At 43.3% G+C, this 144,179-nt stretch overlaps 1 long non-coding RNA gene across 1 annotated transcript; it reads left to right on the forward strand.

Annotated features, from left to right (window-relative positions):
• Positions 1–1,107: 1,107 nt before the first annotated feature.
• LOC141994592 (uncharacterized) lies at positions 1,108–46,550 on the forward strand. The gene is made up of 3 exons (XR_012641177.1): positions 1,108–1,135; positions 42,552–42,824; positions 46,406–46,550. It is a non-coding gene; the product is annotated as an uncharacterized LOC141994592 (long non-coding RNA).
• The last annotated feature ends 97,629 nt before the right edge of the window (positions 46,551–144,179 follow it).

A 144,179-nucleotide genomic window follows, 5' to 3' on the forward strand; every position in this document is an offset into this window, starting at 1 on the left:
AACTTAAACCAATTTAAAAAACAACAATTTTTTGGTTAACTTTGTTTTTCTCCCTTTCATTTTCCTCTCCTTTCCACATGTTTATTTTTGGCCAGAAGCAGAAGAAATGAAACCCCAAGACAGATGCCTCCCTAAGCTGTCTGAAACCAGAGAACACAAGAAATCTTGGGAGAGGACTTGTTCTCATGAGATTTGCAGTTTGCTTCCTGTGTGAGATTGGACAATTACATGTGTGTCTTCAAATAAAAGACTTTTGATTGTTGGAAAATATTTTAAATAAAAATGGCAGTAGATTCTGACAGGTATCGGAGAATGCAGAAGCAGTATTGCCAACTCCAAGCACCCAAAAATAATGAACCACCCTCCCCACCCCCCGTGATATTAGCTTAAAAATCATGAGATACTTTTAAAAGTTGAGGTTCTTTTTATTTGTTTTCTGGCTTTTGAATCTTTAGGGTGCAGTTGGGTCACATTTTCAAGCTTTTGTCTGAAACTATGAGACCTAGAAATCTACTTTTTTAAAAGATTGAAACTTGAGAGTCTCATGAAATCGCAGGTGACTCCAGGTGCTGGGATTTTTAGGAAAATATCAACTATCATGAGGCTCATCATAAAATCACGAGAGCAGGCAATGCTGCAAAACTTGTCTGTCCCTTAACTTCTCAGCCCATCCAATGTACATGGGGATGCGCACCCAACCCCCAGCCTTTGCAAGTCCTGTCCTTGAGACAGGTGCAGAGGCACTAGCTGGGCCTAGTAAATAAAGGGTTAACTCCAGCTCATTTTCCTCCTCCCTTTGCACAGGTGCTGAGGGACTGGCTGATTAAGAAGGAGAGAAGGAAGGTGTGGGGGCTCCAAAGCCGGGGCCATACAGTGTTGTAAGTACTTGTGCTCTCGGGCTGATGTTGGGAGGGTGCTTTTGCACAACCACAGGCCACATGGGAATTTTACCTCACTGCCTGCACTTCCCCCTTGAGCTGCTGGTGGTGGCTGTGTTGCACCAGCTGCAGGACTGGGAGGCACCTGTGTGCTGTGAGAGGGGCGGAGCCCTGGGCCAGCCTCGCTGAGCTGACCCAACCAGCTCAGCAGCAGTCACCTCCTCTCGCCACAGTGCAGGATGGGAGAGTTAATGGAGGTAGGAGGCCAGGACAAGTCACATCCTCTGGAGGCTGGGGTGAAGGGCAGGGGCGTGGAGTCCGGGAGCAAGGACAGTGGACAATCAGGGAGGGCTCTGGAGAGTGGGGCAGAGAGGAGGCGTGAGGCGAGTTGGTACTTAGGGAGTGGGGCCTGTATTTTTTGTGTAGGCACCTTGGATTTATATGGGAATATTCCCCCTGTAATTGTTGAACCCATGCCGAGCCAGGGCCAAGACAGGGCGTGGAGAGTTCAAACGCCCGGAGACTGACCAAAAATGTGATTTATTTTTGAAAATCTTGTGTGTGTGTGTGTGTCGGTCGCAGGGGGGGTTCTGATTTTTTTTCAGCCCTTAGGTTGGTGACACAGGCTGTGGGACTGGGTGAGCTCCAGCTGCTGAGCTGTCTGTACCTACTCTGTTACCTACCTTAGCTGCCTTACTATATACACTAGCCCTTGAGGAAAGGACCTGGCTGTCTGCAGCTGTCTGATTGTTTTTATGCTGGGTCACTTCACTAGCCAACAGTTGTAATTTATAAATGATTGTATGTCAGCTGGTGAGGGGGGAGTATGGACCCTGTTCTCCAGTTGTCCGTGGAGGGGTTAATCCCTTCCCTCTCAGTCAAGGAAGACTCTCAAGGGCTTCTCCTGAGCAGCACATTAGATGATGGGAGTTGGGTGTGTCTGGCCATGCAAGACAGTGTACAAAGAGCTCTAGGAAAGATTTAGAAGGAAACGGGGAATTTTTTCCCCCACCTGGGGAACTTGGCTGCTGTGAGCGGCCTTTGCTTTGCACATGGCTGACACAAGCCTTGTGCCTTGACTCTGGCTCAGGAAGTCCAATTGTAGCTGACTGTCCTTTAAAGTGGTAGTATGTTCTTTATAGTTGCATTAGTAAAGCACGCCACAAAGTTGTTTTCCATACACCGGGGAAGTGCATTCTTTCCTGCTCTTAGTGGCCTGTCAGTCGAGAGACCTGATTCTCTACTTATGATTCTTTTACAACAATCTGTAACCCACATAACCCCCTCTTTCTGTTATATGACTTCAGAGGTGTCAATGGGCCGCTCTACCTTGCATGGTCTCTTAGAATCTGTGTTAGCTACTTATGCTGAACAATGTGTTCCACTTTGCATTTAGCTGTCATTCTTGGAGTACCTTTCCCAGACCTGAAGAAGAGGTCTGTGTGGCTTGAAAGATTATATTGATCACCAACAAAAGTTGGTCCAATAAAAGATATTACCTCATCCACCTGGTCACATAGTAACATTTTATTTTGCACTAGTGTAAATGATAACTGTGCAAAGTGCAGACAAGCAGAGAATACAGTAAGCCCTTATACTTGTCATGTACTGCTGACATGTATGTGTAGAAGGAAGTAGTGCTTTAAGTTTACAAAATGTGGAATAAGTCTACTTTTGTATTTTATCTGATTTTTTGTGTGCAAATTGCACCATGAACCTGCTCAAGATACCAGTGTGAATAGATGCTTCATTGGATCTCTTTGCAGTTCCTTTGTCAACAGTCATCACATATGTTTAACTCGCCCCATACTTGAAAAAGAATGTTAGTTTAAATAAAATGGATTAATAGTTGTAAAGAAAAAATAAATGATTAATTAATCATGCAGCGTGACCCTCTTCATATTTTGAGGGTTGGCTAAACACCCAATCCATAGGGCGTCTGAACTTTGGTTTAGCTCAGCGGTTCTCAAACTTTAGAGACCGGAGGACCGCAATTTTGATTTAAAATTTTTTGGGGACCCCAAAGTCCCCCTGCTCAGCCCTTGCCGTTCCCTGCCCCTTCTCCAAGGCCTCACCCCCCTCCCTCCATTGCTCGCTCTCCTCCACCCTCACTCACTTGCACCAGGAGGTGAGGGGTGCGGGCTCTGGGCTGAGAGTTTGGGTGTAGGAGGGGGTGAGGGCTGTGGGCTCTGGGCTGGGGGAGGTGGTTGGTGTGCAGGAGGGGTGAGGGGGGCAGCGCTTACCTCAGGTGGCTCCCGAACGTGACAGGCACATCCCTCTGGCAGCGGCTCCTAGGCGGAGGGGGTCCAGGGTGTCTCTGGGTGCTGTCCCTGCTCTGAGGCACCACCTCCACAGTTCTCATTGGCCGCAGTTCCTGGCCAATGGGAGCTGCAGAGATGGTGCTCGGGCCGGGAGCAGCGCACGGAGACCCCCTCCAGGGCTGCAAGGATGTGCTGGCCACTTCTGGGAGTGGCGCAGACCCAGGGTCCCCACTCCTGCCCCCATCTGTTCCCTGGCGTGAAGGAGGTGCTGGGACGGAGGGAGAGGAGTTGGTCAGTGGGGTCCACGGACCCCCTGGAGTACCCTTGGAGACCCCCAGGGGTCTATGGACCCCAGTTTGAGAAGTGCTGGTTTAGCCTATGGGTTAAACTTTTCACTGATGTAGCTCCGAGATAACTAGAGTTGCACTGGCGATGAGTCTGGCCCCATAAGAAGAGGGTTTCTCATGTGGTGGAACTTAGGATCCTGAGCCAAGAAGCACAGAGGTGGCAGAATACCTTGGAGGAAGTTTTTGGCTTGGTTCAAGAGATGAATGCAGGTTCATGTCAGTTCTTACTTTGTCCAAACCAATTTGCTTATCTATAGGAACAAATCTCATCAAAATAAGGTTCAGTTACTTTCTATTGTTGTTTTCTGTGGAATACTGGATTTACTGCACAGAAAGTAGCAAAATGTCCCCAGCTTATTCCCAGTATTTGTCTCTGTATTCTGTTTCTAATGGACATGCACTCTGTGGATGACTTAAGCTTTATTTGAAAAACATTTCCATGCTTCAAGGGTCCGCTCCGCCCATATGCACACAATTAATTTACTATGAATGTCACCATCCGTTGTTTCCCAACATAATCTTTGGAAAGGTTAATCATAAAATGAAAGAATGTGCCCTGGCTTCTGACACACTGCCTGACAAATATTTTCAACAGACCACCACTAAAGAAACACAGGTGTGGTCTTGCTCTTAATGGATAATGTTGTATCTTTGGAGAAACAAAGATAGATTGAGAGCTTAACCCATTGGCTTCTTGTCTTCTTTTTTTTCTTATTATTATTAAATTTCTATTTGTTCGGTCGTTGCTCACCCAGAATTCCCTGGAGGTGATCATATTTCAGAAGGCTGAAATACTCTGTGCTTGGTTTTGAAAAATGCATGAAATACGTTATCCTCTTTCATGATGCAATAGGCTTTATCCCAGGGAATTCAAGATGATGATCAGAGTTGTATTGGAAGCGCCATATTTATGTAATAAGCTTTAAACTGTCTTGGACCTTGAAATAAATGGCTTAAGGAATTAAAAAATCTCAGTGAAATGAGTTGTGAATTTCTGGACCTGATCCTGCAGCCTTTATTCAGGCAAATCTGCGGTTGCAGTGTTTTTGTTTGAACTTAAGTCAGGAAAAAGGCAACTTCAAAATTACTTTTCTATTTTTGCTTCAGAGCCAAATGGCCAACATGTATCTGCCTCTAGTATTTGGTGACTTATTTTTAAAGCATTTACCCTTTTTTTTCTTAGCGTTTCCTCCTTCAGTCTTGGATCTTGCAATTAATAGATGTTTTGCTTCTTGAGAAAGTAAAATGTATGGGGAAATGGAACACTTTACTGATATCTGGGAAGCTTTTTAAGGCCTGATTCTGGCTTTGGACATGGCTTCTACTGAGTTTTGTAGTATTGCTGAGCACTGTTAAAAGTTTGCTTCACCCTAGAGGAGACTGCCTTTCAAGGGTTGGAATGATTCCTGTGTATAGAACCTGTTGGCATTGTAAGTTCATACAGCCCTGTTAATAAGTTTTTTTGCACAGTTATGTTGTATTAGAAAGATGAAAGCTCACTTGATTCTCGGTAGTGAGCATTGCTAAATGCTCTCAACTCCCTTTGTTGTCAGTGCAAGTTGAGAGCACTTAGCTTTTTGAAGGTTGAGCCCATAGGCTACACCTTGGAGGACAAATATGAAGGACAAGGGAATACTTTTCAGAGTAGCAGCCATGTTAGTCTGTATCTGCAAAAAGAACAGGAGTACTTGTGGCACCTTAGAGACTAACAAATTTATTTGAGCATAAGCTTTCGTGGGCTAAAACCCACTTCATCGGATGCATAGAATGGAACATATAGTAAGAAGATATATACATACAGATAAGTTGGAAGTTGCCATACAAACTGTGAGAGGCTAATTAGTTAAGATGAGCTATTATCAGCAGGAGAAAAAAACTTTTGTAGTGATAATCAAGATGGCCCATTTAGACAGTTGACAAGAAGGTGTGAGGATACTTAATTTAGGGAAATAGATTCAACATGTGTAATGACCCAGCTACTCCCAGTCTCTATTCAAACCCAAGTTAATGGTTTTGAGAGACTGGGTCATTACACATATGGAATCTATTTCCCTAAATTAAGTGTCCTCACACCTTCTTGTCAACTGTCTAAATGGACCATCTTGATTATCACTACAAAAGTTTTTTTCTCCTGCTGATAATAGCTTATCTTAACTAATTAGCCTCTCACAGTTTGTATGGCACCTTCTGTGTGTGTGTGTGTGTGTGTGTGTATATGTATATGTGTGTATATGTATATGTGTGTGTGTGTGTATATATATATATATATATATATATATAATCAATCTTCTTAAAAAGAAAAGTGGTACTAGTGGTACCTTAGAGACTAACCAATTTATTTGAGCATAAGCTTTCGTGAGCTACAGCTCACTTCATCGGATGCATCTTCTTACTATATGTTCCATTCTATGCATGCTGTAGCCCACGAAAGCTTATGCTCTAATAAATTGGTTAGTCTCTAAGGTGCCACAAGTACTCCTGTTCTTTTCACTAGATAGTAGTTAATCTGAATGAAAGAAGAGGTTTATTTAACATGTGACTGATGCTCCCTGGCCTGTTCTTGAGTTTTCATCTGGGAAATCTCAAATCCCAGTATTGGAGGGTTAATTACTTTTAGCTTCGTGTAGCAAAACAGCTTGTTTATTAATGCTAAACCGTTCTATATTCCAGAGTGAAGTCAGAAACAGATGTCACTCTAGTCTAAACAATATGCTCATAGATTCAATATTGGTTGTATTAATTACTAAAAACCTGATCTTGATCATATGTCTTCACGCTGCCAAGGATACTGTTTGCCTCATAAATAGGAGGTTCTTGTTTAGCAAGCTACAGTTGGATGTAATATGTGTGCTTATAAAATTACTGGTACCCTCAGAACTCTGGTTCTGTAAGGCCCACCAATGTACAAGCTCGGAATCTGATGAAAGTAGCTTTGAAATGTGTGTTTATTGCATTGCTGTCATGCCAGAGCTAGCTGTTCATCTGAAGGGCTCTTTAAAATACAATGTATGTGGGTCTGGATTCTTGACAAGTACTGTACAATAACCATGAGCAAGACACTTTGCTTGCACAACTAGCACCGGTAGTTAATTTCCATTTGGTTCCATATGCATCCTCTCACTCTCTTCAGCACTGCAAGTGTAAATTGAAAGTTACATGTTTAGTAAATTGTGTTTTTGTTTCTTTAATCAACATTAATTTCATTGAACACAATGCAATGTGGTGGGAAACATACATTTTTCATGGTTAAAAGTGTTTGACTAAGAAAGAAAGAGAGAAACTGATAAATGTAATCGTATGTTAATTTGAAAATGATACTTCTATTTAAAATGAAATAAGCAAGCTGGATATCTGTTAATCTTACAGTAATGTCTTACTGATCAAGAAATGAAATATTGGGGATCACGGTAGCTATTTGAATTATGCTGTAAGTAAATCTTTAGGATTAAAGTTCCATTTGTGGTAGATTGTGCCTGCAGATTTTGCTAGTGCCTCTGAACTGTGCATGCAAACTTTGTACTTACACAAAACAGGCAACTACATGTGCAAATGATTTAAACATCCCCTTGCTCTCTCTGTGCACAGAAGAGGAGTTTAGACTTTAATATTGAATGAGCTTCCTTTTGGGACTTTTTCGTTGCATTAATAAGGAGGCCTGCTGAAAATCTGGCCTTCAGTATTTTGTCTTTATTGCAGAATCTGGAGAATGTGGTATATAGTGTATCTAAGTAACATACATCTTACACAGACAAAAGTGTAGAATAAAGGTTTTATTGGTATGTTTGGGACAGCTCTGTTACTTGTAGTGACAAAACTTGAACGTGGTATGCAGGTCACACCAAGCGGGCACTGATAATCTGTTAATCGTGATTTATGCAAAATATATTAGAAATTTTTAGGAGTTTTAAAAAACTATATTGGGGCTATTTAAAATATGTTCATTTGGTTAGAAGAGCTGGGCTAGTTACCATTAGTCCAACTTTATAGGGCTCAGAGGGAGATACAAATATATTAGTTATACTTTAAAAAACCCTAAACTTTTTTTAGCTTGAATCCAGTATCTTCTACTTCCTGGGTTAGAAGTTGGTGCTGTATTTCTTATTGGAAAGCTGGATATCACCCCTTCACATGAAATCAAGTTCCCGTCTCTAACCCTAAAGAACTGAGAGATATTGGCCCTTAAACTTGTCCCTAAACTAGGACTGAATATCAACCTTCTTGGGGTTCAAGCCAGCATACTTTTGGGGAAATTCCACATTTGGGTGGAAAGAAGGAAACTTCTCTCTAGCAGGAATGTTCCCTTCCCCCTCACCCCCACTCCCCCCCCCCAGTGGAAGCTCTTGAAACAATTCAGGGATCAGAATGTTAGAATACATCCCAGCTGGATGGATTAATGGGCAGAGTGCGGGTGAGGTGATCAAAGGCCACTACATGGTATCACTACCATCTGTGTGTGCAATATGTTATGTCTATGTCATCGAAATAGCCACTACTGCTGCAGTTAATCAGCAAGTCTAGATACCTTTTAAATAGACTGATTCTGATGTTTGTGCCAAAAAACATGGCCCCAAAGTATGGATGTTCTTTTGCTTACTCTGTTGAAGCCCATGCTCAGTGCAACTGCCAGATGACCTGTTTTGCATCTGGATCAGCAACACAAACAGCTGTACATACTGAATTTGGAACACTGCCTCGTCACATTACAAATGGTAGCAAAGCCATGAAAGTATTTGCCTACTGGTATAGAGGCAATCTGAGTAGCCCTGGGTAATCCTGTTCCACAGTGGTGTGACACTGCCCTCTGTCACACCCACCCCTTAACCATATTAGAGCCTGCCTAAAGGAGTAAGTTCTGATCTCTGTAGTCACAATTAGTGTAGGATACCCACTCTTGGGACTCAGTTCACTTGTGTGGAACAGGAGAATTTCCCCAGCCTCTCAAGGTAACTTGGCCCCTGGGGGCAGCAGTAGTGGCTACCAGTGAGAGAGAACCTCCTTCCCGCAACCTTTCTGGTCATTACACCCCATCTAATGGTGCCAGCTGCTGCCCCTGGAATCTTTGGTCGGAGCCATGAAGTAGTGTAGTCAGTGTCCTCAGTTGAACCAACTGAAAACTTGAAGGGAGCCCATTCGTGCTGATAGCCCTGGTTATTTCTGTGATGGGGCTAGCTGAACTCTGGGAATAGGATTGACACCACTAACTCTTTCATACAGGCCACTGACCAGCCTTCAAGTGATGAATTTCTGCTACTGACCTGAATCAGGGAGACCTAGGATCAAAAAGCTTCACATCCCATTGGCTGGTTTAGGAGACAGATAATCTCTAGTGACACCATTTTTTAAATAAACTGAAGGGAAAAATCCTATATGTCATGTAATCTGTAAACCTGAAAGTGGGATTTGGAAATGGTTCCAGCATTGGCTTGGCAGTCTGTGGGCTAGCTGCACACCCTTCCGAAGACTAAAGTTCCTTTTTTTTCAGTTGTAATTAAGAAACGCAGGTTTGAAGCAAGATGGCATACCACATGTCAGTAAAACACATTTATACAGATTGAATTATTAAATTTCTTAAATTGTAGCCCCAGCCAAAATGCGAGATCTTGATCAGTGCCTTGACTAAAGGCTTTAGTTAGATAAAATGCAAAGGTATTTCCATCTGCACTCCTGTCTTTTAGCCTTAACAAAGGCTGTATGGGTTAGTGAAACTCATCATCTGTCTCCCTGTGGCATACAGTACACCTTACAGTATTATTTCATATCCCCTCTACTTGTTTGTTGCAGATGCTCACAGCTGGAAACTCCTTGAATAACAATTCTGGTATTTGAAAACCACAATGAGTTGTCTGAGTTGGATATGTCACCAATATCACAGATTTCTGGATCTGCCGTTCTCCACTTCTGAGCTACTTTGTTTCTTACTGATAGCTGGAGTCGGTATTGATTTGGGTCCGTATCTGCTGTAGACTACAATACCCATTAATCAACATTCTTGGTTTTCCTTCATCACTGTAACCCGCTTGAGCCCCTCTGCTAAAGAAAATTCTGTCAACTCTCTATGTAAACTGAGCCATCACCGCTGTGAATAGCACTGGAATTTTATTTATTAAGTAAAGGCTCTTGGATTTCTAGCCTTGGCTTTGGAATGGCAGCAGTGAAATACTACCTTCCAGGGCTTGTCTCCGGAGAATGGCAGCTTGTAGTAGAGCAGGCAGTGGAGGGTCAGGGGTCAATCTCATGAGCTAGGTGGCCCAACCACAGCTGCATATTGAAGGCACACTTTAAAAAGTAAGGAGTATCTTCATGGGGCTTAGCACAAAGTCCTCCATGCCAATGAAGAAACATATGCTGAAGGAATTATATGAAATACACAATCCCAGTTGCTTTCCTCTTGTCATCACTATAGGATACCTTGATCCTTATTCCACAGTTGTATTTTTGTCTCCAGTCCTGTTTCTTTGGCTGGGAATTAGTGCGAGGTAATGATTTTTATGAACAATGAAAAACACATGTATGTATTTCCACTGGGAATTAAAAACAAATAAATAAATGTGGCGGTCAAGGCCCTACTGAAGACTATTCATGTGAGTAAGGCAATCAAGATTTGACTTGCTATGTTGAAATCTGTCCATTTTTTAAAAAAGACAATCCTACATTAAGACATGGTGAAACTGCTAGTGTAATTTTTTTTAAAATTACTATTATTACACTACAAATTGCAATTTGCAGGCAGGTATCTTGAAAGCTTAATGTCTATGGAACTTTCTGTGATTTGAGAGAGTCTCTAGCACTATGTTCATGATTAGAGCAGAGGTTTGTATTTTTTTCTCTGTTTTTGCAGTCCATGGGATCAATTCTACTGTTATGAAAGTGGTAATTATTAAAAATGTATATTACATTTCTCTAAAAATTGGGAATTCTGGGGGCGGGGGGGGGAACAAACCAATTAATGCACCAAACTAAACATCATCCAGTAACTTCATTCTTTTCTATGTTAGAGCTTGGGCATAGACAACTAGTAATTTGGGGGGCATTAGCTCCCCCAAAATTTAGGGATTGCATTAAAAACTAAAAAAACCCACTGAGTTTGGAACAGAAGCTCATTTATCTCACTTTATTAAAAGTGGGAAAATTTAGTCATGGTACAAAACTATTCTTTAAAGTCCTATTCAACAGCTATTATATTGTTGTTCTTTAACTCTGCCTTCCCCAAATAAAAGTTGTCTATGCCTCTGTAGAGTGCGTGTACGTGTGATGCTTACTGGTATTACTCCAGAAAGTAATTAGTTGTACAATACACACGCTGCCAGAGCTTGTGAAGAGTAGTCTATGTTATACAAATCAAAGGTTAAAAGTTAAATACTCTTTAACTAATTTTAGTTCCTGTATCTGTCTTGGTAAGAACACACAAATATGGTACAAAAGCTACTGATGGAGGCAAGATAGAAAATAAGATGCAACGCTGATCTTTTCTAGCACAGTAATTTTCATGTCCCGTGTTAGCACATCTGAAGTAAAATGATCGCCTCGCCTCATGGACCACTTTTCAGGTTTTTATTTCTATTCTGAATTTGGTAGAACACACACTTCCAAGCCTGGTTCTGTTTTAATTTAAAATTGACTAAAAATATCCAAATGAGTGATCATAAGGTTAATGGAGACATTGTGTCTTATAGTAAGGGTCACATTCTTAAAAAGAGGCATGAGTTTCACTTGTATAAAGCAAAAACAATGGAGGAGTCCTTGTGGCACCTTAGAGACTAACAAATTTATTTCGGCATAAGCTTTCGCGGGCTAAAACCCACTTCATCAGATGCATGGAGTGGAAAATACAGTAGAGAGGTATAAATACACAGCATATGAAAAGATGGGAGGGCCACAAGGATTCCTTGTTGTTTTTGCTGATACAGACTAACATGGCTACCACTCTGAAACCTGTCACTTGTATAAAGGTTTGTCTATATTTGCGTACACAGTTGCTGCTAGTGCATGTTCAAATCAGGTGTTGTGTGAAAGAGGCTATTTAGTTGTCTACCTATCCATTTGCATATGCAAACATTTGATTTGTGCAAATGTAATGGTAAATGCAGGTACAATATTGCATTCACATTCTCTCCATGTTAGACCTCTGACTTTCCTCTCTCAATTATCGTGCTAGAAAGGGTGCTGTACATTCTTCTGACACCTGCATTCTTCATAAATGTCTTTATAAAAATGGGTCAGGCCTTTTCAAGACATTTTTTCTATAGGACTTACTCTGGCATATTAGGCTGTGATACCATATGAAAGAATTTACCTACTGTAGCTTTGAAGAATATAGATTTCTCCCAAGAAGCACAACTTCCTCCGGTAAAGGTTTATTGTCTGTTTTGCGCAGTACAGTAGAAACTGGTAAACCCTCTGAGGATGAGACCTAGCAAGACCATAATACACAAGGCTGCACTTTTCTCTATGTCTCTGGGAGAATTTTCAATCTGAGTTAGCACTTTATTTTGGGTTTCGTCTCTGACGTAAATAGAGCGGCTTTGTAATAATTTGTGAATACTGTATGTGGACCTTGTTATTGGGAAGTTTATTGCATGAATATGTTGGTTTAGCTTAATAGGAGACTTTCAGAAAAGCAAGCAGGAAGGAAACAATGGCTCCTGATAAGCCACTCATATTAAATAATTGAGCATAATTATGGGACATTGACTCTAAGAAGTCTGGCTTGATCTCTTGCTCAGTCTAAAGAAGTGATTTGGACAAGCAGGGCCAAGGTCTGGGAACTGAAAAGAATGAAGGAAGCCCGGCTGCATTATAAGGGACTAATTCATCAGAGGGTGGTGGTTGGTGGGGAGCTGTTCGGGGAAACTAGACTGACCCATGCACCTGCTAGGGGATCTGAAGAAGCCAGGCCTATCTAGGGTGCCATCAGGGGGGTGGTAAAGCTTTGAGAAAGAGACAAGCATGTAGGCTGTTTTCTCTAAATGCTTTGTTCCTACAGCTAAAACTAAACAATACTTTGGTTGAAGAAAGCTATATGCTCACCCCGTTCGTCACTGGTCACAGACTCAGGAAGAGAAGAACTGCGGACGCAGCACTTTTCTGGACCAGGGTGGTAAGCATGGTTGATACAGGGCCTGGTCTAGGAGTGGGAAAATTGCATGATTTCCACCCCAAGAGAAGTAAGGGCATAAGGACTGACACCTAAAGGGGTGCACTCAGAGAGACCAGGAAGGAGCAGAGGTGCAGCTAGCCCTGCAACCACGACAGGCTTCTTGGAACAGCCAACCAGTGGCTGATATATGGCAGGAATAGCAATTGATTTTCCTAACCAGAAAGTATACACTGTTGCTATCAGAGCCTCAGCCTGCTCTTCTAGCCACGTGTTAACCCAAGGGGTTATTGAGATGTAGTGTCTGTTGATGCCTGATGTTGAGGATATTTCATTTCAGTGTTAAAAAGATGGAAAGTCTTTAAACCTTACCTTCAGTTGGCTAATGTAAAGGGGCCAAATTCAGACAAAGTTCCAAATCCTCCACCTCTGACTCAAGGTCCCGCATCTCCATTTTTATTGTTGCTATTGTTAATGGAGGGCATTGGGAAACAGCAATATCTGACTTTGTCTTACTCTTCCAAGTCCATCCCTTACATAGGCCCAGATTCATCAAAGTAGTTCCTAATGTTGATAAATTGTATAGTCAATTGCTTGACCACACTTTGGTTCGTTATTTTGTTATGAAATATACACAAGACCAAATAACCAATGTCAGATTTATTAATATGGTACAGGAGAAAAGGTTCTATACGATGCCAGTCTCCAAAGATCATTTCCGTGCAGCGATGTTACATTCACTTTACGCAGAAGGTGTGCTCCCCAAATATTACACATTTCAGCTGGCATTATTTATAGGATTTTACAAGTTACACGTTTCCTTACACATCACTAAAATCCAACCAATGTTTGTGACAGTTCCCTAACTTGTTGTTCTGTTCCTTCCTTATCTTTGTTTTGGATGCAAACATTCCAGGTACTGGTATGTGAAGGTGCTTCCCTAACTTGTACTAAGACATCGAACAAATGTATTTTGATTTTGACAAATTTCCTATCTGCTTGTGCCAAATGCTTACTTCTGCAAATGCAAGGTATCAATACTTAGCATACGTGAGCAGGACTGTGGTATGGTCCAGTTTAGGTTATTTCACCGTTACAATATTTGTGTCTAATGTTGTTGGTGCTCAATGCATACTAATATGTGTGTGTGTGTATATATATATATATATATATATATATATATATATATGGTGTGGATAATACATGTTATTAATATATTATATATTTATATGCTAGCTAACATATATTAGTCAACACTAACTTTAGGCATTGACTTCAATCAGACAGCAGGAGGATACAGTGAGGTGAACCATAGAAAAGCCTGTAAATAAGAATGAAAAAATATAACTATACCTACTCAGTAAGAGTTTAGTAGCACTGAAAGCAAAGGGAAACAACTAGTGACTCTTCAGATATCTCTTTACTTATTAATTTGTAGAATAGCTTTTGCCGCAGCAATTAGTCTTATGACCGTATTTTTAAAGCATAATGTTGAACTATTCCATTATTTTTAGCAGTGTTTGTTTGCCTTGTTGTTTCTGTTCTAGCAAATCATTTTTAATACTTTAAAATACATAGGTAAAATGACACCCATAATCCAGCAGGTAATCTTTCCCACAGTTCTTAGAACAGTAGGTGTTGGATCAAAGCTTATGCACATCTTTGTGAACAGTGCTCTGACTGGTCTTCAGAAGAGCTCGTTTACAGCTCTGAGCTAATGCCGCAAACCATTTCTTAGAGAGCATTGTCATTTGTTCTACTAGAGTCATTACCACCTTTATTGCACTGCAATAGCACTGCACATTTGTTATAGGAAAGACTTTCAAGATGGTTGGAAGATAACTGTTGTTTATGCCAACCTCCTGCCAGCTAGTAGGAGTCGTAGGCAAACCTTTCTTGCTTGGCACCTGACATAGCAAAGAAAAAGAGATGTAAGGGAGTTACATTGTTTGTAAACCACACAGACAGCCTGCCAGATACTGAAGCGACATCCCAGAAAGGGAACCCGATTGATAAATTTATCAGTCGGGATCCACAGGCATGTGGCTCTCTGGGGACTTCAGTAGCAGGTCAGAGAATTCAAACTTGATAGTTTGTTGAAGGAACATAAAATGATGTTTCATCATTTACTAATGACTCCATAGGCCCTAGTCTGCTCCCTCGAGCCCAGTTTGAGCAACTGGGGTGGATATGGGAACTCCAGGAGGGCCAAGTGAGGGAGGAATATTTCTCCTCTTTTTCCACCCCATTCCCAGAGTTCATGCAGAGTTCCTGGAGCCACTCTAACCTTCCTGCCCTGAAGCCTGCTGCAGCACTAGAAGTCCTCCTCCTCCTGTGGGAACCGTATCTGAGCAGTAGGGAGGGCTGAAAGAGCCATATATTGTTTCCCTAAATCCTACCCAGTGGGGCTGCGCTGCTTCCATTGACATGGAGCCCTTCTGCCTGCCTGGAGGCAGGGACACGATTTACCTCCTAGCAATGATCTCAAAACCATAACACACATCTACAAATTAGAATCAAGGATTTATGAACCTTGGAATACTTCAGCCATGCTTCTAAACTGCCAAGTGTAACTATTCCTGGGCTGTAACCCAAAGTATAGCTTAGTGAAATTCCACCACTTCTAATGGAGATTTTTCTAAAACAATATGAAACATTCTGCCATCCAGACAAAATTATATTCTGCATCTGGAATTGTTGACACTTCCTGCGCTGCTCAGATACATAATATTCTGTGAAACGTTCAACAGATGCCATCACATCCTAAATATCTGTTAGTGTAGGTGGTTATATTTCTAGCAATAGCAAAAGGTTAGTTTCTGGATGACAAACCCCAGGACACGCTATGTGGGGCACTGTCCTATCTATTTCCTTAAATAGAGCTGAAGGAATAGTTCTTCAAGTAGTGTTGCTGTGGGTGCTCCACTTCAGGGTGTGCAGGCAACCTGCGTTTTAGATTGGAGATTTATGGTAGCAGTGCCCATTTGGCCTGCACATGCGCCCTACACATCCTTGTGCCCATACCAATGCTATATAGGGCAGTGTGGGCAAACTGCCCTTCATTTCTTCTGAATAGTCTTTGGCTAGAGACAGAGTTTAGTGTGTGTCAGTTTTCTCTTTAGCGTTAGAATAGTACATAATGTTAGTTCTTTAGTAGTTTATAAGATACTTAGTGCTTTTTAGTTGTTGGAACTGTTGTTCCTGTTTCCTTCTCTCCCCCCCCTCCCCCCAAAAAAACCAAAACAAAACAAAACAAAAACAACCCACATTGTTTTCCCCCTGCTGAGGGGTCTAATTTTTTTTTCTTAGATCTGGGATGCCAGGCTCCCCGGGCTTTGAAAGGTACCTCTCCTGTTGAGAAGCCATTCCTGTCAGCACCAGGCATTCTCAGTGTGTACATTGGGAGACTCTCATATCCCCAGCAAGTGCAATATTTGCATTTCTTCTAAGGGAAGATCCCATAAAAACAGGGAAATTAAGTATAGACTATTAATGATGGGGCATGCTTTAAGAGGGGCTTTGGGGACCTGTGTAGAGAGAACCACCCTGCACCCCTTCTGTTAGCGCCCAGTCTGCGTAAAGATCTCGGTCACTGCAGTCTTCCAAGGTGAAAGCAACGTCAATACCCTGGTCTCTGACATTCTCCACGAGTGAGGTACCTATAATCTCTCCATTGATACCAAGAGCTTCCCACTCAAAGACTAAGGATGGGGATAAGAAAGCAGAGCGGAGAGTTCCTCCTCAAAGAAGATTTGGTCACCAGAGACCTCAGGCCCCAAGAGGAGTGCTAGTGAGGCTCTAAGCACTTTAAGACTTCATCTCAGTCCCATGCCTCAGCGGTAAAGGGTGTGGTACCAAAGACCACTGCTACTAACATCAGGGCCCATGACCGGAAGAGAGCAGCCACATTGGAATCCATGATTCCCTTGGCACCAGCACCAGTGCCTCGGGCAGTAGCGTCAGGAGCAACTTTAGAGTCTGTACCAAGCTCTATTGTGCTCTCAGTACCGCAGGAGTTCTGATACCCTAAAGACTTCATGGTACCGATGAGCCAAAGTCTCCCGTCCTTGGGACTTCCACACGTGTCTTGGTACCGAGATCTGCTGGGTCACTGACCGCACTTCTTGTTGTGAGACGCACCACTTCCCTGACTTCTGCTATTCAGAAAGAAGGGTTGTCACGTCCTGTACAATATGCGGAGGAGCATTCCGACTCAGACTGAGAGTTTTCAGTCAAAGTCTCTCCATTTTATTCCTGAAGACATTATTCCCCGCTGCAGATGCAAGGAATGCAGGAAACAAGACTTCTGCCTGTAAATACTTGGGACGACCAACAATGGCTACCTCCCCCCATGCCTTATGGTACTCTTTATTGAGACGCTGGGGCAATGGTACCACTAGCAGTTTTGAGGGCCCCCAATTAAATCCTATAAGAAACATAGAAGACCTTGTTCCTCAGTACCATTCATCCTTCCCCTCCACTCTAAGTCTGCAGAGGAGACATGGAGGCACAAGAAGCTAGGGTAAACAAGGAGGTCACTCCCTTTACAAATATGTCACCACTGCCATCATTAGCTGATAACTTTCAGCATTTCCAGGACCTGATGAAGTGAGTCATGGACTCTCTTCATACCCTAAAGGACTCTAGGGCTATACTTTGATATGTGGGGATGTGCACGCCTGCAAATAAAGAAAAAAATTATCAGGTCTCAATTGGTGCAAAGATCCCATCCTGCTCAGTTTTCCGCCTTCCATAGGCCATCTGAACCACTGGCTAAGAAGTTAAGATTTTCTAAAAAGAAGCCAGTGACTACCTTGACTACTTCATCCCAGCCATCAACATCTTCCAAATGCCAGTTTTGATGGTTTGGTTGAGAGTCTAAACCACTTGATAGTCAGGATTACTTGGGTGCACTACACCACCCCATTTACTCAATTTGGACACTGCCTGTCTCTATTCCAACAGGCATGGGAGGCTATAACATTGGACAGATGGGTATCGGAGGCCATTACAATCCAGTTTTTCCTCCCTTCTACCCCGCTTCCCCATATTACTTCCTCACAATCCATTGCTGAGACAGGAGATCACATCACTCCTAAATCTAGGGGCCATAGAACCAATTCCATTTCAACACAGAAGATAAGGGTTTTATTCAAGGTATTTTCTGATACGTAAGTAAAATGAGATGGGAGTTGGAGGCTAATACTAGATCACAGACAACTGAACAAGCATGTCAGACATCTGAAATTCAGGGATATCCCTAGCAGCTGTAATTCCTTCCCTGGAGTCTGGGGACAACTCAGAGACCTCAGAGATGCCTATTTTTCATGTAGCAATTCATCCCTCTCACAAAAGATTTCTTAGTTTCACTTTTGATGACAATCACTACTAGGCTAAAGGGTAGGACCTTGTACTTCCTTCCACCACAAGAGTTTTTCTCAAAAATCACCTCTGTCGTCTAGGAATAACAGTCGTTCCGTATCTCAGTAACTGGTTCCTCAAGGGCTTGTCTTATCTGGAGGTACTGTTGTCAGTTCAAACAACAACTTCGCTATTCCACTGTTCTTGAGAAATTGGCTTTGGCTTCTACACAGTGAATACTTTTTATAGGAGTGTTTCTGGATTCAGTGATGGGCAGGGCTTATTTCCGGCCTGACAGGTTCATTGCTGTAAAGAACCTTATCATAGAATATCAGGGTTGGAAGGGACCTGAGGAGGTCATCTAGTCCAACCCCCTGCTCAAAGCAGGACCAATCCCCAATTAAATCATCCCAGCCAGGGCTTTGTCAAGCCTGACCTTAAAAACTTCTCAGGAAGGAGATTCTACCACCTCCCTAGGTAACGCATTCCAGTGTTTCACCACCCTCCTAGTGAAAAAGTTTTTCCTAATATCCAACCTAAACCTCCCCCACTGCAACTTGAGACCATTACTCCTTGTTCTGTCATCTTCTACCACTGAGAATAGTCTAGAACCATCCTCTTTGGAACCACCTCTCAGGTAGTTGAAAGCAGCTATCAAATCCCCCCTCATTCTTCTCTTCCGCAGACTAAACAATCCCAGGTCCCTCAGCCTCTCCTCATAAGTCATGTGTTCCAGCCCCCTAATCATTTTTGTTGCCCTTTGCTGGACTCTCTCCAATTTATCCACATCCTTCTTGTAGTGTGGGGCCCAAAACTGGACACAGTACTCCAGATGAGGCCTCACCAATGTCGAATAGAGGGGAACGATCACGTCCCTCGATCTGCTCGCTATGCCCCTACTTATACATCCCAAAATGCCATTGGCCTTCTTGGCAACAAGGGCACACTGCTGACTCATATCCAGCTTCTCGTCCACTGTAACCCCTAGGTCCTTTTCCGCAGAACTGCTGCCTAGCCATTCGGTCCCTAGTCTGTAGCTGTGCATTGGGTTCTTCCGTCCTAAGTGCAGGACCCTGCACTTATCCTTATTGAACCTCATCAGGTTTCTTTTGGCCCAATCCTCCAATTTGTCTAGGTCCCTCTGTATCCTATCTCTGCCCTCCAACGTATCTACCACTCCTCCCAGTTTAGTATCATCCGCAAATTTGCTAAGAGTGCAATCCACACCATCCTCCAGATCATTTATGAAGATATTGAACAAAACCGGCCCCAGGACCGACCCCTGGGGCACTCCACTTGACACCGGCTGCCAACAAGACATGGAGCCATTGATCACTACCCGTTGAGCCTGACAATCTAACCAACTTTCTACCCACCTTATAGTACATTCATCCAGCCCATACTTCTTTAACTTGCTGACAAGAATACTGTGGGGGACAGTGTCAAAAGCTTTGCTAAAGTCAAGAAACAATACATCCACTGCTTTCCCTTCATCCACAGAATCAGTAATCTCATCATAGAAGGCGATTAGATTAGTCAGGCATGACCTTCCCTTGGTGAATCCATGCTGACTGTTCCTGATCACTTTACTCTCATGTAAGTGCTTCAGGATTGATTCCTTGAGGACCTGCTCCATGATTTTTCCGGGGACTGAGGTGAGGCTGACCGGCCTGTAGTTCCCAGGATCCTCCTTCTTCCCTTTTTTAAAGATTGACACTACATTAGCCTTTTTCCAGTCATCCGGGACTTCCCCCGTTCGCCACAAGTTTTCAAAGATAATGGCCAATGGCTCTGCAATCACATCCGCCAATTCCTTTAGCACTCTCGGATGCAACTCGTCCGGCCCCATGGACTTGTGCACGTCCAGCTTTTCTAAATAGTCCCTAACCACCTCTTTCTCCACAGAGGGCTGGCCATCTACTCCCCATGTTGCGATGCCCAGCGCAGCAGTCTGGGAGCTGTCCTTGTTAGTGAATACAGAGGCAAAAAAAGCATTGAGCACATTAGCTTTTTCCACATCCTCTGTCACTAGGTTGCCTCCCTCATTCAGTAAGGGGCCCACACTTTCCTTGGCTTTCTTCTTGTTGCCAACATACCTGAAGAAACCCTTCTTGTTACTCTTGACATCTCTTGCTAGCTGCAGCTCCAGGTGCGATTTGGCCCTCCTGATTTCATTCCTACATGCCCGAGCAATATTTTTATACTCTTCCCTGGTCATATGTCCAACCTTCCACTTCTTGTAAGCTTCTTTTTTATGTTTAAGATCCGCTAGGATTTCACCATTAAGCCAAGCTGGTCGCCTGCCATATTTACTATTCTTTCGACTCATCGGGATGGTTTGTCCATGTAACCTCAACAGGGATTCCTTGAAATACAGCCAGCTCTCCTGGACTCCTTTCCCCTTCATGTTAGTCCCCCAGGGGATCTTACCCATCCGCTCCCTGAGGGAGTCAAAGTCTGCTTTCCTGAAGTCCAGGGTCCGTATCCTGCTGCTTACCTTTCTTCCCTGTGTCAGGATCCTGAACTCGACCATCTCATGGTCACTGCCTCCCAGATTCCCATCCACTTTTGCTTCCCCCACTAGTTCTTCCCTGTTTGTGAGCAGGAGGTCAAGAAAAGCTCCCCCCCAGTTGGCTCGTCTAGCACTTGCACCAGGAAATTGTCCCCTACGCTTTCCAAAAACTTCCTGGATTGTCTATGCACCGCTGTATTGCTCTCCCAGCAAATATCAGGAAAATTAAAGTCACCCATGAGAACCAGGGCGTGCGATCTAGTAGCTTCTGCGAGTTGCCGGAAGAAAACCTCATCCACCTCATCCCCCTGATCCGGTGGTCTATAGCAGACTCCCACCACTACATCACTCTTGTTGCTCACACTTCTAAACTTAATCCAGAGACACTCAGGTTTTTCTGCACTTTCGTACCGGAGCTCTGAGCAGTCATACTGCTCCCTTACATACAGTGCTACTCCCCCACCTTTTCTGCCCTGCCTGTCCTTCCTGAACAGTTTATAACCATCCATGACAGTACTCCAGTCATGTGAGTTATCCCACCAAGTCTCTGTTATTCCAATCACGTCATAATTCCCTGACATCACCTGGACCTCCAGTTCTCCCTGCTTGTTTCCAAGGCTTTGTGCATTTGTATATAAGCACTTGAGAGAACCTGCTGATCACCCCTCATTCTCAGTATGAGGCAGGAGCCCTCCCCTCACAGACGTTCCTGCCTGTGCTTCCTCCCGGTATCCCGTTTTCCCACTTACCTCAGGGCTTTGGTCTCCTTCCCCCAGTGAACCTAGTTTAAAGCCCTCCTTACTAGGTTAGCCAGCCTGCTCGCAAAGATGCTCTTCCCTCTCTTCGTAAGATGGAGCCCTCTCTGCCCAGCACTCCTCCTTCATGGAACACCATCCCATGGTCAAAGAATCCAAAGCCTTCTCTCCGACACCACCTGCGTAGCCATTCGTTGACTTCCACGATTCGACGGTCCCTGCCCTGGCCTTTTCCTTCCACGGGGAGGATGGACGAGAACACCACTTGCGCCTCAAACTCCTTTATCCTTCTTCCCAGAGCGACGTAGTCCGCAGTGATCCACTCAAGGTCATTCTTGGCAGTATCATTGGTGCCCACGTGGAGAAGCAGGAAGGGGTAGCGATCCGAGGGCTTGATGAGTCTCGGCAGTCTCTCCGTCACATCGCGAATCTTAGCCCCTGGCAAGCAGCAGACTTCTCGGTTTTCCCGGTCAGGGCGGCAGATAGATGACTCAGTCTCCCGGAGGAGAGAGTCCCCGACCACCACCACCCGCCTCCTTCTCTTGGGAGTGGTGGTCGTGGAACCCCCAACCTCAGGACATTGCATCTCATGCCTTCCAACCAGCGGAGTCTCCTTCTGCTTTCTCCCCCCAGACGTATCGTCTGGTCCACTCTCTGCAATGGTACCTGTGGAGAGAACATGAAAGCGGTTAGTTACCTGTGTCTGCGTTGCTGGAACCCGGACATTCCCCCTTCTTCTTCTGGAGGTCACATGTTGCCAAGCTTCTTCACTGGCCTCTTGGCTCCGCTGTGCAACCTGCTCTAAATCTTTATCCAAAGAATGCAACTCAGTCCTCAATTTCCAGCAAGGACATGTCTGCAACTTCTGAGAAATATGGCTGCTTGCGTTTTTTGTAACACAAAATGCCTGGTTACATCTTTGTCTCCAGGGATGGCTCCAGACAGCTTATGTACCCAACAACCACACTCTGAACAAACAGTGCCCATGATAACATCAGAGGCTTCCCTTTGGGGATGCATATTTAGGTCCTCGCACAGCCCAAGGCACATGGTCACAACAAGAACAATGTTTTTACATCAATCTGCTGGAGTTAAGGGTGCTCAGAAATGCTTGCTTCCACTTTCTTCCCGTAATCAAAAACAAGTCAAGATCATGACAGACAATATAGCTTATATGTATTATGTCACTCGTCAGGGAGGAACACATTCCCCCTTGCTATGCACTGAAGTGATAAAGCTCTAAAACTGGTGCATAGCCAACCAGATAGTTGTTTTGGCTTCTTACCTCCCAGGTAGGCAAAACACCATGGCAGACTACATCAGCAGACTTTTTTCCCTAAATAATGAATGGGAGTTGTATTCTCAAGTCCAATAAAATATTCCTAGCATGGGGATTTCCAGATGTTGACCTTTTCACTACTAGAGCCAGCACGGAGAGCAGAAAATTCTATTTCCAGGGGAGAATTCAGTCCCCAATCTCTAGGAGACGCCTTTCTCATTACATCGGCAAGGGGTCTTTTTTAGGTGTATCCACCGACTCCCATTGCTTTTAAAGGTTCTCAACAAAATCTAGCAGAACCAAGCCAGGGACATTTTGATTGCACCAACTTGGCTAAGACACTTTTGGTTTCCTTACCTCTCGCCTTCCATGGTGGCTCCTGATCAATTCTCAACTGTTGTCTCTGAAGGCACGTCAAACACTTCACCCCAATCTGAAAGCTCTGCAACTCCAAGCATGGCTCTTCAGTGAGTCTCAGGACTAGAGCATCCTGTTCATTGGGAGCACAACATGTGCTGTTAAATAGCAGAAAGGAATCTTCAAGACACGCTTACCTCCAGAAACACAGAAGATAACATCTTTGGTGTAATCTCCATCATTGTTCACCTCTCCCGTTGTCTCTTTCCACAATCTTGGATTACCTCTTGGAATTGAAAACATCAGGTCTCTCTATGAGTTCCATCAGGGTTCGCTTAGCACCAGTAACCACTTTTTACTTGCCAGTAGAAGGTTTTTCAATTTTCATGCATCCAATCACAATGAGGTTGCTGAAAGGTCTTACAAATCTGTTCCCACAGATTAGGTATCCGACTCCGCTGTTGGGATCTCAGCCTTGTTCTTAACTGCCTCATGAAACAGCCTTTTGAGCCACTAGCTATGTGTTCTGACTTACATTCGTCTCTGAAGATGGCCTTTTTGATTGCCATCACTTCTGTGCAAAGTGTTGGGGAGATGGGGGCTCTAGAGGTGGGCCTCCATTTACTGTTGTGACGCTGAGCCAGTGCAGGTCAAACAATCAGCAAGCTGGGTGACCTAGAAACAACCCTTAAGGGTTATCAAAAGCGTATAGAAATGGTAAACAGGGCCAATCCTTCTACATAGTTATCAAAGCCATAAAGACTTGAATCTTTAACTTGTTTACCTGTATTGTTTAGAGAATCAAGAGTAGATGCTGTGTAGTTGTCTGTGTTTACCTATATCTCATTAGAAGTTTAACAGTGTGATCTAATTGGCTTGTAGATACTAAAATACTGTTCCTGTCTTATAATGCTTCATTACTATATTCTGTTGACTCAAAGATGTAAGATGCTATAGGAATTAATAATATTATTTACATGGTCTTCAACTTAATTATCTATGCTTCAATGAAATGCCTTGATAGTTTGAATGGCTAATTGCTTTATGTGAATGAATGCAGCTAATTACATGTGTATGCATAGGAAACAGAAGATTAGCTTCAAAGCAACAACATACACTGCCTACTCTTCCTCTGAGGAAGGTCCTGCTGTGACAATTACTATCAAGAGGCTTATCAGCGTGCTAGAAGACTATACAGAAATAGCCCCAGGCCTGATCCTTTTAATCTCAGGTCTGCTTAAACTTTGACAGGGAAGGTCTAAGCCACAAAACTGCGGTCTCCAGGTTTACTCTGGAATTCTCATGGAAGAATTTTGAACCAACTCGACATCTGGATTGCCTATTGAATTATACTCTTTTTTACTGATTCTAGGAAGACTTTTACAAATCAGCAGCCTCCCCCTCTCTGCTCTGAAACTGACCTAAGGACTTCTCACATATCTACATGTGTACTGATCTCTTAACTATTACAACTCTCTTCCTTCTTTTTATATTAAACCCTTTAGTTTTAGTTACAAAAGGATTGGTATCAACATGATTATTGGGTAAGATCTGAAGCTCATGTTGACCTGAGGATCAGTTTCTGGTCCTTTGGGACTGGTAGACATAACATAAGGTGAATCTGATTTTCAATAGCTACTCACTATAATAGACTTGGCTGTCTAGATGGGATCCAGGGCTGGAGTGCCTAAAGGCGACTGTATTTTGGCTTCTTAGTAACCAGTCTGGTATTACAAAAGTTGTTTGGTTACTGACTTGCTGAATCTACATATTAGAATAAACCAGTTTGAAGGATTGTCTGCCCTATTCATTGCAGTTTGCCCAGGGTAAACATTCTCAGTGCATCCTCCACGCACCCAGTCACAACTATGTCCTCCAAGGAGAAGGGATCATTACAACTCCATCCAAAACTTTTAATCTGGCTGCAATGGAGCCTGAATAGGGGCCTTTGGTACTTAAGAATGAAAATACATAGTTTGCATGGGAGAATGAAACGGAGACACTCTGAGCTAGTTCCTGCCCACAGTTATACCTGTGAGGTTTCATGGATTTCTGCAGGGTGTATAACTGTGTGGATAACAGCGCGGCATCTGGCCCTTTGTATCTCTCACTGTTGTACAATGAAGATGCCTTTCAATTAGGGCTTTTCTGAGGGTAATTTGACAAAGCTGAGTGCTGCTCGCCTTGAAGCTCAGGTTCCAAATGTGTTTGTTTAACTCTTCCTCTGTCATCGGAAACCACTTTAACCTCAGGTGAAGAGACAGACCCATAACTCAGAAATATCCCCGGCCCTATTTGTTAAGCAAGACAAGAAAAGCAGTTTAAAATATGTAGGAACTAAAAGGAAACAGGCTACATTAAACTCTAATAACCCTTTATTCTTTATAAAGGCTGGAGAGCAAGGCTTTATGACCATAGATTACTGGGCATTGGTTGATATATTGGCCCTGCCTTCCAGTCAAAGTCTTGAGGTTAAACAGAGCTACACATCCAAAAGCAAACTCCACACCGAAGTGTTTCAGGGGTCACAGAAGTCATTTAGGATTACATAAACTACCCTGGTAGAACTGTACAGTAGCCTTAACAGGCACGGGGCCATACAGTCTACTGTGTTCTCTAGGTCTGACAAATATATAGAGTATTTGTATGAAATCTTTGTGCGAGCAGTACATGATCTGAAAATATTTCTATAGCATCTTCCAGCTGAGGCATTTAAGGCACTTGATCAACACCAATTAATTCAGCATTCAAATGGCTTCGGGCCTTAAGGAAATTTAATCCTCAGTAAGCAACTGGGGGAAACTGAGGCACAGACCTGTCACATGGTTTACCCATGATGTCACAGAAATCAGAGGCAGGCTATGCTGCAAGGTTTGCAGGGATTTAAAGCAACTGATAATTTGTTCTCGCCTGCCTGCCTGACTCTGCAGGGCATTTGGCATCTTGGAGCAACAGCGCAGCCATGCGTGATGAGACCCAAAGTGCTCATTCGGCTCATAGACTGACTCCAACTGGAACAATCTGGTACAAGGTGATTTAGCCAAAGGAAAACCATGATGAGGGATGTTAAGATGAAATAACTTGCCCTTGTCGTTCTTCTAAAAATAACAATGTAGGAAATTGGCAGCGATCAGATCTGTGTGTCAATATATTTCTCCCCAGTAGGCTGTATTTTTTTTAATAATCTTATGACAACCCACCCGAGAGGTTGCTCTGCTCTGTGTCGCATTGAAAAGTTTTGGGGTGTTCTAAATACAAGCATCTGATGTTACCAATTGTATCCAGAACACAGCCATAGTTCTTTATTAGGTTAAGTAATGAGTTTGTGTGGCTGAGAATCTTGATGTCACTTGGCTCTCTTGCTCTCTTTTTTGCTTTACACTTTTATTATTACTGAAAATACAGGCAGAGGCTGATACACTATATACAGTTCAATACACTGAACTCTATGAGTAGTTTCCCTACAGTCTGAACATACTCATTTTAATTTCCTGGCTGTGCTATCTTTGAATACTATATTGTTACCTACTGTATTTACAGAAGTGGAATCTGAAATTAGGCCACTGCAGCCTCAGGCTGCTCTGGTGTGGCCCAGGGAGACTGAGGTTTCTGCATACAGGACTACAACCTTATCTGAGTGGAACTTGCTATGACCTGTATTCTCTGGGGGCTGCAGGCCCATTAAGGGAGGCTGGAATGTGCTTCAGTCAGTCTCCAAGGGCAGATCCTCAGCTGGTGTAAATTACCATAGCTCCATTGTCCATATGATCATAATGGTCCCTTCTGACCTTAATATCTATGAGTCTATGAGTCTCCAGCTGAGTTGTGACAGTTTGCCTCAATGGAGGATTTTTTCCAGAGTCGGTGCAATCTTCGAGCTACTGCTCTTGAGCAGTATTTGGAGCCCTTCGCCGGGCATTTGTCAGATCTGAAGTTGGGGATGGATGTGAAAGTTAAACTCAAGTTTTCTCAGAAGTGATCAGCCTCAGACTAAAATAAAGGACACTTTACAAAATAAAACTATAGCAATTACAGTATTTTATATTATCATTTTTAGTGTTAGGAAAAATCCTAAAGAACATATAGTAATATTAAAAAATGAAGGCGCATGAAAAATCATGCTGATATTGTAACACATCTACTACCATTTGTGCCCATGGTGACCTGGATATTTCAGGTGAGAGCAGGGCTAGAACTTGGATCCTTCTGTTTTGAAAGCACAGCTGTCTGCTACTTGAGTTAAACAAAAATCTCCCTTAGCTGTTAGCAATATAAGGCCTATCATACGGGTTTCCATTTCTTATTCCATCCTTACATGGCAGTGGATTACTCACCTGCCAGTTCATTACACTATATTAAATGCCTAGCTCTTGCATAGCACTCTTCAACCATTGCTCTCAGTGCACTTTATGTAGGAGGTCAGTATCGTTCTCTCCTTTTCACAGATGGGGAAAAGGTGAGCTTGAGAGAGGTAAAGTGACCTGTAAGGACACTTGCAAGCCAGTGGCAGTGCTGGGAATAGAACACAGTTCTTCTCAGTCCCAGATCAGTAGTCATCTGCTAAGCCACGTAATCTCTCAAAAATAGACATATACAAGACAGAGGGCTGCAGATAAATGTCTGTGTCTCCAGGTATCTAACTTGCCTGTCACTTGGATATCTGAGAACACACGAACAGGCCAAAATGTTGCCAAATCCAAATACTAGCATTTTTTCACCTACTTTACGCAGGGTATGAATGATTGTGCAATGGAGTAGATATTCTGGCCCTTTATGAGGATGTTGGAGAGAACATATACAAAGAAAAGACCCATGCTCTCAAACTCTGAGGAAAATGCTGCGTTGATGTACTAATGTATTTTAAGAATTGAGAAAGTGTTGCTGAAAAAAGAGATGAATTCCTACATTCCCATTACAAGTAATCCTGGATGGGCATCCTACAATAAGAAGAACTCTCAGCTGCCCACTTGCCTGGCTGTTTTCCGTTGGTGGAACTTGGGGTGGCTATTGCTTCACCATAGCTATGGCTGATGATAAATTGTTGTACCAATAAATTAAAAACCAGCAGGATCTTATTAAAGGGAAAAAGGCAAAATACCACATTTATTGTGAATACAGAAAGAATCGTAGTAAGCAGTTAGTTACAGCTATAACATTCCATTCAATCTCATATTTATTCACACATTCATTCATACACACACACACACACACACACAGAGGTTCTGCAAGGTTGTCATCATAGTTAGCAGTTAGTTATAGCTATAACATTCCATTCAATCTCATATTTATTCACACATTCATTCATTCATTCATACACACACACACACACACAGGTTCTGCAAGGTTGTTATCATAGTTACCAGCCTTAGAGTTGCTCATGCCAAGCCACTGGCCAGGTGGCCTGGACATGAGGAGGGAGCAGGGCCTTGTCAGATGCTCATCTGATGCTCCTGGAAGTTGGTTTGCAGAATCAGACCCCAAAGTTCTCACTTTTTAGAGTCTCTTTTTATAGGAATTTCTTCCTAGGCCAGTCTGTGGGAATTGCTTCATCATGCTGTTGCTGAATCAATCAGCAGATGGCACATTCCTGACGGCTCCGTGCTGCTAGATGTTATCTTGTTCTTTGGTTCTCCCATTCTTGAGGCTGTTGGGTGGATTCCAGTCTGCCCTCCGGGGGTCCTCTGGTTATTTCCACTTGACGCCTTCTTCAGCCGATGGACACTGGATTCTTAGGCTGGCACCTCCCTGATCATTCAGTTATTATCCACACCAAGCATCCATCCACATACATCCTCTATCTCTATTTTAATCACAATTGTTAATACAACAAAAGGGCGGGGAGTCTCTGGGTGCTGTTTCTGTTGTTAGAGTATTGCTTTGAGTCTCTGTGAATTGCTTTGAGAACAGACTCTGTCTTAGAATGTCCTAACGCAATTAGCAGCTTGCAAGTTTCACACATAGAGGGAGAGAAACAGTACCAAAACCCAAGAGACCTCTTAATTAGTAATACCCTGGAATTTAAACTATGGGGAATCAAACTCATTTGTGATTTTAATACAGAACTTCTTTAATATGATCCAACATAATCCCCCTTTTGACACTAAGATTTATAATCGTCAGTGTCACTTTCTATGTAGCCTATTCAAGAGAAGGTACTGTGAGGCAATTTGAGTTTGTGATTCCAATTCATGCCACATACACGATCCTAGTGATGTATCTTTACTACAAGGTTCTGGGGCAACAGGCAAGGTGAGGCACACCCACTTTTGAGGAGTCCATTCGATACAACCTCTAGTGTCCAATAGCTTCCCTCCCTCCCCAGCCCACTGGCTCAAGGTCCAGGGTAGCCAGAAGGATCCCATGTGTAATATGGGGAGTGGGTTAACCTTCAATACCTTTGCCTCCAGGGACTGTTGGTGTGCAATTTTGACAACAATTTCTCCCATTAACAAGTCTGGTTTCACAATACTGGAAACATATTGCATCCATTCATGTTGATAAGTGTCAAACAATGATCTCTTTCTTTGTTTTAACAAATGCATCAAACCCTTAATATTTCCCAATATGACGCAGAACATTTTGTGTTCCAAAGTAGCTCGTGCAAGTATCTGCATTTCAGTGCATCCCAGAGCTATGGCTGTGTAGTTTCCTATTTCTAATATATTTTTTTTTTTAATGGATAAGCCATGTGGTAGTATTAAGCCATTACTAAAGATTCCATCGGCCTTTTAGGTTACCCAGACCAATTTGGACCAAGTCTACGTTGGCATGTACTTGTTTTTGTATCAGGCTGTCCTGTAGCTGGGACAGAGAGCTTAATTTATTTTTAAGTTCCTGCAGGTCTTCAGTATCTTTTTTTTTTTTTTTTTTTTTTTTTTAACACACAACAGTGCTAGCAACAAGACAAAACACAAGACAAAACATAGAACACAAAACACAATTTCTATTGTGACAGTAGATTCATGGTATTGGGTTACTTTTCAGCTGGCATCAGCTTTTCCTGATTTTTCTGAAAGACAAAAAGAACATGTTTCTACCCCTTTTGGGGTGGCAGATTATTGCTTAAAATATTTCTTTTACAAATACCCTTGCTGATTGCAGGCAAAACAGAGGAATTGCCCCCACATTTTCCTGTTTTTGTTCTATAGGTGGGCCAGGTTTCAATGGCTTTTATCTTTTAAGGGTTATGGGGAAATTATCCCACTGTTTAGTCATTAAATCCCTGAGTTTTCCTTCTTATACAGCAGACCAAGTTTATAATGTTTTTCCTGCTGTGTTAAGCTTTAAGTTTTATTTACAGGTAATAACTGAGAAGCATCATTACCATACGACCTTAAAGGGTTTTTCCAAAAATCATACACACTATACGTTGTTACAGGGATACTTATTATCATTAAATTTATTAAAATTATCTTGTTATCCCATGCCTTTTATTTAGGCAATTTGTTTGCTGACCAGGTGTGTCCTTTATCTGCAGCTCCTTTGTGCTGCTAGTTCTTTCCTTCCTTTATCATTTAGGTAATTTGCATTTTCACAGAAGCTTCCTGCTTTTGGATTTAAAGCCATCAGCAGCTCAGAGACTCTATCTTAAAAGGGACACAATCAGCTTTCACCAGAGTTTTGATTACTTTTAACTTCTGCTTCCAAAACACACAGCAATCTGAAAAAGAAAACCCAACCTATTGTGGCTCCCTTTGGAGCCCTAATAGCATTTTAATTAAGTAGCATGGTACGTTTGCATTTCTTTTGCCCCTTCTACAATATACCCTGCGCATGTTCTGGGGCAAATGCACATTCCTTCCATAGTTTAACTTCTATAACATTATCCATATCAATTTTTACATAAGGTGTAACTATTTCTTTTTTTTGCTTACAGAGTTTTCATGTACCTTTATCAAAGTGACAGTCTGATTACTCAGAGCCATTTTAAGACTCAGTGTTTCTAACATTGCTTCTTTTTGTTTTGTGCACCTCACCCCTGCTGTTGCTTCAGAGGGCCACTGTCTTTTTTAAATTTCGTATTTATTTATTTTTTTTACTACAGCTCTCATCTGCTATTTTGTTACAAAATCAAACAAACAAACAAAAACCAACCAACCAAACAAAAATAATCCAATTTTTTTTCTATTCTCCAGATTTTGACTGCCCTGCTGCAGCCACATCTTAAAAACATTTTAAATTTTGTAAAGCATTGAGTTACCTTTTAAGGGTTAAATGCCAAATCCCAAAGCCAAACAGCACTAATTACCTGTGTCTAGCAAAAAGGTCTGTCAGTTTTGCAACTTTGAATTAAAGAGTCAAATGGATTTTTAGTGGCATTATTTAAAACAAAAACAAAACCAACTGGTCCTTAGAACTTTACATATTTACACACACACAGATAGATACATACACATTTTCTTTTCTTTAACATCCCTTCCACGTTGCTCTGTTTTTTTACATCTTACATTCCCTTTATACATTTGAGGCAGTTAAGTTCCAATAGAACCCCCTTATGTTCTTTTAGCAAATTTGACTAAATTGTCCAGTCAAATGATTTTAATCAGTTTCTTTTGCCTGGCTAATTTACAGACATTCCTTTGGAAAAGGGCCCATTTTTCCCTCAGAATGGCTGCAAAGAAACCAAGAATGCTCTTTCTCTAACACTTTTTTTTTCCTTTTTAACATTTTCACAAAGTTTAGCTGCTTAATTCCCTCCAGCCTCTGCAGAGTTAACTTTTTTTTTTTACTCTTTCTCTTTGTAATTATGCCTGGGGGTGCCATACATAGGACCTTCTCCCCCTTTACCTGCCTCCCTCCAGCCTCTGCAGAGTTAACTTTTTCACTCTTTTTGTATTCCTGGAGTGCCTCTTTCACTATTTTCAGCTGGCTTTGGGTATTTGTAGCCAGCACCTTCCAATTGTCTGCTCCCTTTTCCGTTTGTGCCTTTTCCTCTTTACATGAAGACAAGCGGAGGGAAGAATCCTTACATGCCTCCCACAACAACCAAATTGCTGCTGCATCTCTTTTGGCAGCACTAGAAGGTTTGTATATGAGGATATACTGAGCCAATCTATCCTCTAGGTCCGAAATAGTGCAGAGATCAGCTAGGGCTTGTTTAGTCCAAGGACTGTGCCCAAATTTTTGAAGGTTTTGTTTAAAAGGTGTAATTTCTTTAACAAAAGGTGAGGTTGGAGTTCCTTCTGACTCCATTCCTCCCTCTGGTACTGGCTTACCCTGTTTTCTTTTAAACATCTTAACATGGATATTTCAATCTCTTTGTCACTGCTGGTATTACTTAGCAAGTGACACAGCCTAGATTCTGAAATCATAGCTTAATCTATGCGTTTTTCCCCTGCTACCTTCCCGGAGGCCAGCAGGTCCCCTGCTACCTTCCCGGAGGCCAGCAGGTCTGGTTAACCTATTTCTCCCTGCTACCTTCTCGGAGGCCAGCCGGTCCGGTTAACCTGTTCTTCCCTGCTACCTTCTCGGAGGCCAGCAGGTCCCCTGCTACCTTCTCGGAGGCCAGCAGGTCTGGTTTAATCTGTTTTCCCTGCTACCTTCTCGGAGGCCAGCAGGTCTAGTTTAATCTGTTCTTCCCTGCTACCTTCTCGGAGGCCAGCAGGTCCCCTGCTACCTTCTCGGAGGCCAGCAGGTCTGGTTTAATCTGTTTTTCCTGCTACCTTCTCGGAGGCCAGCAGGTCCCCTGCTACCTTCTCGGAGGCCAGCAGGTCTGGTTTAATCTGTTTTTCCTGCTACCTTCTCGGAGGCCAGCAGGTCCCCTGCTACCTTCTCGGAGGCCAGCAGGTCTGGTTAACCTAATAGAAATGCCTAGCTCACTAGAGCTGGCGGTGTGCACACCAATATTTACAATAACTGAGGTTTTTTACCAATATTCCCCCTTTCGCAATTCTCCACCAAAATGTTATACCAATAAATTAAAAACCAGCAGGATCTTATTAAAGGGAAAAAGGCAAAATACCACATTTATTGTGAATACAGAAAGAATCGTAGTAAGCAGTTAGTTACAGCTATAACATTCCATTCAATCTCATATTTATTCACACATTCATTCATACACACACACACACACACACACAGAGGTTCTGCAAGGTTGTCATCATAGTTAGCAGTTAGTTATAGCTATAACATTCCATTCAATCTCATATTTATTCACACATTCATTCATTCATTCATACACACACACACACACACAGGTTCTGCAAGGTTGTTATCATAGTTACCAGCCTTAGAGTTGCTCATGCCAAGCCACTGGCCAGGTGGCCTGGACATGAGGAGGGAGCAGGGCCTTGTCAGATGCTCATCTGATGCTCCTGGAAGTTGGTTTGCAGAATCAGACCCCAAAGTTCTCACTTTTTAGAGTCTCTTTTTATAGGAATTTCTTCCTAGGCCAGTCTGTGGGAATTGCTTCATCATGCTGTTGCTGAATCAATCAGCAGATGGCACATTCCTGACGGCTCCGTGCTGCTAGATGTTATCTTGTTCTTTGGTTCTCCCATTCTTGAGGCTGTTGGGTGGATTCCAGTCTGCCCTCCGGGGGTCCTCTGGTTATTTCCACTTGACGCCTTCTTCAGCCGATGGACACTGGATTCTTAGGCTGGCACCTCCCTGATCATTCAGTTATTATCCACACCAAGCATCCATCCACATACATCCTCTATCTCTATTTTAATCACAATTGTTAATACAACAAAAGGGCGGGGAGTCTCTGGGTGCTGTTTCTGTTGTTAGAGTATTGCTTTGAGTCTCTGTGAATTGCTTTGAGAACAGACTCTGTCTTAGAATGTCCTAACGCAATTAGCAGCTTGCAAGTTTCACACATAGAGGGAGAGAAACAGTACCAAAACCCAAGAGACCTCTTAATTAGTAATACCCTGGAATTTAAACTATGGGGAATCAAACTCATTTGTGATTTTAATACAGAACTTCTTTAATATGATCCAACAAAATAAATAACCCAGTTTTTGCTGTGGGATGCTGAAGACAAGTCTCTGCATGCACAATTACATGTGCATTTCCATGGTCGGTGGTCCAAGTCTCGAGACAGAGGACATAGTTCTTCCAATTTGAAAATATATGATGCTTTTAGGCTATAAGAGAAACTGCAAGGATGTGCAGTCAACTGGCCAAATTCAGACCTCATAAGCAGGTGCAGCTCCATTTACTTCAACAGATGTTATGATTTTGCCACTTCTCAGTTTGGCCCAGTATCTCTTATTCCAATGAATTATCACCAAAAATACTCACATGCAGTATTAGCTACAATTTTACCTCTCTCATAGCTGGGCCCAAAAGTGTGTCTAATCCCTTTGTTTCATTGGTGGTGTGTCCAAAATCTGAATGGACATCAACACTTCAGGTACAAACATCGTTTCCATGATGTTGTAGCGTGCAAGCTTTTTTTATTTAATAAACCGTGGCAGCTGTGACATCTCCTTTGATCTCCTTTTTGCAGTGAGAAACTAGTTGCTCTCCCACTCTCCTGCACAGATGAACATTCATCCTGAGATCTCAGTCTGTACATGAGGGTGACAAATTAACAGACTTTCCTTCTGTCCATGACAGAAGGCATTTTGAAACACCTCTTCTTCTCTGCATAAGCATAGGCTGATTTGTGAGGCAAGGCATCCCCATTGCTTCATATATGAAGATGTAGAAGAGTCAATTGCTCATATCATGGGATTAACATTAGATATTGGCTGAGGGAAGGATCAGGACATTACTGAAATGCCATGGAGGGGGGAGTGTGGAATGAGAAGCCTTTCTTTAGTCCGTATACTAAGCATGAGAGTTCTGAACTGGAGAGGACTTGGCCTTATGGGCACCTCATTTCCTCTCTTCATTGCTTTCATAATTTGCTAATTCAAAGATACAGTAAGGGAGAGGGATTTAATTACAAGAAGAGTTGATTGCTGTCAGGCTGCTTTCAAAGGTCTGAAATGGCCTTTTGTTTTACAAACCCACATGGTTCATTTTAATTTGCCAGAGCATCTCGCTCTGGAGTTTAAAATCAATGGGAGACTGGGATGCATATGCTTTTATTTTTGTTATGGCAACCCCTAGTGACCCTAATTAGGGATTGGACCCCCCATTGTGCTAGACGCTGTACCCCAATAGCAAATAGATAGTCCCTGCCCCACAGAGCTGACAGTCGAAGGCCCTGATTCGGGAAAAGCATCCCCGTTCGGGATAGGAACTTAAGCTCATACTTTACACTGAAGCCAATGGGACTTAAGCATGTTCATGTATTTACGCATATACTTACATTCATCTCTGTTTAGGACAGTGTTTAAGTGCTTTCTTGAATCAGGGCCTCAATAACATCCTACAGTCTGAATTTACGATCTGAGTATATTATAGCTGTGCATTAATTAGAATGCTAACTTTTTATTACTCGTTCAAGAGCAAACCAGCTACACCTAAGCTCTTGTTGAAAGACAAATGAATGCTAAAACATAGCATAAAGCTATAAATCAGTGATACTCAGATTGAGGCTCAGGAGTTGCAAGTGGCTATTTTAATGTGTCTCCTGTGGCTCTTTGCAGCACATGATATTAAAACACTGTGTGACTTAATTATTAACCAATCTGTTGTTAACCAATGGTAGTTGATAAAATAGTAATACTTGGTCATTTTGCTGTGAGAATAACATAAACTAAATATGTCCCCTGTCATACTGTTTAAATATGAATATATGTAGTACTATAGTAAATAAAACAATGAATTCACGCTGCTGTGGCTCTTTGGGTAATGTTGATCACTAATTTGGCTGAGTACGCTTGGATCCTGATCTGAATATTAGGCCCATCTCTTTCTTGTGCCCCCTCCTGCCCCCAAACACACCAACGACAAAGTTCTGATCTATTCCAAAGATGGGGGACGGGCGGGGGGGGGGGAGAGACAGAGAGAATGAGTGAGTATGTACATCGTGCCCACAAACTTTCTTGGTATCAAACATCTATTGTGAGTCCTGTGTCTGGGATTTTTTTTAAGGTGAAGTTAAAAAAATGTGCTAAACAGATGGAGCCAGATTTTCATAAAGTGTGGCCCAATGTCAGAGTGCATAGTCTTGCTTTTGCATGCCTAATGACTGCAATTGTGTTTGCAAATTGGATTTTGCGCATTCAGCTATGGTAAATCCTTTTTTTGCATGCCTACTTAGCCTGCAGATCTCAAATTTGGCCTTGAAAGCGTGAAGGTTAGTGTCTGTATTTTTAAATAGTTATTTTAAAGTTATACAGACTTAATTAGTTATACACACACACACACACACACACACTTATTAAGAGTGTATTTGATTGAAAACTTGTCCATACATGCTGAAAAATTCAAAAGCACCTACTTGACTTAGAAGCTTTTGAAAAGTTTATCCCGAATCTTTTACTCATGATTAAAGTGTCTGGCAGTGTTTTACTGGCAGTCACTATTTGAGTGTGTATATCTGCTTGCATTACATAATCTCAGATGTAGGAAACTGTAGCTATATGAGAGTTTTCTATCCAAACAGTTTCCTGCAATGTGTGTACATTATGCTGGCTGAATTTAGCCATATAAAATCATGACTGGAAGGGTCATTGTTTAAAAATGTTTTCAGAACTTTGATAGCCCATTTATCAACTGATTCACATGTTTAACTAGTTAATAGGTTTTTCTTTTCAGCACATGGGAATTTCTTTGTTTATGTTAACTGAGTTGCAGTTTCTGCAGTGGGAAGAACTGTAGTTGACTGCAAATCTATTAAAATATGTGGAGTTTGCTTTTGTGATGCAGTTATATAGACCAGTGCAGCAAACCCTTATTCACAAGAATAGTCTTCATTCATACGAGTAGTCCCATTGATCTGAATGGGACCCCTGAACTGGGCTTGTAGTGATATGGATGCGGCTTAAGACTGCAATGGTGACTGGTTAATGTATGGCTAGATTTTTTTGAAAGGTATCTAGGTACCTAAAGATGCAAATAGGCACCTAATGGGATTTTCATTGGGAGTTTGACATCTAGGCTCTTTTGAAAACTCCACTAGGTACCTATTTGCATCTTTAAGCACCTAAATTCCTTTGAAAAGCTGGCCCTATAGGTGCTTAGTTAGAATGAAAAGGTTTTATTTATGGTGTGTTTCTAAGGGCTTGTCTACACTGGCAATTTACAGCGCTGCAACTTTCTTGCTCAGGGGTGTGACACCCCCCCCACACACACACACACACACCGAGCGCAGCAAGTTTCAGCACTGTCAAGCACCAGTGTGGACAGTGCACCAGCGCTGGGAGCTACACCCCTCGTGGTGGTGGATATTTTAGAGCTCTCTCCCAGTGCTGCACCACAACCACACAAACCCCGTTAAAGCGCTGCCAGTGTAGACTGAAATTAAATTACGGAATTACATTATTTGTGATTAACTGTGAACATATACTGAGTAAATAACACTGAACAGCTAGAGCAAAACTCTTCTAGGTTAATATATATTAATATTAACCAATGAACAAAGTATCATCCTTTCATCCATCCAGCCATACAATACCTTCTGTTTATTTCTGTTATGGGAAAATTCTGTAGAATTTAACAGAGTATGACAACAGCTCTATAGCCTTTGTAACTAATTTAATAGAGTTATATTCCTGCTATAAAATGTGATAAGATGGTTCAGAAAACCTATAAAAAGGATCTCATTCTCTATTAATTTCTGTAGATTTTGATAGTAATTTCCTTAGACTCCTATACATTTCTGTAGAACTCTTTAACGTTCCATCACTTTGGTGCTGTTGCCCAAAGAAAACAAACTTTTGCTGGAGTTATCTATAGAGTTAGTCAGAAACTTTCTGATGCAACTTTCTTCTGTCAGAAAATGTCAATTTGTCAAAAGAGAAACATTTCATGGAAATGTATCAATATCAATGAAACTTTGTTTTGGGAAAAAACCCGAATGGAATATTTTGATTTTTCCATTTTAGAATGGCTTTTCATTTCAGTTTTTTAAAAGATTATATTAAGTAATACATGTACCAAAGTTGAAATTGGAACCAAACATAGCATCTAACATAGTGAATGCCAGTGAAAATGAGGCAGGATCGGAGGCTAAAATAGGGAAAGAACGAGTTAAAACTTACTTAGACAAGTTAGATGTCTTCAAGTCACCAGGGCCTGATGAAATGCATCCAAGAATATTCAAGGAGCTGACGGAGGAGATATCTGAGTCATTAGCCATTATTTCTGAAAAATCATGGAAGGCAGGAGAGATTCCAGAAGACGGAAAAAGGGCAAATATAGTGCCCATCTATAAAAAGGGAAATAAGGACAACCCAGGGAATTACAGACCAGTCATCTTAAATTCTGTATCCAGAAAGATAATGGAGCAAATAATTAAGCAATCAATTTGCAAACATCTATAAGATAAGGTGATAAGTAACAGTCAGCATGGATTTGTCAAGAACAAATCCTGTCAGACCACCCTGATAGCTTTCTTTGACAGTCATAGGCGCCGACTCTGTGGGTGCTCCGGGGCTGGAGCACGCATGGGGGAAAAAATGGTGGCTGCTGAGCATCCACTGGCAGCCCCCCGACCAGAACCTCACCCTCCCCCCAGCGCCTCCTGCCTGCCGGCGGGCCCCATCAGTCAGCGCCTCCCCCTCCCGCCCAGTGCCTACTGCCTGCCACAGATCAGCTGTTTCATGGCATCAAGAGGCGCTGGGGGGGCGGGGGGGAGGCGGCAGCATGCTCAGGGGAGGGAGCGGAATGGGCGGGGAAAGGGCAGGGGAAGAGGTGGGGCGGGGTGGGGCCTTCGGGGAAGGGGTGGAATAGGCTGGGGCCTGGATGGAGCCAGGGGGAATGCCTCCAGCAGATTAGAAACTTGGCACCTATGGACAGTGTAGCACTGTTGCAAAAAAAAAAAAGCAAACATCACTCTGGAATGTATTAGCAGAAGTGTTGTAAGCAGGACACGAGAAGTAATTCTTCCACTCTACTCCGTGCTGATTAGGCCTCAACTGCAGTATTGTGTCCAATTCTGGATGCCACATTTCAGGAAAGATGTGGACAAATTGGAGAAAGTCCAGAGAAGAGCAACAAAAATGATTAAAGGTCTAGAAAACATGACCTATGAGGGAAGATCAAAAACATTGGGTTTGTTTAGTCTGGAAGAGAGAAGACTGAAAGGGGACATAACAGTTTTCAAGTATATAAAAGGTTGTTACTAGGAGGAGGGAGAAAAATTGTTCTTAACCTCTGAGGACAGGACAAGAAGCAATGGGCTTAAGTTGCAGCAAGGGCAGTTGAGGTTGGACATTAGGAAAAGCTTCCTAACTGTCAAGGTGGTGAAGCACTGGAGTAAATCGCCTAAGGAGGTTGTTGAATCTCCATCATTGGAGATTTTTAAGAGCAGGTTAGACAAACACCTGTCAGGGATGGTCTAGCTCACGAAAACTTGTGCTCAAATAAATTTGTTAGTCTCTAAGGTGCCGCAAGTACTCCTTTTCTTTTTTTTTTTCACTTTTTCTTGACCATCTGGACATTTGTGATGGCTTTCACACCTTATCTTTTCCTGATGCATTCATTCCTCATTCACACAAACAGTCTCTCACAGAAACCTTCAAAGGTATACAGACAGCAGTAATTTATATTCAGCAAAATACATTGTAAATCAAGCCTTGCTAAATCTTATAACTAAAACAATTCACATTGGGGCTTCAGGCCCTCAACATTTCTCTAATCTATTTATCATAGACACAATACAAAATCCTGTCTCTTACTAACTAAACTTTATTACAGGTCCTAATTGTAATGGATATTGGAAACAGGATCCCAGTCTCAGACGGTCATTCCTTTGTTATTCCAAAAGGGTGGCTGGCAGAATGAAATCAAAGTTTACATCAGTTCTTATAGTACAATTATAAAATCCTGCTGCTACAAGGACTGTCTATTTGGCTATAGGTGTGTGGTGCTCAATTGTCTCTATCTACTTTGTAAGGGATACGGCAGGATAGGAGAGAAAATAATTATTAAAATTTACAATATTATTAGTACTTACATTCTCAGATCGGTGGGTTTGGACGGAATCCCAAATGACAAACGTATGATGCTCTTTATTCAACTTCTCGATGGTAACTGCTGGTGGGGCGGGGTCTTTATATGCAAAGGAGTGGGGTAAGCGCATGCTCGCACGTCTCATGCAAAACATGCTGTAGCGCTATGGCATAATAATCAATATTATAATATGTGCTTCTGAAAACATAATATTATTTAATAGTGTCGACTTTTATCGACTGATAATTATTCTTGGTGGAATTCCGGTGTGATTTTTAAATTATACTATTCTTTCTTTCTTTCTTTCCTGGAAACTCGCCGCGGACCGGCAGCCAGTGGCTCGCGGACTGGCACCGGTCCACGGACCACCACTTTGAGTAGCACTGGTCTAGATAATACTTAGTCCTGCCATGAATTCAGGGGACTGGACTAGATGACCTCTTAAGGTCCCTTCTAGGCCTATGATTCTATGATTTTTATTTTATTGGAATGAAATGTTTCAGTTGACCTGAAAAAACACTTTTAAAAAAAAACTGTTTGATAGGAAATGTCCAAAACAATAAAAGCCCAAAAATTAGAACAGAAAAAAATTCAAATTTATGGAATTTCCTGCAAAATAGAAAATACAGTTCCCATCAAGCTCTAGTTTTCTGTGATCACAAGGAATTGTATTTCAGCTTCTTTAGCATATATTGTCACATTCTCAATAAAAATATCAACCCCAATCTAGAACGTATTCTGTCTGGAAAAGTAAAAAGACCACAGGAAGAATGACTGGAGAAAACTCCAGCAAACCTAAATCATCCCCTATGCAGGCTTTTCCCACACAGGAGACATGGAGTTTCCAGAGTCACGGCTGGATTAATGTAGGGGCTTTAGGGGCTGCAGCCCAGGGCCTCTGGCTAAGGGGGGCCCCTCAAAAATAAATCCATAATTATATACAATTCAGTGGTCACCAACCTGTTGATTGTGATTGACTGGTCGATCCTGGAGCCTCTGCCAATCAATCACGATCTCTGGGCTGCTAAAAGTCCAGCGGCACAGCGGGGCTCAGGCAGGCTGCCTGCATGCCGTGGCCCCATGCCACTCCCAGAAGCGGCTGGCTACTGGCAGGTCTCTGCGGCGCCTGGAGGGGGGGAGGGAGGCTCCGCGCACTGACCCCATCCCCAGCACCGTTTCTGCAGCTCCCTCTGGCTGGGTCCTGGCCCACGGGAGCTGCAGGGATAGTGCTTGTGGGCACAGGCAGTGCACGGAGACACACTGTCCCTCTCCCCTGATTGGCGCTCAGAGACGTGCCAGCAGCCAGCCGCTTTCGGGAGCGGCGTGGGGCTATGGCAGGCAGGAAGCCTGCCTGAGCCCTACTGTGCCACTGGCCAGGAGCTACCTGTGGTAAACGCCTCCTTGCCGGAACCTCCACCTCGTACCCCCTCCTGCCCCAGGTCAGAATCCCCTCCTGCGCCAAACTCCCTCCCAGAAAGAAACTAATATAACAGCTGTTCTAAGGTAAGAAGTAGGCTATTTTGAATTACTATATTTTACGTGTTTTAAGACTGAAATGTAACCACAGAATGGCTTTATGTTAATTACAAGGCAAGTTTAGTATAGCGTTAATAGCCTCGATGCCATAATAATTTTGTTTGAAATTAGGAAAAAGACTTGTATACAAGGGCCCGACAAAATCTAATAGCCCCGGGCCCACAGGAGAGTTGATCTGGCCCCATCCAGAGTCTGTACTTGCAGTGTCTTCTTGAAATGAAGGAAGGGGCGGAAGATGTCTCCAACTCTTAGCAACTGGAAGCTCATACATTCTTAGGAAATCCAGGGCAGCTAGATCCATCAGCACTGAGGGCCAGCTTTCAACCTGTATGTTGCTCACGTGGCAGCAAAGCTGCTGCAAAATTCAGTCTTGTCAACTCTCATGATTTTATGACAAGTCTCATGACATTTGGTGTGTTTGCTTTTTTTTAAATAAATTTCAGCTCCTGCAGTTAAGTGACGATATGAGACTCTAAGCTCTTGTTTAAAACAAAACAAATGAAAAGTAAGTGTCTAGCCTTTATGGTTATAAAGAAAAAACCATGGAGGTGGAGTGCAGAATTTTCCCCAGTGTTAATAAAAATGCAAGTTTACATTTTCCTGTAAGTCAAAATGTAATAAAGCCAATCTGCTTTCCTGCTAGTATACAAAGTTTAGCACCATGCAGCGTCCTTCACCAATAATCACAAGGACTTCACTTGCTTTCTACATGCACTGACATTTGTCATCAAAAATGCAAAGTAACAAAGTTACAAAAAATAATATTAGATATAAAAAAGGGGCAAAAGGACAACCCGGGGAATTACAGGCCAGTCAGCTTAACTTCAGTACCGGAAAGACAGCGGAGCAAATAATAAGCAATCATTTAGCAAACGCCTAGAAGATAGGGGGGCCTCGAGCAGGTTTAAGGAGGGCCTCCAAGCAGGGCCAGCATTAGACGAAATTTATCTGGCTCGCTGTTCTGGATGATGATCAGAGCTCCCTATCTACATACTTATGAGTCAACATACGGTAAAGCTTGGATCAGCAAAATATTTGATCAGGACAGTTTTTGTGATTAGCACCTCATTTGCATGTGTAAAACAAGCTGCTATCCATTTTTTATCAATACAATCTTGCTTCTGACTAGATTTTTGTGTTCTTGTTGCACAACAGAAATGTGCTTGGAAGAAGTCCTGATAAATTGTAAGTCAGAGCTCAAACATCGACACGTCAGAAATGAAAATGTCAGAAGCACGTGTTTTTTGGCATCTCCCTGAATGGAGTTAGACACCAGCCTACTGGGAGAAAGTCAACACAATTTGAAGGGCTTGCAGAAAACCCACCATGGCACTGAAACCTGTTGGGACCATCGCCGCCACCACCTCTTCCATGGACTGTGGAGACGGACAGAGAGACTAACCAGGAGATGGAGATACGTGTGCCTTGGTGAGTGGACTCTGGTGTAGGTACTGGCTTCAGAAGGGACAGTGGGTTGCAAAATGCATATGGCACTTTGGCTGGGTGTGTATAGGTTGTGCCTGGATCTATTTAGCTTCATGGTTTCCCTAAACTTGAAGCTATAGAGTCCTAGAGTTTAAGGCCGAACGGCAACGCCAGATCGTCTAGTGAGTCTGATCTCCTGCATATCACAGGCTACTTGACCCCAAGTCACCCCTGTATTGAGCCCAATAACCTGGACTGGACTAAAGTATTACACAACGCCTCCTGAGGACTGTGCCATAGGCAGGGCATAGTAGGGACTGAGGTGCTCCAATATCCAGGGACCCTGCATTGGCAGGGAACTGGTTGGATGAGCTTGACCTAGATGATCCTAGCAATGTGACCTGAGCCCCATGCCGCTGAGGAAGGCAACCCCACTCCTCCTCCAAAGGTCCCGGCCAATCTGTTCTTCCTGAAACAAAAAGCCAGCACTGACTTTTCTCGAATTAATCTACGCTCCTTTATTTTTTATTTGCTGCCTTGGTGTTTTGTGGCATATTGGCCTTTTCTTCCTGACTGCCTGGTTTCAGTGTCTCCTTGTGTGGGGAATTGTGCTTGGCTGGCTGAGGAGAGTTGTAATCTGTTAACTTGTGTTACACAGCTAGCACCATCAGCCTCTATAGAGCCTGGCAAGGCAGGCCCTGCCCTGAAGATTTTACAGTTAATTTAGACAAGTAACACAAGGCAGATAAGCTGCATCGCTAGGGGTGGGAATGGAGGAAGAGGGCTACCAGAGAAAAGGGGAGAAGAGAATGCTGCTTTTGGGGGAAGGTTACGTGCCAGGAAACAGATTATTTATTTTGTTTAAAGGGGTTTTTGTAAATATTATGTTTTAAACATAAGTCCACAGTAACCTTTATTTTATAGCTTGTTACTAGCCGACAGCTAATTTGCATCATTCTGTATTTTGCCTTTCTGAAGCTGATATGTCTTTAAGACCTAGTTAGTCTCTTTTTCTCTCATTTTCTCCTCCTGAGATAGCCCTATTTAGAGGTCAAATCCATCCAGTATTTCCTTTAATTTATGCCCTGCATTCTGAGGATTTTAGTTTTCACCTGGCTTTGTGCACTGGAACAATGATCATAATTTATATACAGTATTCAGAAAGTGATTTTATTATTATTGCTTGCAATGCTTAACTTTCTTCCAGCTACACCTTAGCAGGTCTCAATATATATTGTATAGAGATCCTAAGATTTTTTTTTTTTTGCTTCTTAAACACTGCTCTGAAACATTGAACAGATGAATATAGTACATTATGTAGCTTGAACTCCTTGGTTCTTTCTGGTCAATATTCTGTTCTCTTCTTATGCTATAAAATCGTAACTGCTGGGAAGACAGAGTAGATAAGGTCATCTCATCCATTACTGCTGATTTTTGAAATATAAATTAATTCATTAGGCACAATGCACCCATGGACAGGAGCTAATTTTTAAGATAGCAGCAAAGCATGCAGTTCAGAAACAATTTTTGTGTTGCCATTTTGTTTAAAACACTATAAATGTATTTCAACCACAGCTAAATGTGCGCTTGAGCTTTTGAAGCCAGTGAATTATGATCTAAATATCACCAGGCTAATCTAAATATTATAATATTTTCTTCTGTCTTTGACTCTTAGAGCTGTAGACAGTTATCTCATGTGTGTATGGCTGAGTACAAATGTATAACTATATACACAGAAACACACATTTAAATATAGCTCAGGGAAATTGTGCTTCTGTTATGCTCGATAAGGCTTGCAGTTACTGCTTCTCTTTTTTCAGATGCATAAAAAAAACTTAAGTTGATAATTAGATAAAAAACATAATAAGATCCATGTCTATAAGGCCAGCACAGCCCCGTACTACTTTTATTTGTGTGAATTTCCTGTACAAATGTTAAAGATTTTGGTGACTTAAATTGGTTGCTAGGCTGCACACAGAGAACATTTGGGTTAATGACCGTTAGGCCCAAAGCCGTCTGCTCAGTCTTGCAGGCTCTGAATGGAACAGACAAGTATGCTGGAGTTGTCAGGACTGTGGCCGACACCAGAGGCCACCTGCACTGCATGATTATTAGAACATTTCATGTCAAAGTGTTTGTGGCGTTGGAGCAAACAGGCCCAATTAACAGCCCTGAAAGCCCCTCTCCAGCCAGCCATCACTAACACTCCAGATAAAATTTGACATCGTTTTTTCCCCTCACAAAACTCTAATTAATTTAAATGGTTTTTACTAAAGGACCGTGGCATTGTTGAAAAGGCAGAGGACCCTGCTTGGGTAATCAGCTTAAATATTAGTTCATTTCCTGCCCTTGTTGCTCCAAACTTCCCATTGGGAGATATACATACTTTAAAAAAATCTTTATCTCCAATTTCCTCCAGCTTTTCTAATGCGTCTTGTACAAGATTCCTTTTCAAAGAGCAGGATGGAACAGCTTGTAAACTTGGTGTAGACAGGAACTTTTAAAATTAGAGTTGGTTTCCTTATTTGTGAGGGTGGGTTTCACATGAAAACAGTACATCTTCTCTGACAGCAAGAGGCTATTCTTGATGGCGATAATTAAGGAGAAATCCATAGTTACCTTTATTTTTAAAACTCTCAAACATCCTCAGTAAAATATGCACTTTGCTTCCTGTAATGGCAGCTGTATATTCTCTGGGCAAAAAATTTAACAACTTGTTAATATACGTACATAATGATTTACATATTAAATAGATCAGCAGAAATCTAAAGTTAAACCAACTACATAGATGTAAGATAAACTTTGAGTTATTGGTCTCAGCTCACACGCAACCAGTTATCCCAGATGGATGCAGCATTTGTGAACTCTGTATTTCTGTGAATGATCAGCTTTTGCCTAATCCAGAGTTCTCCACAAAGGCTTTGTTTACACTGGACTTTCGTCGGTAAAACTTTTGTCATTCAGGGGTGTGAAAAAAACACACCTCCAAACGATAAAAGTTCTGCTGACAAATAGCACCGGTGTGAACAGCACTTTGTTGGCTGGAGAGGTCTCCTGCTGACAAAGCTGCTGCCGCGTGTTGCGGGTGGAGTTTTTTTGTTGGCAGGAGAGCTCTACACTGAGTGCCTCTTAGCGGCACTGCTGTAGCGGCACAGCTCAAAGGTGTGTCCCTAAGAGGTGCATAGTGTAGACCTAGCTATTGAGTAGTCATTACTCAAGCAGAACTACCACTGAACTGAATGGGACTTTCGTACGCCCTGATCCTGTAAAGATTTATGTGTGTGCTTAACTTTAAGCATGTAAGTGATCCCCTTAAGTTTAACAGAACCATTCAAATGCTTGAAGTTAAGTCTTTGCAGGATCAGGGGCCAGGTAAGGACTTCATGATTAGGCCACTCTTCATTAAGAATCTTTTGTCCTAAGTAGTTGCTTACTCAAGTTGATGAGGAAACTTTGTAGTCTTTATGGACTCCTGTATCGGCTAGAGTAGGCAGGTGGTGGGGAAAGATCCAGCCTGCTCCAGATCTCTAAATTAACAACTGGCATTTCATTAGCTCAACACCCTTTATTGTCCCTTTTTACAGAAATTACATGCCTAGAAGCCAGGCTACCTTCCAGTCAAAGATCACATGTCGTGTTTGACCCAGCATTCTTTATAAAGCAGATTTCAAGTAACCTGCATGGATGGCAACAGTCAGCAGAGATGGAGGTGGGGCTGAGAAGAAGCAACATAGCAGAGGTGCGTGTCTGTCCCAGAGTCTTGTTCATATCTGGTGTGCTGCCCTTCAAAACTCCCTCTTAGTTATTTCAAGAATCTGACTAAAATCATCTGGGGCTTTATCAGGAATTGTAAACAGCCTTGCATTGCACTCAGGAAAGCCTGGTTCCCCAATGCTGGGATAATCATAGAATCATAGAATATCAGGGTTGGAAGGGACCCCAGAAGGTCATCTAGTCCAACCCCCTGCTCGAAGCAGGACCAATTCCCAGTTAAATCATCCCAGCCAGGGCTTTGTCAAGCCTGACCTTAAAAACCTCTAAGGAAGGAGATTCTACCACCTCCCTAGGTAACGCATTCCAGTGTTTCACCACCCTCTTAGTGAAAAAGTTTTTCCTAATATCCAATCTAAACCTCCCCCATTGCAACTTGAGACCATTACTCCTCGTTCTGTCATCTGCTACCATTGAGAACAGTCTAGAGCCATCCTCTTTGGAACCCCCTTTCAGGTAGTTGAAAGCAGCTATCAAATCCCCCCTCATTCTTCTCTTCTGCAGACTAAACAATCCCAGCTCCCTCAGCCTCTCCTCATAAGTCATGTGCTCTAGACCCCTAATCATTTTTGTTGCCCTTCGCTGGACTCTCTCCAATTTATCCACATCCTTCTTGTAGTGTGGGGCCCAAAACTGGACACAGTACTCCAGATGAGGCCTCACCAGTGTCGAATAGAGGGGAACGATCACGTCCCTCGATCTGCTCGCTATGCCCCTACTTATACATCCCAAAATGCCATTGGCCTTCTTGGCAACAAGGGCACACTGTTGACTCATATCCAGCTTCTCGTCCACTGTCACCCCTAGGTCCTTTTCCGCAGAACTGCTGCCTAGCCATTCGGTCCCTAGTCTGTAGCGGTGCATTGGATTCTTCCATCCTAAGTGCAGGACCCTGCACTTATCCTTATTGAACCTCATCAGATTTCTTTTGGCCCAATCCTCCAATTTGTCTAGGTCCTTCTGTATCCTATCCCTCCCCTCCAGCGTATCTACCACTCCTCCCAGTTTAGTATCATCTGCAAATTTGCTGAGAGTGCAATCCACACCATCCTCCAGATCATTTATGAAGATATTGAACAAAACCGGCCCCAGGACCGACCCCTGGGGCACTCCACTTGACACCGGCTGCCAACTAGACATGGAGCCATTTATCACTACCCGTTGAGCCCGACAATCTAGCCAGCTTTCTACCCACCTTATAGTGCATTCATCTAGCCCATACTTCCTTAACTTGCTGACAAGAATACTGTGGGAGACAGTGTCAAAAGCTTTGCTAAAGTCAAGAAACAATACATCCACTGCTTTCCCTTCATCCACAGAACCAGTAATCTCATCATAAAAGGCGATTAGATTAGTCAGGCATGACCTTCCCTTGGTGAATCCATGCTGACTGTTCCTGATCACTTTCCTCTCATGTAAGTGCTTCAGGATTGATTCTTTGAGGACCTGCTCCAGGATTTTTCCAGGGACTGAGGTGAGGCTGACTGGCCTGTAGTTCCCAGGATCCTCCTTCTTCCCTTTTTTAAAGATTGGCACTACATTAGCCTTTTTCCAGTCATCCGGGACTTCCCCCGTTCGCCACGAGTTTTCAAAGATAATGGCCAAGGGCTCTGCAATCACAGCCGCCAATTCCTTCAGCACTCTCGGATGTAACTCGTCCGGCCCCATGGACTTGTGCACGTCCAGCTTTTCTAAATAGTCCCTAACCACCTCTATCTCCACAGAGGGCTGGCCATCTCTTCCCCATTCTGTGATGCCCAGCGCAGCAGTCTGGGAGCTGACCTTGTTAGTGAAAACAGAGGCAAAAAAAGCATTGAGTACATTAGCTTTTTCCACATCCTCTGTCACTAGGTTGCCTCCCTCATTCAGTAAGGGGCCCACACTTTCCTTGGCTTTCTTCTTGTTGCCAACATACCTGAAGAAACCCTTCTTGTTACTCTTGACATCTCTTGCTAGCTGCAGCTCCAGGTGCGATTTGGCCCTCCTGATATCTTTCCTACATGCCCGAGCAATATTTTTATACTCTTCCCTGGTCATATGTCCAACCTTCCACTTCTTGTAAGCTTCTTTTTTATGTTTAAGATCCGCTAGGATTTCACCATTAAGCCAAGCTGGTCGCTTGCCATGTTTACTATTCTTTCGACTCATCGGGATGGTTTGTCCCTGTAACCTCAACAGGGATTCCTTGAAATACATAATTCGGAACATAAATCTGTTACCTTCCAGAGCTATCAGGAAATGTCTCCCCCTCCTGGCAGTGCGCATGTTCTAAGGATTTACATGCGAAAATCCAAGGAGTTTGTAAAAGTGCGTGTGCCCTTATCTGAACTTGCGTCAGACAACCTGGGCTTCTACCTTTTTACTTCTCTACGCAAAATAAAAACAGAATCTCTAAAGGAAGAACATAAATACTGTGCTGCTACTGTGATATTAGATGCAGAAATGGCTTCTGGGCTCTGTAAAGCCTCTGTTCACCCCATGAACATAATGTTGACCGTGCCCATATTAGAAAACCAGACTGTCATTTGGGACCTGATGTCAGTGGGACTTGCATTGGGCTTCAAAGCCAGAATTGTCATAAGTGCTCAGCACCCAAAACTGGAGAGCTCCCCTTCCATTTAGGCACCGAAATAAGTGCCAGATTTTCAAAACGTGACGCTTGGCCAGACCTGCCAACATGGGAGCTGCTGGATGATGAGCACTTTTGAAAATCTGGCCCTTATTTAGCTGCCTAAATGGGAGTTGAGGTCTTCTGAAAATCTGGCAGTTAAGTGGCTAAGGGGTAAAATCTCCTCTTCACTAGGAAAAGGCCACTCTCCGATCCTGTTGCTCCAGAAGCATGTATTTGCTTCCCAGTCTGCAACATTCTGTAGCCTCTCTTTTTGTCCCATGACTGCAGAGGTGTTAATGGGCTACCCCACCCGAAATGATCCCTTAGAGTATGTGCTAACTAATTATGCTAAACAATCTGTTCCCCCTTGCACTTAGCTGTGACGCTCAGAGTACCTTTCCCAGACCTGAAGAAGAGCTCTGTGTGTCTTGAAAAGCTTGTCTCTCTCACCAACAGAAGTTGGTCCCATAAAAGATATTACCTCATCCACCTTGTCTCTCTGAATCCACATGGCTACAACTACACTGCATATTCCTCTAATCCAGTCAGTTAATGAGGTCATCTAGCACTAAATTACTAACATGAAATAAACACACTAATCTAGGTGCCACTGATTTTTGTATTGCAAAATTAAAAAATTTTAAAATGTCGCTTTGGTAGTTGCTTAGATTTCTACTTAATGTTTCTGGCTTGAATGCTACTATTTCTCCAGTGCCTCTTGCTCCTCCAACATTGCTTAATGATGAGTCACAAAAACCTATACAAATCTGAGGGGTGGTGGGAGAAAGTTTTGAGAATCACACATCATTGGCCTACATACTCTGAAAACAGCTTTTCTATATCACTTCCGCATCATAGGCAAAGAAAAAGCAGATTGAATTAAATTGAGCCATTGTAGCTCATTTTCTGTTGCCATCTTTTGTTTTGCTCTAGTTGCCATGGCAATGATAAGATCAGTTTTGATAAAATAAAATATTACAAATTATATTGTCAGATTACCTCTTTACAGGAGGCCAGCATTGCGGACCACAGCGTTACTGAAATGAAAAGCGTGCACGCTACAGGAATTTCTGCTCTCTGGAAAAATGTTATTGTTGGATTCCTTCAGGAAGGCATGCATATAAAACTCCAATTCCCTGGTGAGTGTCTAGTGACTGAGACCTGCACGATTCTCATCTTAATTTTTGATTGTGGTAGATGGAAATAAATTTACACTAAGCTGCAACTGACATTTCAGCTATAAGGGCTTTCATACTCTTCTATTGAACAAGTAGGTAACTGTATTAGCAACACTGCTATGTAGTATGACCCTGTTGTTTCCTTTGTCCCAATACCATATTGTCTGTATTGCTTTGCATAGGGAACTGTAAACATTACTTAAATGAACTGTCCTCTGTAGAATGGAATGAGAACAGGCCCTATGCCACTATCCCCTAATGGAGACTCCTTTAGTTCAAGAGGTAGGGAAGGAAGTGTGCTTTTGGAGCAAGGACGGACTTTTATTGTCACTTTCAAGATGAAGTTCTCAGTGTCCTTGGTGTGCAACATATGGTGACACACATGAAGTCCTAGGCTGGCATGGGTTTGTCTTTTTAACACCACTATAACTCCCGCTATTGGTAACTTGCAAAACTATGCCTTGTTGGAGGAATCTGTGTGGTCTGTACCAGGCAGACAAGTTTGCTTCTACTCTGATTACTACAGGGCTGTTAATAATGTATCAGTAAATTGATAACTTCCCTACTATTGGTTAGCTTGGAACATAAATATGCTTGTGTACAGGGAGAGTCTGTGTGAATCAGCAAATGGTTTGATCAGTTTGTTTTTCTTCTAGCTGGGAATATTTCTCTTGCTATGTCTAATCTAGTTGCCAGTTGCAGGAAAGATACAAATCCAAACCAAACACTGTAAAGAATTTGACTAGAGCAGAATCTTAGTTTCCATTTCAGTGCATCCCTATCTCTTCGTTTGTTAAATTCAAGTGCTCCCATTTGTCAGTGTTGTGACTGCCAGGAACACTCTCCAGCCATCTGCTTTTTTGGTAATCCTTTGATTTTTTTTCTTGTCCATTTTTTGTCCAAAATTAGAACTGGCTTGAGGCAAATAACTGAAATAAAACAGATAGCTGAATTGATTCTCAAGAAAGAATATTAATGTTCTATTTAAACTTTTGCTAAACACTTGGGACTGCATAATAAAGAATGGATTTGAGCAGTAGAACTTGAGTGGGGTTGGTACCACTGCAAAAAGGAAAGTCACAATTGATGGTCCAATCCAGCAGCTGGGATACTGAAGACACACACATTCTCACTGTAGTACTGTTCGCAAAAAGAAAAGGAGTACTTGTGGCACCTTAGAGACTAACCAATTTATTTGAGCATAAGCTTTCGTGAGCTACAGCTCACTTCATCGGATGCATACTGTGGAAACTGTTGGTACTGTTGGTGCCCGAGAAAGTGTCATACAGTAGCTTGGTTGAATTTCTTTTATAACAACCTATGATTTCTATGCTATGGTTAGGAAATGGTTGCAAGAGCAGTAAAAAGCACAAGAGAGAAGTTTGACTTCAAAGTGAAGTATAGCAAGGTGGAAGTATTGCACCATGCTTCTTCAACCTTTTGGTGGTACCATAAGGACTTGTTTGTTCAAGCAGGGAGGGTGTTGTGTTGATGGTTATGGTTCATTTTGGAAGAAGGAGATGAGGCAATCTATGGTAAACTGGTGACTTGAGTAGGAAATTTGTTATGGACTTAGCAGACATTAATAACAAATTCACATTAAAGCTGGGCATAAAAATGCTAATGATGTTTGGAAATTAAGCTAAAGTTCACAGGACAGGAGCAAAAATTAGGTTTTGGGCAACTTGGCTTTATTCAGTAGTTTGTGAAGATGGAGGTCTATTCCAGTGACATCTAGGAGAAGCTGGCTACTCTTGGAAGTTTTGTAGAGAATACTGCATACAGTACATAACCTTACAGGTGAAAGGTTGGCCCACCACTCTTCGCTGTGGCAGCTAGATGTTCCTGACAACTCCTGGAAGCCGGTAAGCCTCAAAGGTCTAGGCACTGCAACTGGATCAATGGGCTGGGCCTAACTTATTTCTCTGGCACTACACATGGGCATAAATGTCCTTGCCCACAGGGATCCAGCTCTGAACACTGGGGCCACGTCGTATAAACTTACTGCCAAGTAGTAACCATACAGTGTCATGGGTGGAGGAGACAACATGTGAGGGCTGCTACAGCAAAGTAGCATCAAGTGGTAAGGAAGGAAGGTAACAAGTTTCGGGCACTTAACAAAGAGCTCTTTCTGTTAAAAGAAGGGCAAAGATTACAGGAAATGGTGATGGGACATCCTAGGATGAGATGTGTCGGATGCGACAGAGTAGATTGATAGGAAGCACTTTTGAACTCTGACATAAAGTGTCACCTGCCTTTAGATATGGAAACCATACTAAATAATGATGAATGTTGTATAGTCCATGTAACTAATATTTAGTTGGAAGGGTGGTGAGAGAAAGACTATTTCTTTTCTTCTTAAGAAAAATGCATCAAACTTATCTTGATCTGAATCCAACAGCTTCATGAGAGAGCCAAGAGCAGCAGGTTAATGTTGAAATCTTACAACTCTGTCTTATTCAAAGAGGTTGGGGTATTTTTCCAGAAAGAAGATAGTAGCCACTTCTCTTCCTGGAGAGACAAGGGGGAGATTCTCTTCAAAGGCACAAAGGAAATACTAGTTGGACATCTAATTCCCGTCGGTGCCTTTGGAAGCTTCTCCAAATTCTATGAGAGGGTATTTTTCATCATTTAATAATTTTCACTGAAAATCAAGTTAAAAATCTCTGCGGTAATTTTGGAGGGCACCATAACATTGTCAGAATAACGGGGCTGCCTCGAACCAGACACAGCTGGTAGATCTATGCCCCTTGACTTGCAGCCCGTAAACTGAGAGCTACTCTCAGATGTCCATGTCAGGGTAATGGTAGGTCCTCTATTCTACACATGCACATGCTCAGCACTTTCACTCTTAAATACTAATAAAGTAGCAGGAGGGGAAAAGTGCAATAATTATTTGAGCAGGGGTGAGGGGAAGAAATTAGGTAATATTTTAACCAGACTGCTGAAAAGCATTCAAAAATGCTGAAAGATTCTGAGCCCAACCGTTCTCTCACTGAAGTCAGTGGAGATTTTGCCACTGACTTCCTGGCAGCGGGATTGGGCCCCTTATGACATATTATATTTTTTTGTATGTGGTGCTATAAATTACTTTCCCACCACTCCAAAGACATTAACAAATCTTTTCAAAGCACATTGTGAAAACCATTGTACTGTACATGCCTCTTAAACTGCTTATCCATATGGAGGATAGTTTAATATAACGTATGGCTTTCTTTTCTCTTTCCCTTCATTTTTCTTTGCTTTTGCCAAATGTTGGCAAACTCAGAATCCCTCCTTTCTATTTTTCAGGTAAAATTATGGCAAGTGCACTCAGTAGTATATTATATGGAACTGACTTACTGGAAAGAGGAGTTTAACTTCCTGTCTCTTTACCAGAAGGGTGTTTTTTTTAAAATGCATTTGTAATTTCCTTTAAGCTACTTTTAAAAAATAAAGTTGTGAGGTTTTGACTTTTCATTTCATGGTAGGAATGTTCCTTTCAGCTCTCTATTCACCTCTTAATAATCAAGAGAATATATTGATTCTTCAGGGTCTGGACGTAGCAGCAAACTGCTTGCTAAACAATCTAACTCCACCTGAACACTTCCACGCTTCCTTTCCTACTCTAACTACACAAACATTCAGTCAATTATTTCTTTGCCCCGTATGGTGTTTTGGCATTTAGTTAAGGGCTTTCATTCATTGATTTAGTCAGCTGGTGATTGTGCTCTTCAAGGAGGTTATTTTATTCTAACGAGACACTATTTTCTTTTGGAAGGAGAGTAATAACAATGTCATGCTCCATCAAATGTGCCTCAAGATGTCATTGGAAAATGAAAAATTCTTGTGTGTTCTAGGTTGTTTGTGGGAGATGAAGTTTCCAACAGTTTGGCTGATATGCTGAGAGCTGATTTACACATACACACTTGCACAGAAACAACTAAACTGGCTTTTATTCACATCTGTAGTTATTTTGGTGCAAGACACCACTCATTTTGGATGTTGTTATTTTGGATTAAGGGTGTCCTCTTTTGATTTAGTTTAACACCCTTAATCCGAAATAAGAATGACCGCATACAGCCATGCACCAAAATAACACAAGACGTGAATTAAAACCTGATTTAGTTGTTTTGGTGCAAGTTTGTGTGTGTGTGTGTAGCCACCATGTTCCACCGTGACCCCATATATATTGTTCTAAATGTTCTCAAGTGATGACACAGCCTCCTCACACTGGAAAGACTTGTGGGTGGGATTTTTGAAGTAGGTGGGAGTTTTACTAGGACGTCAGTGGGAACAGAGTTAGGATCTGCGCACTTTTGAAAACACCGCCCATGATGTCATTCTGGCCTCATAGTAAGGTTGACTGGCTCTTCCATTGTGACCTTATGTGGGGTAGTTACGGTCTGGAAAATATGTAACAATCTGAAAATAAAATGTGGAGGGGTGAATATGTAGAATTTTATATACACACACACACACACACACACACATACACGTGTGCGCGCACATGCAACCAATTCTGAACTGCTTACTCCCATTCATAAGCAGTTACTCAGTTCTGTTCATTCCAATAGGATTACTTGGTTGAGTAGATGCTCAGCAGTGGGAGTAAATAGTTTTCAGTCTGGCCCATAGTGTATATAGCATTCAATCTATACATTGTTTATGACACACCTTTGACTGGAAACTTGCAAAATACTGACTAAGCTTCTAAAGAAAAACATAATTTACTATTACAAGCAATTGTACCAAAGAAATTCTGGTTTCTAGTAGTTTCCATTCTTTCTGATGAGATTTAATAAATTTGGTCTGGGTCACTGTCATAAATATAAAGGGAAGGGTAACAACCCTCCTGTATACAGTACTGTAAAATCCCTCCTGGTCAGAGGCACAAAATCCTTTTACCTGTAAAGGATTAAGAAGCTCAGGTAACCTGGCTGGCACCTGACCAGAAGGACCAATAAGGGGACAAGATGCTTTCAAATCTGGGGCGGGAAGTTTTGGTCTGTCTGTTCTGTGTGCTTGCCGGACACAGATCAAGGAAGCAAGCAATCCAACTCCATTAGAATTAGTAAGTACTAGCAAGGGAATGCGTTAGCTTATTTTTGTTTTGGCTTGTGATTTTCTCTGTGCTGAGAGGAAGGTGTATTCCTGGTTTTTCTTTTTGTAACTTTAAAGTTTGGCCCAGAGGGAAATCCTCTGTGTTTTTGAATCTGATTGCCCTGTAAGATTATCTTCAATTCTAATTTTACAGAGGTGCTTCTTTTACCTTTTTTCTTTCTAATAAAGTTCTGTTTCTTTTAGAATCTGATTGGGGTTTCTTTTTTGTGTCCTAAAAAAACCCAAGGTTGGTCTGTGCTCATCTTGTTTATTCTCAAGCCTCCACAGGAAAGGGGGCGCGGGGTCTTGGGGGGATGTAAACGGGGAGTAGGAAATCCAAGTGGTCCTTTCCCTGAGTTTCTCTAAATCACTTGGTGGTGGCAGCATTACCTAATCCAAGGTACAAGGGAGAATTTGTGCCTTGCGGAGTTTTTAACCTAAGCTGGTAGAAATAAGCATAGGGGGTCTTTCATGCGGGTCCCAACATCTGTACCCTAGAGTTCAGGGTGGGGAGGGAACCCTGACAGTCATCGATGGTCATTAAATATCTATAAGGTGCTAATCCTATTTTGGGAGCCTAATTGTAATGTTGCAGCTTGAAAGTGCAGGTGGAATGTGGGTAAATAGTCAAGATATTCTTCATTTCCTTTCTTAAACCACTTCAAAGTGTTGCTATGTGGTATTAAACAGCTGCTGTGTTTCAGCTCAGAGAAAGCTGCAGTAATAATTTGTAATATAATATAATTATAATATTATAATAGTAATATTAGTTTGTAAAAGGCACAAAAAACTACTCAGCACCAGAACGTTTTCATTGTATATGTTTGTCCAGGGTTAGCTATGCAAGGAATGATTTCAATACCTGCATGAATTTTCACTAATATCTTGGTTTGGACATAATCTCCTGGGACAGAGAATAGGCCTGTCATGAAAGGCGTTGCAGCATATGACAGTGTCATGAAAGAGATGATCTCTAGGAATTATGTAGTGGAATGTAAAGATCCTTGAAAGTAAAACATGAATTTACTTTTAATGCTTTCTCCCCATTAAGTGTAAGATTTTAAAGAAGGAAGCCCACAGTTTTCCAGTCAATTTCATTCCAGATGGTGATAACCTTCTCACGACCTGTCTCAGGCATTTTGCTTTCACCTGTTAAAATAAGGGCATCTAGTTTAAAAAAAAGTCTACCAAATCCATGTTGTTTTACAGGCATAAGTCTACCACTTCAAATGTATGAACTTGTCAGTGAATTTCTGACACCTAGTTATGTTATTTAATGAGTGCTATTAGGTAGTTCTGTCACTTAATAGGATTGAGGGTTGGAAATGCCATGTAATATCACTTCACCAGAAAAAAATCAACAAACGGTTCTCAATAAAAAACCTCCCATTTCTTTTGATGTTAGTAAGATCTGCTGTCACTTTGGAATGGAACCCGACAGGGCTGTTTTCACAGGCCTACAGCTGCCATTTTAGGAGTGGAGGCAAGTTATTCTTGGCAGTTTTACCTCAGGGCACCCAAAAAAACCCACCCCAAAACAAAATAGAAAAACCCCTCCCTATGTCTGAACAAGAGTGAAGAAACGTAGGATATTAAACAATCAATTTTAAGCAGCTGGAGGATGATAGGATTATAAGGAATAGCCAGCATGGATTTGTCAAGAACAAATCATGCCAAACCAACCTAATTTCCTTCTTTGCCAGGGCTATGGCCTAGTGGATTGGGGGGAAGCAGTAGATGTGATATATTTTGATGTTAGTAAGGCTTCTGACACAGTCCCACATCATGTTCTCATGAGGAAAAGTAGGAGATGTGGTCTAGGTGAAATGACTATAAGGTGAGTGCACAACTGGTTGAATGACCATACTCAAAGAGTAGTTGTCAGTGGATTGCTGTCAAACTGGGAGGGTGTATCTAGTGAAGTCCTGGCAGTAGCCAGCCCGGGTCTGGTACTAATCAGCGGATGGCACCAAGCTGGGAGGGGTTGGAAGCACTTTGGAGGACAGGATTCAAATTTAAAAGGACCTTGACAAATTGGAGAACTGCTCAGAAATCAACAAGATGAAATTCAGTAAAGACAAGTGCAAAGTTCTTCAGTTAGGAAGGAAAAATCGAGGGCACAGCTACAAAATGGGGTATAACTGGCTAGGTGGTGGTACTAGTGAAAACGATCTGGGGGTTATAATGGATTGCAAATTGAATATAAGTCCGTGTGATGCAGTAGTGAAAAAGGATATCCTCATTCTGGGGTGTATTAACAGGTGTGTTCATATGTAAAACATGGGAGGTAATTGTCCTGCTCTACTTGGCACTGGTGAGGCTTCAGGTGGAGGACTGTGTCCAATTCTGGGTGCCACACTTTGGGAAAGACATGGATAAAGTGGAGAGAGTCCAAAACAATAAAGTGTTTAGAAAACCTGACCTATGAGGAAAGATTTAAAAAAACTGGGCATGATTAGTCTTGAGAAAGAAGGCTGAGGGGGGACCTGATATTTATGGACATGGAGAATAAGTAATGGACTCAATCTGCAGCAAGGGCGATTTAGGGTACCTATTGGGAAAAACATTCTAACTTTAAGGGTAGGTAAATTCTGGAATAGGCTTCCAAGGGAGGTTGTGGAATCCCCATCATTGAAGATTTCTAAGAACAGGTTGGACAAACACCTGTCAGGGATGGTCTAGGTTTGCTTGGTCCTGTCTCAGCAGAGGGGGCTGGACTTGATGACCTCTTGAAGTCCCTTCCAGCCCTACATTTCTATGATTCTGTGATAACTGGGACAAAGGGCCGCTCTCAGGTCATAAAACTGCATTTAGTTTTAGGAAATAACATCTGAACCTGTAAAAAATGCTAACTGGCTATTACTATTGTGGTTTATTTTAGGATTGTACCTAGAGGCCCCAGCTAAATGGAGGGTCCCATTGTGCAAATAGTAAGAGACAGTCCTTGCCCTGAAGAGTTTACAATCTAAATAGATGAGAGGTGGGTGAGGAAACAGAAGCCCTGAGAGGTGAAGCGAATTGCCCAAGGTAGCACAGTAGGCCAGTGGCAAAGCTGGGACTAGACCCCAGGACTCCAGACTCCTAGTCTGATGCACTGTCTGCTGGTCCATGCTGCCTCTTTAACAGAGCTCTTCAAAAATCCCATTGTTAATCATAAGCATGTTGAGGGCTGAGAACTTCCTAGGAGATGCTGAATGAGTTCACCTCCCATAGAAGCCAGTAGAGATGTTTGTTTACTCCAGGCTATTTTTCCAAAAAATTCCCACTCTTATCTCCAACAGTTGTAGCTACCATAAAAATACTCGTGCAGGCAAGGCTTCCTGGGCCCATGGCATGTTCAGCACCACTTGTCTTACCATGCTTTGAGAAGGTGTAGATAACAGGGTGGTAAAAATGCCACTGGATTCCTGTTTACACTAGTCCTACCATCAGTGGAGCCCAGCTGTGGTAGCCAGTGGTGGAAATGGTGGGGGAGGAGAAAAGGCTAGTGTAGAAAAGGCCATAGAGGTGAGTGCGGCATATGTTAGTGGAGGTTCTGTTTTTGATACTAGCACGCAGGACTGTGCATTTGGTCAGTTCGGAAATCCATACAGTGTTTTGGGGTCAAAGGCATTAATTTTTATCCCTTAGGACTAAACAATGTTCTCTACATTGCAGAACTTGCCACCAGTTGGAGTGTAGCATGTCAAAGTCATCTTACCACATGGGCCTGGGAGGAGCAATTCTGTATTTACTGTTCCTCAGATAGGGAGCTCCATTCGCCACACACCAAATGGTGTGAGGGCTGTGTGTGTTTGGAAGAAGCAGTCCCTGCCTTTCCTCTGGGAAACCCCTTCTAGTAACACTTCACATTTGCATAGCTCCTCTCCCAGTCATGGTGGCATGGTACTGGAGTTGTTTTCCCTTTGGAGCAGGTTGACATGCCAACTTTAATGGAAGTTACGTGACTAAAAATGTAGGTACCACTTAAATGTTGGAGAGTTTAAAACTTGATACCCATTGGATTTTGCATCTTCCCTACTAAACTGAACATAAGAATGGCCATACTGGGTTAGATCAAAGGTCCATCTAGCCCAGTATCCTGTCTTCCGACAGTGTCCTATGCCAGGTGCCCCAGAGGGAATGAACAGAACAGGTAATCATCAAGTGATCCATCCCCTATCACTCACTCCCAGTTTCTGGCAAAGAGAAGCTAGGGACACCATCCCTGCCCATCCTGGCTAATAGCCATTGATGGACCTATCCTCAAGGAATTTATCTAGTTCTTTTTTGAACCCTGTAATAGTCTTGGCCTTCACAACATCCTCTGGCAAGGAGTTCCATAGGTTGAATGCGTTGTGTGAAAAAATACTTGGTTTGTTTTAAACCTTATTAATTGCATTTGGCGACCCCTACTTCTTGAGTTATGAGGAGTAAAATAACAATTTCTTATTTAGTTTCTCCACACCAGTCATGATTCTATAGACCTTTATCATCTCCCCCCTTAGTCATCTCTTTTCCAAGCTGAAAAGTCGCTGTTTTATTACTCTCTCCTCATATGGAAGCCTTTCCATACCCCTAATAATTTTTGTTGCCCTTTTCTTAACCTTTTCCAATTCCAATATATCTTTTTGAGATGGGGCAACCACATCTGCACGCAGTATTCAAGATGTGGGAATATCATGGATTTATACAGAGGCAATATGATATTTTCTGTCTAATTATCTATCCCTTTCTTAATGATGCCCAACATTCTGTTTGCTTTTTTGACTGCCGCTGCACATTGAGTGTTTTCAGATAACTATTCACAATGACTCCAAGATCTCTTTCTTGACTGGTAACAGCTAATTTAGATCCCATCATTTTATATGTATAGTTGGGATTATGTTTTCCACTGTGCATTACTTTGAATTATCAACATTGAATTTCATCTGCCATTTTGTTGCCCAGTCACCCAGTTTTGTGAGATCCTTTTGTAGCTCTTCACATCTGCTTGGGACTTATCTATCTTGAGTAGTTTTGTATCATCTGAAAATTTTGCCATCTCACTGTTTACCCCTTCTTCCAGATCATTTATGAATATGCTGAATAGGACTGGTCCCAGTACAGACCCCTGGGGGACACCACTATTTACTTCTCTCCGTTCTGAAAACTGACCATTTATTCCTATTGTTTGTTTCCTTTCTTTTAACCAGTTACCAATCCATGAGAGGAGTGCCATGTGATTACTTCGGGTAAGTCAGGGGTCGACAACCTTCTGCACGTGGCCCATCAGGGTAATCCGCTGGTGGGCCGCAAGAAATTTTGTTTACATTGACAGTCCTCAGGCACGCCCCCCTGCAGCTCCCAGTGGCCACAGTTCACTGTTCTGGGCCAATGGGAGCTGCGGGAAGTGGTGCGGGCCGCAGGGATGTGCTGGCCGCTGCTTCCTGCAGCTCCCATTGGCTGGGAACAGCGAAGTGCGGCCACTGGGAGCTGTGGGGGGGGGCCGTGCCTGCAGACGGTCAACGTAAACAAAATGTCTCGTGGGCCGCCAGGGGATTACCCTGATGGGCCATGTGCCAAAGGTTACCGACCCTTGGGGTAAGTGTTGCTGGTATTTGTAGCATTATGAATGGAAGCACAGTTTTCAGATCTTTCTGCTGTTGCATTCATTCTAGAATGTTGCCGATTTGACAAGGAACCAGTCCAGCTTTTGGCATTTTCCTGCCTGTTGCTGTTGGCCTGGCTGATCTCAAGAAACTGAAGTGTTTGGCTGCAAAGACTCCTTCTCAGGGCATGGAGGTCCTCCAGGACTCTGCCCTGCCCAGACTGAGATAATGTGGCAGCCAATCTAGAAGTTTGGTTTTCAAAATGCCTTGCCGTCATAGACCAGGGAGTCCAGAATGTGCATGAAGGCAACTCTTTACTCACCCCCTGATCTTAGGAGTAGTTTTCTTAATGGCTGCAGGCTACCTATTGCTTCCTTGTTTTCAGCAGGAAAAAAAGGTATGTCCCTTTCTGTGAAGACAAGGCAGCTTGTACTTTTCACATGAGTTAGCAGGTTAAGTTAAAGACTAGGATTTTACCCCAAGTTAGCTACCTCAAGTTAAGATGAACCTTCTTCCCCCTCCCCCCCCCCCACCAGTGAAGACATGGCCCGGGGGTGAGTCTCCTACAGAGTGCTGTGTGAAAGATAAAGCTTCCCTTTTCCAACAGAACCCCTAGAGGGTTGATGAGGAGTAATAATGCTGCCTGCCTTCTCCAAATTGTGACTGGTCCTTGGGTGCATCGGCCTGTGTTGTGTCAGGGAGGCGCAATTTACACCTCCCAGCTCTTTGTGTGTGGCGGTGGTGAATGAACCCCAAAATAATCATTTTGAGATAGGGTCTGTTTCAACTTCCCATGCTAAACTGTTCTACAGTGTTCCTGTGCACTATTAAATAGCTGATGCTTCCCCTCCACACCCCGGCCCGTGGTGATGGGTGAAGTGAAAGGCACTGGATAAATGATTAAGATGATTAACAGGAAAAACATATACGAAAGTCAAAACATCTGTTTATTTTTTAGAAATAATTCTTTATTAAATAGCTATGGTGAAATAACTTCATACATCATCTGTGTGTTTGTGTTCGGTATCTTGTGTCTGAAGAAAGTGTAAATTGCAGGGATGCAAGACTCCCAATGACTTCAGTAAGGTCAGGATGTCACCACAGACAGGTCTTGTTGAGCCCTTCTCAAAACAAAATTAGAAAGGCCAATTACATTGTATAGGGAAATAGGGAATGTAGTGTGCATGAAGATTCAGTTTTCATAAAGGGATGCAAAAGCCTGGTAGTACGCTTGCTTCTAAACGAAGAGATACTCTCGGGGTTAAGCTTCATGGATCTCTTCCTTTCCTGTAACACATCAATTCTTTCACTCTTTAAATCAGTGCTGATAGAAGGATGGGGAGACGTTAAATGCCATACGTAACTCTGTGCAGTAACAGTGACAAGAGGCTGCTCAGAGTAAATTAGACTGTGCAGAATGCTTGTTTCTGCACTTGTGACAACTGTTTTCTGGAGCCTGAGGCAGATTTTGGTAATAAACCTGGACCTGAGGACTGAGATTCTTCCCTGGACTGAACTGTTAAAATTTTATTTTATACACTTTAGTTTTACAGAGCTTCAAACGAAAGCATTGGCTACTGAAATCCTGATCTGGCTGCTGATTAGAATGTGTCAGATTCAAGTGTTTTAAAGCAGGATCTCTGCCATTAGAGGAAAGTATGTTGTGTGGACTGTCCACTTGCAGCTACTACCACTTTACACTGAAAGGTATTGTAGACAAAGACACTCAAGACATATAAGGCTCTCCCTGGATTCAAGGAGACACATGTATTTTAAAAAGGAAAGAGGGCTTTAGAAGGTTTGAATCTTTCAGCCGAAGGAGGGTTAGTATTATGGGTAGAATGGGGCTATGAATTACTAGAGAATTATTGGACTTTGACATTGGGAGCCAAGCTAATGGTGCCTCAGGTCAGCTAAACTGGAGTCCTGCAGAGAGGGGTCATTTTCTGTGGAGTTAAACCAAGCATGAATTTGACTCTTTTTGTCTAACATATAATGCAGCTTAAATCCCTGGATTTTAAAAAAGATCCAGACTTTCAGAAATGCCCTTGCAAAAAAATGTGTGGGCATGTCTAATAGGTTCTGCAACTCTACATGAAAGTGATATAGCTGCATGTGCAGGTTGGTGTGTGTTGTCTATGCATTTCCTGCAGGTATGCACAAAAATTAAGCGTACTCATGTGCACATATTCTTACATATTTGGAATCCTGAAATCTTGGAACTCTATTTTCCTTTGTTGTTAAGATGCTTAAGTGAACATTAAGTTGCAGAAACAGACACTGGATAACGCTTTGCAGTTGTTTCTCATATAAACTGTACCAGCTGAGTTGAAAAAATTACTTCACAGCCTTTCCTAAGAATGTTTATCCAAGAGTTGTTTATATCTGAGTTTCTGCTTCCTTATCCAGAAGATACTGTATCAGTGGCCACTTATATTCTGACACTTAGTTGGTTCTTATAAGGGAGCAAATGTTTAGTTTACCGAGTACAACATAAACTGTGCAACTTAAGACTTCACCCTGATGGGGCAATGGTGTATGTTTGATTATAGCAACCGTTAATATTATTTCCATCATAATATGAGTAAATAAAAATTCACTACATAACTTAAGTGAAATGCCAACATTTTATACTGTGTGCTTTAAACACTAGATTTATGCACATACAGTATGTGCATAAGACTTTGTACACACACTGCACTAACTATCTTTTAAGAGACAAAGTGGGTTGGGGTAATATCTTTTATTGGATCAACTTCCATTGGTCAAAGAGACAAGCTTTTGAATTACACAGAGCTCTTGAAGACTGAGAGTGATTTATATACCTGCTACAAGCAGCAGGGGGCACCATTTATCAATGAGTAATAGAGTAGCATAACTTTAAGGTGTGTCTATTCACAAAGAAATGTTGTGTGTGTCTCTGAACACAACAAGGACTCTATTCCCGATTTACTAAGAAATGTTATTTTACTCTCACTATGATTAAAATAAATTTGTGGGACACTCTGACTTTGATATCACAGACAAGATAAACAGGACGTCTTTTTTTTAAAAAAAATGGATTAAACTGAAATTCTACATCCAAACACCCCGCAAACTTGTTCTTGTTTTGTTTTTTGGAACGCAGAGTTGAATTTTCTGGGTTAAAGCCATCTCTAAAAGCTGATCTCTGTAGTTTCATGAAGTCAAAATTGGTGTCTTAACACAAAATACTTTTAAAACAAGGAATAAAATGTTTAGAAATAGGAGGAAAAAGGCAAGTTTTTATATCAATACTTAAATTTAGAACATGCCTTGTAGTGGAGCAGGAGTGTTCAGATGCTGTGTTGAGAATGAGTCTGGCAATCAGCAAGGATGCTGATGCATAAGATGGACATGGGATGAGTACTTTGTTCAGCTAGATAAATTCAGAAATGGTGCTTAAATCCCTTTAGCAGATCTTCCTTAAATATAGTGAGACTAGAATAAATACAAATAACCACAAACTAGATCTATTCTGTTGTGCATTAACAAGGAATTCACAAAAATACTTGATGGTTGGTGGGGTAAGGGGTAGTAAAAATTTCCCACAAAGATCCAGTAAGAGGCCATGATAGGAGGTGAATCACAGGAAGCTCAAAAGCCAGTTCTTTCCCAGCAGGAATTTACTCCCTGAGTGGGTAGCTTTTACAAGACGAATGTCTGAGGAATATCTGTGCCACCATTCCCAGGCCCAAGTGCTATATGTGAGAGCCTCTGTCTCCCTCAGTGAATTAGCATTTTTTCCATGGGCATCTGGCTATGAGAGACAGGTTTCTTCACAGCCTGCTGTATCTGCATGGGAACGGCCTTCAGGGGGAATGCTGAGACACCACAGACCTCATATAGAACAGCTTTGGTGTGGGAACTAGGATCAACCGCTCTTTAAGGTTTTGGACAGTTTCCCAGGACTCTGGTGTTTAGGTTCCTGGGATGTCCTTGCACAAGGCTTGAATATATTTGGTAGTTAGTATATCAAGGATCAAAGTGTTCATATAAGTTGTGTTTCCTAGGAAAGCAGGAAAATTGCAGCGTGGGTCTCTGAGGTGGATAGACTCATTTTTTAACCAAATGGAGTGATGCTCCCCCTACTTGTATTCTTCGTTTAATGGGAAGAATTTCCTTACCCTAAGACTGTTCTTAAAGAAATTCTGTATAGTACAAATTGTGTTTCAAAGGAAATTACTTTGAAGCTGCACCCCCTCCAGAGCAGCTGATTAAGCATATTCATGGATATTATTCATGGGAAAAATGTATTGTATTTCAGATCATTTCAGATGATCCGTAAAATAGAGATCCTGGTTATTAAAAAGCCAATGGCGCTTCTAGGTACTTAGATACCATATCAATAATTGGTGGTGAAAGGACCTGAAAAGAACAGAGCTTTTTGCGAGAGTTGTTAACCCTGAATTCCTGGCTCAATTCCATTCTGCCTGCATGACATTTTCCTTTGTAGTTTCAATTGGATAAGATATTAATCTCCTTTTCCTGTCCCAAAGTGATGTTCAGTGTTGCTGTGTGCTCTTAAACAGCTGCCACGTTCCACTCCAGCAATGGTTGCAGTTCAGTAGTGGTGAACTGAGTCCTAAGGATAGATGGTGATTTTTAAAGCCACCGAGGGAATTTGAACACCAAAATTCCCATAAAAATGAATGAGAATTGGGTGTTTAAATCTCTTCAGCAGTTTTGAAAACCTCAGTCATGGTATACTGTGCCAGTTAACCTAACAGCCTTACAGCTAACCTAATGTGCCACCGACAATTCTTGTATTGTTCTTCTCAATTATATTATTTCTATTTAAGCATATTTAGACCAGAGTAACTACAGCCTGTTGTCTGCAGTTCCTGGATCTATTCCTGCAGTCCAGAGCCCTGCCTTCCAAGATGGAGGATGGCCTTTCATCTCTGTAGCCAGATACCCCATCCTTACCCAACAATGACATAAGCTCTACACCTCCCTTTGGCCCAGTGTGAGGGAGCATGGCTGAAGGATAAGGGAGGTGGCTGGTGCATCTGTAATCTCTAGTGAACACTGGCTACTGGAATGGCACTTCAGGGCATAGGCAGTCAGGATAAAGTACAGCAGCCCTAAAGCTTGCTGCTTTTGGTAGAACTTGTTATAAATTCTCGACTCTCCAAGATTTAAAAGGCTCATAGCAAATAACTTTGAAGCTAACCATTCAAATGTCCCCAAAATATTCAAAGGCTGCAGTTGTGGCAGAGAACAATTAAATCAGCCAGAACTGGTGTTTGCAAACCAGGCTGTTTTTGAGAGCTATTATTCAAAATAAAATTAGGAAACACTTTACAAATGTGAAATCGCTCTAATTATTAAATGCTTGTGCCTTATGAGTGGTTTGTAAAATCTCCTTCTGATTCCCGCAGATAGTTTCTCCTAAGTAGAAGTCCACACGAGCAATTGTTTTGAGAAAGTCAGGGGAGTTGACAAAATAAGTTTTATGGTGAAAAGTTAGTTACAGTTTATACAATATATTTTATATCTCTGTAGTTAAAACTGTAACTAACTTTTCATCATCATAGTTCTAAAAAACAGCTTGATTTATAAACACCAGATCTGGCTGATTTAATTGTTCTCTGCAACAACAATGGCCTTTGAATATTTTGGAGACTTTTGAATGGTTAGCTTTGAAGTTATTTGCTATGGGGCTTTTGGGTCTTGACTTAGGAGCTGCCACAAACTGCGTTTGTCTTGTAAACTCCTCTGTAGGCTCTATCTGGATGATAGGGAATATATAAATGTAAGATTATCATTTTACTCCAAGTAAAAGCTTACAGCGTGTCTGATGCACTTTTAAAGACTACCTAACCTTGCAAGTGACAAAGCTATTTCATAAATGGCTATTGTTCTCCAGAAGTACCTTGGAATCCTTTGAGATACAATATGTGCATACACCACATTTAGTTATCCACATAAATTTCATTATTTGTGTTTGCCCAGTTTAGTGCAAGCTCATTACGTGCTAGTAAAGTCATCTGTTGACACGAAAAGACACCAGGGAAATATAAATTTTTACAATAAACTCTTGTATGTATACGAGCCATTTCATGGTGGTAAAACAAAATAAAATACCTGGGAGCACTAGCACATGGGTTGTGAAGGAACTTGCAGACCCATTCATGGCTTCTTGTACAGTACATCCAGCACAAGGGACCATATAACCAAATAACAGGGAACTTAATACGTTTAAAAAGTCCATATGCCACAATAATAGGATAAATGGCTCCATGGCTTTGAAAAGGTTTCTAAACTTAAACAAGCTCTTTGACACACACAGAATCAGTACCTCCAATAAACTGTGAATTTGTTTACCTTCACAACAATACACTGTACTCCTCTGAACTCAAGGCTCTGAATCATTGAGGGAGCTTTCCTAATTTTTATGAATGGCAGCAAACCATTCAACTGAATTAAAGCCTTGTATTCAGTCAAGGGCCCTGATCTTGTATCTGCAAAACCTTTAAAAATGAAATAATAAGAACAAGCCTTCAGTTGGCAGCAGCCTTTACCAGAGCTGGTCACAACTAAGCTGGCTTAATTCTAAACCACATAAAGGTTCTTCATGATTAATTGCAGACTTTGTATTACGGAAACATTATTCCACCCCCCACCCCTTATATTCTCTCATCACCAGAGTGTCCATATGCCTCCCGATGTGCAAGAAGAGAGACTGGGATTTTCAAAGATGCCTATCTCCCACTGGATTTCATTGGCCTTTGGGTGCCTAACTTAATTAGGCTTTGTTTGAAATTCCAAGACAGAAATAACAATCTCTCTCTAGCATTGCCAACACTGAAATTTCAGCCCCTGTTTTAGAGGCACCTGAGTAGTAATAGCAGCTCACATGTAAAACCCTAATGTTCATAGTGTTGTACAGGTCATAAATGTCCACACTAGGGGCTTGTGCTGGTGCAGCTACAGCGGTGGTGTTGAAATCCCAGGGAAGACAAGCTGTCTTTTCCCTCCCAGGGGCTGGGAGAAATATCTTGATTAGTTGATGGACTGTTTCTTTGTTAAAAGAAAAAGAGTACTTGTGGCACCTTAGAGACTAACAAATTTATTTGAGCATAAGCTTTCGTGAGCTACAGCTCACTTCATCGGATGCATTCAGTGGACAATACAGTGGGGAGATTTATATACATAGAGAACATGAAACAATGGGTGTTACCATACACACTTTAATGAGAGTGATGACTTAAGGTGAGCTATTACCAGCGGGGCGGGGGGGGACACCTTTTGTAGTGATAATCAAGGTGGGCCATTTCCAGCAGTTGACAAGAACGTCTGAGGAACATTGCGCTACATTGATGACATCTTCATCATCTGGACCCATGGAAAAGAAGCCCTTGAGGAATTCCACCATGATTTCAACAATTTCCATCCCACCATCAACCTCAGCCTGGACCAGTCCACACAAGAGATCCACTTCCTGGACACTATGGTGCTAATAAGCGATGGTCACATAAACACCACCTTATAACGGAAACCTACTAACCGCTATGCCTACCTACATGCCTCCAGCTTTCACCCAGACCACACCACACGATCCATTGTCTACAGCCAAGCTCTGCGATACAACCGCATTTGCTCCAACCCCTCAGACAAACACCTACAAGATCTCTATCAAGTGTTCTTACAACTACAATACCCACCTGCTGAAGTGAGGAAACAGATTGACAGAGCCAGAAGAGTACCCAGATGTCACCTACTACACGACAGGCCCAACAAAGAAAATAACAGAACGCCACTAGCCATCACCTTCAGCCCCCAACTAAAACCTCTCCAACGCATCATCAAGGATCTACAACCTATCCTGAAGGACGACCCATCACTCTCACAGATCTTGGGAGACAGGCTAGTCCTTGCATACAGACAGCCCCCCAACCTGAAGCAAATACTCACCAGCAACCACACACCACACAACAGAACCACTAACCCAGGAACCTATCCTTGCAACAAAGCCCATTGCCAACTGTGTCCACATATCTACTCAGGGGACACCATCATAGGGCCTAATCACATCAGCCACACTATCAGAGGCTCATTCACCTGCTCATCTACCAATGTGATATATGCCATCATGTGCCAGCAATGCCCCTCTGCCATGTACATTGGTCAAACTGGACAGTCTCTACGTAAAAGAATAAATGGACACAAATCAGACGTCAAGAATTATAACATTCAAAAACAAGTCGGAGAACACTTCAGTCTCTCTGGTCACTCGATTACAGACCTAAAAGTGGCAATTCTTCAACAAAAACACTTCAAAAACAGACTCCAAGGAGAGACTGCTGAATTGGAATTAATTTGCAAACTGGATACAATTAACTTAGGCTTGAATAGAGACTGGGAGTGGGTGGGTCATTACGCAAAGTAAAACTATTTCCCCTTGTTTAATCCCCCTCCACCCCCCACTGTTCCTCAGACGTTCTTGTCAACTGCTGGAAATGGCCCACCTTGATTATCACTACAAAAGGTCCGTCCCCACCCCCGCTCTCCTGCTGGTAATAGCTCACCTTAAGTGATCAGTCTCGTTACAGTGTGTATGGTAACACCCATTGTTTCATGTTCTCTATGTATATAAATCTCCCCACTGAATGCATCCGAGGCAGTGAGCTGTAGCTCACGAAAGCTTATGCTCAAATAAATTTTAGTCTCTAAGGTGCCACAAGTACTCCTTTTCTTTTTGTGAATATAGACTAACACGGCTGCTACTCTGAAACTTGTTTCTTTGTTCACTAGTTTATGTGCATGGGCATGTGAAGAAATGAGCAAGGTAAGCTCAGCTGAAGCGATGCATTTTGAATGTCATTCAGAGTATGGTCAGGTCATTCTTCTTTCTGCCAACAGTGAGGTTCATAGTCCAAAGTTCTGTCTGCCACAGTCATGAGCTTACCCCCTGTTTGTCAACAGGTTCATGGCTGAGGAGGAGTGGTGTTGTCATGGAAGTTGTAGTCACAGAGAGAATGGCGATCTCTTAATTTCCCAGGGCTAATTCCATGAAGGACTTGGAATATCACCCAATGCAGAGAGCAGTGCACTGGGGTGATGTGGTCATGGTGACTGCTGCATTATGTGCCACTTAAAGGTTTTTCAGGGTAGCTTCATTCTTAGATGTAATAGCCCTAAAGCTTGGGTCTGGCCAAGCTGCACTCAGCATGGGACTGCCCCCATGGGAGGCAATGGTGGCTTTACGCCACCTTTGCATTTGACCCGTGGTGTAAGTTAGAGCAGCCTCAGGGTATGCATAGCACTCCGGAATGGCTCAGTTGCACTGACTGCTCTGACTTATGCCAGCATCTGTGTTAATGTGATTCCTATGATGTTACTTTGTTTTGCCGTGTCTAGTGATCTTAAGACAGTGAGTCTGATGCAATCACATCCATGACCTGGAAACTCGAGAAAAGAAGGCCTAACATGGAAGTGGCCCAACTGTGACAGTGCGGAGCTCTTGAGCTGGATCTCTGTGTGCTCCAGATTCCGTAGGCTGGGCTCTCTCTGTGGGAGTATTCATTTACTGTCCAATGATGATGAGTACACTTCCCTTTCCTTGGCCAGCTGCATCAAGTGTTCATCAATTCATAATCAACGCACCCCCCCACCCCCCCCAGGCTGGCCTTAGAAGCAGCCCTACTACCGCTTGATGGTTGCTTGGAGATGGTCTTGGCTCAAGTTATAGAGACGTGTGTTTTCTGGAGCCTTAGATCATGAGTTCTTCTCAGGAGGCCACATACATCCAATTAGCCAGCGAGCTTTGTGTGTGTGTGTATAATATATGTGACTACGGTTCATTACAACGTAAGGGAATCCCATTAACATTAATGGGAGTTCAGTAAATACACTGTGGGGGACTAGACCCCCTTGAAGTTAAGATGTATTAACTGTGTGGATCACTGCAGCAAGCTGTGAATGAGGCTTGAAATGAACCTCCCCCATCTTGCATGCTCAGATAATTTTTTTCACACATGGCTCCATTATGTCGCTCACATGTGAGCTGCATGTAGTCTGGAGATGCAGCATTCAGCTCTGATGCAGCCAGAGAAGCCTCCAAACCCAGAAGCCCTCCAAACAACTAGGATAATTAAAAAACAAAAACAAAAACCAACAACCCCAAAACCACACGCAACAAAAACAAAAATATATAGGAATTTGTTTCTGTTTCCTGAGCCTCTGGGTAATAACTTTCCAAACTGCCCCCCTCACCTCCATCTCTTCCACCACTATCCCCAGAATCCTTTTTAAAATAACAAACTTTGTGAGGTTATTTAAATGAAGTTGTAAATTTGATATTTCAAAAAATGGATGCAATGAATAATAGTCAGCAGCAACTTTAAATAGCTGCTGGCCCTGGTGGAAAGCTGGGGGAAGGAATGGCTTTGAAGGCAAGAAGAAGCCATATCAAAGACTCTGCCTTTATGCTATGTTTTCAGGGCCATTTGGTTACGGGAAAGATACTCAAACTACCTCTGGGTGGAATGTGACATTGATGTCCCATATTCAGAAGAGAACATTTTCCCCTGAAAGTGATTCTGGCTCTAGTCCACAGCAAGTCTGAGCTGAGAGGAGGAGAAACATACATGGGTATAGTGCATGCTGTATTCTGTAACCTAGCACAAACCTTGCCTGCCACTTGCTAAATTTACAGAGAAGAAAGTCACTACATGCCAAAATTACATACATTCCATTGGTTTCCTATAGACTAAACCTCATATTCACTAGGTATGATTACTTCATCCTCACCTCTGCACCTGGGGAGTGCACAGGCCAGCAAGCTGAGCCAAAAAGGGGTTTCTTGGTTCCTAAAACGGCTTATGCTTATTCAGTGAAATAGTATGCTAGGTGCATAAGTTCAGTTGGGTGGGGGCACGCTTGGCAGCTCTCAGTTCTGTGCTTGCTTATTAGGCAGCTAGCCTCTTAATCCTTTGATTGAGGCGTACTGAGGGTGGATGTAGTCAGTGAAAGGGAATTATGCACCCAACGTGGGCTATGTGGTATGTTAGTGAGTGAAATGGCAAATCGCAACACTCTTTACATGCACTGTCATTTCTTAAGGGTGAATGGAAGCATCAGAAACCTCCTGTTAAATTACTGTGGTTACAGTATATGTTGCCTTCATTCTTTAGCAGGTGCCTGGGATTGCTGTCGATGTCTCACTTGCACTGGGACAGCGCCGTATGTCCCACTCTGGTGAGGGTTTTTGTTACACTTGTGTGGAGATTAATGTCCATGTAAGGACAAAGGTAAATGAAGCCGCCTTCGGTGAAGATCTGCCCAGGTCATCAGGGAATAGAGCCTTTCCTGTTACTGGTTTCAGAGTAGCAGCCGTGTTAGTCTGTATCCGCAAAAAGAAAAGGAGTACTTGTGGCACCTAGTCTCTAAGGTGCCACTAGTACGCCTTGTCTTTTTCCTGTTACTATAAGTGACAAACTAGAGCTTTCCAACTGAACCACAGATTTTCACCATTTTTTTTATTATTTCAAAATATTTTGGTGTTTCGGTGAAAAACCAAGGTTTGAGAAGATCTCAATTTCTTGGGTTCCCCACCTTTTGCTCCCATTTCCCTTTTTTCACAATGGGGGAATAAAAGGTAGAGAGAGAGATGGAGGGAGGAAAAATTCCCCAAAACGAAAGCTGAAATTCATCTTTTAGTTTGCCAAAGAACAGAAAAAAAATCCATGAAAATTTGTGAATTAAATAGAAAAAAAAATTCATTTACATTTTTTTTCCTGAAAAATTAATCTTTAGGCAATTTACCTTTAGTTAATAAATACATATTTTCAATGTCCTCAGCTGTCCTAAGGGATCAAAGACAAAGCAATGATTATCCTTTTTGTTGTCTCTTTCAATGAGCCAGTTAAAATCTTTTAATTCCTGCCTGTGCCTGCTCTGCAAGCTCTATAAAAACTTTGGTCAAGCTCAGATAATTAGTTGCTTTTCCTACGGGTGGTGATGTCTGGGATATCTCTGTGAAAAATAAGGAATCTCCAACATGCTGGTACCCAGTGATCCATGAATAAGAAGGATGAATATTGTGTATTTTGTAAAGCCTCACCTTCAGCTACCTACCACCCACGTTCCTGAAGATGGGTGATGGGAGAGACTGCGCCACTCCTTTCATCATACCAGACTTGATATACTCTACATTTTTTCCTTCTATCCTGTGCCTTTCCGCAGACTGCCCATTCACCTATTTGCCAAGTCATCCCTCTCTCTCCTCTCTTAAAGCCTTCCTGTGAAGTAACTGCCATGTAACCTGTAAGAAGTGAATATATATACATCTAGTATGAATATAATAGTTTAGTGGACCCATCAAGATATGCTTAAGCCTTAATAAGCGATCTTATTACTGTGATGCTTGTCCGACCTCTTTTTTTCCCCTTACGTGTTCTCTTTGTTGTGTCATGTCTGCACTGGATTGGAAGTTCTTCAAGACAAGGCTGTCTTTGTTTTCTGGGAAGAACACAGGACACCTTTGGGTGCTCAAGGGATAATAACTGTTAATAATTAGGCTGCAATATCCTTGTGGAGATAAGGGCCTTTATGCTTAAAAATCTTGCTTTTGGTATACCTGGGTCGTCTTCATTGGATTAGATGGATTTTTTTCTCATCTTTAATTTGCCTAAAAATGTCTGGCAGCCAATATACCTTAAAACTTTATCTGAAGCAAATTCCTCTTTATGTTGTGACATATTTGCGTATTTCTGCCTTGTACAAGAAGGGATTAGACTGCATCGGCCAGTGGGTTTAGCTTGTGAACAAATGCTTTGAAGAGCAATAATGTCATAAATCCTGGCCCAAGGAAAGTTAGTTGTGTGTGTGTCCAGAATTAAAGTAATTATCTTTCTGGCAAACTGCATGAAGATAAAAGTATCATGGTTAGCAACATATCTCTAGCCACCTGCCAAACACTTAACCTGTTTTATGTCGTGACTTGAAAAAAATGACATTCCCAGTTCACATTACTGGTTGCGATCATAGATGGCTTCTATAAAAGCCAGGGGGACTTCCAACTGGATTGTGGTTATGATCTCTCTCCAGCTCACCTTTCTCTTCCAACTCAACCTCATGCCAAACAATAACTATTAACAATTTTAATCTTTAATATAGTTTAAAAATATAAACAGCACAGAACTGTGTGCAGTCAAATAAATTGACCATCCTTGGCTTCTCTTGCCGACCTCTGCAGTTGTGATTAGATGTTGTTCTCTTAATTTTTATATTTTGAGCTTTTCAGGGTGGGAACATGTCTTTTTCCTGCGCTGCAAATCTCTAAATAGACATAACAATTGACTCTATTATTCTGACTTCTGTAGAGAAGCCATATGACTCTCAAATCAACCCAACGATCCTCGCTCTTCTGGCACAGTGGAAGTAAGAGATTTTGAGGTAGCTTCTGAATCCAGGTTTTTTGATCTTTATATAAGTATGTTTAACTTTAGCTGATACATCCAGCTATGCAAAGTGCTGTTTTTGGGTGGTTAGAACAGCAGGCTGGAAGTCAAAGCTTCTGACTTCTATTCCTGATTGTATCACTAATTCTCTGTACCACCCAGGCAAGTTACTAACTCTTTTAGTATTTGCCTGGAAAGTGGGGATTATTTTTAGCCTAGGGACATCCTTAGATTTAGTTAAATGGTGTTTTCAAAGCACTTTTCTGTCCTCAGAGAGGAGATACTGAAAAGCAGAGTATTACTGTGTATCACAGATGGTATACATAAACATGTGTAAATTGGGAAAATTTCCTGAGTGCATAATACTGGGCAAAACTCCTTCCATGCGCGTTCACAATATGATAATATTTCCCTTACTATACCGAGTTGGCTCACCTCTTGATTGCTGTTGTTTAGTCAGAAACCTGAAAGTATAAATGATACAACACCTGTCTGAGCCTAATGGCAAAAATCCTGTGGCTAATAATAATTATTGATGATGATAAAGTCATACTAGTTTTATATCCATTATTAGAAGCTGATAATGTGCATTTTATGAGCTGCATCACCATGATAAATATCTGAGGGAAGGACATCCAAGCTCAGAATGAAAGATAATGCAGTCATGCAGGAATGCAGTCATCTGAAGACGTACCAATGATAGATGAGGAAAAAATGCTTCATTCTTCCATAACTAGGTCTTTCTAATGCTTCTCTATGATCAACATACCACATGTCAGAAACGGAGTTGACATGGACCAAGACTTGGCAGTTTTTAAAGCCAAGGGATCAGCCATTTAGTGCCGTGAAGAGCTGGCAAGGTGCTCATGCGAGCAAAGCAGCCCATGTTTAGGTGATAATTTATGGCCACCTGTAAGCTCTAAATAGAAACCATTCATAGTCTCATTTGGGAGGCTAGAAATGACCAGACAATATGAGTTCAGCCAAACCAGCCCTTCATAGAACTTTGCAAAAGACAAATGATTCTGCTGCTGCTATTAATAATAGCTTGGGCTCTTTGGGGGGTAGGGGAGAAAGTGTTCACATTTAGGTTTTATTTTCTAATTTACTTGCATGCTTGTGGAGGTCAGGGACATTTTGCTAATAAAATCTGAAAGTGAGGTTTTACTGCTAGAGGCGGTTTCTAATTAATTAAAACATAATGGGCCAAATTCATCTCTGGTGGAAGCCCGAGGAAGCCAGTGCACTGTCATTAGAGATGCATACGTTTGTGTCTGTGCACGACTAATAGAGACTGTAAAGTCTTGGATTGGATCTGTGCTTTCTGAAGTCATTACAGCCTGAAATATTTTCAAAGGGGGGCCCAGCAAACAAGTCTGAGAACCCCTAGTATATGCTGTTGATTTCTACGCATGCTTAGTGTACATAGACAGCTACCCGTTGGCTGTTATTTGCGGTTGTTCTTTTTTAATGGCAGTATCTTACCAAATCAAATATAAATGCTATTACAATTTATAATAAAAAGCAAGTTCCTGGGGCAGGAACGATTTCTCCATTATACACATATACAGTACCTAGCACCATAGGGCCCTGATCCAAGATTTTGGCCTGCTAGGTGCTACAGCAACTCAAATAATTAATCATAGTAGATGTTTTAACCAGTAGGGAAAATGTACCTGTCTCAAAATTCCTGCTGTTTTATTAATTTCTCTTCTGTGGAGCAACTGGTTGGATTAATTTTTCAGAATAGAATTCCTTTTATAAACCAGCTAATCAAGTCCACCTGGAGATATGAAAAGCTCACACACTGTATAGCTGACGTCCTGAAAATCCCACTATTCAATTTTTTTAAAAATCTGAAGGAAGAAAGAGTTGGGTGAAATCTTTGAGTTAAGATTAGGAATGGACCCTGTATTTATTTAAACTGGCAGAGATTGCAGCCACAGGAGATGTCACAAGGTAAGAATCTGAAGACCACATTTGTACAATCACAGAGTGGAAATATAGCCTACTGTGTGTGCTGGGATGAAAGAGCCTGTTTAAAATATGAATAGGGTGAAAATGTGCACATCAAAGAAATTTAAAGCATTACTTTTCCGGGGGAAGGGCAGTGGCTTTTGGGGAGTTTTGTGAGTCCATCCCCTGCTGATAACCATTAACGAGACACTTCCCCCTGCAAAGGATAAAACATCTGCTTTTAATATAAGCGAATACTTACTCTAACCAAAGATGTACCCTCAAAAGTATTATTTCTGGAATAAGATAGAGGTAAAGACTGAATGGAGTAGTCCTGGCAACTATAACACAAACTGGGTGACATCCTTAAATCAGGCAGCAGAAATACTTTGATCTTTGGATGAAAAGTGCTGTATAGAGTGTGTGTATATTTATTACTGGCTCCATCAGTGGGTATGAACCAAGATGCACAAGGATGCAGGCCATGCTCTGGATGTCCCTAAACCTCTGACTGCCAGAAGCTGGGACTGGACAGTAGGGGATGGATCACTCAGTAATTGTCCTGTTCAGTTCATTCCGCCTGAAGCATCTAGCGCTTGCCTCTGTCAGAAGACAGGATATTGGGCTTAGATGAACCATTGGGCTGACCCAGTATGGCCGTTCTTACGTTCTTAGTAGTAATTCTCTGTGTTGAGTCACAGTTTTGGAAACGATTAACCCTTGCATTATTCATCTAGTTATTTAAGCCTTTGAGTGCATAGGCATGTTACGTCAAGTGCAGTACATGTACCCCGTTAACTGCTAGAAAAATGTTCTAGCTACTCTTCCGCATGCTGCTGTTCTAGACCTGCTGTCTTACCACCCATATAGTCCTGTCTGTTGGCTGTTGTGTACTCTAGAGACAGTCTGTGCCCATACAGAAGTCAACAAACAAAACCCTCTTTTGTTATGATTTTTTTTGAAGGTGATGAAGTTTAGTGGCTAAAGCAGATAATCATCTGAAGCAAACCTATGGTAAATGCTAAAACACAGAGCAGAGCTGAATCTATGTTTAATGAGCAATTAATACTGAAGTCTGATGTCATATGAATGTTGTCAGAGTAGAGAAGAATGCACACGTGCATGTGGTTGGCTACATTATTGAATTATGACTTTGCTCTTGTTTGAATTAAGACACCAAAGTGTGGGTTGTTTAAAAAGAAAAACCTCATGATTTTGTTTTCCTTTACGTTGCTATAACACTCCGTATCTCGGTAATAAATATACAGTAAATGTAGTGTCAGCACAGGAAGCTTGTGCTCTACAAGATTTACTGTTTCATTCCCATCATATCTTTAAACCTCCTAAGATTGGAAGGGTAGCAATTCCTGGATTGCGATTGGACCAGTATACCTAATCTCCTTTCCACTAGCAGAGTGAAGGGAGTGATTTATTTAATTTTTTTTATTGCCACCTCCTCCGTTTGTAAGTCACATTCCAAAATAAAAAGCCCAAAGGGCTCTGTTCTGAGGAATCTTGGAGGTAGAGGGATAGTGTCTCTCTTCAATAGCGGCAGATTGGATGCTAATTATCCCCCCTCACTTCTCCCTGCAGTAATAACTCGCATAAATCTTCTTCACTCAGATTAAAAATTACTATCCACATGACTTACAAACAGTAAAAAAAACCGTGCTGGTCATTGTCAGAGGTGGCTTAAGATTTATTGGGGCCCTGGGCACAAAGAACATTAGGGCGCCACGCCCCAACCACAGGGCCCTGTCCCCTCCCTTCTTTCCATGCCCTGCCTCCTGGCCTGGCTGGAAGTCAGGCCATGGCAAGAGTTGCCCAGGGAGCCTGGGGTGCTGTGGAGCCCCTGGACCCTCCACCTGTGCTGGACGGCGTGCCCTGGGAGGCAGGGACATGGGCCAGGGGCTGCTCTCAGGAACCCCGGCTCCTCGCCCAGGGAGGGTGGAGGGTCCGGGGCTCCCCACAGCTGCCCAGGCTCCCTGGGCGGCTCTTACTACAGTCTAGGGTGACCATACGTCCTGTTTTGGCCAGTACAGTCCCGTTTTAAAGCCCTGCCCCCGGACATCCCCACTTTTTTTGGCAAAACTGGTCATTTGTCCATCATCAATTGGTAAGAGAGAATGGGACAAAGGCCCAGTTTTGCCAAAAAGGGACTCGGCAGGGGCAGCTCCGTGCAGGGGGAGGGAAAGGCCCCTAGAAGGGAAGGGCTGTTTAGAAATACCGGGAGCAAAGGAGCAGTGTGCATATGTATTAAAAAGAGCAGGGAAATTTTGGCTGTCTAAAAGGCCCATTCAAATAGGGAAGGAATGAATCTGAGTGAGGGTGAGAGGGGAGCAAAGCCTAGTTAGCTTATATATAATGTACTTGGCTGGCTGGAAAAGTCTTTTTAAAAAAAAATAGCTATGGGGGAAAACCTGCTATTTATTGAAGACAACAAAGGAGCCATGTCCAGTTGCTGCACTACTTACTGCCTTTGTTGTTTTAAATGAGTTAGACCTGCCTATCTTACTGCAACTGGTTTAATAAAGAAAAACAGGTAATGATTTAAAATACTTCAATTATTCCTGTTTAACTTAGATATGAGATGTAAATTTTCTTTTATAAGTGGTTTGAGAAGCTGATGTAGTCAGAGCGTCTGAGCACAGCCTGTGGAGCCAGAAAAATGAGTTCTCTTCCTCGCTAGGTGATTGTTTGTTTGTTGCATAACTTTGCATTGTCTGAGTTTCCACATCATAAAATGATTTTTACTTACTTACCTCCCAGCAGGGAGTGAGGATTAATTATTTAGCTTTTATAAAGCAGCTTAAAGTTTAAAAACACTAAATATAAGCTACATATTTATTGGGAAAATACTAGATTGTAAGATGCTCAGGGCAGGAGCCTTGTCTCTTTACATGTCAAAGAATCAAACACTAATATCAAATAGGCAGAATAGAAATAAACATAAATGAAAATAAATGGTTCAATGCACTAAAAATGTGGTTATCTTAAAGTTGTCATCTTGTCAATAAATTGTTTGGTTTTGAATTAATAACCCGGCTGATACGTGTGACAATAGTTTTGGAGCCTGTAGTTTCAGGTAAGCGAGTGTGGACAGCTGCAGCTGTCTGTACAAATAATACAGCATTATGCCAGAGAACTCTAAGTGCCAAATATTGTAATAGCTGAGACATGAGGTCTGTTACTGAAACATTAGTATCTATTGGTAAGTGTTGGAGGCTGGCAGTCAGGACCCTTGAGTTCTTTAACTAGCAGTGATACTTGATTCACTTTGTGCTTCACTGGAGGCAATTCACTTAACCTCTGTGTGTTTCACTACACCCATGTGTAAAATGGGGAGAGCAGAAAAGCTGGGCGGGGTGCTCTCTATGAGAGGGAGGAGTGGAGCTGGGGGGAAGGAGAGGAGCTGGGGGGGCAGCTCCATGCGGGGGGGAAGGAGAGGAGCTGGGGGGGCAGCTCTGTGCAGGAGGGAAGGAGGAAAGAGAGGAGTTCGCGGGGGGCGGCAGCTCTGTGTGGCAGGGAAGGAGTTGGGTTGGTGGGGGGCAGCTCCGCGCAGGAGGGAGGTGAGAATATGCTCACCCTACAGCTCGTCCTGCGTCTGGCCTGGGCGGGGCCTCAGGTGGGCAGGAGGAGCAGGGCTGCAGGGCCCTGGGGGGAGGGAGAGGAGGAGCAGGGGCTGAGACCAGAGTTCTGTCCAGCGGGGCCCCCCAATTGGCTGGTGCTTTTGGGCACGAACCTGCCACTGGTCGTTGACCTTTGTGGCAACAGGGGATCCTTCATTCCCACGTCAGCTCTAACTTGAAGTGCACTGCATAAAAGTACATGTAAAACTCTTAAGGAGAAGTATCCAGAATAGATGGGCAGGATCAGTTCGGTTTATTATTTGGGATCAGCATGGCCCTCATCTCTAATTACTGAAGGAATAGGGTTAGTGAGTTAAAATACACAGTGATCATGACCTAAATCATTTCCACTCTGCATACTAGCCTGAAATTAAAAAGGGTTTTTCATTAGCACAGCACAGATTTAGTGTTGTGGGACACAGAGGTCACTCTTCAGAGGAAATGTGGTCAATGGGCCATTAAATTTTGAAAGGGAGGAAGGCATTGTCTATTCTCAGTGCTATTGACAATAAATACTGGGGAGTAGCTCACTGCAGATTCATGATGATAATGCCAAAATCATTCAAGTAAACTCACTGTGTGTGTGAACAGTGCATTGGCATTGGTAATGCTCCCTCCTTGGTTTCACAGGAAGTCTTTCATAGCAGCCTTGGAAGATGAGAAATTTGCTGGGAAATCTAATCTAGCATATAGATTGAATGATAATTATTTGTATTGTAGTTTTTCCCAGTTGAAAATAAAACTTTAAAATTAAAAACACTTGAACTTTGGCAGCTTCCCACCAAGCAAGATCATCTTAACCTTCTGAAATCCTTCAGGATGTGCACCATGTGCATTCCATGAAAAGATACTAACTGAGGCCTCATAGCTATGTGCTGTATAGTAAGTCATAGAGAGCCATACCAGCACAAATCAAAAAAGGCTCTGAGAAAGTATGGTTGTGGAGTGCCAAGGGATTTGACACATAGTAAGGTTTAAATTGTAGGGCAGGAAAAACTATTTATATGTTCTAATGAGCTCACACATTCCTCTGGTGACAGTCTTTTTCACGTATACTTTGGGATATAATTTAAACACACATGTCATTAAGTGTATAATATTCCTTAAGGCTGGAGTGCTCAAAACTGCCTGGGGAATTTAGACAACCAGTTCCCATTAGAAATTAGGGAATATGGATGCCCAGTTCCCACTACGGGGCTTTGAAAATCTTGCCTGAAGCTTTTACAACAAAAGCCCCCTTCAAATTTTTTAAAATATTAAATGGGGAAAAGTTTTAGTTGTAGATACCCAGTATGTGCCTATAAATATAAATCCTCAGCTGTTGCATCCATAAACCCCACTTCTGAGCCCACAATGCAGGTACAGATATGTTTCTATGATGCTTTAATTGTTTTGAATGGGCAGTATGTTTGTGTATTTTGCATTGTACAGATGTAAGCAGGGTCTGAATGAATGCTTCCCTGACAGCTAGCTGGGAGGGGGAATGACTTGGGTGTGTTTATGTAAATACAGTTTGCTCCTGCTCTGCTTACATATTCAGCAGATAAAGTGGTGTCAAAGTGATCAACTTTGGCTGGTATTGGATACAGATCACCTTAGTACTGAACGCAGGGGAAGTGGAATATGGTTACCAATGTTGTAATTATTGTAGGAATACAGGAAAGCAGAACTATGTTTAATTGAGGGCCACCCTTCAGTTGAAAGAACCTCATTAAGCCAGGGACTCAAATGTCAGAGCCCTGTGAAAGTAAGAGGGGTGGGGACTGGACACTCTCATCAAGGGTCTTCTCTAGACTGGTTTAACCTGATCCTCCCCACTGTTCATAAAACAGAGCTAAAGAGGCTTCATTAGGAGCCTCTTTGTTATGTTGAAATCAGTTGTGGTAGGACTATGTTTCTGCTCTGCTTGCTAGGAGCTAAAAATCACTGAGAGCTGAAATCACGTGAGATGGGGCACTGTTTCTGCCCAGCTTGCAAAGAGCTGAAAATCACTAAGAGACTGATGAGCAGAGGTCACAGCAGAGAGGCAGGTGACAGCAGAAAGCGACTGACAGTCAGCTGGTGAATGAGGGGCTGGTGCAGCAGAGAGGCATGATGAGCGGCCAGCAGAGTGGCTGGTGGAGAGGGGTAGCTAGAGTGGTGAGCAGGCAGCTAGCAGGGTGGATGGCAGAGAGGGGCAGTGAGCGAGTGCCCGAGCCCCGAAGTGAGTAAGTGAGGGGGAGATGAAGTTTGCAGATTCTTCTCTGGGTCTGCACTGACCAAGGACAGCAACTGTGAGTGGGGTTCAGAGAAGGGTTAGGCACGTGAAAGGGACTTTTGGATCGCTGGACTTAAGAACCTGAGGGGAAAAGGACACTGCCCAACTTACTTGGGCATGGGTCTTTTACTCATGGTTTATGTTTATGAACCCTGTTTGCGGTGTTTTCCCAAATTAACGTTGAGTTACTTCCCTCCTTTTATTAAAAGTTTCTTTTCTACACTCAGTCTCTGTGCTTGCGAGTGGGGAAATATTGCCTCTCAGAGGTGCCCAGGGGTGGTGTGTAATTTTCCCAGGTTATTGGGTGGAGTCTTGAGCCAGTCCTGTGTTGTATCAATTGAAAGGAACCCCTAGATATTGAACCCGGCCCTGGTTGCTGCTGGCTCCACCTGGCAGAAGGGTTACACAAGGCATAGATAATTCCTGCCCCAAAACATTGACAGTTTAAAAGACAGGCATAGAATGCCAGAGGAGGGATAACTGAACTTCTGTCACACACAAAAACTACATTAAAAGAACATTGTTAAGGTTGCAAAGTCAAGCACTCAAAAGTTGGGAAATGCCAGAATGAAGGTAGCCTGTTCAACCTGAATTTTGGCCCCCTTTTGTGTACGTATTATAATACAGTCTTTAATTACACGATCACATACTGTTTTTTCCATAGGACTCCTGCCTCACTCTGTGCACAAAAAGAAAAGGAGGACTTGTGGCACCTTAGAGACTAACCACTTTATTTGAGCATAAGCTTTCGTGAGCTATAGCTCACTTCATCGGATGCTTACTGTGGAAAGTGTAGAAGATCTTTTTATATACACACAAAGCATGAAAAAATACCTCCTCCCACCCCACTCTCCTGCTGGTAATAGCTTATCTAAAGTGATCACTCTCCTTACAATGTGTATGATAATCAAGTTGGGCCATTTCCAGCACAAATCCAGGTTTTCTCACCCCCACCCCCACACAAACCCACTCTCCTGCTGGTAAAGTGACCACTCTCCCCCTCCCACCCAGACGTTCGTGTTAAACCCTGGATTTGTGCTGGAAATGGCCCACCTTGATTATCATACACATTGTAAGGAGAGTGGTCACTTTAGATAAGCTATTACCAGCAGGAGAGTGGGTTTGTGTGGGGGGGGGGGGGGTGAGAAAACCTGGATTTGTGCTGGAAATGGCCCAACTTGATTATCATACACATTGTAAGGAAAGTGATCACTTTAGATAAGCTATTACCAGCAGGAGAGTGGGGTGGGATGAGGTATTTTTTCATGCTTTGTGTGTATATAAAAAGATCTTCTACACTTTCCACAGTATGCATCCGATGAAGTGAGCTGTAGCTCACGAAAGCTTATGCTCAAATAAATTGGTTAGTCTCTAAGGTGCCACAAGTCCTCCTTTTCTTTTTGGGAATACAGACTAACACGGCTGTTACTCTGAACTCTGTGCACAGAGCAGACAGAGCTCATTTAATGAGCAGCTATTGATATTTTATTTTCCCTTTGTTCAGTGTATGTAGCCATGTCTTATTTACTGCACGCTATTCAAACCCTCCTTTGAAAACAATTATTATTTTCTTCAGGGCAGTGCTATAGTACTCCTAACTATGGTATGTTAACGCTTGACATGTATTCATTTATTTTCCCCACATCTCTGTTACAAGAGGTGGTATTATCTCCATTCTACAGGTAAGGAACTGAGGCATAGCGGGATTAAGATTAAAAGTATTTGTTAATTTTGGATGCCCAGTTTGAGAAAGCTAGGACGTGTTTTTTCAGAGTACCTAGCATTACATAGTCCTTAATATGTTCAAAGCACAGATCCCATTGTCTACAAACCAGAGACCAGGGCACCCAGAAAAAAGAGGAACAAACAGTTAGTGACCACCTGTGAAAAGTTTGGTTGTGAGCTACCTCACATCAGACAGAACTCTTTGACAGAGGCTTGGATAGAATCTAGTTCTTCAGGGGGGCATTCAGTTGCCTTAACCATCACTGTGTCTTCTTTTCCAGCAATCCTCTGCCTCATTCACTACACATGTTCTAACTTCTGCAACAAATGAGGCAAGGGTCTATAGAAAACAGTCTCATTCTCTACACAACCCTGATTTTTTTCCCCAGAGCAGGTCCAGCCTGGACACTGAATGAGGAGGGGGTCCTATGGAAAAATAGTGTTTGATCATGTAAATAAAAACTGAATCATACTGCACAGAGGGGGACAAATTAAGGTTGCACAGACAACCTTCATTCTGGATTTCCTAACTTTTGAGTTCTTGACTTTGCAACCTTAATAATGTTTTTTAAAATAGTTTTGTCTTATTGTGTGTGTAATTTCCTAGGTTCCTTTAAAAAAAACCTCCACAAACTGAAAAAACAGATTCCATCATGTGGCATCATACTGACACCCACATGGGTCATCAGTAAGGATGGAACCTTTAGATCCACAGACCTCTGCCACTTGAGATAATGGAGTAACTGATGAGTAACTGATAGCAGTAGTAGGTTGTCATCCTCTTTGTGGTCCTGTACTAGATGGGATGGAGACATTTTGCCAGTGGGTTTAACAGATATTTGCTGACAGCAGAGGAATAATGAGACTCAGGAATCTTGGGTTCTCCAGGTTCTGGGGGAGAGTGTGATCTATTGTTCACTGACCTTTATGCCTCTTCTCTCCAACCCTCATTGCTCTTCTCTGTCCCCTACAACCTGTCCAGTCATTTATCTTCCCCACTCCTGACTCCTTGTCCCAGTCCCGGTCTCCTCATCTACTGAGTTCCATTCTGTATTCCTCAGGCTTCTCATCCCAGCTCCAGTCTCCTTGCCCAGCCAGTTCTTAGTTCACAAGATCAACAAAAGGCCTGGCACAGAGCAACCCACCTGCCAAATCTCAAGTCCCTGCTCAAAAACATGGGGAAGCTAATGCCTCTAAAAACAAAGTTACCAGAATTTTTTAACATGGGCAAAGCAAAGTATTTTCCCATAGCCCGGTTCTAGAAATGGCTGAACCCTTTTGACTGAAATTTTCCAAAATAGTTCAGGCTGTGGAAAATACCCAGCATGGAAAATTTCAGTTAAAGTTTCAGTTAAAAGCTCCTGAAAACAGGCTTATAATGGAAAGCCTCAGTCACCCTTAATAATAGGTGGTGCAACCAGCCCTGTCCATAGTTATTCTGAGTTCATGGTAACAATGCCTCAGCACCAAGATAGACACAAGTGTTTAGCTGTGTGTTTTTGGAGGCATGGGGTGCATTTCTGAAAAGTTGGCCTAATTGGTATATGAAAAGATTGAGTGGAGCTGAATTGAACTATTGACCACTGTTTTCTGAGAGTTCTTGTACTCTATAGTTTTGGCCCAAAATAATGGGTGAAGACCAGAACGCACCAGAAAGGGTCTACTTTAACATTCCTTAGACTTCAAGGAAATAAGAATCTCATTCCACAGGATCTCCAACTAGCTTCTACTCTGCAGAAACCGCAGCATGTGCGTAAGCCAGAGAGTTCTTGCTAAATCTGTCCCTAATAGATTTTCTGCGGCCCATGGCCTGACTATTGGAATTATGTAAACTCCTGAGCCTTTCCTGTGTTCTGTCATTCCCTAAGATCTGATTCTGGTTACTATGTAAGCAACACTGGACGCATAAAGCATTTTTTAAAAAAGCCCTAGCTTGATCAATTTATGATTATTTCTACTGGTTATTTAACTCTCAAAGAATGCAAAACTGCTACTCCGTTAAATTACATTAAAGTCTGGTTTTCTTCAGGAATGGTTTTGCCTGGCAGACTTTCCTCACTTAGGTAGGCCCCATGGGAGTGATGTACTCATTACATGTGGATCTAGGAGAAGCAGCCATTCACTCTCCCCGAACATTGCTTAAATTAAAAAAACAAAAATAAACAAAAAACCCTCTCAAGGGGGTGAGATTTTCTGACAAAACTTCATCCAAATGTGGAAATCATGTGCTATGTATGGGTGAATTTACCCATGAAACAGTAGGCCAGCAGAAGGTTCTCCACCCCTCTTATGGCCCATGTGGAGGCTTCGGTGGGAGTCCACAGCTGCATACTTCCTACGTATTGTGGAAAGGGTTGTGACAGGTTTGGCAGTTTCCTGCAATATCCTGGACAAACCTTATTGAATTAAGTCTAAGTATCTAGGGAGCTCACAAAAATGCAAATGTTTAAGTGTTATTGTGGGCCCGTATGTAACTTCTCTAGGAGACGTGATTAGTTTAAACCTTGGGAAGTGTGATGAGCATCCAAGAACTCTTTGAAACAATGTGATAGACAGACAAATCTAAGTGGGATTCCTAAGAAATACTTGGGAGGAGGGGAAGGCAAGTTCTCACTTCTGCTGATCACCTGGTATGTGAGGACCAGACCAGAGGCCCAGGCTGGATAAAAGAACGTTTCACAGATACATAAGGGTGCTTGTGCAGAGCTAACAGCTGTTATGAACTGGTGACCACCGAAAAACCCCTTGGTGGGGTTTGAAGGACTGTTCACCTGCCAGAGCCCTTTTTGGAGCTGGGTTGAGCTCTGGAAAGCTGATCAGCACATGTGTAGGTTCTTTTATTGTTTTAATATGTTTTCTTTGTAATGCCTTTACCTTCAAAATAAATGTGCTTGCTTAGAAAGGGCTGTATGGTGACTTAACGGTGGGAAGTTATATTCTGAGGAAAAGGCAAAGCAGGCCTGCATAGGCAGTCTGGCTTGCTGGGGAATTCACAGTACAGTTAGGGAACTATGCTGCCTGGAAATACCCTGGTCAGGAGGGAGAGAGACAAGTGTTTCTGCCCAAGAGAGGAGACTCTGAGGAGCCAGAAACCTGGGTGCTCTTGGTGGACCATAGAGGGGAAATACATGTGCAGTTGCCCTGAAGTGTGACAAGGGTATCTACTGTCTCTTCACAGGCCGGCCTAGAATGCCACAATAGGGATGTACCAGAGGTTTTACGTGGACATATATGCAGATCTAGTGACCCCAGGAGCCTGCGCACCGGCATAAAGAGTCTGTGGCTGTTGTTCTAGCCCACAGGCTGGAATAGCAGCTGCTGGGTTAGAGAAGTGGGCTGTGCAGCAGCTTTGTACCTAGCCATGGATTCATCCCCCCAGATGCTCCCCACTCCACTTGCATAGGGCTCAAATACTCTGACTTTTCGCAGGTACAGAGGATTTCAGTCACAAAGAACATGGCTTTCTGTGCTTACTCACTTATAAAGACAGTAAATGGTTTTAGCTAGGCTTGATTTATCAAAACCAATACATAAAATCCTGAATTACACTGACTCAAAAATTTAACAACTCAGAAGACAAGTCTGGAATGCCTTTTGGAGTTAGCTTCTGCTTTGGTCCATTAAAATGATTTTACCTTGTCTGGCAGTGGCTGTGTTACTGCAGGTCCAGTTGTATGAGTTGATGAGTGCCTCTGGTGCAGGGTTGGGATTCAATCCCACGTTTCTCAGACATTGGATAAACAGAAGGTAGTATGGAAGGGGAGGCCTGCAATGTTAAGTCCTGTGTGAAGAATTTCATAGGGCTGGACTAAGACCATAGGCTCCTTCGACATATTAATAACATGAGTCTTTATTATGCAGCCAACCATTCACTTCTCATACCACACTGGCCATGCTCCATCACACAGCATGTACATTATATACTCATTTTCCAAAAAAGAAAGCAAACCTGAATACTCAGCCTCGAAGCAGGAGGGGAAGAGAAGTACACTGTAATCAGGGCTAGTGATTTGTACAGTATCAATGCTTTCAGTCTCTGCAGGGATGCAAGCTCCCAATACCCATAGCATACTCTTCATTATGTTTCACTCCTCCTTTCTTTGCATTATAAAAAACCCAGATTTTTTTTCATCTCCCAAATTTGTGCCATATTTACAAAGTGGATTGGAAATGTAGGAGTGTGTAATGCAATCCAGAGGATTTCCATACATACTTAGCTCCTTATTCTTCAAGTTTTGGCCCTTTATTAAGTTCTTACTCAGGCAAATTCTGAGGCTAATAGGAGGCAAAAATTGAAGTCAATGGAGTTTTTCCTGAGTATCGGTCGAGTTTTCAAAAATTTGATTCAGAATTTGCAAGTGGAAATCTTGCTGGGCCATACAGCATATAACTGCAGTATAGCATGAGCGTGTGTTCAGGCTTAGCAGCTGCTTCTCCTAAGAATCATAGAATATCAGGGTTGGAAGGGACCTCAGGAGGTCATCTAGTCCAACCCCCTGGTCAAAGCAGGACCAATCCCCAATTACATCAACCCAGCCAGGGCTTTGTCAAGTCGGGCCTTAAAAACCTCTAAGGAAGGAGATTCCACCACCTCCCTAGGGAACCCATTCCAGTGCTTCACCACCCTCCTAGTGAACAAGTTTTTCCTAATATCCAACCTAAACCTCCCCCACTGCATTACTCCTTGTTCTGTCATGTGGTACCACTGAGAACAGTCTAGATCCATCCTCTTTGGAACCCCTTTTCAGGTAGTTGAAAGCAGCTATCAAATCCCCCCTCATTCTTCTCTTCTGCAGACTAAATAATCCCAGTTCTCTCAGCCTCTCCTCATAAGTCATGTGTTCCAGCCTCCTAATCATTTTTGTTGCCCTCCACTGGACTGTTTCCAATTTTTCCACATCCTTCCTGTAGTGTGGGGCCCCAAACTGGACACAGTTCTCCAGATGAGGCCTCACCAATGCCGAATAGAGGGGAATGATCACGTCCCTTGATCTGCTAGCAATGCTCCTACTTACACAGCCCAAAATGCCGGTCTGCATAAGTCAGTGAGGTCTGACTTATAATATCGTGTGAGGTCAGAATAAATCACAGGAACATTGACTATATCAATCAGGCCCACAGAATTACCTTGGTAAATTGATTGCATCATTCAGTGAGTGCTGAATACTTAAACGTTTACAATTGCATTTGAGTTCCACCTACAAAATGTGGATCTGGATCCATCTTTCAAATGCTCCAGAATTCCAGGGTGGTTCATAGCTAGGCCACTTACACTGAGATCCAGATCCAGGTTCAGATTTTTGAACCTTGCCCATCCTGACAAAATTCCAAGGTCTTTTGTTCTAGAGTTTTGGTTCGGACTCAGTTCTAACAATAATGGAGATTCCCAGCATGAATGGTAGGAGTAGTGGTGAGAAATCTGAGGGAGCAAAAGTGCTGAAGGTCATGAGACCATCTGATATGGCTCTGAGAATAGGAAGCAAAGTAGACTGTAAAGTGAGAGAGAAAACTTTCAGTCCAAAGCTAAAGAGTGTGGGCAGTTTAAACTTGGGGACCTGAGCACATTTCTAGTTTATTCTGGGGAGCAGAAATTCTCAGTGGTTTGAAGGCACAAATTCTGGGAAAGGACAGTACCAACAGGCACTATCTTGGACATTATATTGCTTCTGATATAAAAATAAACCTCATGGGGTTCCTTGGTAGAACTGCATAAGGAGGGAACTTGCATAGCGCCTGACTGAACACTGCCTGGATCTAGCTGGGACTTCCCATTCTGGAGCAACAAATTCACACACACAGTTTGAAATTAAGAAAAAAATTGTCCCAGCCCATTAAAATCCAGGGTGCTGCAAAATTTTCTTTCTATGGAATGTAAATTCCTCCTTGCAGTGTTGATATGCCTGGAGCTTTGTACAAAGAGTTAAGTTATTGTATATTTTAGTTTTTTAATTGACTCCATATCTGCTGGCAGAAGAATAGACATTGATCTGTTTTTTTCCTTGCTTTATTTAGGAAAATACAGCACACAGTGTTTACTCTGCCTCCATACAGCATTACTTTGTAGGGTGAAAGGGAGGGCAAGACCACAGTGAAGAATTCCCTCATTGTCAATTTTAAAGGCTTCGTAATAAATGTTACTTTTTTTGGACTGGAATCTGAAATGTTTTCTTGACAGAGTTTTGCTTAACTTTTTGTACTCAGATGGGATTTTATAAACTCTTTTAACTTTGTCCCTGTTGATCATTTATACATTTCCTCCTGGGCACCAATTACTTGACTGGGTACCTGGGGGACATTGAATCTGATTTCTATTAAAGCTGAGTTTAAAAGATTAAAGTGGTGTGTGATTGTTAACTGAAATATACCGTTTATGTGAATAGGCATAATTCTGCCTATTGGCGTCAATGCAAAACTCCCATTTTAGTGCGAGCAGGATCAGAACCCATCCCCTTATTTCTGCAGCCCCTATTGAATCAGAACTCTCGTTGAATTAAGTAGGGGTTTTGACTGAGGAAAGGACTGCAGGATCGGGCCCAATCCAATCACGTGTGCGATAAGAACCAAGAGAGAAGGATAACTGGAACTGACGTTTGTCATGTATACAAGTGTAAATATCCACTGAAGTCAACACAGTTACACTGGGGTCAGGTCAGAATCAGGCTCATAAACTCTATATTCCTGATGAATAACTGTGTTGGGTCACCTTATTTTAAAGCTGGGCTCCTCTATGTCTCCTAGTGAAAGTGTACTGAACTCTAATTGCTCAATAACCTGATGGGTTTTTTTGCAATAGGTATGGCCTGCTAGCATGGAGGTGATGTACTGATGTGTGACTTTCCATATTCACTTAGGATGATAGTGCCGCCTGTAGTGTATCAATCTCTCCAGGGCCACAGCTTGCCACCAGAATGTCTAAATAGCAGCAGTCCTTTTCTGGGTTATTCTTGGTTTCCTCTGAAAACCATCCAGACTCTGTTTGTTGTGACAATTTTTTTCTTTCAGTGTTTCTGTAGTTTAAGGTCTCTGTGTTTATTGCAGGCGGCTCTGGGAAAATGTCTCCTGCCTGTGTATTGTGCTTGAACAGGCTTCAGCAGTTGCATGCTTAAAATGCAGTTTTTGGCCTTTCTTGTTGCATGTTGTGTGCGTTTAGTAGTTACTCACCGACGAAGATTCCACAGTATGTAATGCTTTGAGCACCACCAGCCCTTTTGAAGGATGAAAGCTATAACAAAAGTGGAAGGTTTTGCTCTTAATGAATGATTAGATGTTGAAATACTGATTGTCTTTTAGGTAAAGTTAATACTGAGGTTATAGGCCTTCTTGAAATGACCAAAAATGATAATACATGTTTCCTTCACTTCTCTTTAAATTCTAATACTTCCTTTGAAAAAGAAACCATGTTACCCTTAATTGTATGCAAGCCACCCACAATGCTTAACGAGACAACTGCGGAACTGCTGGGGTCATTGTTTATGTGTACAGCAGGAGAACTCACTGCTGCAGTACTTCTTTTGCTTGTTTTGCTGAGCACTACCTTAGAGATCTGCATTATCATCTCAGTGCCACAAACAGTGCTGTGCAGAATATCAGTGGGTGTCCTGTACATTCATCAAGGTAGAATTTTTAGTCTGGATGTTCAGCTGTAACTTAAAACTACTTCGCATTTGACCTAAAAGAGTCAAATCAGCAGAGATGCACACTATTTATGACTCAAGTCTGTGGCATGCCCCAAACCTGCCTTGATTGGAGCCCATCCTAGTTGCATGTTTCTGTTCATAAAAATATAGTCAAAGCTAGAGGAGACCTTCTTTGCTCTGTGAGGATATGTATGAAGATTCTGAGGCTTTGGTTCCCTGGTACATTTTGAGTTTGAACTTTGTGCGTTACAGGCAACATATTGTTTTCCAGAAAGCCTATTATGTCCATTTCCAGTGTACCCTTTGCGAATCCCGGTAGATTAGCACGAAGCTATTGAGCATCGAACTCCAACCTTGCTTATGACTTCACAATTAAATTTGATCATGGGAAAGCCGTTTTTTTTTTTTTAAAGCCCAGAGTTGGACGGCTAACGTAGAAAGTCTAAAGGTTTCAGAGCCACTTTTGTGCTGGTGAGTAGCTTTGTGTGTGTGTGAAGATTGAGAAAAAGAAGAAGGAATTTTTTTCTGTTTATGCTTCCCCCACTCATCAGATATGGGTTTACTCTATGCTTTTCTTCCCCCTGTTAATTCTGGGTTTGTTTCTTAGTGGAGGTGAGTTTGCCCTTCTCTGGCACAGAAAAACGATTGCCACACAGTGCCCTAGAGTAAAAACGCATCTAATGGGAGCGAGGGGATGAAAAGCAAAATCAGGTAAAATTCCATGTTATTGATATCAGTCTTGGCCTTCCAAGTATCTTGCAAAGGGTTTTCAGAGTCCATATTCCAAGCATCATGCCCTGTGGCCTGCTGTTAGCCTAAGACTATGCCCCTGGACATAAAGGTGGCCCATGCACCCCATGGTTGTGCTCTTTCAATTTGTTTGTAAAGGGCTAGACTTTGACAGGCTCTTGTACAGGTGTGAGCTGGTGGAGAGCTTGAGTGTGTGAGGAGCCTTCCCATGTCAGTTGCAGCCTCTTACGTGGGGGAGAGTAGGGGAGACTCCCTCAGCCCACCTTTAGAGATTAACAGCTCCCCAAAGATGGAAGGTGGAACAGAGGGAAGCGAGGGCCAGGCCTTAATTTCTCCCCCCCCCCCACCCCACTCCACTGGCCCGTGAACAGGGCAGCTGCACAAGGACGGTGCAGACTCCACAGTTCCCCATGCATGTGGATCTGCTCGGGGGTGGAGGAGGGCAGAAGGGGAAGCAGTTGTGTCTTCATGAGGAACAATCCCATGGCTCTGCTCTGTGCCGGTGGGTAAATGCCAGTGTGGCCAAAAGCGTTTAAATTGGGAGGAAAATTTTCAAGCTATTGCTGGGTCCATTAGTGAGAGCTTTAACTAGAGAATTACCTCTCCTGCTGAAGAGCACTATACAAATAAACATTGCAAACACCATCCCTCCTTCTGCTTTGAATGTGTTTTCAGCAGGCTTTGAATTAACCAACTGTCCAATTATATGAAGACACGGTTTTCAGGAGCCATCCAAAATATTATTAGTGGTGGCTCAGCTGATTCAATGAGCGTGGGAGGGGAAGAGTGGTGCTCCTGCGTCTTAAAGAAGCGGCACATAGTATAACCCATCCCTCTGCATCTGAACAGAATATGCAACCAACTTGACAAAGAGGATGTGCAAGTGGCAGGGATGGTCCTGTGGTTAAAGCAAAGGTGTGGGAGTGGGGAGACTTGGTTTCTAGACCTGGCTGTACCTCAGATACTCTGAGACATAGGAAAGCCAGTTAGGGGCACAACTAGGGCTGGTAGCTTCTCAGTGGATACTGCCATTCGGTGTAGTCTCTGCAGGCCCTTACGCTGTGGTCCTGCTGAGGAGAGGCGGTTGGGGGTTGTCTTGACCAGTGTTATGCCATTGTCACACAACTGTCTTCACCAAGGGACTTGTCAGCCAGGTCAGTTTGTGCTGTTAGTGCTGGCATGTCCTTTGGTAAACTTGGTTATGTTTTGCAATGGTGGTTTTGAGGCATCTCCAGCGTTTTTTAACAGTCTCCTTTATCTTATATAGGACAAATGAAAGATGTGTCATCCCTGGACTGCCTTTCTGAATACTGTCCCGGGTTGGGCATTTACGATAGGAAATGAAATTAATACTTGCCCTCTGAAATGTTTATCCAGTTGATATATTGCTTTTTTGTTACCTCATCTCCTGTCCGTTTACAAGATATCCCATCAGGACGTGGGTTACAGGTTTCCCACAAAGCTTTGTTATATGCTAGATATTTGAAAGAACAAATACACTTTTTTTTTTTTAATAGTCGGGGGTATCTGCTGTAATTCTTGGACTGGGAAATAAGCTGACGGGAATCTTTTCGATGCAGATGGCAGTGGTTCAGTTACAAGTATTAGTGTTGTTTTTTGCCAAATAACCAAATTAACATTGAGTAGTTTGGCTCAATGCTAAAAAATTCACTTTTTGGAAGCTAATTAGGAATTTTTTTTTAAAGCTCTGGCACTAGTTGCAAGGGCCTCAAAACTGGAAGAAATAAATTTGGATGCTCTTCAAAGAACACTTTGCTGTGGTTCTGCCATTTTTAACTTTTTACCTTGCTGTTCTTTCTCCGTGCCTCTTCCCTCAGGAACTTAAGGTAAATGAATGATATTTTTTTTCTCTGTCTCTCTTTTTAAATCTACCTTGGCTAGACTCCTCCAAAGTTGAAATATTTACCAAAAGGGAAGTCACAAGGGGATGGAGGGAAAAAGGAGAAGTTAGAAGCAAAACATCGACACTCAGCAGTCCAGGGATGACTTGGTCGGGGATGGAGGTTGAATTGTTTGTAGGACATATTGAGATTTAGGATTGGCTTTCCCATGTCAGTGGGAAAAAGGTGAATTCCCTGCACTTGACATGCTTTGCAAGGGGAACTTTCATCTTGCTGTTGTTTGTGCTCTGCTAGTGTCTTAGGGGCCCCATTCTTGGTTGGGGCCCTATCGTGCTAGGTGCGGTACATGGTAAGAGACAGTGCTTACCCCAAGAGCATACAGTCTAAATAGACAAAGGGTGGGAAGACAAACAGAGAGAAGTGAAGTGCCTTGCCCAAAGTCATACAATAGGTCAGTGGCTGGTCTAGGAATGGAACCCAGCTCTCCTGCCTCCCTGTCCCCCGCCCTATCTGCTAGACCACACTGCCTTTGCAAGGCCACTACACCAAATAGGAACACAGTGTTAAGGGCATGCAGTGACCTCATACCCAAGCATAACCAAACATTCTTGATGGATGGTGTTTATAGTAGGAATTGGGTTTTAGAGCAGTGCTGAGCTGTTGTTTCCCTTTGCCTGGAGTGGCTGAGTCTGTGGGTCAAATGTCTAGCCTGGTTTCCAATTTTATAGGTCCATCTTTGCAGTTCAACAGATTGAATTTAAGGAGGTGACTCAGGCCTGCCCAGGTGCCACCTCTAGGAACACTAGTGAATTGGTTCTGTATTTACTCATACTCATACTCAGTTCTGAGAACGTATCCAAAATTCTGGCTGCCCTCCTGCAACTTTATTGGAACTTGCCCAAGCTTTGGGGTCTAGAAATGGGCAGGAAATCTCTGTGGGACTAATTTTCATTTGAGATTCTCTTGTACCATTTCCTGATTCTGGGTGGGTTCGATGCCCCAACAGAACCAGCTTCTCCAGCCAAAAATAAACACAGATTTAACTAGACATTTTCAGAGCTTAAACTGGTTTGGCTTAAGCCTGGAGCAAAAGTTTGAGGCATTTTTTCCCCCTTAGGACTAATTCATTAGCTATTAAGGCCAGATCATAGAATCATAGAATCATAGAATATCAGGGTTGGAAGGGACCCCAGAAGGTCATCTAGTCCAACCCCCTGCTCGAAGCAGGACCAATTCCCAGTTAAATCATCCCAGCCAGGGCTTTGTCAAGCCTGACCTTAAAAACCTCTAAGGAAGGAGATTCTACCACCTCCCTAGGTAACGCATTCCAGTGTTTCACCACCCTCTTAGTGAAAAAGTTTTTCCTAATATCCAATCTAAACCTCCCCCATTGCAACTTGAGACCATTACTCCTCGTTCTGTCATCTGCTACCATTGAGAACAGTCTAGAGCCATCCTCTTTGGAACCCCCTTTCAGGTAGTTGAAAGCAGCTATCAAATCCCCCCTCATTCTTCTCTTCTGCAGACTAAACAATCCCAGCTCCCTCAGCCTCTCCTCATAAGTCATGTGCTCTAGACCCCTAATCATTTTTGTTGCCCTTCGCTGGACTCTCTCCAATTTATCCACATCCTTCTTGTAGTGTGGGGCCCAAAACTGGACACAGTACTCCAGATGAGGCCTCACCAGTGTCGAATAGAGGGGAACGATCACGTCCCTCGATCTGCTCGCTATGCCCCTACTTATACATCCCAAAATGCCATTGGCCTTCTTGGCAACAAGGGCACACTGTTGACTCATATCCAGCTTCTCGTCCACTGTCACCCCTAGGTCCTTTTCCGCAGAACTGCTGCCTAGCCATTCGGTCCCTAGTCTGTAGCGGTGCATTGGATTCTTCCATCCTAAGTGCAGGACCCTGCACTTATCCTTATTGAACCTCATCAGATTTCTTTTGGCCCAATCCTCCAATTTGTCTAGGTCCTTCTGTATCCTATCCCTCCCCTCCAGCGTATCTACCACTCCTCCCAGTTTAGTATCATCCGCAAATTTGCTGAGAGTGCAATCCACACCATCCTCCAGATCATTTATGAAGATATTGAACAAAACCGGCCCCAGGACCGACCCCTGGGGCACTCCACTTGACACCGGCTGCCAACTAGACATGGAGCCATTGATCACTACCCGTTGAGCCCGACAATCTAGCCAGCTTTCTACCCACCTCACAGTGCATTCATCCAGCCCATACTTCCTTAACTTGCTGACAAGAATACTGTGGGAGACCGTGTCAAAAGCTTTGCTAAAGTCAAGAAACAATACATCCACTGCTTTCCCTTCATCCACAGAACCAGTAATCTCATCATAAAAGGCGATTAGATTAGTCAGGCATGACCTTCCCTTGGTGAATCCATGCTGACTGTTCCTGATCACTTTCCTCTCATGTAAGTGCTTCAGGATTGATTCCTTGAGGACCTGCTCCATGATTTTTCCAGGGACTGAGGTGAGGCTGACTGGCCTGTAGTTCCCAGGATCCTCCTTCTTCCCTTTTTTAAAGATTGTTAAAGATTAAAGATTGTTCTGTGGGGAGGAGTTATGAGGGAAAGAAGCTCTGTGAGGTTTTGCCCTAGTGTGGGGAAGTGTGTGTACCCCAGTGGAATGGGAATGGGATCACTAGTCCTTATAAACCAGAGGTCTCTGGGATCCACTGTAGGCCTTGAGGCTGCCATTTTGCTTCTAGGCCCCTCTGCCGTCCATTCAGGAGTTCTCTGCCTGATACTGCTCTTGGGACCCTGTCTAAATGGAGATTTCACAGCCTGGAGACAGAAGAGTTAATCTAGATTCCATTCATTAACTTCTCAGGAGACTTCCTGCAGAAGTGGGGGAAGGATGCACGTTGCCTGGTAGGACCAAGCCAAAGGTTTACATTCTCCAAAAGCAGTTGCAGTTTTTGTTATCAGGATAACAGGTTGGGTTGCTTATTTAGAGGCAGCCTGGCATAGTGGACTGAGCCCTGTGCTGGGATAAGGGGTCCCTGAGTCCTAATCCCAGCTCTTTCACTGACTCATGGAGTGGCCTGTATTGAATAAATTAGGCCCACCTTTTTCTTTTTCATCTGGATGGGAGAGTCACTTTCTAACCCCCCAGATCTGACTCCCACCACACCATGAGTTTGGTTCTGGGCAGGGCTGTTTTGTACATCACTGTGGACAACACTGTACCAGATCAGTTGTGGCAGGACTCTGCAGCCCAAGGTGCAGGAAATTGCATCTCTGATGTTAAGTTTGATATTCAGGAGGTCCAGCAAAGCGGTTGAAAATTTTTGTTAAGACTGTGTGAGTCTTTAGTGCTGCATAAGGAGGGGTTAATGAGAGAGTACATGACATTATCCTGTGTCAATAGAAATACTGAGGTCGCCATCTGGGAGACAGGGCTGGTACTTGATATGTAGGGTGAGAGACAGGGCTGTGCATGGGAGTAAAGATTCTACCTTCCTGTTGCTACCTGGATCTGGGGTACTGGTCCTCAGCACAGTGGGACCTCTGTTCAGCTGCTCCTTCCCTCCTGAGCAAGAACAGGGAGTGGATGCATCATGGCTTCATTCCTGTTTGTACCAACCAAGGGACTAGGTGGATTGAATGGTGGGCTATGCTGCATATGATAATGGGCTAACACATACTTCTCACGCGAGTAGTGAGAAAATGAGCTCTGAAGGTGTCTTTGGAGCACAGCTCCTTCTGGGGCCATGCAGTTCATAGAATCATAGAATATCAGGGTTGAAAGAGACCTCAGGAGGTCATCTCGTCCAACCCTCTGGTCAAAGCAGGACCAACCCCAACTAAATCATCCCAGCCAGGGCTTTGTCAAGCCAGGTCTTAAAAACCTCTAAGGATGGAGATTCCACCACCTCCCTAGGGAACCCATTCCAGTGCTTCACCACCCTCCTAGTGAAACAGTGTTTCCTAATATCCAACCTAGACCTCCCCCACTGCAACGTGAGACCATTGCTCCTTGTTCTGTCATCTGCCACCACTGAGAACAGCCGAGCTCCATCCCCTTTGAAACCCCCTTTCAGGTAGTTGAAGGCTGCTATCAAATCCCCCCTCACTCTTCTCTTCTGCAGACTAAATAACCCCAGTTTCCTCAGCCTCTCCTCATAAGTCATGTGCCTCAGCCCCCTAATCATTTTTGTTGCCCTCCTCTGGACTCTCTCCAATTTGTTCACATCCCTTCTGTGGGGGTGGGGACCAAAACTGGATGCAATAGTCCAGATGTGGCCTTACCAGTGCTGAATAGAAGGGAATAATCACTTCTCTCCATCTGCTGGCAATGCTCCTACTAATACAGCCCAATGTGCCGTTGGCCTTCCTGGCAACAAGGGCACACTGCTAACTCATATATCCAGCTTCTCATCCGCTGTAATCCCCAGGTCCTTTTCTACAGAACTGTTGCTTAAGCAGTCGGTCCCCAGCCTGTAGCGGTGCATGGGATTCTTTCTTCCTAAGTGCAGGACTCTGCACTTGTCCTTGTTGAACCTTCTCAGATTTCTTTTGGCCCAATCCTCCAATTTGTCTAGATCACTCTGGACCCTATCCCTACCCTCCAGCATCAATACCTCTCCACCCAGCTTACTGTCGTCTGCAAACTTGTTGAGGGTGCAATTAATCCCATCATCCAGATCATTAATAAAGATTTTGAACAAAACCGGCCCCAGGACCGACCCCGGGGGCACTCCGCTTGATACCGGCTGCCACTAGACATCGAGCTGTTGATCACTACCTGTTGAGCCCAACAATCTAGCCAGCTTTCTATCCACTTTTCTATCCAGCTTTTCTATCTATCTATTCATGCACCACCCCTTACTCAGGGCTGTGCTAAAGGCATGATCTAGCCTTTAATTATTATTTTTTAAATGGCCAACAAACGCCGTCTGGCCTGCTGTACATCCATTTGTTCTGAAAATGATTCCAGTGTTTTTTATTAAGCTGAGTGATGCTGATCCACTTAAAACAAAACCCCAAACCCTTCTCTGGAAGAGATAATAACTTTATATATATAAATAAAGCAAATTTCCTCCCCAACCATTTGTGCGGTTTTTACAAATCATTAAGGGAGTTTCCTCATTCTGTGATGTCAGGAGTCACCCAGATCAAAGCATTTACTGATATTACAATTAAGCACTCCACAACATTAAACTCACTTTCCACACTGTAATTTTTATAATGGGTCGGAAAGGAGCTTCAAGGTTTGATTGCATTCCAACTGTGGCGCCAGATCCTGATTTCTCATTAGCTCCTACACTGAGGTTTGTGCAACACTGAAGTTAATAAGGAGTCTGAATTAATATTAGGCTGGCAGGCAGCCAGTTGAATAGTGTGTTGTGGAGTACATGCTTATAGGATGACTGTGGAATGATATGTTATGTTCAGGAGAAAGTATCAGCTTTCAAGATAAGAACCTGGCAGTCCTTTCTACCTCCCCCCAAAAACTTTCTGAAGCAAACCAAGGCTGTGCATACCAAACGATATTGCACCCTGCTTTATGATTTTACATAAGTATATAAAATAGAGAGATTGCACTTAATTAAGGGAAAAGGAAGCTTATCTGAAGATAAATATTTCAGTAAAGTAGCAGAGGAAAAGAGTAGTAAACATCTTCTCTTACTGAGTGATATAATTCAATATTGATTATCATTGGAGAGTCTTCCATTGGCTTCCTTGCAGGTATCTAGAGGGAATACTAAGTGCTCACCAAATGGAAGGGTCATTGCATTGCCTTAGATAGTACTATAAGTGAGAACAATCGTAGGAGTCTGCACATGCGTGCGTGTCTGTGTGTGTATAAGGTGGGTTGGGGGGATGTGTGGATATGTGCACTCCCACTGAAGTTAATGGAAGTACATTAATGCATTGGGCCAGATTCTGATTTCATTTATACTGATGTAAATCCAAGAGGACCTAACAGTATTGCAGATTTACATGTGTGTAGCTAAGATCAGAATCTGTGCTCAGGGAGAAGAGACTAGGTCCCTGGAGAGTTGGTAATCTGAAGTTGGTCTGAAATGTTAGCCTGCATGAGTTTCTCTGCGTAGCGTGATAGCTAGGGCAGGGCGGGTGTTTCTTGAAAGCAAATGTCAGAAAAGCCGATCCAAAGAGTGTTTTCAGGCAAATATTTGGAGATACATAGAGCTACATTTCTGCCTCGAGCCACAGAAACAGAGTGCACTGCCAGCTGTGAAGCACGGTGATTTGAGTCGTGCGGTGTAATTGGGAACAGATGACATTTATTACCCGAATTTCTGAAGGGAGGCAGATATTTGGGGAGAGCGAGAATGGACATTTGACCAACTCTGAAGCCAACGATGCACTGATGTGTTTTGTACCTTCCTTCGAAAACTTGCACTAAAAGCAGCAGAACTCGCCAAAACGAAATGCAGTGCATTCCACTGACTTGGGACACTGTGTAGGGCGTATTTCCGTAAGCATGAACCACACCGTCATACGATATATGCGTTTTAAGTGGCGGCTGCAGACTTTGCACTGAAAAGCATCCAAAAAAGTGATGTCAGCTGTGCGTGTCTAACATGTTTGTCCTGGAAGATCGTTCTCCAGTGGGGGTGGTTACCCATGGCCCCAAGGCAAATTAAAGCTGCTGCCAGGCAGGTGCTGAGACATCTGTGACTCCAGCCAAAGTCAGTGAAGATTGTGGGTCCTTGGCACTTCTGCAAATCAACTTCCAGATGTCTTATCTTGGGGCGCCAACGACGAACGACACCTTTGTAACTTTGGGCCTAGCTATGATTCAGTGGCAGAGCCAGGATTAGGGCAAAAATACATCCTGGGTCCCTGGCCTGTGCTCAGTCCATTACACCCTGTAGCCTTTGCACTGCAAGGTTGTTTATTTCTTACCTTCATGGGAGATAGTGTGATGCTGCACCACTAGGGGGAGCTCCATGAGGGATTGTCTCCAGAGCACAGCACCTCCCTGGCACACAGGAGGAGTGTATATGCCATGCTACCCCTTTGCATGGTGTAATCTGCTCCCCACCCCTCCCAGAATGGCCAGCCTGCTCCCCAGGCTGTGGGAGAGGGGTGAAGCCATGACCCCACCCCCTTGTGCCCTCTCCTGGGTGGTGTGCACCCCCACAGACACTGAGACGGAGCATTTCCTGCTGTGCTCCTTCAAGTACAGATTGCAGTTGTAGCCTGTCTCTGAATGAGGGATTGGGAGTGGGAAAGGCCCCCAAGGCAGGAGTTCAAATTTCAGTTTCCCCTCCGGAATCCAGGTGTCTATTTGAGAGGCCAGATTTGGCTGCTCTGCGTCTCACCAGTGGCATTATCCGTGTCTAATGCTCTCTTAATTCCCCCAGGGAGGTTCATGCCACGGTGATTCTCTGGTGACAGAAAAGGGAGCTAGGGGTTCTTACATAACTCACCCCAGGATTGCTGACTTAGCAGGAAAAAAGGGGGATGTGACTAGAGAACAGGTGTATGACATGTGCCATGCCCCTCCTCAAGTGCTTGTTCACTCCCCTGGGATCATCTGCAGCTGATTTAAGTCAGAGCAGCCCCAGGCTACAAGGGACCAGAGAGACAACAGGAACAGGACAGAGCAGAGTGGTGCGTTAAGCTACCTCTACGCTCTCTCCTGGCAGTTCTTTGCAGGGCAGCAGTATGCCCAGCATTGCCTGCTCACATGGAGGATCAAGGTGACCTTCGGAGGATTGCTGCTCTGTGTCCCCCATTGTGCTAAATTCCAAGCTTATCTGTTTCTCCTCTCCCTGCTGTTGTCAGAGAAGGGGGTGGTGTGCCTCGACAGCTAGCACAGGAGGCTGGAGCGATGCTGTCTCAGGCTGTTACAGGTCCTATCAGTAATCCTACTACAGTGACACGCTTGGTATTGCATGCTAGCTCTTTCAAACACAAAAATCGGGGTTTGACACAAATCCACTGGTAACTGTAGTGTAGCCTTCTGTCGGTTTTTTCCCTCTGCACATTCCTGCAAGAAGTCGGATGAAACTCCTTCTGTTTTAGGCAAAATATTTCGCAATTTTCCTAAAAACTTGCCAATTGGAAAATTATTACCCATATATCATGGGAAATGCCTGATTTCTCCCAGGGCTGCAATGTTAAACCATCACCAATAAACGACTATTTTGGCTGGAAGTTTGGAAGCTGGAACACTGAAATCTTCTGGTACGGCACATTACGTGAACTACTGATTGTAGGATGCCAAAAATGTCACCCCATTTTAAACTAGCTCCATTTTAAAATCAGTCAATGAACCAACATTTGAACTGGAATGTGTTTATTCCAGCAAATAACAGTGTCAGTCCCTGCATTGGGTTTACATATCATGATTGCCATTTTTATAAAAGTTTTTCAGTTTCGAGTTAACAATTGAGTTATTTAATCATCTCATAAAAGAGTTTAGTTAAATTCTACAGGCCAACTGACTGTGTTATGGATATTTAGCAACTATGCGTTAATGTTGTCTTGACTAAAAAGTGTCCTGCCTTGCTTATGCTGATTGCTACAGAGGAAGGATGGTCTTGTAGCTTAGACATTGGATGGGACATGGGAGGGCTGAGTTCAATTCCTGCATTGCCTGTGTGATTGTCGGTAAATCATCTGATCTCTGTGTGCCTCAATTCTCCATTGGTAAAACTGGAACAATAGTATTTCCTTTCTTCCATCCTTTGTCTGAGTTTTAGATTGCAAGCTCTAGGTCATGGATTGTATCTTGCGGTATGTTTGTATAGCGCCCACTAGAATGGGCCACTGAGGTGGATGCTATAATAATATAAAATCAAATTCATAATAATTTAGTGTTTCACTTCTATTTTTCAGACCAATCAATGGTCCTAGTTTCCTACTTTAAATTGAGGAAGATCCAAAAGAAATATATACATGATGGTGACATTGCCTGTTTCTGTGTGACAGCCCAGTTTGCTAGCAAACAGTAGAGCCAAGAATATGAAACAAGACCCTATGAAGTGTCATTGCAACTAAATCTATTTGACCTCCCTTCTGTCAAGGCAGCTCACACTAGTGAAGGCAGTTGGGAGTCATAAAATGTATAACTTACATACTTGGTGATTTAAAATGGCAAATTTCCCAAAGCTGAAAACAATTATGAGCAAAATTGATTCAGGAAAAAATTAAACAAAAAATGTAAGAATTGGGAGTTGTTTAAGAAAACTTTCCTGATGCCCAAAAAGCCACAATGAAAGAAGGTTAAAAAATCTTCCTGGTTAGGAAGGGAAGTGAAAGCAGCAATAAAATAATTGCATCTGTACATAAAACAAATGGAGAAAGACGAAACTTGAAAACAATGATGAGCAAAATTAGCAGTTATGAAATACAGTCAGTTGATAAGGGAAGTTAAGGATATCAGTGAAAAAAATCTATTACCAGTAGAGTTAAGGGCAATAAGTAGGATTTAAAATATATATATATAACAATATTCTAGAAAATATATCTCTGTTACTAGGTAGGGATGATACTGTTGTCAATAATGATACAGAAAAGGCTGAAGTGTTCAATAAATATTTCTGTTGTGCATTTGGAAAGAAGCAGATGACTCACTCACAGCTTATGGTGATAATAAAATATTTTCTATTCCAACAATAATTTAGGATGATGTTAAACACCATCTGCTAAAGGTAAATACTTTAAAAACTGCTTGACCAGACAACTTGCACCCAACAATTCTGAGCATTGATGTGAATATTTAGTTAAGTTGGGAATAGTGGGGAAATTCCAGAAGACAGGAAAAAAGCTAATGTGCCAATATTTAAAAATGGTAAATAGGATGACCTAGGTAATTATAGACCAGTTGTCTTGACATTGATCCTGGAGAAAATCATGGACAGGCAGATACAGGATGCAGTCAGTAAAAAATTAAAGGATAGCAGCATAATTCATGCTTATCAACATGGTTTCATGGCAAATAGTTCTTGTCAAAGAAACTTGATGTTGCTTTTAATTAGATTATAAATTTGCTTGATAAAGGTAACTGCTGACATAATATAATTCGACTTTTGCAAGGCATTTGACAATACTGCACAACATTCTGATTAAAAATTTAGTACCATACAAAATCAATGTAGCACATGGTAAATGAATTGAAAACTAGCTCATTCATAGATCTCAAAAGTAATTGTAAATGGGGAATCATCATCCAGTAGGAGGTTTCTAGGGTCCCACAAGTATTGGATCATGGCCCAGGGCTATTCAATATCTTTATCAATGATCTGGAGGAAAATATAAAATCATTGTGGGTAAAGTTTGCAGATGACACAAAAATCAGTGGAGTAGTGAATAATGATGGGGGCAAGCCAGTTCCACTGAGCAATCTGGATCGCATGGTAAGGTGGGCTCACTTGAATAATATATTTTAATACAGCTGAAAGCAGGTCACACTAACAGATGGGGAGCTGTGCTTTGGTAAGCAATGACTCAGAAGAGGACTTAGATCATGGTTAGGATCTAAGTGGAATATGATTCTGTTTGCAAAAAATGTTGAGGTTTCAAAATTCATTTTTATTCTGATGCGGAACAAACAAAAGTGTTGCCGAAATTTTTTTCATCAGTTTGAGTCATGTTGGATCGCAACTGAACTTGAGATCCCAGTGTAATGAGGTGGTCGTGAAAGCAAGGGCAACGGTTGGATGTATGAGCAAAGGAATATTGAGTAAAAGTAGGGAGATGATATTTCCACTGCATATGGCATTCTTCTAAGTGTATGTGCAACGTGCCTCAGGTAGCGCATGACCAGGATTCATCACCGAATTTGGTCCACTGGTTGGATCATTCTCTTCCCTGAGCTGGGCCAGGTACTGATGGGAAGTGTGACATGAATGCTGATCCATGCCCCATATGGCATTAATGAGACTGGAATACTGGTTCTATTTCTGGTGTTCACACTTTGGAAAGGTTGTTGACCAGCTGAAAGAGGTTCAGAAAAGAGCTACAAGAATGATTCAAGGTCTACAAAACCTGCCTCTCAGTGAGAGGCTAGGGAAGCTTAGTGTATTTAGTATATCCAAGAGAAGGTAAAGAGGAGACTCAACCATGGTCTAGGAACCTGCATGGGGAAGAGATTTCTAATAGTAGAGAACTCTTTAATTTAGCAGATAAAGGCAGAACAAGGTACAGTTGCTGGAAGCTGAAGCTACACAAATGCAGACTAGAAATAAGGCACTTTTTTTTTATTTTTTGATCAGTGAGGGCAGTTAACCAATGGAACAAGGATATGGTGGATTCTCTGTCACTTGAAAACTTTAAATCAAGATCGGTGTCTTTCTAAACTGTACACTATTGCTCAAGTAGAAGTTTATGGACTTGATGTAGGAACCACTCAATGAAATTCTATGGCTTTTGTATCCAGGAAGTCGGAGTAGATGATCATAATGATCCCTTCTGACTGTGTATCAGTGTGGCATCCCATGTACTTTGACAATAGACGTTGTAACTATTTGTAGATACCCTCTGCTACGCAACAAAGGAATCCCCTGGGAAATTTCTTTGAGAGCTTCATTCCCCAACTTGGCCCCTGCAGTTAACCTAGAGAGAGTCTGGCCTTCTCTAAGGCCAAGTTTCCTTCTGCAATATTGACTGTACACTAATGGATAAAAGAAATGTTCTGCCCTAGCCTTACCCAACGTATTGTTTTAGTTGCATAAAAGACTGCCACTTTTATGATTTTATTTATTTATGTATTTTTAAAAAGTTGTTTTATTAATTGACATTTTTTTATTAATTGACATTTTTTAATGTTGTAAGTGGAAAGGTCAACAACGTCTGTGTATAGGGCCCAATTCTGCCACCCTTTCTCATGCTGAGCAGCACCCTACTCCACCATAGTACTAATGGAACCATTGAGAGTACGAGATTGAGAGTTTGCTCAATTACAGATTACATAGCTATGCTGTCCCAGAAGCAGTTCTAGGAAGGAACTGTGACTTGGAGACATGTCTCTGAGTGACTGTTCTTCTGGAGAAGATGATCAGGAAATGAGTCAGGGAAAGCGTGGGGCAGGGGGAGTAATGCTGTATCAGCCTATTACAGGAGGTAGCATGCTTCCTCGCCATGGCCCCGCCTTCTCCCTGCCTCTTCCCCTCCCACTTGCTGACGGCAGGGAAATAGCAGCCACACCAAGCATGCTCACACCCACTCCCTGAACTCCTAACCCTGGTAGGTTTTGGATTGCCGCACAGGGTGTACGTGTGGGTGGGTGTGAAAGGAGGCTTCAGTCCCCTGTAGGGCCCTGTATGAAGGACTCACAATCTAGCTGATCGTAAGGGGCTATTGAAAGTGAGTAAGGGTGGCAGAATGGATTCCTATAATGTTTCAGCATCAGCATGGCAGTTCTTAGCCATGCTCCTTCCAGTCCTTCGGGGCTGAAACTGCAGTGAAACTGTCCATGTTGTTCCTTGTTAACTTTGCCATGTTTACTAGCTTCAAATCTAGCTGCTCTTTGCTGCTGGGGGAGGGCGGGGGCTTGTGGTACCAGAGCGGGTAGGGTCCCTTGTAAGTCTGTGGTGAAACACCTGCTTACTCTTTTCTTTGTGCTCGGTGCATCTCTTCAGGCAGTCATGCGATGCTGACCTGTCTGGCACTGCACGGCTGGGGCTGTCTTTTTTGCTCATCCCCTAAGCAGCCTTTCCTGTACTATTCTGGTGATTCTGATGTAAGTACAAGGATTACCCTGCAAAAGCTCCTGGAAGTGAAGTGTGACATGGAATAGCAATTTTTAAAGCTAAAAATACATCTAGGCACTTAGCTTTTAATGGTTACTTGTTCCCCGTCCAAATCCAGTCCCCAAAATATCAGAGAATGGGGAAGTGTCATTCGCAAGCTAGAGTGAGCTCCAGGCAGGTTGGCATGGCATTTAATGAATTTATCGACACTTGAAAAGTCAACAGTAAAAATGCCAGTAACAGATCTAACGTAATTGGGCAGGGAATGCTGCCCACTAAAAACACCAGCTAAACTCCAGTTATTACCAAAGCAAACCCAACTCTTGCCTGGAAAACTAATTAAATAACATCATCATCTCAGTCGCAAGGAAATAATTCAGTTCAAGAGAGCAGTACCTGAGGGCGCATGTGGGTGCTAGGATGTATTAGCCCTGGTATTTATTTTATTGCATCTGCTGGGAGGGCATGTGTAAAGCATTTCTCAACATTCAGCCCTCTTATTTCTTTCTCTTCAAGTCTGTGACTCTCAATTTCCTTGACTGTGAAGGGCTCAAGGACAGACACCGGGGTTGGTCCTGCACTTAAATTCAGAGGAGCAAATTTCTACTTCCTTTAGGATCATACTAGCTAGAGGTGGGAAAGACATCAATATTGGATCATGGAAAGTATCCCCTCTAAAGATCTAGTCCCCTAATAGGATGTACTGGATATAAAATAAGGTTTTATAGGGTTAGAGAAATACGGTTAGGGTTAGAGAAATAGAATAGTGTTCGAGAAAAGAATCTATGCCTGCAATTATGCATGTGGTCTGGTTGGACCTTTTGGGAAATACAATGCAACAGGATGATTAGACCTTGCAAAACGTTTCAAAAGGACTGAAGTCTTAGCTTCCCATAAACTTCTTTCTGTTAGATGCACTGAAATGCAGTCAGAGGGACACACTTGGTCTTTTATTGCTCTGGTAAATCATTTTTTAGGGGAAGTCTTTATACAAAATCCTTCAATGCCTCCCTCTGCAGATATTGATCGCAAAATCCCATGTTGCTCCTGCCTGCAAACTACAGACCTATATGTATGCTATATGCCTCACCGTTGTAAAGGAACAGACATGTTAGAGCATCTTTGAGTAATTTCACAGTTCTTGGTCTGGTTGTTTTTTCTTGTAAAAATTGAAAGCAGAAGGCAGGGCAGATGTTAAAACAGCAAATTGGGGACTGGTCTGCACTGCTGAGTACAAGGCAGTGTCTGTAGCATACCCCACTGATAGCTGATGTTATAAGATGCATGGAGATTTATGTATCCAAATTTGGGATTGACCCACAGTGTGTGTGCATGTGTTCACACTTCCCATGCTGCTCGGATCGGGTGAAAGGCATCCCATGCAGAGGGCCAGCCCAAGAGCTAGGCACAAGTTAAGCCCTTGTGTTGGCACACAGGCCTTGTGAGGGGTGAATGTTGGCCTTTTGGCACTTTAGTTCCCACTGTAGAACTCAAAAGGATGCCCACTGGTAAGCTAGCGTTCCCCTTGAGGTCTTTTTTTTACCTCCCTGAAAGCAAATTTGAACCAAGCCTCCAGTGGTGGAAATCAAACTCCTTCATTACGATTCCTAGAGCTGCTACAATCCCTGAATGCTGACTGTGGTCCCCGAGGGGCTGCCTGCCATTTGAGAACTGGCAGAATGGCATGCAATGACTTTCTAGCCATGCCACCTCCTCATCCCATCCCTTCTGCTCTCCCTATTCTGTGGCCAAGAAGAAAGGGGTATGTCTGAAGATCTAGGCATGCCAAATTATTCCATCTGAGAGCTTATATAGGTCATATGACCAGATTCTGGCCCTTTTGCACTGCTGCAGTGGTGCAAAGAGCCTAGTTCAGGGGAGAGAATCTGACACTTTTGACACTTCTGCATGCAATTATTTTATGTCTGCATCACTGCACATTTCATTTATATTCATGTTAATCAGTTGTGTGCATGGATGACAGAATTTGCACAAGCAAAAGCTCAGGGCTTCATTTGTGCACACACATTTTGCTTGTGCAATCTTTGTCTTTTATTACACGTGCAAGTACAACATTAAGAGAATGTTATTAAGGTTGCAAAGTCAAACACTCAAAAGTTGGAAGCACACAGAAGTGGAAAGATGTGTAGTGAATGAGGTGAGTTTTTTGCAAGAAGAGAAAAGATGGTCTCATGATTAAGGCAATTGAATGCCGCCAAAGTGAACTAGATTCCGTCCCTCCTTTCGCCACACAGTTCTCCTATGTGATGTTGGGCAAGTCACTTAAACCAGACTTTTCACAGGTGGTCACTCATTGGGTAGGTCTCATTTTCTGGGTGCCTGATGTGTGAGACCCTAGGGTCTGATTTGCAGAAATCCTGAGTGCTCACAGCTGCCACTGAAGTCTATATAATGCTAAATACTCAGAAAAATCAGGTCCTACGTGTTTCCCTTTCCTTTCCTTCTGTGGCTACGAGTCCATCTCCTTGCCCATACAGCTGCAGCTCCTCCCTGGACCCCAGTGCCAGGCTTCACCCATCCCTTCCCATCTCAGTTTTCTTCTTCCCCCTCCAGTCCCAGGTTCTTTGTCCCATCTACTCCCTCCCACCACACCCACACATTTCCAACTTTTGTCCCCTCTGCATTTGAATCGGGCAGCTTCCTCTCTTCCACGCTACCTGGGCCCAGTATGGGAGACCTTGAGAGCTCCTTGCCTCAGTTTGGGTGCCAGGACTGACTCAGCAGAGCCTAGAGCTGCAATTGCCGGGAAAGTCCTGCGTCAGCTCCAGGCTGGAGCATGCCCCATGTGGACGGAATCTTGGGGGAATTTAGCCTCGAAAACCTAAGACGTCTCTGCTGAGCCTGTGCAATTTTTCAAAGGTTTATAACTTGGCCAAATTTGGGTGGATTTGCACAGGAATGGCAAAAGGCACATCACTGACACAAAGGCCACACCCTGCCAGATTTCAGTTCCCTTTTCTAAGCATTAGGGGAACTAGAGCTTTTCAAAGAAAAGGTCACCAGAATGTTTTAACTTGGGCGAAACAATGTCTTTTTCCCTATCTTCATTCTCAGAAATGGCTGAACCATTTTGGCTGAAATTTTACACTCACTCACACACATTCTTCAGCTGGAGGCGGACATGTGACATGGAAGATTTCAGCCCAAACAGTTAAAATTTGACAAAGCTATAAGCCATTAAAAACATAGTCTTACAGGGGGTCAGGCATTCTAAATAATAGGTAATATTACCAGCCCCGCCTATAATGTGTGTAGACTGATAATTCCCACAAATATACTCATACCAAAATACAAGCAAGGTTGAGGCCACTTTGAAAATTCGTCCTATAAATAGGGCTCCTGTGATTAACTGTTTTTCTGGTTAAACTGCGCAATGATCTATTTTAAAAGTTACTGAAAGTAAAACTGAATTTTTATGTGAAAAAAACATGTTTCATATCTTTCTGTAACCCACTAATCCATGTGAAAACCACAATGGGAATAAACTTTTCTCCCATAAAACTTATGCCATTTTAATTTCCAGTTAAAACTTACAGGATGGAGGACAGGGAAAGGCACTCAGATATATATGTGGCTGTAAAAAGTAAAGAGATTAACTCTCAGACTCTGCGGCAGCTTGACACAACGATGTCCCAGTGCTAATAAATCAGTTTATTCCTGTTTGTTGTGAACCTCTTCAGTCCACATTGGTAAAAGGTGTAGAGGTATTTGTCTCCCATAAAAACATTCTCCCACACCCTTTGTAATTAAAAGTAATCTTAAATTTCATCTAGATCCATGAGAAAGAGCTTTCATACAGCAATTTGAGTTGGACTCCAGGACAATGGAATGCAAGTTGAAAGCTTAATGAATTTACTCCATAAATCTTTTTCTCTGTTTTTCTTGTCATTATATCAGTACATTACATGTATTTTTTCCTCACATTGCGAGCTGGAGATTTATTTATTTATTTTTTTAAAGAGAACCCTCAGTGAGCGTTGTTCTGTGAAACTGAATCAGCTGAAGTTTACTTCGTTAATACTGTAGCATGACTGCTGCTTTTGGGAGTTGAGTTGAACTCCATTCTTTAGATGAAATGAGACGGGGAAAGCTCCCCTCGGTTAAGTGATTTCATTAGTGTTACTTTAGTTTATTGGCACTGCAGGCTGCTAGCACAACAGCGCCTCAGTTATACTTTCAGCAGTATTATTTATGTGGTAGGACTTGCTGAAGGACAGCTTCAGGTCTGGCTCTTCCACCCGCTATAAAAAACAAAAACAGGAGACCCTCTAAGAAAAAAGTTGCTATCTTTAATTATTGTTTTGTGCGTTGTGATGGCACCTGTGGGCCCCAACCGAGATCGGGACTGCATTGCGCGAGGCACTGTAATATCATAAATTAAGAGCCAGTCCCTGCCCCAAGGAGCTTGCAGTCCAAATAGACAAGATGAACAAAGGAAGGTTTTTTACTCTCTCTTTGCAGATGGGGAATTGAGGTCCAGAGAGATGAAGAGACTTGCCCAAGGTTACACAGCGAGTCTGGCAGAGCTAGCAATTGAAGCCAGATCTCCTGAGTCCCAGTCCAGTGCTTTAACCACAAGCCCATCCTTCCACTATTTTTTATCGTTTTGAAATCCCTGAATGTTTGGAGAGAAAACAGAACAAAAACATTGTCACTAATAGAGTCACAGGAGTCACCTGGAGAGGAACTCATTTCAAAATGAGGATCATGTTGTTTTCCTGGATCTGACCTCGGAGCATTCAGCATCCCCTTCCACACCGTGTGCTTCCCTCAGCAAGTCTGTCCAGGCAGGGCTCCTGGGGAAGCCAGAAGGCCCTGCACCCCAACTCTGCAGTCAGACGTGACTCTCAGCCAGATGGTAAAACGGAAGGTTTATTAGTCGACAGGAACACAGCGTAGAACAGAACTTGTAAGCACAGGAATCAATGACTTTCAGCCAAGACCATCTTGGGGGGAAGGGAGCCCAGAGCCAGGGCTCTGGTCCTCCCCCTGCACCCCAAGCTAGCTGAGACTGACTCGCTTCTAGCCTTCTGGCCCCTGCCCTGCCCGTTGCTCCTCTTCCGGCCTTTGTCTTGTGTCCCAGGCCAAGAGTCACCTGGTCGCATCCCCCTCCTGAGTCTCAGGTTACAAAGGGGCGGCCATAGCATCTGTCCAGGCAGCTGGAGCAACCCCCGCAAAAGTCACACACCCTTATTCCCACCATCTAGATATTGGTGCAGTACTCAGGGAAACTGAGGCACACACAGCATTCATGCAAAACAGTAAAACTCACATACAGCATAACAAGGGAAAATTCCCACTTCGTCACACTAGGGTGACTATATTTCCCTATGCTGAACACGGGACACCTGGTAAAATTACTTGTGTTCAAATGAGTTCAACGGCAATCAATCAGAACTATGCAATACAAACATTAAAATTAACATCAAGTTGACTGAGCCCCTGTTAAAAGAAATACTGCGTAGTTGGATTCTTTTTATTTACCTTCTTATCTTTAAGGCTTTAGGGTTCACACCGGGAGAGGTGACAGACACATACTCCCATACACCTTTCTCACACGGAGGGGGCAGGGGGTGACCAACTGACCCAACCCTCCCTGTCCGACGCTCTCCACTCTCCAGGCCTGGCTAAGCCTCCAGGATGGACCGGCGTCTCCTGGTACGTGGCGCTGCATCTTTCTGAGGCAACACACGGGGGGGGGGGGGGGGCACGCAGGGTCACATGCGCCCCTCCCCAGATTTCTGCCAGGGTTTGCACCAGAATGTGGCCAGCAGCAGCCTTTCTGCACTGTGTGGGAGGGAAAGGACAGCAGCTGCTGCCAGCCGCAGGGGAGGAGGGAAGGAAAAGGGATGACCTGGCCCGTGTCTTTGCAGAGCTCATCTCTTCCCCCCCTCCCCACTCCCTCGTGGCTGGAAGCAGTTTGTCCCTTCCTGCCTGCACAGTGTTGAAAAGGCAGCTAAGGCTTCCAGGCTGCTGCTGGCCACTGACATAGCCCAGCGGCCTCCTGTCCCGCAGCTACAGCGCAGGCAGGAAGGGATTAAGCCCTAAGGATGCATTGTGCACCAGGGCCCAGGGAACCTGACAGCAGGGGCTTCAGTGAACCCAGCCTGAGAGGTGGCTCAGTAGGGGAGGGTGCCTAGGGGACAGAGCAGCCCCACGCTCCCTGGGGGCAGGACCCAGGGCGCGGGGGGCTGGTGAAGAGGGTGCTAGGCCCCTGACTGGGGGCGCTGCTGTGGAGGCTGCAGGGTCGGGGCATGAACAGGCTGGAAATCACTTCCTCCCCCTCCACTCCAGCTGAGGGGCGGAGAGGCTGCCCGGTGCCAGCGCTGTGCGGGGCCTTGGCACATGCAGAGCTCGGCTCCTCCTGGCCAGCGCCTCAGGCTGGAGGGTCTTGGGCTTTCCTGGGGTGCCAGCCCAGCCAGGGGGGCAGTGGGGGAAAGAAGGAGCCTGCTGGCCAGGCTGTTGGTGAGCTGAGCACAGCAACCAGAGGCTGGTTCTCCGCACAGCGTTGGGAGTGGGATGCGCCCTACCTAGGGCGATATGGAGGAGCTGGGGGGCTGGAGAAGGGCAAAGCAGGGAGAGGACAGCGAGAGGGGGAGCACGTAAAGGGCAGATGGGTGGGTAGCAGAGGTGACACATAGCCGGCCGCGGCGTGGGGCCTGCCCACACTCACCAGTTACCACAGATCACCGCATGCAGCCAGGACGGCCAGAAACGGGATGGGGCCTTGCTGGCTGAGAGTTGGCACGCAGTGGGGGCTGCACTGAGCCACCAGCAGGGGGAGTGGCCGGCCCCGCATGCTGCAGCTTGGCCCCACCACCAGCCTTGCACACCCACCCCCATCGTTGTCAACTGGTGGGCTGGCGAGCAGGAATCCGGCCAGCAGTAGTACTCACCAGTACTGATGTGGGGAAGACAGAAAATACAGGACAATTTGCCTGTTTTTAAGAAAAAGTCGGGACACCTGCAGGAGGGCTTAAATACAGGACGTTTAAAACCAGGACGTTTGGTCACCCTAAGCATGCCTGGTGCTTCCCCGCTGTGTAAAATCATCATTATTAAACTGGATAAAGACACAATAAAAATGGTCAGACGCCAGAGTGGGGAAGGGAAAGGGAGGGGTGAGGACAAAGGGAAGATACCCATGTGGTTTGACAATTACTGTTATAAAGAGTGAGCTCACTGCTCTGACCCACACAACAATTTTCTGAAATTAGACAAATTTATAAGGATTATGGGAAAGTTTATTTTAAGCTACCTACTGCACTTTGTAATATAGATGTATAAGGAGGTTATCCTTTAACCTTTCTGCAAAACATAGTTCATCAGTGTCAAGAAAAATAAGCAGTGGGGACTTTATATAAATGGTAAAAGGTTGTTCAAAGAAAGAGAAAAATTGGGGTGGGTGTCTCTAATGTGGTTTCATAATTCCATGAGATGGAAGTGCTGCCTTACCCCACTAAATATGACCCTGTCTCTCTTTTCTATCCCTGCCAGCTCAACAGGAAAGAGCTCGAAAGTGCAGATCATCTCCGTGGGAGAATAAGAAAGCTAACGAAGAACAATTCTGAGGGCCAGATTCCCTGTTGCTCTGGAACTTGCCGTCATTTGCTGCAGTGCAAAGCAAATGTAAAACCCTGCCATTCTGATCTGATGGCAATTTATTCGCCCTTTTGCACCAGGGTAGATAGCTGCACAAAGCCAAAGAGAATCTGGCCCTTAATCACTTCAAATGCTACTTTTTTCCTAAGATCAAAATCTGAAATTCTATCAGGTAATACAGGAAATGTGAGTACATGTCGGTGCCGTGGCTCAAACTTGTGGAAGTGCCACTCAAGTCATTTCTCATTTTGATAGTTGGCAAAAAGCTTAACTGTAGGCCCTGTATTTTTTTTTAATAATAAATTATCATAAATGTTCGAGAAGAATTCTCAGAACACATCACTATAAAGGGTGATTGTGTGTTTCAGCAAAAGACTCCCTGTTGCACATTGGCCTTTTGTGTGGCTGCCCTGGCTCCTTGAGCAGAGCTTTCTCTGAAGGAGACACAGCATGGCACTGACATCACTTTTTTTCCTCATTCATCTTTCACTAAGGAAGACTAAGGTCTATCACCTGTCAACGCCGTCTTTATTATTCTGGAGCAGCGTAGCCAAAAGCCCCACACTGCATTGTTTCTGTGCACAGGAGTATTGCTGTACGGCCTCTGTAGCCAGAGGATGAGGAAACATCCACTGGTTTCTTCTAACCACCTCTTTCCCTGTTTTATTTAAATGTATCCATCTTTTTGAGATGAGACACAGCGAAGTGCCACCTATGTTATAAGTCTGCTGCTATCTTTAAATACAGAGCCACGTGTTCTTCTTTCTGACAGATGTCCGTTAGGGTGAAATTCACTGCTGTGCTGAGGGCCAGCACTAGCCTATGCATGACTTTAAATCCTCAAACTCGGACTTAAGAGAATAAAATTACATCAGTGCATTTTTTCCTGAGGCTTAGACTATGGAAAAGTCCCCTCAGGAAGTGTTGGAAACCCCGCAATTGTGTTAAGTAAAACTGGACTGGACAAAGTACTAGGAAAACTACTGTATGGAACAGACCTGTCCTGGCAGAAGGGCGTGTTATATGAACTAAAAGTTGTTGTTGTTTCGGTGTCTGCGATTCAGTTAGCAGCATCCTCTGCCTCGGTCGATGTTCTTGTCTTATGAGAATCCTACATGTTGCCACTGCCGAGATCTGAAGTGGCGCTCCTGTGGCCTGAAGACAGTAACTCTGCCAGGTACATGATTCTCCCGAGCCCTAGAAAAATAGCACCTGAGCTGACAAACTGTGCAGATTTGGCTGAAATGCAGTTTAGCCACGGACAATGGTTCCGAGGTAACTGCTTGCCCAGTCAAAGAGGTATGGCACAAGCACTCTATGATATTGTAACATCATTTTACCAGGTCAACACAGTCTTGCCCTGTCTATCATAGAGTATTTTGTGAGGCCGCTTCTCATGGTCTGTCGGTACAAACAAGCTGACTTTTCGCCTGTTTTCAGGCAGAAAAGGGGGCAAGTGACATTAAATTGCTTGTAAAGTTGGCTAATCCTTTCTGGGATTACAGTGCAGTCCATTCAGCGAGATGGCTAGTAGTTCGCCGTTTGGGGATTGCCTCCAAATAGTTTTAGGAGCACTGAATTTGAATCCAATATTTAGGTTTCTTTGTGGAACAAGCAAATCTAGATAATTAATTTAGACGCCAAATGGAAAGTAAGAGATATAAAGGTCTCTTCATTTCTGACAGGTGTGTTGTGCATTCTGGGCTCTGAGCCAAGAATCGTTTTCATCAAATGTTAATAAAGACTGCAAACGTCATACAAATTATTAAATTTGTGTCCATTTTGGGAGGGATTTGGGACATAAGCTTCTCAGCCCCATCACTGTGTGAATTTTGACATTGTTCTTCTCTAAACTGAAGAAAATTATAAAGACTGAGCAGATGAAAAGAGAACTGGGAAGGTAACAAGCAAGGATATGCGCCTAGTCTCCCACCCTCTACTCCTCTCGTTATCCAAGAATTAAACACTTAAAAATAGTAAACTCTTTCTTCCTCCTTCAGGGACCTTTCTGATGAGAACAAATCAGTCAGTAAATAAAGGAAAGCAGGAAGGCATTCGAACATACAAAATATAATACAATTACTCACCTGCATAGTTAAGAAATTATTGGGGCCACATTTTTTCATACCTTTCTGCGTGCATCTCATTTGTACGTAGTTCCCATGAATGCATGAGCAGCCATTTTGATTATAGGCAACAGTGGCCAGGTAACTGCCAGTGTGATCACATGCAAAGCCACCCCTAGGGGTGATGGAAATCAGAAGTATTCTAAATCTTCCTATGCAGCAGTAGCATTTCAATACAGCTCTTTCACCCTATGATTATTATGATTGTTTCTTGACTTTAGCAAAGCTTTTGACACGGTCTCCCACAGTATTCTTGTCAGCAAGTTAAAGAAGTATGGGCTGGATGAATGCACTATAAGGTGGGTAGAAAGTTGGCTAGATTGTCAGGCTCAACGGGTAGTGATCAATGGCTCCATGTCTAGTTGGCAGCCGGTGTCAAGTGGAGTGCCCCAGGGGTCGGTCCTGGGGCCAGTTTTGTTCAATATCTTCATAAATGATCTGGAGGATGGTGTGGATTGCACTCTCAGCAAATTTGCGGATGATACTAAACTGGGAGGAGTGGTAGATACGCTGGAGGGCAGGGATAGGATACAGAGGGACCTAGACAAATTGGAGGATTGGGCCAAAAGAAACCTGATGAGGTTCAATAAGGATAAGTGCAGGGTCCTGCACTTAGGACGGAAGAACCCAATGCACCGCTACAGACTAGGGACCGAATGGTTAGGCAGCAGTTCTGCGGAAAAGGACCTAGGGGTGACAGTGGACGAGAAGCTGGATATGAGTCAGCAGTGTGCCCTTGTTGCCAAGAAGGCCAATGGCATTTTGGGATGTATACGTAGGGGCATAGCGAGCAGATCGAGGGACGTGATCGTTCCCCTCTATTCGACATTGGTGAGGCCTCATCTGGAGTACTGTGTCCAGTTTTGGGCCCCACACTACAAGAAGGATGTGGATAAATTGGAGAGAGTCCAGCGAAGGGCAACAAAAATGATTAGGGGTCTGGAACACATGACTTATGAGGAGAGGCTGAGGGAACTGGAAATGTTTAGTCTACGGAAGAGAAGAATGAGGGGGGATTTGATAGCTGCTTTCAACTACCTGAGAGGTGGTTCCAGAGAGGATGGTTCTAGACTATTCTCAGTGGTAGAAGAGGACAGGACAAGGAGTAATGGTCTCAAGTTGCAGTGGGGGAGGTTTAGGTTGGATATTAGGAAAAACTTTTTCACTAGGAGGGTGGTGAAACACTGGAATGTGTTACCTAGGGAGGTGGTAGAATCTCCTTCCTTGGAAGTTTTTAATGTCAGGCTTGACAAAGCCCTGGCTGGGATGATTTGATTGGGGATTGGTCCTGCTTCGAGCAGGGGGTTGGACTAGATGACCTCCTGAGGTCCCTTCCAAACCTGATATTCTATGATTCTATGATTATGGGACATATTTGTAGCAAGGTGGCGCTCATCATAATATGACACTATTGGGTGCTCAGTTTACAGGCCTAATGGATCTGATGGGATTGTCCATATTCTGTGTTTGACTGCAGAAACGTGCTAAAGGATGTAAATCCCTGTTTAAATGCCTAGGTACCAATTTGAGTTTGGGTGTCCTGCTAAAGGCCAAGATTTGAAAACCATGTGTCCTGGATGCTTGTGCTCCATGATAGGAGCTAGGCCACAGTCTTGTATTCAGAAAGCTCTTGAATTATTTAGATATTATGCAGTTGGTTTGGTGACAGAAAATTTCTCTGTATAAAATAACAAAAGCTAAAACATATGTCAGTCCAAAGACAAGACAGCTTTGTCCCTGGCTCCTTCCAAATGAGTATATTTCTTAAGAATTTCACTGCTTTACTGTATGTCCGGTGAGTGAAGCAGAAACTTCGCAACTGAAACCATTATTCCTCAAGAATGCGTCTTGCCCCGGGCCACACCGTTATCAGTGTACGTGCCTGATACTTACTTTTCAGTGCCAGTAAATAAATCTCCGCGTTGCTTGACCCTTCGCCCTCCTGCCTCCCCCAAGTTTAAGATAAAAATGCTGTTCTGGATACAATCAACCAATTAGGCTAAAGTCTTCCTTTGCAGGGTCTGAATCTGAATCCAGTGGTCTCCAAGTCTCTTAATGCAGTTAAAGCTCAGATTTCAAAGATGCATGCCTAGGAGCTTTTGGATTTGATTTAAAGATAAGTCACACCAGTTATGTTGATCAAGGGAGCGTCTTTATGGGCATTTTCTTCAAATAAAACCAGTTCCAAATTTATAGATTTCCTCTAAAGGCATGTGTTACTGCAAGCTAGTCCTGATAGCCTCCAGCTTTTCTTTTATTCTTTTTACAGAGGGTATTGGGCTGTCCTTTTCTCAGAATGTCAGAAGTCCCTAACGACTTCAGACCATTTGAAAAATGTTGATGGTCCCTTATTTGAAGGGGGCTTTGTGTGATTCGTGAAGCCCCAGTGACCATCTTTTTTGGGGGCTTGAATTTATAAGATCCTTTCCACTTCCAGCAAAGTAGTGAAAATATACCCAAAAGAAAGAGGTGCTTGCCGGCTTCTAAGGATTTCCCAGCCAGACTCTGTGCTGTGAGGCAATTTGATGGGTGCCTGAGTAGCCTCAGAAACAGGAACAAAACCAAACCTAGACCTGTAATTTTTAGAGCTGGTTGAAAATTTTCTAACAGGACGGTTTTCTGACAGAAAATATCGATACGACAAAATTGAAACGTTTTGCGGGAATGTATCAGTTGTGCCATTCTTTTTGGCAGGACATTATTGGAACATTTTGTTTCTTATACAGCCCATGTTTTGTTTTGACTTTTATGTTCTATTATATGATATAGTATGTAATATATAGAGGTTGAAATGAAATATCTTTGAAATATTTTATTTCATGAAAAATTCTGAGAGTTTGACTTTGTCCCATTTTGGGACAAAAATTCAATTTTTTGACCAGCTTGAATAATTTTAAACATAGACTTTCCAACGGGAATTGAATTCTTCCCATTCAGTGGGAATTGTATTTCAGTTGTCAGTTCTTTGGGGGTAGAGACCTTGTTTTTGTACTTGCCAGTAAAGCACCTGACATGGTTATGAGACTATAAAAGATACAGCCATTTACACACTAATTGAGTGAGTGGAAATAATTAATTTTACCAACAGAAGTAGGTATCCAACAAAGGAATTGTTAATCATCACATTGTTATGGTGGAGTGTTGATTCTGTTGACCTCTTGCGGGGTCACTTTGCTTGCTCTCTTTTTTCACTTTATATTTATTTTTTCACTTGTTTCCCTTTTTTCTCAGCTCAGTTTATTTTATACTGCAGTTGTGTATTACTCTGTATTTGTAGCATAAGTCTCTACAAAAGGGTATCTTTTTCACTCTGAAGCTCGTGTTATTTTACATATTTCCCACTGCATATGTCTAGTTGTTACAAATTGAATATGCTGTTTTTGTACTTTGTACACTGAATACAATAATTAGTCCTTATGCCACCACCATCCCCACACACACCAAACCTCCTGTGTTTTGCGGCCATATTTTCTAACCTCCCTCTTAGCCTGGTCGTGTGTGTGTGTGTGTAATAGCTTGTGCCCACCAAAGTGGGAGTGCACCTATTAGTGCAGGTGTGACGAGTGCTCTGTGCATGGAAATCATCTACATGGTTTGCATATAAAGACACAAATGTTCTGTGTGCAAAAAAAGGGGACACCTGTGCTTCTGTAGACACAGTCCACTGTATATGAAACTATGGCTGTGCCAAAATTGGGGCAAGACTGAGGCTGCCTTAAAATTTGGTGCTTAACGCTATGATTTACTATCAGGCTTAAGGGCTTTTTTATTAAGGAGTAACCAAAGGAACCCCAGGAAACCCTTTGTACCAAGACATATATTAACTATCTCACATATTTCAGATATCTGACCCCTCTGCTAATGGTCAGTTGTGAAAAGGAAATAATTTGTTGTCATGTAATAAAGGCCTAAAGGTGGGGGCGGGAACAGGGAGATGCATGTGCGTATAGTTGTTCATTTAAAATATCATTTCTTTTCTACTCATTTGATACCTTAAACATATCAGGACTGACATTCCCTACTTCTGATGCCAATATGAATTGCAAATTTCCTAAGCCCTTATTGAGGGACCATGCTGTTGAATCTTTAGCAAAGACATCCTTACTCCTCTATGTTTCTCAGGCATTTGAGTTGCATTCGTGTAATCCATATCAAATTAGGAAACAGCCTGGATAAAAGTCACTTCCTAGCCCAGTTATTTAGGTTTTGTTTGCAGGGAATCTCTGATGTGGTCATCCTGATAGTTCTCTAGGGAATATATAGACTGTTTTAGGGTAAAGAGTTCAAAACAAAACAAAGCCCAAAACTATCAGTAGAAAAGAAAAATTAAAAACAAACCAAACAAAAAATGTCAGGGCCTCTTCATTTTGTTATCCATCATAAAGTATCAAAATGGGTTCCATCTGCCCCTCCTCCCCCCTTTTTTTTGCAGGGTATCTTTAAACTGTTTCTTTACTGTCCTGTGCAATAGACACCAATTTAATGTAAATTGCACCTAATTCTGCTCTCAGTTTCTCTCATGCAACCCCATAGGGTCAATTAGGGGTGAGGCTTTCAAAGAGCTCAGTATTTGGCTTAACTCTGTTCTCATTGAAGTCATGGGAGCAGAGTTAGGCCAACACTAGTAAGTGTTTTTGAGCTCCGTGCCCTAAATCAATGGGTTTACCTGGCTATTGCAGACAGAAGGATCTAGCCAAGTGCTCTGTACATCTAAAAGAGGCGTGATGCCTTAAAAACAGAGCACTGAGGGAAGGGAAGCAGATTGGTGCAGAAAATATGCATGTATGGGTGGGGGGGAATAGTAAGAGAGAAGGGTGCATAGGTATATTAAAACTGTCTGGGGAGAACAAGTAACCTGAGTTCTGGCCATTTATATGGTTTTATATGGCTATTAATTGCTGTAGTCATTAAAATTAGTCCAGCACATGGTATCTATACTGACTACCTCTATAAGGAAATAGATTCCCTGCTACATAGTGGAAAGGTTTGGACACCTAGTGGCATTTGTAAAAGAATAACAGGTGTCTAGCCAGCAGAAACATTTTTTTCAGTATTGAATCCTTTCTTTCTTTTTTCTTTTCAGTCTGTGCCCTATTGCTGTTCCTTCTGAAAGTGTTATGTGTGCATGCATGCAAATGCAGCCTGAGATTTGCCTGATTTGTTCCTTTACACGTTGGGCTGCTGGAGTGGGGGTGGAGCAGAAGAGATCTCCTGTTGCTTTTATTGCAGAAGGTTCCCGTGAATTCCAGCTGCGGCCATGGGATAAGTCCTCCTTTGCCTAAAGTGGGTTGTTTGCATTTCCTCCTCGCTCCCCGGCCTGGCCAGCGAGGTGTGAGATTAGATGATTACTGAAAGCCTTCACTGCACTTTCCCCCTTCTCAGGATGACTCTGCGAACAGAGAAGAAGATATAAGAAGATGCATATTTTACAGGTGACACAATCTGTGATGCCATTGGTGCTTCAGGGAGTAACGATTGGGAGCAATCAGCTGTGTAATTGAGCCCCAATGTTGACGGAATGTAGCTCTCTTCTGCACATGCATGTCTTATTGGTAAACCCAGATTTAGGCCTCGATCCAACCAATGGAAAGTCTCCTGCTGACTTCAGTGGGCGTTCAAATTAGGCCCTTACCTAACAGGGTTGTCCAGTCTCCAAAGTTAGGCCCTGTTTTGGGAAAGCACTTTACACATGTGCTTAAGTGTGTACCTGAATCAGGGGCCTTACTCTCCTGGGAGCTGGATTTTCCCACCAGAAACCAGCGCCAGTCTGACAAGAACGCTTCCCTGGCTTTATTTGGAAGCAGCTAATTTGGAGAGTTCCACAGTGAGAAGTTTCATCTCCTCGCCCTGGTGCCACGTTCCCAAACACAAATGGCTTGTCTGGAAAGCAGTGCTCTGAACGCCCTTGCAGAGTTTGTGACTGATTGTAACCTCTAGGACGTCACAGAAACCTAGCACCCAGGAAATGCGAATGAGGGGGTTGTTTCCGCAGACGAGCCTCATCAATAGGGGTGGGAGCCTTCTTTCTATGCATATGGGGACAGGAGTATAAAACTCTTTGGTGTTCTCATAAGTCTTGGGGACAGTGTAAATAAAAAGGCAGTTCTGGTGGGTGAGAACCTGCTTTTATACCATCCCTGAAGCACTGGCCAGTGCCACGCCTGTAACTGGAGAGCCCCATCCCTGCCATGCCAGGCAGTGCCACTCCTGTAACTGGAGTGCCGCATCCCTGCTGTGCCGCACGGGTGCCACGCCTGCGACTGGAGTGCCCCGTCCCTGTCGGGTGGTGCCATTCCTTTTTTACTATGTTTACGAGTCGACTTTTCTCAGTTTTGAGACACTTCTAATTTTTTTTTCTAGCCTTTTCCTTCCCAAGGCTGTCTGACAACCACGCAGGTTAAGGGAATTTTAAGAGATAAAGCAGGGGCTGTTAGGAACCTGCAGCTATTGGAAGCCCCCCAGTTTTCCCTGCAGGAGTGTAACTGACAGTTTCCGCTTTGGAGAGCTGCCTTTCCTTTTCACCAAATCCAGGGAGGTGCGGGGCCCAGTGAAGGAAAAGAGGGAAACCCTAGAAAAATTTCCACTTCTTGCAAACAAGCAAAAAGAAGCCATTTTAAAAATATGAAATGCCCTCTATCTCCTGCAGCGAAGATGGCTTTAGGACGTGCTAGCATTGCCACGGCTTCTCAGAGCTTATAATCTGTTTGCAAACCTTCTCACCGGTGTGCAACTTGGCCTCCCTGCCCTGAGACATCGAATACATTGTTATGGAAACATCTGACAAAAATAACCTTTTTATCTTGGACTTGTTAAAGTGCCGAAGCTGCAAACGGAAGTATCCGATGCTGCGATTGCCCAGCAGCCCCTTGCCCGGTTCTTCTGTGCCCTTTGCTAACACGACGACTTCTAGGACAGACATTGACAGTGTGGATCAGTGCCTTGGAGTACACTCAAAAAGAACAGGAGTACTTGTGGCACCTTCGAGACTAACCAATTTATTGGAGCATAAGCTTTCATGAGCTACAGCTCACTTCATCGGATGCATTCACGAAAGCTTATGCTCCAATAAATTGGTTAGTCTCTAAGGTGCCACAAGTCCTCCTTTTCTTTTTGCGAATACAGACTAACACGGCTGCTACTCTGAAACTTGGAGTACGCTGCTTCCTAAAGAGTTGCAGCACCCAGGAGAGCAGGCAGGGGAACGCAGGCTATTGGAGGTGAAGCAGAGAACGCTGTTCTACAGGGGATGGGGCAGGCAGGGGCAGATAATGGGTGCATTGGACAACAGAAACACACTAGGGAATCCCAGGGAGAGGCGGTGGGGATGCTTTGTGGGGCTGCAGGGGCTGCTCCAGCCATTGAGCTGATGAAGTCTCTGTGTCATGACACTGCAGCCACTCTGTGGCTTGGGTATGGGGAAGGAGTTCCTTCCCTTGGTCTTTCCCATGCATGTGCTCAGCTGAACTATGTGAGCAGGGCACTGGAGTGAGGTGATGGCGTTAAATGCTCTGTAATAAAAACGCCACAAGGAAGAGTTGGGTGGAAGGGTTTGCCTTTAGTTCGGCTTCATGCTGAGGACCCAGTCCTGCTTGCCTTGTGCACTCAAGCACCCATGGGAACCCGCGTGGGCAAGCAATGCCCACCAGGACCTCTCTGCAAAGGCATGGCAGATGGAAGCCAGACAGCTAAGGCATGACTGTGCACTTGTCTTGTCTACATGGGGATATTTACCAGCATAATAATACTGGTTGTAATTATCCTGCTAGAGTTATCCCAGGCTAGCTCGCTGTGGGGCAACCCTGATCCAGAATAAGAGTTCCTTTCTTGGGCTTGGTTTATGCCATTTTCAAAGCTTTTCATAAGCCAAACCAGGAAAAGGCACTCTTTTAGTCTGGAATAAGAGTGGCCACATGGGAAGTTGTCCTGGTATCACTCTAGTGGTATAATTATGCTGGTAAATTTCCCTGTGCAGCTAAGCCCTTGACTAGCCCAGCATTAAGGCCCACTGTACATTCCTCCCTCCTTCCCTTTGCTCAGCGTATCTGGGTCCTGTGCCCATGTCTGGTGTAAAGTGAAACCCCCGTGCTCAGGATACTGTTCCCTTGTGAGTAAGAGGTCAGGGAGACGGGTGGAGAGCGTTTGGGCTCCAGCCCACAGCCTCCCACTGGCCAGATTAGCTGACTAGGTGTGAGTAGGGAGTATACTGCACCCTGTCAAGGATCACAGTCATTTATTTCCCCTTGTATTGCTCACCCCTCCCCCACCAAGAGTCTGGCAGGTTCGGAATGGTGAATCAAAGTTACATACGGTCCCAACCTTTGGCCTCAGTGTAAAGGCTCAATTGGACCCTTCATGGTTTTGAAAGTGCAGTGCTGGTCGAAGAGCCTGCCCTCACACGCTGTGCACAAGGCAAACTCCCAGGGACTGCAGCCATGATGTAAGGAAACCAGTGGGAGTTGTGCCCGAATCATGAGGACAGGGTTGGAACCTAAGGACTGCTCAAGCCCAGGACAAAACTCTCCCTGGCTTCAGTGGGAGCAGGATCGGGCCCCCGCACATTCACCCAACCCTCCGTTCCCTTGGCCTGGGTGTTGGCATTGGGCTTCTGGACTGCAGTTACCCCTGGCCCACTGCTCTATTAATAATTCCACTGATCTGTTAAAAGTGCTGTTGCAATATGAGCATGAGGAAGAAGGGTGTGGAAGTACCATTGGAAAGAGCAAAGGAAGTTAAAATCGCCAGAAAAAACAAACAATTTTTTTTAAAGTAACTTTAATGAACTGACTTAAACTTAAAGCTGGGAAAGTCAGGGCTGTGGCTGGGTCCCCTCCCCCTTACCGTTCCGTGTTGTGGCTTCAGGAGGTAGTGAGAAATCTCCAAAGAGGGGCTTTTCCGTTTACCAGATGATAAATGGAGTGATCTTATCTAGTGTGCAGCGCGCACTGAACTGCGGGGGGGAGAAGAGCCTTGAGTTTCAGCATGAGTGTATTTCCTTGGTTTTGTGGGTTTAAGCCAGATCTCGAATGTTAATTTAAAATAGATCCTGGTGGTTTAATAGCTCTCCATTTGTGGTATAGTTATCTGAGGAATACAAATCTGTTTGTTCAGGCAGATGCGGAGTTGAAAAACGGAGGCTGTCCTGAAGACGATGATAAAGACAAAGATAAAAGTCCAATGGTCCTTTTCTGTTAGAACAGGGGTACTTAGCTCTGGTCTCCTGGCCAGATTCCAGCTCACATAATTACATTTTACCTACGTACGTTTTTTCCTGTTGTTTCAGATTAATATTATTCTTTGCTTCCACCTCCTAAAATAAACCAATATGTCATGAAATTGGCACAAAGGGGCCTGAAGTGGTAGATAAAGTGATCTCTTTTCAGAGTAGCAGCTGTGTTAGTCTGTTTTCGCAAAAAGAAAAGGAGGACTTGTGGCACCTTAGAGACTAACAAATTTATTTGAGCATAGCTGTAGCTCACGAAAGCTTATGCTCAAATAAATTTGTTAGTCTCTAAGGTGCCACAAGTACTCCTTTTCTTAAAGTGATCTCTGTATCTTTTGGGAAATATTAATGTAATGAACTGGAGTGTGTGTCTACCCCTGCCCTCATTGGATCCGCTCTGAATCAGATCAGAACCAGGTCCATGCTTCTATTTGAAGCTGGTGCTTTGAAAAACATTGTAGTTCTGGAGTGTATGGGCCCGACCCTGCAAGGTGCAGTGCAACCATAACTCCCATTGAAGTGAATGGGACATAAGATAGTGCAGTTGCTTGCAGGATCAGGCCTTGTCTGTGGAATATGAGATGGGTCGAGGAGGCTGTATTTGAATCTGGATTAGGTTCAGGCTTTGAGTTCAAGGTTCAACACTAAACCAGGTCTAAGGTTCAAATTCAATAGCAAGTTGTGATGAAGTGGCTGAAAAGAATTCAGCTATGCACAAATCTGGTTGGTACTAGGTACCTGAAAATACAATTAAAATCACTGACCACAGGAATGAAATCTCTCAAGCAAAGACCGTCTATCTAAGGGCTTGTGTACATGGGGAGCTTAACTGCAATAGCTATTGCAGAATAGCTCCCCATACAGAGACCTTCTTATTCCGGAATAAGACACACAGAGTTATTCTGGACTAGCTATAGCACTTCAAATACACACCCTACCCTAATCCAGAATATCCCCCCGTGCGGACAAGCCCTAAGTATTTGTTCATTCTTTGTATTTTCACGTTTCCTTTCGTATGAATGATGTTGCTGCATTTCAGCCATTGCTAGCAATAGAATGACTGAAGTGGCAGAATCCCAGTGGTATTTTTACAAATGTTGTACCACTTACTAAGTCTTCAGAAAGACCGTTTTAGCCCTCCGTCACTGAAATCTCTTCCCTTGATAATTTAGACTGTCTGAATAAGTTAAAGCCCATGACATATCAAAGACTCAGAATGACTGTTTCTGAATTGATTTGTCTATCTCGAGAAAAATCTTAATGTAACATTATTGCTAAACCAGTGGAATGTTCCCCTTAATGAACAAGCTTCCATGAGAGGCAGAGAGAGCAATCTGAACAATAGCATTGATATTCGAACTTTAACTGTGAGCTACAAATATGGCAAACCAGCACTGGCAATATTGATAGCAGAGTCCCCACTGATCTTGCTATCTTGTGATGCCACCCACATCTGTGCTCTTAGGATGAGCAAACCCCAAAGGGTTGTGCGGTTCCATTTTGATACACATCTAGAAGTCACTCTAGAAAGAAGCCTAAAAATCGCTGGAGAACAGGCTCTTTCTTGTGACTTTTCTGGTTCTCCCCGGGCAGTATAGCCCAAACCAGGAAATGAGGAAGTGCAGCCTTAATCAAAAGCTTTGGACTAAGCATTGTCATAACTCAAAAATTGGTTTTAGTTCTGGTGGGTCATTTGTATGTGCTGCACTGTGCTTATTTGCTATACAAGGTCAGGCCAGCTCAGTACTTTATTAGGAGACTTCCCCCGGACAACAACTATGTGCCACAGGAAATGGTTTGGGTAATTTCAGTAGCTGGCATTCCTTTCCATGGACCAGATTCTCCTACCCTTGCCCATGCTGCATAGTCCCATCGATTTCATTAGGACTTATCACGGAGCCGTGTACTATTCAGCGTAAAGAAGAATGGCAGAATCTTGTCTTGAGTTTCACAGAACCAGTGCTCTGGCATGGTACTAGGTGGCTACTGTAATGCTGGAGATGCTTGCAGTCAGTCTAGGTTCTACATCCACTATGCCCTGGCCAAGTTTCAACACAAGAGGTTGCATTTTGTCTCCTTAGATTTCCTCTGCAGTTTCGAGTGGCTGTGGTATACTTCCTCACTTCCTGTTCTAAAATGCTACGTAATGTTGCTGTGCATGCTTAAACAACTGCTTCTTTCCACCTCAAGATTTTGCTGCATTTCAGTGGCATGGGAAGTGAACCTTCACCTACTGCGCTTCACAGGGGCCTTGGGAAGGCTCAGAAATGTTTGTAATTGTAATGCACTTTGAGATCCCCAGATGAAAGGCACTGCAATATTAGTACGTACTGTTATTCTTCAAAGCAGTTCACCTACCAAGCTGTGCAGGAATGGTCTTCATATTCAATTCCCCAAATAACCTTCTGTATAAATATTGGGACAGTAAGTTGGATGTCGAAGGCTTTGAGTAGCAAGATCAATTTTTAGTTCTCCCTATGTTGACTCCAGGGACACACGGCTCTTTAATGATAGGAGAGCATATGAAATTTTAAAGGGCCCAAAGGCTTTCTGAAAGGTATTTATAGAGGCCGAACTCTTTGAGCATGAATGTTTGTTTCCAAAGAGCTGTCTGTGTTCTGGCTGTATTGCTAGTGAAGGTTTATGTGCAGAATTTAGAAGGGACACCTAGACTAACATTTTCCCTCTAAGAAAAATCCCAAGGAATGTTTACAGACTCACTAATGTGCTCTGTCTCTCAGCTTCAGTAAACCCCTCTGGACTAAAACCAAGAGGAACTCAGTACCTGGATTTACGGTACATCAGAGTGTGGTAGAAAAACCTTTACTGCTGCCTGGGTAACTGCCTGCTGTACAACCTCCTTAGTTAAGTCTGGAGATGGAGCCCAATGGCAGATTCAGACAAATCCAAGTCTCCTGAAATGGGGCAGCAGGGGAGGGCAGGTAGACAGCCATTTTAAGTGTTTTGTGTCCTACTGATCCTGCAGAATGAACGTCTAGTCTCTACTCCTGGAGACATATGTCTATTTCACTATACTAAAACTTCAGTCTCTTCCTACATCGCATGAACTGTATTGATAACAAGCGCTTCCATACTGCCTTTCATCTATAGCTCTCCAAGTACTTTACAAAGGAGAGCTAGCACTATTATCCCCACTTTTCAGATGGAGAAATCAAGGTGCAGAATGGTTACGTGACTTGTCCAAGGTCACTCAGTGAATTGATGGCAAAGCTGGGAAGAGAACACAAGTGACTCCTCACCCAGTACCCTCTGCATTGTCATCTTACAATGTCATTGCTCCCCTAAGTGTGAGAGAGAAAAAGGGAAAACTGTCCAACAGTTACCTCCAGGCTCAGATGTGAAATCTGAAATGGTGATGCAGAGGTGGTAAATATCCACTCTGCCCTCAGCTAGGACTGTGCTTGGAAGTGCTTCAGTATTTCCCTCTTTTATGCCAAAGGTATTTTAAACGGAGTACTGTGCACCTGATCCTGGTCAGCCCCATCCGATTACAAACATCGGCCTCACCAATTGCCTGTTGGGTAAATGCATCATTTGGTACACCAAATGCAAGTTCAAATGCTTATGATGTTAATAACTGAACAGTTTGGATAAGTGAATGGAAGGTTTCAATTTGCATGTACCAATTTAACTAAATGAGCTTTCTCCTGCAAATGACCATTATAAGCTTTGATTAATTGTTCCTACAGTAAGTGTCGATCTCAGAACCTTTTATTTTTAGTTCAAGAAAGAAAACTTTTTTGTAAAATTTACATTGCCCCCCCCCCTTTTTTTCCCCTCCAATTTTCCATGTCACACAGACCCGGGCATGGGTAATACAATATAAGTTTGTGCCCTGCCTCTAGGTGTCTTCTTTTAGTGGTCCCATAGCGATACATATTGGCAGAGTACACTGTATTAATTACCACTTCATCCATTTATTTTATCTTTTTTGCTGAGAAGATAAATAGTACAAATAGTGACTGCTTGTAAAATTTGGGGTGGGATTCATCCCGGGACAATGGAACAGGCAGGTCTGTTTTCTCCCCCCAAGTTTTAATAATCTAAAGGTATTCACACTTGTTAACATAAGGAATAATCTGACTGCGAATGAACAATCCATTCCCAGCACTTATTGGAAATGCACAGGAGGAGATTCTTCCATGCACAGGTGGCGTCAATCCTGAGAACAGCTGAGCCATCTGGTCCCCGCCAGGAAAGCACGTATGCACATGCTCAACTTCAAGCCCTTGGGTGGTCCTGTTGAAATCAAGGGGACTGTGCAGACAGTTAAGCATGCACTCAACTGCTTGACTGGATAAGGGCCTGAGTGCTCAGCAATACACAGGACCAAGCCAATGGTGTCTAGCTGCCCCGTACGCCTTTGAAAATGTCCCTCATACTTCAGAACTACTGGACGGTGCTGAGTTCCACATATAGGATGAAATCCTGCCTCCATTGAAGTCAATGGCAAAAGTCAATGACTTCCAAGGGGCCAGGGTTTCACCCGTAGCTTGTAAAAAGATAACCTGGGACAAATTAAGTGCAGATGTAAGTGGACACAACTGTGTTTACATCAGTGCTCATGCTCAGGCTATATTTGGCTCATTCTTTAACAAGCATTACTTACCTATTTCTTGATGCTTGAAACATGAAAAAAAAGTCACCCTGCGGTTGTCTTTGCTGAACCTTTCTCTCAATGAGTTCCAAAGCTGGCTAGAAAAGGGAAAAAACAAACAACCCCAAACTGAAAATTTCAATATTGTTTCTGATTCATAGGGTTTGTGATCACATAAGAAGATAAGAATATAAGAACAGCCACACGGGGTCAAACCAGTGCTCCATCTAGCCCAGTATCCTGTCTTCTGACAGTGGCCAATGCGAGATGCTTTAAAAGGAATGAACAGAAAAGGCAATCATCAAGTGATCCATCCCGGTTGTCCAGTCCCAGCTTCTGACAGTCAGAGGCCTAGGGACATCCAGAGCATGGGCTCGCATCCCTGACCATCTTAGCTAATAGCCTGTGGTACAGCATGGCCAGAGGGCAGCAGCAGCAGAGTGTTAGAAGGGAGCCTTCTTCCCTGTAGAGGGAAGAAAGTTTGCTATAGATTAATTAAAGCACCTGAAGCCAGTTAGAGCACCTGAAGCCGGTCACCTGATAACCCCCCCCTGCTTCAATCAGACAAAGGAAGGAGTTGAAGCAGAGTGGATTGGTGTTGGAGCAGAGAGCAGTTTGGAGGAGTTGAAGCAGAGTGGATTGGTGTTGGAGCAGGGAGCAGTTTGGAGGGAAGCAGAGGAGAGTTTGGAGAAGTGTTGCGGTGGGCTAAGAAGACCAAGACCCTAAGTAAAGGGACACCTGGTTTGTGCAGAGGGAGGGCAGGAAGCCCCCCAAGCTGAAGGGCAGGAGAGGGAAGTAGTCCAGGGGAAGAAACCGCTAGTTCAAGCAGTTTACTGCTATCCCTAGGGCCCCTGGGCTGGGACCCGGAGTCGAGGGCGGGCCCGGGACCCGGAGTCGAGGGCGGTCCCGGGTCCCTCCCTCTCCACTCCCCTCCTCTAGGACACTAGTGGGGCAGTTAATACCCCAGTTCAGGGGAGAGAAACGGTGCCCTGAACCCTCCCCAAGAAGAGAAAGCGCGAGACCTATCAAAGTAGTGCCACGAATTTGCCACAAGCCATTGATGGATCAATCCTCCATGAACTTATCTAATTCTTTTTTGAACTGTGTTATAGTTTTGGTCTTCACAACATCCCCTGGCAAAGATTTTCACAGGTTGACTGTGTGCTGTGTGAAGAAGTACTTTCTTTTGTTTGTTATAAACCTGCTGTCTATTAATTTCATTGGGTGACTCCTGGTTCTTGTGTTATGTGAAGGGATAAATAGCACTTCCTTATTCACTCTCTCCACACCATTCATGATTGTATAGACCGCTATCATATCCCCCCTTAGTCATCCCTTTTGCAAGCTGAATAGTCCCAGTCTTTTAAATCTCTCCTCATATGGAAGCTGTTCCATCCCCCTAATCATTTTTGTTGCCTGTCTCTGTACCTTTTCCATTTCTAATATATCTTTCTTGAGATGGGGCGACCAGAACTGCACGCAGTATTCCAGGTGTGGACTTACCATAGATTTATTTGGTGGCATTATGATATTTTCTGTCTTATTATTTATCCTTTTCCTAATGGTTCCTAACATTCTGTTCACTTTTTTAATTACTGCTGCACATTGAGCACATGTTTACAGAAAACTATTCACGATGACTCCACAATCTCTTTCTTGAGTGGTAACAACTAATTTAGACCCCAACATTTCATATGTGTAGTTGGGATTATGTTTTCCAATGGGCATTACTTTGCATTTCTCAACATTGAATTTCATCTGCCATTTTGTTGCCCAGTCACCCAGTTTTGTGAGACCCCTTTGTAACTCTTCTCAGTCAGCTTTGGACTTAACTGTCTTGAGTAAGTGATGATGGACCCATTCTTTGTGTTTTTCAAAAATGTTCATGACATTTTTAATAGAAAGTTTATTAAAGTTTTATTAAACTGTTATTGAGATAGTTACAGAAATATTTCATTTACAAGCCACCTTGTCTCACCAGTTTTCATACACAAAATATTTGGATAACATTTATTGTTTTAAAAAATTGTGTTTAAAAAAAAGGGAAAATTAAAAACTAAGAAAATTATGAACACTTGTGTGAAATTTTTCATTCTTGATGAAAGACCAATTTTTGATGAAGAAAACTTTTGATTCCAAAATTTTCAACCCACTCTAATAAGGGAGGGTAATTCTCCTCCTCCTCTGAAGTCATTTGACAAAAATTCCTGCATCTGCTGAAAAATATTTTATTTTCCCCTATCCAGACAGCAAGGATGGAGTTTACAGAAAAAGAACATCCATAGATTCAATTTATGATGCCAGTTTAATTAGATGTGAGTTATGAATCATGCAGTAATGAGAAAACTCTGAATCCCATTATCACAGTTGACCAAGTGTGTTGCTCAATTTGATTAACCATGCCAGTGACATTTTAAAAAAAAAATTCTCCATTTCAAAATACCACAGTCTGAGATTTCTTTGAAATATCTGTTGCAACAGGCATTTGATGAAGAGCCACACAGATTAGCATGTGATACATGTGATCAGGAAGTTTATGCTAATAGAAAATTTAGTCCATCAGGGTCTAGGGCATTTCTTGGTTGGGAACTGAGTGTCTGAGAGAAGGGTACAGAAAGTAAATATTTCATCTCTTTCATTTTTCATCCAGGCATGCTTGGAATCCTTCCTCATCAATAGAGGTTTTGCTGGATGCTGGCAGTGTCCCGCGGGCAATGCACAAGATTAATACTACTCCCTATCTAATTACAGGTTTACTGACGGATATTACTAAGGCCGCAGCAATGCAAGTTCCTTACATGGCACCCCCACCCCAGCCCTGTCTGAAGCTTACCAAAAAAGAAAAAAAGGTAAGATTAGTAAGGCATGAAGGCATGACTCAAATTTCATTTCTGCAGTAACAGAGTAGCTAATATTTTTCTCCTAAAGTAGGACAAACGTAAAGGTAACTTTTTTCTTTTTTTTTTTAATGAACCATCTGGGCTTACACTAGCACTAGATGCTTTGTAGTCTGGAGTATGAGGTAATGTTAATGAGTAACAAAGAGGGTTTTCTTCAGCTGTTTGTGTTCACTGGTGAATATCTTTCATCAGATAATGTCTAGTCAGGAATGCTTGTAGGCAGGATTCTACCAATTGCTGTGCAGGTAAAACAAAGTTGGCCTGTTTTGCTCTAGGGACAGGTAATGGATTCAGAATTAAATTAAAAAAAAACAAAAAGAACCGACTGATCAAAAATAAAGGTGGGACAATAGGGTCACTTAAATGTGGAATCAGGTTCAAAGTTGTACTCCCAGTGTGAAACAGGGATAAAGTTTTGTGGCTGTTCTCTGGGATACTCTCAGACTTGATACTCCCTGAATCCACACAGTAGTGCTCTGAGCACCCCAGAAAGTGCCTTTCCCCCCGTCCCATCCCAGAGAGTGACAGCATGGGAGGATGGGTGAGTGAGCCCATGTAGGACCTAGGGAAAACTACCAGGGGTAGAAAGGGGCCTTTTACTGGGGAAGGGGGCCAAAGAGGGAACGTGAAGGTGAGAGGAGACAGAGAGGGAGGAAAATAATCAGCATAGAGAGACAGAAACCAGAGCAGACAGTGGCACCTGGCACTGGCCACTGTCAGAAGACAGGATACTGGACTAGATGGACCATTGGGCTGACCCAGTATGGCCGTTCTTACATTCTTATGACCTGTAATGTTTATGACATGAGTACGGACACTGTGTATAGCAAGACCACAGGCCTGCTGCTGCTCCCAGTGGAGGGGAGGGTTGATGTTGACATCTCATTTCTGGGCTGAGGGTTCAGAAGAGGGGGTGGGTAGGTGGGAGGGAGACTTTACCTGATAAGTAATATCTGAATGTGCGTTTACCCTCAAACCTGCTGTGGATTTCTGGAAGAGCTTGCCGGCCTGCTGCTCCCTCTAGCGCACACCTTCTCACCCACTCAGGCACTGCATCTCCAGGGCACTTTTCCGTTCTTCCGTGGATGCACCAGAGAACTTCGCCATTTCCAGCTCTGTTCTGTAGACTCAGGTGGTCTGTAGGTTTCAGAGCAACTGTAGAGAAACATCTGAATTGACCCCCAGACTTGGAGTTTCAGTCATCACTAATGCAAAGCAGCCTATTCACCAGAGAGCCACTCCAAAATGAATTAAAGCTTAACACACATCCCTCCCTAGAACCTCCTTTCGGCTGATCATGTATATCTTCATCATGAAAGGAATCACTGAGGTTTATAGGGATAACGGCATCCCCACCCTTAACTATGGTGACCACTACGCAGAAATGTGTGGTGAGCTAGTGAATTGAGCCGGGCAAGGTTTTTCTGACAAATAATTTATTGATCAAAAAATATTCAGCAGTTTCAGGTTTGCTGAAATAGTTTGTGAATTTGGGTCGAATTGGGCGACTAGTTTGTGCTAAAAATAAAATGGGGAAAGGTATTTCCATAAAAAGTCTAAATGTTTTGACTTTTCATTTAGACACAAGGTTTTATTTAGAAATTTTGCTAGATTTAACTAAAAAACCAAGCAAGCCCTCTCCCCCTCAAAAATAAAAGCCACCCCAACCCCCGCAGTTCTTTTTCTGTTTTTAATTTCAAAGAGAAGAAATGAATTTTTTGGATCAGCCACCAAACTGAAAAATCAATTATTTGTCCAACTGTACTAGGGAGTACATCTACCTGTACATCTTATTATCCCTTTTATTTCAAAGCATGGGGTAGATCTCCATATACAGGTATTTTTAATATGGTTGATGTTAGGTTGCCTTTCTGAGTATTTTCCCTCTAGGTGTTTGGAGGTCGGAAATTCAAATATTTTTATCCACTTCTCAAGATTAGGTGTGTGGTTTTCCTTCAAGGAAATCAGATTTTTGTGACAGCATGATATGAAACAGTGACTCAAGACTCTTTCCCACATTAAAGGACAAGCACTTGTGACCTGAAGAGACTTCTACTTGTTATGGAAATACTTTATTTCAGATTCCAGGATCATTTCCATGGAGCAGCATCATGGATTTTGTTTTCATTTCACATGGTCTCTTGCATAATTGAGTTGGGATGAGACAATCAGTGGAGTTTGCTGTTGCCTATTACAAGGAGACAACTAGAAGCCTTGACTGAGATGAGGAACTCCATTCTGCTTGAGCTGTACTAAGAGACTGAGGCTGTATATTAGAGCGATTTCCCTGGCCTGAAGAGCTTACATGCTAAATAACAAGAAAGACAAAGGGTGGGAGAAAAGAAAAGTGCTGTTATCCCCACTGGGGAACTGAGGCACAGAAAGATTAAAGGGTAGGTTTTCCAAAGTTTTCCAGCAGTCACCATTGTGATGCTTATGGCCACAGATTTTAAAGAGTTGAGCTTGTCCAGCCGTTCACCCAGGAACGTCTGTGGCACGGCCAGGAACTGAACCTTGGTTTCCTGAATGCCAATCAAGTGCCTTAACCACAAAGACTGTCTCCCCCCACCCCAACCTCTCTTTTTAAGACCAATAGTATTTACAGGCTCCTAAAATGGATCATTGCATCCTGGGAAATGTAGCAGTAGAATGGTACGGGCTATTTGGCCTGTGAGAATGCAATTAGGCTACCCCTGCTCTGGTGCTCCACAACCTGACTCTAAAGAAATCTGAACACCAAGCGACCCTTTGGTGCACTGAACTTCACTTACTCCCCCCTCCCCCTTTGTATGTGTTATCTTCTAATAATACCTCCTCTATGAATTCATAGCCTACAGCACAGACATTAGATAAATAAAGCCAGAGTGGGTCCAGCGCCAAACTGGATTGCATAAATATACTGAAATCTTGAGTAGTTAGGCTTTACTTGCTGAGACAATTTAAGAAGTGCTTGTAACTGGTGCAAAGTTTCCTGACAAGTGGAGGAGCATGAAACTGGAAATCAAGAGGAGGAAAGGGGGCGGGGGTGATTGATGATACTGCACCACTCAAGGGTGTATTTGTTTGACTAGGTGTCAGTCTTTTTGACAGTTGAGCAGTACATTTCTTTCTACCAATTTAATGGCTACATATTGAAATGGATGCAAAGTGACATTGAATTTTCAACTTCAAAAAAGGGGGATGGAAAACAATCCATACTCCCTGAGGCAGGAAAACAGCAATTTTTTATAGTACAATTATGCCGCTGCTTTGAGAACAGTGTTAGCTCTTTGGCTGAAGAACAGATGCAGGATTCACAGCAGGGGCGGTGGGTGTGTGGAAGGTTATGTGGGGGAAAGGGTTGAACTAACTGAGACCGGGGCTTACTGCTAACTGAGGGAGGGACAAGGCAAAGCCAAAAGCAGGCAGGTTCAGATCTGGTTCTCATTTGATTGGTCCACAAAGTTTGGGGTTGGTGGGGAAGGGGGAATTCAGCTGGAGGGTTCTAGGGACTACTTGTGCTTCCCAGGACCTCCTGTCTCTCATTTCTCACCTCCCATTAGGGAAGAAGAACTATTCTGAATGGATCGATTCATTTTTATAAGCTTGTACATGTGTGAAATAGAAAAGAGACAGGACCAGGTTTTCTTGTGCTTTTCCTGAGCAGGCACTGTATATTTTTTTCAGCTTTAACTTCTGTGATGGTTAAAGTTATTTTGTTATAATGACATTAATACACCACCCAAGCTGGGATGATCTTTTTGTGTCTGACATCACAAAAGTCCTGTTGCTCCAATGATGTGTCACATAGAAACATGCTGCCATTGCAGGCCATATACTAGTGGGCTAATTGCTATGGGCAAGAGCCTCTTTTGGTGTAAATCGGCATAGCCATTGTGGAGCTATGCTGATCTACATCAGATGAGGATCTGGCCCAGTGTGTTTTTCATATTCTGAAATGTAAGAATGTGTTTTAAAAGAAAACAAACTAAACTTACTGCCTTTCGTTGAAACCATTAGCCTGACAGGGAAAGCTTACTTATGTTGGCACTATGCTTGGGTAATTAGGTGTGTGCCTTGTGTTTTGCACTGAGGTTTACTTCAGGGAACTAGAATTTTACCAGGTTCACTTGGCTTGAGACATTTTTTTTTGGAATGTTTTCAGTCCATGTAAGATTGAGCACAGTTGTTTTGAAATATTTGAATTGCACTGATTATAAATGTCTGAACCCATAGGCGCCGACTCCGTGGGTGCTCCAGGGCTCAAGCACCCACCAAAAAAAATATTAGGGGGTGCTCAGCACCCCCATGGCCGGATGAATCTCTTTGGGCCCCGGTGTCCAGACCATGGCCCCGCCCCCAGCTCCACCAATGCTTTGCCCCAAGACCCTGCCCCTGCTCGGCTTCTTCCCCACGAGGCCCCTCCCGCCGCTCGCATGGAGGAGAGGGGGCAGAGAGGAGCACCCGCCAGCAATAATAAAAGTTAGCCCTTGTGTCTGAATCTGAGAGAATTCTGACGAATTGGCACTTTTATAAAGAACTTTACACCGTCTTATTTCACTCTCCAACAACATGTAACAAAGCTTACTATTGCCAAGTGGAGCAGGGTGCTGTCAAGCGTTTTGAAACGCCAGTAAGTTCAGAAACATGGTTTGGAAGCTGTCAGCTGAGCTTTGCTGGTAGAGCTTAAACAGGCTGAGCATATCTGCGTTCTCATTTTTCGTTTGTCTGTGTGTGATGTGCGCGGTCACCTTGATTTTAGGTGGTATGGATGGGAGTAGGAAAAATTCATCTCTAACTGACCTTCGTAGCTTCATCTCCACATCCCCCACCAAATCTAACTCGTTTTGGAGGCAGTGGTGCTTGTGCCTGGTTTAGTGTACATCACGTCACTGGTAGATTGTCGATGGCCTTTAACTTCCATGATGTCACTTCTAAATGTCATTCTTCAGATTGACAAGGTGAGTGAGGTAATATCTGTTATTGGACTTACTTCTCTCAGTGAAAGAGCCATGCTTTCAAGCTACACACAGCTCTTCTTCAGCTCTCCAGTGTCACTGCTGAAAGTAAGTGTCATGTCCTGAGCACTTGTGGGCGTTAAAGACCGCACGACACTTTTTCCAGTCATGGGGGTGTTAAACTTGGCCACGTTCCAAACAAAGTAATTGCATTCTGATTCTCTAAAATTCTCCGGCTGGGTCAATTGGATGCATGGTATTTTTTCACTTCCTTTTCTAAGGTGGTGTGCGATTATAAGTGACTTGCCCAAGGTCACACAGGAAGTTTGTGGTGGAGCCTGGATGTCCTTTTCCCCACTCTGGTGTCGCCAGGCAGGAGGCAGCTGGACGTGGAAGTGGAAGGGCTGTTATGCTTACCAGCTTGGAGCTGGGGAAGGATCTAGTGGATAAGGGCACTGGAATAGGAGACATGAAACTTGCGTTCAGTTCCTGACTCAGCCACAGACTTCCTGTGGGGTCTTGGGCTGGTCATTGAGTCTTCCCTGTGCCTGTTCCCCATGGCAACATGAGGATAGCACCTCACTGCCTGATAGGGCATTCTGACAGTAAAATTCCTTAGTGACTGTGAGGTGCTCAGATACTATGTGATAGGGGCTCTATAATTATCTAGGTAGGGGTCTGGAAGTGAGTGTAAAGGAGCAGTGACTGCACCTTTTTAAAAGTGTTTCAAGAGTGGCGGTCCAGCAGACCCCCTTTCCCCATGCCCACCAGGAGCTGTTGTGTCTTATACCACCCTAACACGTCCTGCCAGTACCGCTGGAGCTCCTGGAATGCTTCCATGCTCATCGTGCCAGAGCTTGCAGCACCATGATTTAGCTGGTGGTTGGTGAAGAGCCTTGCTGTCTTTGGGGAATGAAGGGAGCTATGGGTAAGAACTCTGGTCAAGATTTGCAGAAACAACTAGTCATTTTGTGGGGCTGACCCAAGACACTTCAGAGTGGCCTGATTGCATCCACCCTCTCTAAATCAGGTCCCTTTTCTGGGGTTTCCAATGAGGCACCCAAAGTCTTTGGTTGCTTCTGAAAAATCTTCGCTGTTATCTTTCACACATCATTTTATCTTAGAAAACAAATAAAACATCTCATTCACAAAAACCCGAACCATTTCTGGCATTCAGAGAGCCCCGCACACATATGAGGCTAGTTATGATGACTTGGCAACAGTGCTGTAACCAGATGATCCGAGCACTCTTTGGACCTGCTTCAGCATTGTGTTACTCTAGTTTCAAGGGGGCGTAACGCTATTGGCATAACACCGGAGTAACGCAATGGTGTTGCAGGCCCCTGGCTCGTCTCTCCTGGCTTCTTGAAAATCTTGCTTGTTTCCTCCCAGATGCCAAGCTCACGATGAGGATTAGACATGGAATTAACTTTAAGCAGTTTATTAAAGCTAGTAAAGCTCATGCAGGCCCCTTGGTCAGGCAGTGTGCTTTGCCACGTCAGTCTTTGCCTCCAGTTTAACACCGATCGTTTTTGTAGACCCAAAATCAGACTTGATTAGACCCGACACATTTAAGCTTCCCAGTGGCCAGGGTGGTTGAATCTGACACCTAATGAAAGACGCTGTGTTTCTGTTTTTGCTAACGGAAAGGAAAACAGAACAGCTACAGATCATCTGTCTGAAGGAGACTGTAATTACCACTCCCAAAAATTATTTCTTATTTAATGAAACATCTATTTAGGCTGAACAAAGGAATTTTAGAGAAGAGAGCACAGAAGGGTGGGACAGGGAACACAAACTAGAACACAGTTGCAATTACAGGGAATAAAATTCTCTTGACATTATGACGCAGTTTGTGGGAGATCTTATTAGAAACCTTGCCAGGCCAGAGCAACGTGTTCTTCTATACACATACAGTGTGTCTATTTATACCCACCATGGACCAATATCTATAGTTCTCCAAAATGCACAGTGTAAATGCAGCTCACTCTTGAATGCAAGCTTTTAAAAAGCAATCTGCTTTATTTTCTGCAGTGAGGTGCCAAAAAAACTCTTCCAGCAGCGGGTGCCAAGTCTGGTAACGCCCTCTCCCAAATCTGAAGGGAAAATATCTGTGAGCCGGATTGTGGTAGGGGCTGGGCAAGAGGATCCTCTTCTTTGGAGGTGCAATCCTGATCCTTGGACTCCATGAACACGAGGAACTAGGGGCTCTAGCATCGCTGTCAGCACAAAGGGGGTGAGGAGGGATAGGCTGGGAGCAGAAACATAGTCTTGCTCTGGTGGGTGTAGCAGGAGCCATGTGGCACTGCGAAGACTGGCACAATAGCTTAAGGTGCTCCTGCTGGGGCAATGCAGCGTTCTATCGTCCGCGACCACAGTTTGGTGCTTAAATCTGCAGCTTTTGCTCTGTTTTAACTCTACCGGTGGAAGTTATGGTTGAGTTACCAGTATGATCTTTAACCTACAGGCATATTAACGTACCAAGAAAATGCTCTGTTCTTATTATCCAAGCACAGGACAGGCCGCATCCTGTTTGACATTGATGGGCTTGAGTGCAGGGTATGGTTATAGATTTAGCAATGGGCTGGATAGGTTTGCAAGGATGTGAGGATCTCCCAACTATTGAGCTCACTGGGATTTCATCTCCCATGCTCCTACCTCACTCTCCTGGGTGCCACCCTAGTTTTCCTATCTGCCCCTGCAACTGGTGCCTGCTAGAGTGATATGACTGTGTATTACTCTCTTCAGTCAGCACAGCAGGAGCTGTGATGTCTCAGCCCAGCTCTGTAGTCTCTGCAGGCAAGCAGGTGTTTCGGGGTATCCACAGCAATAGGGATTCTGCAGTCAGCTGATCTCTAAACCTTCAACATTCAGCCAGTGTTTATCTCATTTACACAGTCTGGTTATTTCACAGCAATGCCCCAGATCAGAAGGCTGGTATGTTTAGTCATTTATGTAATGTTTTTCTACTGATTTGACTGTCAAAAAACTAGGCAAATATTGAGATTTTCCTTCCAGGGACAGACTTTGTGGATTTTAAGCATTTTTCTTCTTCCTTTTTATTTTAATTCCTCTTTTGGAAAACCGTGCTGCTGGGATATCTTTTTATTGCCTGCGTTCAATGAATACTGTGTACTGTAGCATACAGTAAAGTCAGGCCATGTAGGAAACAACAGTAGATTTAACCTCTAGCACTGCTATAAAAGCAGCCTTAGTAAAACTGGGGGTAAATAATACAGCTGTGGAAATGACCTTTCTCCAGTTTATGGTGCTGAAATCCCCCCACCCCCCTTAATTAAAAAAAACCCTTAGTCTTTGGTGTTAAGTTTCATAGACAAGTTCAGGTATGAAACAGGGGATCATTCTAAATGTTATGAAAGGGACTTACAATTCAAAGTAACCCATGGGAAGAAGAATATGTAATCTTAAGTCTTCTTACTGTAGAAGGGGAATTAGAAAAGATCAGGGAAAGCTGCATAAGCAAACCCTGCGCCCAGTCAAACCAAAAGCAAAGCAGCAGAGAGACCAAGATTTGGTGACCTAGAACCAGACTCAACCAGTTTTCAGCGTGTAATGGTCAGTTTCACCGTGCCGGGCTGCAAACCCCGGGAGAGTTTCCCCTGCTGCCCTCTGCCATTGCCTGTGCAGGGAGAAAGGCAGCTTTAATTTGATTCTTGGGCACTCGCTGCTGCAGGGGTCCCCTGGCTCACCAGCCATGCCTCCTCACCAGGCTCTGTGAAGATGGCCCTGGAACCGCAAGGGCCCCTGCTCACAAGGAAGGCTGTAGTGCTGCCTCACTCTCTTCCACAGACTTTCCACTGCCAGAGCTGGGCTAGACGCAGAAGCATCTATGGCCCAATGTATCAAAGATGCCCTCCCCCCTTTCCATTACTGCTGGTGGAGTCTCACTCCAGCTCCCGGCCCCTCCTGCCATGGCTCCTTTGATGGTCCTTTAGGAGGTGACACTCAGGTTCTTAAATATCTCTGAAACTCCCATTAAAAGACAACCGTCCAATGCTGAGTGGGCAACAGTAGTGCCTTGGGACGAATCCATTACGGCATATGGACACTGGCTTTTCATCAGGCCCCTCATAATCACATTAGCACCTGCCCTTGTGGTGCACACCTGCGGCTTGTGGGCCTGTGCAGGTGGCCATAACGACAGTATAAGGAGAACCTCCAGCGGGTCTCGAGCAAGCCAGTATTCCCATATGCTTCCAATTAGAGCCGGAAGTAGGAGCCCTAGACCCTGAAGTGCAGTAGGTGGAGGCATGTCACGGAATGAACGCTGTGCATTTCCCCGCACTTACAGAACACTGTAGCTCTGTGCAGATCCACGGCTGGCGGGCACGATTGATACACCGCATTCCTCCCTGCTGTCCTGCAGAGGAGCAGCTTAAAAGGGAGTGGGAGGGACGCTGCTCCATGTCCTGCCTCCGTAACACCCTTTGAAGGCTGCCTGCACACCACCTGTCTGTCTTTATTTGCCTCTGCTCTGCAGTTATGGTTAGTACGTTTAGGGGCCCAATCCTGCTTGTGCTGAAGCCAATAGCACAACTCCCATTGACTTCAATAGAGCAGGATCAGGCCCTCGAAGAACATGCGAGATAGGAGTTATATCGTTCTCGTGACATTTGATATAGAAGAGATGTCAGGAAACCCACCAATCAGAACAGAGATGCGAGGCCAGCTTTGAACCCATGGGACTCCCACTACCAGCCTGCTTCCCACCTCTGTGTTCGAGCACATGCACCAAATGCCATCTTCCTTGCTCTCTGCCGCCCCAACATAACTCCAGCCTTAGAAGGGAGAGAGGGGCACAGATACAGCAGAGCCATCTTACCACCGTTACTGACTCTGTGTCGGATCCCATTCGTGATCTGACGGCTCCATGCCCGGTTTTGTATTGGTATAACTCAGTTAATGGTGTGATTTATTTTTAACTGCTACAGTTATACTTGTACATCCCTTAGTGTGGATGCTATAAAGGTGCCTTATACTGATATATTATGATCCCCTTCCTGTATATGCTATATAAGTGCTTTTATACCAGGATAAGTGCATCACCCTCGATGGGTTGTACCACTGTAACTACACTGTTAGAGTTCAGTGGGTAGAACTTTTCTGTGTAGGGAAGGCCTCAGATGCTTTTGACACGGTTACCCTCAATCCCTACTCTGAGTGGTCCCAGCCCAAGTCTCACTGAACTTACGGGAGATAGGCCTGAATAAGGATGGAGTAAAAGCTAAGGGCCTGATTCTGCCTGGCACTTAGCCGGGCGCACCACAGCAGGAGACGGAAGAAGGAGTCTTCCCTGTGTAAGGCCTGGGCAGAACTCCAGTTGCTACTCCCCTAGGGGTACAGGACAACCTGGTGTGCCGGGGAGGAGGTGGAGCCCTGGCTCCCGCCCTGCCAGTGGAGCTGGCTGACCGCAGGTGGTTGGTATGTGCTGCGGTGCCGCAGTGTGAATCTGCTTGTCTGAGGCAGAATGCCTCCTAGTGTTGCCTCAAGAGTTGTGCAGTCCACTCCACGTTTATTCCAGGCTACATGCCATTTGCATCGTCCTGGCCTTGGGCTTTACTGGAACAGTGTCCCATTGAAATCCATGAATTTGCTTGAATAAAGGCTGAGTAAAAACTAAATAAGGACCTCAGGATTTGGCCCATTATTATTCTTAGCCTCTCGTGTTGCAGAACAATGCATTTTGGAGTATAGTTATTAATATTAGTAGGCAGATTGTAAGAAAGAAGAGACAGTGCTCTAAGCTTCTGGCAGTATCAAGGG

The sequence above is a fragment of the Natator depressus genome, chromosome 10 (genome assembly GCF_965152275.1).
Source record: "Natator depressus isolate rNatDep1 chromosome 10, rNatDep2.hap1, whole genome shotgun sequence".
NCBI lineage: Eukaryota > Metazoa > Chordata > Testudines > Cheloniidae > Natator > Natator depressus.